The sequence below is a fragment of the Thamnophis sirtalis genome, unplaced genomic scaffold, assembly GCF_051295495.1.
Source record: "Thamnophis sirtalis isolate CommonGarterSnake01/CBP01778 unplaced genomic scaffold, rThaSir2_p1.2 scaffold_1, whole genome shotgun sequence".
In the NCBI taxonomy this organism is placed as follows: Eukaryota; Metazoa; Chordata; class Lepidosauria; order Squamata; family Natricidae; genus Thamnophis; species Thamnophis sirtalis.
The window spans coordinates 84,329,080-84,473,258 of NW_028261381.1; the positions used below are offsets into that span (position 1 = coordinate 84,329,080).

Consider the following 144,179-nt stretch of genomic DNA (forward strand, 5'->3'; position numbering starts at 1 on the left):
TATTCAACACCCCTCCCCCCCCAGTCAAAGAGTTCTTTTGGGAAGGGCAAACATAGTCTTGTAGGTAGGCGGGGCGGTGGCGTTCTCGCCCTGACCTTCGTGGCTCCCCGGCGGTCGTTGACAGGGGGGAAACCGCTGGCGGAGGTGTGTCCGTGGTAGGGCGGTGAACCTGTGGTTCGGGCCCGCGGGAGAGAGCCGGCCCCGGGTTCTCTGTCCAATGTCCCACTGTCTGGGGTGGCGTTTCCGTGGCCACCGGAGTGTCCGGTTGCGGTCCCGTGCAGTCTGGTTGGGGTGTAGGTTCAGAGTCTCGATAAGGGCTTCGAGGAAAAGAGTAGCCGGTTGAGGCGTGCCTGTCCGGAAAGTTCGTATCGGCTTGCCTCTCGTTCCCCGGGTGGAAACGGTCCGATGGGGAAAAAATCAACGATGTTGGCTCCTGGTGTGAGCGGGTGTGCGCAGGGCTCGGGCCGTCTGTTTCCGCGGGAAGGCGACGCCTTAATTGGTCCACGTGGCGCCTCCATTGTGCTCCGTCGGCCAGGCCGACCCTGAAGGAACAGGGGCCGGTCAGAGCTGTGATGGTTGCGGGAACCCACCGTGGATCCCCGGAAAAGGAGCGGGCCCATACCGGATCCCCTAACTTAAACGCGTGGGAAGGGAGGGCCCCCAGGTTGCTCGGCAGATCCCCTGCGTAGAGTGGATGGAGCCTGTCTAGGGAGGTTCGCAATCTCCTACCCATCAAGAGCTCTGCGGGACTTTTATTCGTCGTTGGGCAGGGTATGGAGTGCTGGCTCAAGAGGTAAGCCGCCACTCTTTCTTGCCAGTCGCCCTGGCCCATGCGGCCCAAGGCTTCTTTCGCTGAGCGAACTGCGCGCTCCGCCCGGCCATTACTAGCTGGGTGATAGGGGGCTGTGGCCGCGTGTCTGATTCCTTGCTCGGCCAGGAATTCTTGAAACGTGGTGGAGGTAAACTGGGGCCCATTATCGGAAACTATCACATCCGGTAACCCATGGGTAGCGAACATCTTACGGAGGGCCCTCACTGTACTCTCCGCTGTGGTGGAGGTCATGATTACCAGCTCCACCCACTTAGAGTAAGCATCTACCACTATCATAAAGTTTCGGCCGTGGAAGGGACCGGCGAAATCAATATGTAAACGGGACCATGGGCTTCTAGGGATTTCCCACTCGCGAGGGGCGGCTGTGGGGGGATTCGGCCTGGAATTTTGGCATATTCTACATCGGCCTACATGATCTGCGATCTCGGAATCTAACAAGGGCCACCACACATAGCTACGGGCTAACGCTTTCATTCGTGCTATGCCTGGGTGGTTTTTATGGAGTGCAGGCAGGATTCGTGCCCGCAGGGCTGTGGGGATCACTACCCTATCCCCCCAGACAAGACACCCCCCATGAAGGGCGAGTTCGGCTTGTCGCATTTTGAATGGACGGAATTCTTCCGCTATCTTTTCCGTGGGCCACCCCCTCAAAACCCATGAAGCAACCTGAGATAGGACGGGGTCAGCCTTTGTGCAGGCTGCGACGTCCGCGGCCGAGACAGGGAGGTCGGATTCGGCGATGGACAGAACAGAGAGCGCGGGCACGTGGGCTGTGTCCGTCTCTGGCAGAGGGCAACGGCTTAGAGCGTCTGCGTGCCCCAGCTGTTTGCCCGGACGGTATAACAGCGTATATGAATATGCTGTTAGAAACTCCGTCCATCTAGTCATGCGGGGGGACAGAATGGGGGGAGTTGGCTTGTCGCCCGCCAGTAGCCCCAAGAGGGGCTTGTGATCCGTGACCAGGGTGAATTTCCTACCGTAGAGGTAGTCATGGAACCGCTTAATGCCGGATACTGCAGCCAGGGCCTCTTTATCGATTTGGCTGTAGTTCCGCTCCGCGGAGGAGAGTGTCCGGGAATAGAAAGCTATGGGGGCTTCTGAGCCGTTCGGGAGAACGTGGCTCAGGACCGCCCCAACGCCATAGGGGGAGGCGTCGCAAGTCAGAATTAGAGGCATCCTATCGCTGTACTGGATTAGGACTGCCGATGAAGTTAAAATATCTTTTATAGCCGCGAATGCGTGCGCCTCACGGCTACCCCATTTCCAGGCCGCTGACCGGTCAAGTAGTCGGTGTAGCGGCTCAGCTAGTGACGCCTTGTGGGGGATAAAAGGGGCATAGAAATTAAGAAGCCCCAGGAACGCCTGTAATTCCGCCCTAGAGGTGGGTGCGGGTGCGTTTTTGATGGCGGCAACTTTGGACGGAGTGGGGTGGATGCCTTGGGCATCAATGAGGAACCCCAAAAACTCAACTTTGGGAACAGCAATTTCGCATTTGCTGCGCTTCAATTTCAGTCCTGCCTCCCTAAAACGTGTGAGGACCTCCCGCAGTGTTTTCAGGAGTTCCGAGTGGCTGGGGGCTGCGACCAGGACGTCGTCGAAGTAGGGAACGACGCCTGGGAGCCCATGGAGCAACCGCTCCATGAGGCTCTGGAAAATCCCAGGGGCAACCGAGACGCCGAATTGTAGGCGGCGGCAACGGAAGGCCCCACGGTGGGTGACGATGGTCTGGGCTGTAGCCGCATCGTCGTCTACGGGAAGCTGCTGGTAGGCCTGTGCCATGTCTAGCTTGGCGAAAATGCGGCCCTGTCCTAAGGAGTGGAGTAGATGCTGCACTACGGGAACCGGATACGGGTTTGCCTGCAGGGCCAAATTGATGGTCGACTTGTAGTCGGCACATATTCTCACCGATCCGTCGGGTTTGACCGGGAGGACTATGGGGGTTTCCCAACGGGCGTGATCTACGGGCTCGAGTACCCCTTGTTCAATAAGTTTGTCCAGTTCTGCGTCTACTTTAGCTCGCAATGCGAAGGGAACCCTGCGTGCCTTTAGTCTAACGGGAGCGACCTGGGGATCGAGGCAGAGGGAAATGGGGGTGCCCTTATAACAGCCCAATCTCCCATCAAATACGTCTGAGAACTCGTCTAGGACGCTATCTACGGCGAGGGGAACTACCCTGTGTACCCCTTCTATGGTGAGGCCCAAAGCGGAGAACCATTCCAACCCCAGGAGAGCGGGCAGGTTGTTTCTAACGACTAAAACTGGGAGTTTCCCTTTAAAATTCCCGTATTCCACCCGGATGTGGTATATCCCGGCTGTGGGGATCCCATTTCCCTGGTAGTCTAGGAGGGAGACCCGGGCGGGGCGCAGCTTTCTCTGGGGAACCCCGGGGCAAAGGCGGGAGAACAAAGCCCAAGATAGGAGAGAACGGGATGAACCGGAGTCCACCTCCATTTGGCAAAGCTGACCTTCGAGCCGGACGGCGGTGCTTATTTTCCGGTGGCCGGCAGGAACGTGGGATGCCTGGTAGACCACGCAGTCAGCGCTGGAGGGCTGGTAGGTTGAGTAGCAGTCCTCAGTGCGCTTCGCGGGACGTGGTTGCTGGCGGCGTTGCGGCGCCGGGCGCTGGTTGCTGGGTTGCATGAACGACGGGGCTGGCAGGGGAGCCCGGCATACTCTGGCGAGGTGCCCTTCTCCTCGGCAGCGGCGGCAAACGGCAGAGCGGTACGGGCAGGCTGCGCGGCTGTGGCGGCCGCCACAACCACGGCAAGGTGCGTTCGATGCCGGCTGAACGGGCGCCGGCGGTTGCTGGGGTGGCCTCTGCTTCGGCTGCATCCTCATCTGGCCAACGATTTCCTCCTCCTCCTCCTCATCTTCAGCTGGGGAGAGATCGTCGACGAGGTTCGTCTGGGTGGACGGCCCCGCGGCGGGTTGTGCGGGGGGGTTTAGCTGGAGGCGTTCCATGTCGGCCGTGGATTGTTCGGAGAGTTCGGCTGCTCGCGCTATCTCCACGGCCTGCATCAGGGTAATCTTGTGGTTCCGGAGTAATCGGCCGCGTAAATGTGCGTCGCGGACCCCGCACACAAACTGTTCCGCAAGATTCTCCTCCAGGTCTGCGAAATCACACTGGGCGGCCACGGTGCGCAAGGCCTCCAGGAAATGGCTGATGGACTCGTTGGCCCTTTGTACTCGGCGGCGGAAAGCGAAACGGCGTGCAAACAGAGAGGGTGAGGGAGCGTAGTGGTTCCTCAGCCTGGACATCAGCTCGGCCCACCCAAGTTTGTAGGCTGGCCTCGGGGCGGCCAGGGCTCTCGCAGAGGCGAACATGGACGGCTCGCAGCAGGAGAGGAAGAAACTGCACTTCTCCTCGTCGGTCTGAGCCTGGTTTTTCGAGGCGATCAGGTAGCACTCGAACCGCTCCATGAACCCGTCCCAGGACTCTCCGGTGGCTCCGCCGAATGGCGCGAAAGGAGGAAGCGATGACGCCATCGTGATGTGGAGCCGGAGAGAGGGAGAGAAGTGACGGAGAAAATTTCGCGTTCGCTGCCGGCGTTCTTGGTCCGAGGTAGCGTGCTAGCTGGTTCAGACGCGGTGGCAGCTGGCTGTTCTTCTCCGTGGTCGCGGGAATCGGGATCCCACCTTCGTCGCCAGTTTTGTATCTTGGAGCGAAGGGAAGGACGCGACAAAAGTTAAGAGGAAAGTGACTTTATTCAGCTCATAGTAAACTGCGATTCAACGTGGCGTGTTTCGCGCCCTACATTTATACCCCCGAGTTTGAATGAGGAGCCAATGGGGCGTCGAGTAGTTCGGCCAATCAGGGCGAGGATTGAACCGGCTCCGCCCGGGAACCAATCAGGAAGGAGTCCTTTGTTCGCGCGCTAGTTTTCCCGCGCTAGTATTCAACAGCCACAATGAATCAACCCAAGAGAATAGCACTAAGAAATGACCTTTCAAATTAGAAAGTGCACTCTCATTCACATTTTTTTTGTATTTTAAAAATAGATTCTCTTTCCAATGAATTATGCTCAGTGCTAGGCAAACATGCAACTCAAAAACAATATAATAAAGATAACACAAGCCTTGGAAAGATGAAAAATATATATTTGATTAAGTGTTCCCGGATGGATGGGTTTATCTTTTCGCTATTGTTTATGTTCTTCCTATTTCCTATTTTACTTAACCACTGAAACATGAAAAATTTACTATTTTTAAAAAAAAGTAAATATTCTAAAAATATGCTATGTAACTTTTAAATTGTTTTAAAAGGAATGTTTTTTCTTATAAATAGCTGCCCTTAATTCTAAAGTCAGAGAAACAAGAGTGGTTTAAACACTATTTTGGCTCAATCTGAAACATAAGTTGCTCTTTAAAATCTCTGGCGTCTAGTCCAGTTTACTTAAGTTCAGCCTGCCTGTTTCTTTCTAGTTTGTTATATAAACAGTTCATTTTCAATCAATTCGTTTAAATTGAATGGTTAATAGATGAATCAATACCAATCTGGAATTATTAGCCCAAATAGAAATTACCAACTCCAAATTAAAAGAGTCTCAGCAAATAGTCATTCAAACATTACCTTTCTGATTATTGCCAATAGTCTTGATTGCCAACTGGCAATAGTTTCCCCCTCTCCAAATGCCTATAGAGAATCTCAGTCATCCAGGTCATGGTTGTCCCAAAGGTGCTTTTTCGAGAGGCAACTGGACTTTCTGGTTTTTTCTTTGAAGACATTTCACTTCTCATCCAAGAAGCTTCTTCAGCTCTTACTGGATGGTGGGGAATGGAAGGATTTATATTCCTTGAAGAAGGTTGGTCATTTGTATTCTTTTAGCCACTTGGCTTGCCCTCTAGGATGATGAAAAACAAGTTTGAACTTGATTCTCTGCACCCTCTTTTTAAATATTTAAAGTGTTTGTCATTATATCCAAACATATTTACCTCTTTTCAATCAGGCATTTGAGATTTTAAAACTCTTTTTCTGTAGGTTCAGGCTGATTTTGTGACTTACAACCCAGTGGTGGGATTCAAGAATGTTTATTACCGGTTCTGTAGGCATGGTTTTGTGGGCGTGGCAGTGGAAGGATACTGCAAAATTCCCATTCTCTCCCCACCCCACTAACCTGCTTTCCGGCTCAGTTCTCCTGTTCAGGGCAACAAAAGATGATGAGCTGGGAGGCTCGGAAGCAGTGGGGCAGTGGTGGGTTGCAGGCAGTATGCCCTGGTACGGGCGTACCAGAGCCTGCCCGGAGCACTAGATACTGTTCCGGTACGGTGCTCCGGAGGACCCACCCACTCACCCGAGCTCCTTACCTGTCTTTTAAGACTTCCACGCTTCTGTGCAGGTGCATGTCTTGTACAGCGCATGCGCAATGTTCTGCAGAGCATCTGGAGCATTGCAGAGGCACTAAGATGCATGTGCGTGCTGCGCGCATGGATGTGAACACTGCTGGGCCCGTTACAACCGTACCGGTTGGAACGGGATCCAGAACCCACTACTGCAGTAGGGGTGGGGCCAGCCTATTTTCCAGTTCTCTGAACTACTCCAAATTTCTGCTACCGGTTCTCCAGAACCTGTCAGAATTAGCTGAATACCACCTCTGCTACAACCCTCCTTATCAGCCTGGACATTGTGTAGAATCAAAAATAAAAAGTACCCAGATCTCCCTGCCTGCGCAATTTAGTGAGCCACGCAATACAATCAAGCAATATAATTGAAATCATCAGCAGTTAAGATTAGGGATGCCAACTAGTGTCTCTGAACAACCAGATAAATTATCTTGTTGTCTTCTACTAGATACTTAAGGATAACAGGAGTGTGTACACACACACACACACACACACACACACACACACGAACGAACGAGATAATAACATAAGAGCCAGTTTTGTCTAGTGGTTAAGCCATCAAGATAGAAATGGGAAGAACATGAGTTTGAATCCTGCCTTAGCTATGAAAGCCAGCTGGGTAACCTAGGGCCAGTCATTCTCTCTCAGCCCAACCCACCTCACAGGGTTGTTATGGGGAAAATAGGAGGAGGAAGGTGTGTTGGATATGATATGTTCGCTACCTTGAGTTATTTGTAAAAATAATAAAGACAGGCTGCAAATAAATATTAAATATAATAAACAGAATAAATCTGTTTTCCATACTATGCATTTCGCTTCAGATTGATATAAATCATGACTTTGTAAATAAACATTAGACCATTGGAAATGAGTGGCTTATGCATTCAAATAAATGATAAAATAATTGTCATAATAAACTTCATTTCCTTTGCTTACCTTGCACTATAAATATAATTAAGCTGTGGTACGGATTATGAGTCTCCGCAACAGGATTTAAGACCATACTAACCCCAAAACACCCAATACAATAATTTTATTATGACTTGGCACGGTGTGCAAACATTGACAAATCAGGTTCTTCATGTCAAAGTTGCTGTTTCCAGTCACTTATATAAAATTGCTTATATTTAAAACACTACTTACATAAAACAAAGCATGCCAAGATAATTTTGTCGAATGCTGTGAACATTCCAAAAAGATTTCTAATCGCTGTAGGACTTTTTTTTCCAGATCTTGATGAATGGGCATTAGTTGGCCAGTATCTGTAATATAAGTGCAAGCAAGTGACCTGTAAAAAAACATGTTATGCAAAAAATATAGAATAACCTAGTTAGAAGGGATCTTGGAGGTCTTCTAGTCCAACCCCTGCTCAAGCAGGAGACCTGATACTATTTCAGACAAATGGTTGTCCAATCTCTTCTTAAAAACCTCCAGGTGTTGAAGCACCCATAACTTCTACAAACATGTCACTCCACTGATCAATTGTTTTGTAGGAAATTTCTCCTTAGTTCTAGATTGATTCTCTCCCTGATTAGTTTCCATCCACTGCTTCTTGTCTTGCCTTCAGTTTGGAGAAAAAAATACTATAATGTCTATTTAAAAAATCCTTTGGAGACAAAAAACACTGTGGTTTTTTAAAAAGTTTATTTGTACTGATTTATGTGGCCACACATCTCACAAATGTGACTCTGGGCAGTTGACAAAGATTAAAAAAATAAAAACCTTTACAATGTAAAAATACATTCCACAACCAACTGCAACACAATTGGTAATTGGGCTCAATTACTGTTCCAACCTCCATGCTTGGGAAAACAACAGCTCTTCAATCTCCTAAAAGGTGAGCAGAATTAGGCCAGTTTAATCTCAAGCACTATGGTTTCAGAGAGCAGGTGCAGTACAATGATTAACCATGTCTTTGAATGTAATCTTGGAGCCAAGACTTCTTTGTTGATTCTGTGCCCTCTGAAACATCATCCTTCCAGAGGCTTGTCTGGCCCCAATTCTGCTCTTTCAGAAAAGCTATAAAAAAACTGGCTTTTCAAACAGGCCAGAGCAGAAAATGATTTGTGATCTTGACTTGTGGGTGATGTATAATTGATATTTGTCCCTACTTTTCTTCCCAATTCATTGCAAGTAGTTTTATATTGCAAGTTTTAAGTTAAGTTTAATTTTATATCATAGTGGTTTTTAATTTGGTTGCCTATAAATGTATATTAATAAAGCTCTTTCCTTTTGTAGGAAGTGTAACAGGAGTCTAGTTTTAGTGTTAATTACATTAATTGGTTATTAGATTAAATTTCCCTGGTAAATTTAATCTATTTGGGGTTAAAGCTTAAATGGCCAGACACAAGATACTTTAAAAAGAAACTGTTTTTATTTTGACAGTAGAACTGCTGCCCCCTTCTGACACAATTTGCATGGTTGTTTTTTTTTGCAATTTTAAACTTTATTTCAATCATTTTGCCACATCTCATAACATGCACTTATACTTATTATTCCAGTCAAACCTCAAGTTAAAAATCTTAAATGAAACATGAAATATTTCAGTTTAAGTCTAGTTAGGCAGAGTTTAAAAAGGCCCGAGACAAGAAAGAATGAATGTTAAATGCTTAATATTCCTCACTTTATGTAATGCCAAGAAAGATACCGTACTTGGTATTCCTATTTAACTTCTAGTTTGGTCTAAAAGAATGCTTATTACTGTATTTCTTCCATAAGTACTTGAATATAAGTTCTCTCTCTCATATTTTATTATGTCTATTTTTTAAAAAGATATTCTTGAAAGTTTCCCATATAGTTTGAAATAATAAAGCTTCAAATGGTGAAAAGAGTAAGGTTCTACATTTAGGCAAGAAAAATGAAATGCACAGGTACAGTATAGGTGGTACCTTGCTCAACAGTAGTAACTGTGAAAGGGATCTTGGAGTCCTAGTGGACAACCATTTAAATATGAGTCAGCAGTGTGCAGCAGCTGCCAAAACAGCCAACACAGTTCTAGGCTGTATAAACAGAGGGATAGAATCAAGATCACGTGAAGTGTTAATACCACTTTATAATGCCTTGGTAAGGCCACACTTGGAATACTGCACTGAGTTTTGGTCACCACGATGTAGAAAAGATGTGGAGACTCTAGAAAGAGTGCAGAGAAGAGCAACAAAGATGATTAGGGGACTGGAGACTAAAACACATGAAGAATGGTTGCAGGAACTGGGTATGTCTAGTTTAACACAAAGGACTAAGGGAGACATAATAGCAGTGTTCCAATATCTCAGGGGTTGCCACAAACAGGAGGGAGTCAAACTATTTTCCAAGGCATCTGAGGGTAGAACAAGAAGCAATGGGTGGAAACTAATCAAGGAGAGAGGCAACTTAGAACTGAGGAGAAATTTCCTGACAGAACAATTAATCAGTGGAACAGCTTGCCTCCAGAAGTTGTGAATGCCCCAACACTGGAAGTCTTTAAGATGTTGGATAGCCATTTGTCTGGAACAGTATAGGGTTTCCTGCCTAGGCAGGGGGTTGGACTAGAAGACCTCCAAGGTCCCTTTCAACTCTGCTATTGTATTATTGTATTAAATACAAAAGCATGTTTCCCCAGGAACCTTTATATTCTAATTGAAGAGACAAATTAATTTTGATTACCAAAAGGAAATATTAACATAAAGTACTGTTGAAAGAAATGTCCTTCTGGGTTCGGCTCCAAGTGGGGGAAAAGACACTGGAGAAATGGAGGCTGCTTGGAAAGATGGTTTAATGGTGGACAGGATCACATGGCTTGAATCCTGAACAGAAAAGGTGATCACATGCTTCAATGTTGGGGAGAAGAAGAGACGGCAGGGCTGAGATGCTGAGTCCCTGGTTTTATGCCCTCTCTGGCCTTTGATCTTGATCTTGTATTCTGATTGGTTGTCAGACTTCCATGGAGCCATGCAGGGGCAACTCTCTAGGCTGCGTTTTGAATCCAAGTTTGGTTGAGTTCTCAGATGCCATGTGGCAAGTTGGATAAAGGGCCAATATTATCATACCTTAATCCCATCCCCCTGGAGTTGAAGGGGAGAACTCTTTTATTATATAAAAGGACTGGCTTGGTCACCTTAATGGCCCATTGACAAAGTGGGTGGGGGCAGGAAGCTACAGGGCCCTATTCTCTCTTTAAAACATGTTTCTTCCTTTTCACATCCAGGGAAATATAATATTCTGCCTTTTCAATATTTCCTAGGATATTTCATTTTTCTGGGAGAGGGCTGGGTGATAACTTTCCACAGTACAATATGTACAATTATGTATGCATATGCATATATAGTGTTCCCCATGATAAGCAGATGTAATTTCCCAGAAAAAATATATACAACAGTCCAAAATAATGTCCAATTCCAATTTCGATACAACATCCTATTAACAAGCATCTTTCATTAGTAGAGTGAATCTTCAAATTATGTATCTCACCAGATCGTTATTTTTTACTTTATCTACCAAATGTTGAAAAATTCAAAATAAGATTTTAAAAAGGATAAAAACAGGAGGAAATTTTCTGAGGATTATGGTTTATATAGAATACAAAATGAAAATGTATTAGTTCCTTGAATGGAGTGTTGAAAAATAAATCCGGTCTGGTTCCAATCTGGGAGAAAGACCCTGGAAATAAAATGGAGGCTGGCTGCAGGAAAGGAGGTCTCTTTTTGGGGGGATGCCAGAAATTTCAGTGACAGCAACATGTTTCTGGGGTGGCTGACAAAATGGGATTGGGAGTGGGTGGATTTTTATATATTCTTTGGGGCTTTGTGATTGAGATGCCTGTTCCTGTGTAAGAATGTGTCCTTTAATATTTTATTGGCTGTTGCCAGATTCCCATAGGTCATATACATAACTGGCTCTACATGGAAAAGGGGAAATGCGAATCCTGTTTGTCTGAGCTAATCTTGTCAGTTTTGGCTTGCCTAATTAAGCTGCTTATTTGGAATATCTTTGTTTATGAATAAATTGGCCCAGTCTTTCTGAATGGATACAAAATCTGCATTCCTAAAGATCAGCCTGTTCAAGTTTCTGCTTGAGGCAGAAGACTGGGGCTGCTTTCTGCCTTTGTTAAGATTCCCCCCACCCCTTCTCCTTTAGAGGAAATATTCTCTCCTGCTTCCTTTTAATATTAAGAATAAAGAATATTTTAAAGGATGGGATACAGGGGTATTTCTTATTTTTTTTATTGTTTGTCTTGTGGGAAGTTATCACCCAGCCCTCTCCCAGAAAAATGAAATATCCTAGGAAATATTGAAAAGGCAGAATATTTCTCTGGATGTGAAAAGGAACAAACATGTTTTAAGAGACAGAATAGTTGCCTGTAGCTTCCTGCCCATCCCCACTGTTAATGGGCCATTGAGAAGGCCAGGCTAGTCCCTTTTACATAATAAAGACTTATCCACTGCAGCTGCAGGGGGGAGGAATGTTGGAACTTTACTCAACTGACCTCAATTTTAAAATCTGGTCACTTTAACTTTACATAATAAATACTTCTCCACTTCAGATGCAGGGGGGGATGGGATTAAAGCATGATAATGGCCCTTTACCCAACTGACCACATGGCATCTGAGAACTGATCCATACCTGGATTCAAAACACAGCCTGGAGAGTAGCCCCTGCATGGCCCCATGGGAGTCTGACAACCAATCAGAATACATTTCTTACACAGGAACAGGAAACAGAAGTGGGACTGAACAGGTTATAAAAAGCCTAGCAAGCCCCTCCTCCAGCCCTTCTCTTCTTCTCCACCAACGTTGAAGCATGTGATTACCTTTTCTGTTCAGGGTTCAAGCCATGTGGCCCTGTCCAACAATAAACCATCTTTTTCCCCACTTGGAGCTGAACCCAGAAAGACATTTCTTTCATCAGTCTGATGTTAATCTATGCTTGCTGGTGGGGAAGTGTTTTGTTCTTTTATTCTTCTGAATCTTCACATCTGATTAATTCCCTTAATTATTTAATAATTGCTCATTCGTTCAACGTGGGAAAACCACTTTAATCACATTGTTATTATTCACTAGTTCTACTATCTACAACAGGGATGTCAAACTCCCGCCCCACGGGCTTGATGTGTCACATGCTGGCCATGCCCATGCCCAGTTTAGCAAAGGGTAAAAAAGTCCTGATACATCACGTGATGCCACCATGACGTGAGTTTGACATCCCTGATCTAGAATGAAAAAAATCCAAATAGTCACTAGATACCTACAAGGCATTAAGAGTTTTATATCTATTTGTGCAGCTCACAATTATTTATAAGTTTTTGCAGATTCTAATTAGACAACAATCCAATTTTCCAACATTTGAACTGAATGTAATACTTTATTTGGCCAAGTGTGATTAAATACATAAGGAATTTGTGTCCAATATAAAAGCACATAGTGTATATGAAAAGCAACAGAATAATAGTAATAGCAGTTGAAGGGGGAGTAAAGAAGATAATTACAAGGATAAATAATACTACAACTACACTACATGGGTTAATAGATAATTTCAAGATACAAATAGGAATATGATATACTACAAAATATTTCCTATTTTCAATCAGGGATTAGTTTTTGAGTAATTACCACTCTTTTCAAGTATTAGTGAGGGCAACTGCAATAACCAATCCTACACAGCTTTGGAAACAATATTTGAAGCATGTTGTTCAGAAGGATATTTATGGATCAACTGCTCCACCAACAAAGTTATGCAATTTTAACTCCAACAAATGCAGAATTTACCAAGAATAGAAATAGTTTAGTTTGATTCATTCCATGTTTTTTTTAATTGTTGTGTACATTTTTCTTACAAGCAACTGTGGAAAAGCGCACCATCTATACACCTGAACATATTGCTACATACATTAAGATGGCTAATCCAAAGTTTACAAGTTACTAATAAAGAATATTTGTAGCTCAGGGTTGAAATGAGTGCTCTCTGAGCTTGCTTGTTTTTTTAGACGTTTCATTAACAAAGTAACATCATCAGTGCTAGTAAGTTATTCTAAAACATAGCTTTTGTTTTTAAATCATTTTATGGCCCCTTTCATTTATTCATTCAGCAGCAGGGAAATAATACCTATTGTTGGGAGGTAAGCAATGTCTAATTTGTAGTACATACATACATACATACATACGTACGTATTATATATATATATATATATATATATATATATATATATATATATATATATATGTATATGTATATGTATATGTATATGTATATGTATATGTATATGTATATGTATATGTATATGTATATGTATATGTATATGTATATGTACATGTACATGTATATGTATATGATGTATATGTATATGTATATGTATTATATATATATCTATATATATCTATATCTATATCTATATCTATATCTAGTCTCCGTTTATTTATCAGCACAAATACAACACACACACACACACACACACACACACACACACACACATATATATAAAATACACACACACACATTTAGTGATTCACAAAAATGCCTGAACGTATTAAAGTAGCGTTGTAGAGTCTGGGCTATATTGACTGTTCCTTTTTAAACAGCTAATATAGATATGTTCAGGCGAAACACTCCATTTCTCTCCCTTCTCTTTGACAAGGAGCGTGCGTGTGTAAATATTTACAGATCAGCCCCATCTATTTGAAATGAGCTCTTCATAATGCATAACATGCGAATCGTTTTCTTCTCAGGTGGCTACTGCTGAGAGGGAGAAGCGCTATTCCCTTCCCCGCTACTCGACCGCTGCCCAGCGTAGCAGAAGATCGAAGAAGGAAAAGGACCTGAGCGTCGCTTCTTCTCCCTCTTCCTCCGTCCCTCCCCCCGCGCGTCGCCCTCTTTCGCGTCGCCTTCCGCGCATGCTTCCGACGCTAAAGTTCGACAGCGCCTGCGCGGACGGCGACGGCGGTGGGGGCTGTTGGTCCGACGGCCGCTCGGGCGGGAGGCTGTGGCTGCCGTGTGAGGTGTTTTAGAGGGCTGTAGCGATTTCCCCCGTAGCTGAAGCGGCGGCGGCGGCGCTGTCACTCGCCATCATGTCTCGGGGCTCGATTGAGATCCCCCTCCGGGATACAGACGAGGTGAGTTGGTACGGGGCGCCCCTTGGCTCGCTTTCGGTGGGTCCGTGTTTGTCTGAAGTCGCTTTGGGGAAAGGCAGGGTAATTGCACATCCCACCCGCTTCCCTTGGAAGAACTTGGAGCTGTCCTCGTGGACCTGCTGGAGAGTTGGTGCTAAGTAAATCTGCTACCACTAATATTTTGTATGCGTTGCTTGCTTATCTATCTATTTTACCTACCTTCCTATCCTATCCTATCTAATCTTACTATCTATAGATGCACAGAGCCTGTCTGGTCTCGTGGTTAAAAGTCCTGAACTGGACAATTGGGAGACTTGAGTTCTTCTTGTTTTAGGCGTCACTTGGAGCCAGTCCCTCTCTCTCAACCCAGAGATAAAAGCAATGCTCAGCCACTATTCTAGACAATATTGTCTAGAAAATTGCATAGATTGGTCCAAATAGTTACCAGAAACTGACTTAAAGGCAAAACAAACATACAAAAGTACAGGCTCATGTGTACCTATTGCCAGCAGTACTTGGCAGTTTTGATATCCCTTAACTTGTTGCTTCCTTTAACAGTTGATAAGTTTGGGGGAGGGGGGGATTGGAGGTATAAAAATATTTTTATAAGGCACTAAGCCATATGGATCTTGAGTCTGCTTTTATTAGTGTTAACTTTTCATTGTTTGGATAAATACACAGAGGTCACTGCTGTTACTGTCATTTTGCCTAGCTACATGTGCGTATTTGGAGAGTGAATGCAAGATTATTTAGGAACTGTCCCAACCTCTATATTTTTTTAAAAAAAATCTATCTTTCATCTTCCTAACCAATATTGTTGAGAGCTCAGCAAATGTACACCTGTTCACTTCTTGAACAGGAGACTTGTAGACAAGACTGAGATATAAAAGCAAAAAGAACAAGGTTCCCAGAACTAGGTGTAAAAATCTATATGACCATTACATGGAACAAAAAGTAGGTTTTCAATGTCTCTTCATTGCCATTGTCTTACTGATCACTTGGAGTTTTGCAGGATATGTATTATAGCCTTGTTAACAGAATTGTTTAAACCAATTCCATATTGTATAAGTTCCACTGAATTTGGTCACACTTTTTTAGCTTAGATTTACTGTTACTGTGCAGGTTTACCTAAATGTGTATGTCTACTTGGTTTCCAGAGGAGGAAGAATTTCTTCTGCATTGGAAAGTAATCAGATTCTGTGAATGAGTCATTAATGTAGGATGAATGCATGGAAATCTTATTTTTCTGTGTGCTCCTGAGTAGAAAAGTTATCTTGAATGAGATGCTGCCAATCTGTAGAACTCCAGAAATCCCCTTTTAAATAATTTTAGTCCAGGAGGAGGCTTAACGTATTGTTAGGAAATATATGTATTGGGAATTACTTTTTAAAAAGGTTTTTGCTTTGTGATCTTATTGTATGTGCCCTAATAACTAATAAAACATTAAATTATGAATGTTGTCATTTGATTTTTAGGTCATTGAGCTTGACTTCGATCAATTACCGGAGGGGGATGAAGTTATAAGCATTTTGAAACAGGAACATACTCAGCTGCACATATGGATTGCCCTAGCGGTCAGTTGCATATCCATTTGCTCTATTTTATTTATACTGTAAGCTCATACATATTCCAAAGTAGTGATTATTTTTCATTGATAACTTTCTTTCACTTAAGATAATGTAGAAATGTATAAGCATATATTACTGTTCCCTCATCAAGATAATCATTTGTGGAAGATTTGAATGGAATATCTTTATTTATTTTAGTAGCAACATTATTGCAGTAAGGCCTGCACTTCTCTTTTTTTAAAAAGAAATGAGTTTGGTGACATGTCACCATAGTGGTGAGGTCAAAGATTTTGTTTTGGTTTGCAGTGGAAAGGGAAGTTCAAGAAATAAGCTAGATATATTAAGCAATAAACTCAGTATACTTACACTATCTTTTATTTTACCTCCATCTCAAATATCAACAATTATGCCACTAAAATTGGTACTTTTCCTGCAGAAATTGGTGGCATTATTTGAGGAGGCTCTTGCATTCAAAAATGGAACTGGGTTTGTGTGCAGCCCATGGATTGCCCACTCTTGTAAGAGTGAGAGATTATTCACATAATAAAACCATTACACACACACTATTTTCCATCAACAATGAAAAGGATGACATATTACAGATATGGCCCAGAACTCTGATTTCTTGTCATAATTTAATTAATATGTAATTGCTTAACTTTATGTGCTATGCATATCTTATGAATGCGGTTTTAATAGATTGTTAAATGTATTTTCATTTACTTTTTAGCTGGAATATTACAAACAAGGCAAAACGGAAGACTTTGTGAAACTATTAGAGGCCGCTCGCATAGATGGAAACCTGGATTATAGAGACCATGAAAAAGATCAGATGACTTGCTTAGATACCTTAGCAGCCTACTATGTACAGCAGGCTCGGAAAGAAAAGAACAAAGATAACAAGAAAGAGCTTATTACCCAAGCTACACTGTTGTACACTATGGCTGATAAAATTATCATGTATGATCAGGTAATATCAATTAATTATGAAGATACTGGTATGTTTGTTTGGCACACTGAAATAATCTCTCTTAAAAATGAGAGGTTTTCTACTATGTTTCAATTTTAAAAAAAAAAGATAATGCAGGATTTGATTGCATTCCAATAACAAGCTATGGTAAGTCACATTGTTTGGTTTATTGTGTCCAAAAGTGGAGCTTTCATGGATCAGACTATGATTCAAAAGCAGTACCTTAACCATAATCTATAACCATATTTTTATAGTTTACTTCAGTGTATCTAATTTACATCACTAGTCAAATTTTGACTAGTGGCTAGCTTATGGTTAAGTGACACTGCTTCTCCAAGATAGATAGATGGATGGATGGATGGATGGATGGATGGATGGATGGATGGATGGATGGATGGATGGGTGGGTGGGTGGATGGGTGGATGGGTGGATGGGTGGATGGGTGGATGGGTGGATGGATGGAGAGGGGGGCGGGAGAGAGAGAGAGCCTTTAGATGCGAAACAAAATCTATAAGTTAAAGTCTCTTGCCCAGAGGTTTGCAGTGTAATTCACAAAAAGGAAGATCCATTATAAAATATCTAGGTGAAATAAAGTGATGAAAGTAAAGGGTTGCAACTCAGTGTTAGAGCATTTATTTAGCATGCAGAGATATTAGAATCTTCGACATATCTAGCTAGTGTCCAAGTATCAATTGCTAGTAAATAGAATGAATGAAGATTTAGATAGAGATAGAAGGCCATTTCCATGCTGCGAATGAAATAAGGAGACTAGAAATAGCAACCTTCTATTTAATGACAAGCACTTCTTGCTGAAGTTAAGGCACCTAGTTTTGGCAATCTTTTCTGCCACTGTTATCTAAAAAGTTCAATGTCCCTTCATTGGACCATAGTGCATTAGACAGGGTCAATAGATAGAATTAGTGAGTCCCGACTTCAATTATACCATTAGCTGTGGAAGTCTGAGTGATTTTGAACCAATTACTTCCGATCTATTAATGTTATACGGTTGTGTAAACAAAATATTGAAGGAGAGAGCCAAAATATTAGCATGTGGAGGAAATCTAGGGTATAAATCAAAGAAATGAACAAAGATAACTCAGAAATATATGTCCATACACTATATTGGAGAAATAATAATAGAGCAGATGGATAACATTTATTCTCTGAGCTCTTCAAACATTTTTTCAGCAACAAAAATGGTTATGAGTAACGTAGAAATGCAAAGATTAGATAGAAATTGTAGATCAAGAATTTGTTGCAGATACAAACAAGCTTTTAAGAAATCTGCTAGCTGAAAAATTACATTTTCCTGGTGCAATTTGACATGCTGCTGAAAAAGGAGAAGAGGCTCCAGGAACTATATAAAGGATTTCTACCTGTTGGTCACTGGTTGTCTATCATTTGCTAGAGAAAATAAGTGGATATAAAAGGAGTAGGACAATGAAACCTTTGAAGCAATTAGGCAACACTTCAAAATAATGAATGTAGTAGCAAAGTGTGATTTTGAAAACTTATCACTTAGAATGGTTTGTAGTAATTTCTCCTAGAAATAAAAATTAAAAATAATTTCCTGCTTTTCTAGAATCACTTATTGGGAAGAGCCTGTTTCTGCCTTCTGGAGGGGGATAAGATGGATCAAGCAGATGCACAGTTTCATTTTGTACTCAATCAGTCTCCCAATAATATTCCAGCCCTTCTTGGTGAGTCAATCATATTTTGTCTTCACGGAAACAAGTGCAGTTTAACAGTGTTGAGCCCAGCAGTCTTAAGTGATTGTATTCTTTGGGATATACAAGAGAAATTTGGTACATAGCTTCTCATGCTGCAGGTTGCTGAAATCCAAAACAAGTCCTCTTCCTTTTTTTTTTTTTTTTTTTTTTTTGCTAGAAGTGATAATTTCTTGCTCATTTTGGACTTTGAATTTAAAGTAGGAAATAAAATGGAGCCCGGTGTCATGACTTGTAATGACTTACTTAGCTTAGCTTGTTAGTTGAAATGGATGGTTTTTCCTATAATAAAAAAAGAAGAAGCAACTGCCTCCCTCTTTAGTACTTAGTGCCTGGCAGCATCACATGTAGAAAGTGGTCATGACCTTCTGTGAAACCAGTTGAAAGAAACAGAGATTCAGAGTCTTGTTTAAGATGACAAAGGTAGAGGAGAGTTCAACAACCAGTTATGGTTAATAAAAATGGAGCATTTTGAAATGCACTTGCTACACAACCAATACAAGCAGGATGTTGACAATTGGATTAGAGGGAAATGGGGACATACTCATGACTTATGGTTTTTTATACCATCTTTTCAGGGAATAACTGTATTATTAATATATTTTCTGCTAGTAAATTGTGAACTCCTGATGTCTATCATAAACTTTAGAGGTATTTATAATATTTTACTGCTCCTTTGTAATAGGCAAAGCATGCATTTCGTTCAACAAGAAAGATTACCGAGGTGCCCTTGCCTATTATAAAAAGGCCCTGCGAACTAATCCTGGCTGCCCAGGTAAGAAGCAAAGCATGCACAGTAAAAAGGTAAAGGTTAAGGTTTCCCCTGCTCAGTTGTGCCTGACTCTAGGGGATGGTGCTGATCTCCATTTCCTAGCCAAGGGATCCAGTATTGTTCAAAGATGGTCATATGGCTCTCATGACTCTATACCAAGGTGCACAGAATGTTGTTACCTTCCCACTAAAGTGATGCCTATCTATCTGCTTGCATTTGCATGTTTCCAGCTGCTACTCTTAATGAAAAGTCAGTATTTTATGTAACAGTGGTTTGGGGTTGAGGCAGTGACCAGCCCAAGGTCATTCAGCTGATGTCCTTGACTAAGAAAGGAATAGAATCTGTGTTTCTTTGCTCCCTACCCAGCAACCACTATATATTGGCCACCTATGGAATTTTTATCTTTTTTAGAAAATATTTCTGAATCTGCAGCCTTCCTAAATAACAGGTTTAGGTGAATAACAGAGATTGTTACCAGAATCAGGAGCTGCTCTGTGATTCAAATTTTAGCCAACACTCATGAATATTACAGAGGTGAAGTTAAAGAACTTTGTGGGGTTTTGTTAGGGCTATGCAGTGTTTTAAATCTGATTTACCAAAGATGCCTTTGAATGTATGGGGTTATAAATGTCTGAAACACCTTAAGGCAGCTGTGCCCTTTCCTAAATTCATGCACTATCCAGAGGAAAAAAATGTGGGTGTTATAGACATGTGTTTGTGCCTATCATGTTTTTGAACCATATGTTGGAAACTAAACCAGAAGTGCTGCACCACCTCAACTTTATATCTTAGATGAGGATTTTGGATTAGCTCATCTAATTAACAATTTTGTATTCTCTGGAGCTCACCTGACAGAACCTCACATGCAAAAATGCTGTTTATGCAAATGAACATAGGAACTCTTAAGGAAATATGCCTACTATTATGTGCAAAGTGCTTCAGAGTCATTAATATACAAGTAATGAGAGAATCTTCAGGTTAAGAAGGAAACATAAATGACAATGCCAGCGTAATGTAGTGATAGTTGAATCACTGTAGTCAGCCCAACCAAGTTGTTGGGCTGACTTTGGGAAAACTCGGTTTCAAACCCTCCCCTCAACCCATGAAAGCCCATTGAGTGACTTTGGGCCTTTTGTTCTTTGATCCCAACCTACCTCACACAAATATAGAGAAAAAATGGACGTGCTGTGTAGGACACCATGGTTCCTGAAAGAAATATAATTCAACTAAATAAACATTGGAAGTGTTTACTGTTTTTGTCTCCTAGCTGAGGTTCGGCTAGGCATGGGCCATTGCTTTGTAAAGCTGAACAAGCTAGAGAAAGCTCGCCTGGCATTCAGCAGAGCACTGGAGCTCAACTCCAAATGTGTGGGGGCTTTAGTTGGATTGGCTGTTCTGGAACTAAATAACAAAGAGGTGAGTGAGTTTAACTAAAATGGTAGTATCCCAAGACCCTGTGATGCTGTAATCAGTTTTTTGAGTGACAGGAGGGCAACCATGGATATTTCACAATTTGAAATAAAAACCTGATTATTTCTTTTTTTTAATAAATGTATAGTTCCTTTGATGTCGAAGGAGCAGTTGCTGACTAAGTAATTTAAAAAAGAAGTAATGGAACCAGCAAAAGGTCTTTTGGTTTTATAAGGTTGCTTAGTATATGCTTCAGACTTGTGATATTGCGCCAGATTATCTTAGATTGGCTTTTCTCTTCTATCTGCATCACAGGAACACAGAGGAAGGAATGTACCGTGTTTCCCCAAAAATAAGACAGGATCTTATTTTCTTTTGACCCACGAAATATGGCCTTGGCCTTATTATGGAGGGGAGGCTTATTATTTTGGGGATACAGGAGGCGGAAAGCATGGGACTGCATGTCCTGTCGCCCCCATTGCCTCCCCTCTCTGTTCTTTGTGCCAGCCGAGCAACTGGAAGGCACTGCTCTGACGTGTCCCGTCACCACCCTGCCTCAGGTTGTCCTTTCTTTGCGAGGGGGACAATCTGGGGAGCAAGAGATTTAGGAAGCCTGGGCTGGTGTGGGGCAGTTTCTCCAGTGAAGCATCTGATTCATCCCCAGGGGTGAGCGTTTTGCCTCCTCTGCCCCGGCTTGGAAGCTGCAAAGGAAGCCTGCCATGCCCAGCGAGTGGGGGAGAAGAGACGGCAAGAGAAGCCATGCCTCACTCCACACCTCTCACTTCTTCTCCACACCTGCCACCCCTCTCGCTAAAGAGATGGTTGGGAAGGGAAGCAGCCTGGATTCTGTTAGCATTGGGGCGGGGTGGGAGGAGTTGGGCTGCGAGATATGCATCCTACCCAAGACTTGCAGCTCCGTCATGTTTCTCGCTGTTTCGTCCAGGGAAGCACCCTGTAAAAAAAAATCTCACGAGTTCAACTTCCCTGGACAATACAGCGAGAAACACGACGGAGCTACAAGTCTCGGGTAGGACGCATGTCTCGCAGCCCAACTCCTCCCACCCCGCCCCAATGCTAACAGAATCCAGCTGCTTCCCTTCCGCACCGTCTCTTTAGCGAGACGGGTGGCAAGTGGGGTGGGGGAGAAGTGGGAGGTGTGGAGCGAGACATGGCTCCTCTTGCTGTCACTTCTCTCCCCTCCCCCCCTCGCCGGGCATGGCAGGCTTCCTCTGCAGCTTCCAAGCCAGGACAGAGAGATGGCGAAGGGCAAAACGTTCACCTCTGGGGATGAATCAGATGATTCACTGGAGAAACGCCCCCACACCAGCCCAGGCTTCCTAAATCTCTTGCTCCCCAGATTGTCCGCCTTGCAAAGAAAGCCCAACTCAAATGCTGCCTCCAGCCACCTCTTCATCCTGGCGAAACTACGTTTTGAAAGTTTTGCAGGTGGGGGAGGGATTTCCTGCAGTTTGTCAGCGGCGTCTCCTCACAGGGCTTCTCCCGATGTCCCAGGTGCGAAGCAACATCCGGAAAGGAAGGCATGGAAATCCATACAACTGGGGATGTTGGAAGAAGCCTTGTGAGAAAACGCTGCTGCTGATGTGCATGAAATCTCCCCCCCCCTCCACCTTCAGATGGTCTTGTGGGCTGACTGGAGAGGTCTTCAGTGAACTTTGCTCTGTCTGTGTCCGCAGGCAGCAGCATTGGCAGCATCTCCTTGCAGGGCTCATTCTTCCTTCTCTCTGGTCTGATTCTCAAATATTTTCAAGCCAAACACTTCCAAGAGAGGGAAGTATCTCTTTTCCCTCCCTCGCCAAACTTTGCGTGTAGGTGTACTGTTTTACAAAGCTCCTTAATCCACGGCTGCTGGCTCCCTCGCTTTGTATTTTTTATACACATACTGACATACCCACCCTTCCTGGGAATGCCGTTTCCCACTCCCAAGTTTCCATTTCCAAGGAAAAAAGAGCACTGGGACGTACTGGACTTTCCCCCCTGCCCTGACTCCTGTCAGCCCCAACTTTGCTCCTGAAATCCTGCGGGCCACTTCTCTGCTTGAGCTCAGCCGAAGGGGGGGGGGGCTGAGGGCAAGGGCGAGATGAAGCTGATTGCTTCCTCTTTGCCTCCTCTCCCAAAGCAGTCTCAGGGGCAGCCACTTTTGCAGCAGGAGACTCGAGCCGGCCTTCCGAAGGGTACTGTAGCAGCAGCTATCCACAATTTTTTACCCTTATTTTGTCCCGATCCATGTGGCTCACTGGGCCACGTGGGTCAGGACGAAATAATGATAAAAAAATTGTGGATAGCTGCTGCTACAGTACCCTTCGGAAGGCCGGTGCAAGGCATGTGGGGTGCGTCACTTGGCCTCCTGCTGCTTTTGTGGCCGCAATTGATGGCAAAAGCAGTTGCACTTGCCGGAGGCCACAGCCTGAACAGCACCCGCAAATCAGCTGTTTTTTGAATGGCAGCCGGATCGGCTCAACTGATCCGATTAAGGAGCCGAGAAGTGCTGAAGTGACCGGGGAAAGGAAGGGCTTCCTCCTGAACTTGCCACGGCACCCTTTCACTAGGGCTTATTTTCGGGGGTGGGCGTATATTTACACCCACCTCAAAAACCAGGCCTGTCCTTATTAACAGGACGTGGTATTTTCCGGGAAACACGGTAGTTGCACAGATTTTGTTACATAGTCCTGAAATAAAGCACCAAATAAAATCTGTGCAAAGCTGAGTCCATTAACCTATACATTTTGATGGTTATAAAATAATCAGATCAGGCTTGCTAACATGTATTACTCTAAGAAGCACAGCTACAGAAAGAAATGGCATCCATGTTCATGTTAATTGGTTTATTTTTAAAACAATCCCAGCAAAAGCCATTACCTACTAACATGGTTTAACGTGATGAAGGTGATTTGCATTGCACTTAATCTTGAACGTATGCACTCCTCTGCCCACTATCACAGCCGTGAAAAGATCAAACATTTCCCATTTGAATCATGAAGGCGAATTTTTCACATGGTAGAATTTTCTTATTTTTTAGAAAAAGCTGTTATTCTTCCAATTGATATACCATTATCAGTCTAACCTCATTCATCTTCAGGGCACATTTGTGAAACAAACTATTTTTTCTGCTGGGACTGGCACCCATCCACGTGGCCAGTTAAGGTTGTGACCAGGATTCTGAAATCAATTTTTAAAACAGCCCTTGAATTTTTAAAGACAATAATTAAGAAGTTAAAATGCATTTTCATATGAATAAAAACTATCAATATTCCTTTCAGGCGGATTCTATCAAAAATGGTGTCCAGTTACTCTCTAGAGCTTACACAATTGATCCTAGTAACCCTATGGTATTAAATCACTTGGCAAATCACTTCTTCTTTAAAAAGGTAAGACAAGAAGAGTGTGTTTTGAGATGTGCTGCTAGCTGAAATTTTTTAAGCTGTTTCATAATGTTAGATTAATTCAGAATTGCCTGAAATCATTCTTATTTTTCATCATTCCAATTGTGAAATGGAGTTGCATTTTGCTTTTTATATCTTGTGGAAGTGAGGACATGTTAATGCAAATGATGAAGGTCATAAAAACAAGTTTCTTTAGTCTCTGTCTGTGGTATTCATCTGGAAAATATAAGCTATAAGTATATATTTCACAATGATGTGAAATTTGCAGACTGGCTGCAGGAGGTTCATTAATGTTTGTGTGTGCGTGAGAGGGAGGAGGAAAGGATAGATACACACACATGAATCGACTTTCAAACATTGGCTGAATTTGTACATTACACCAACCCAAACTTCAAGTTGGGACATTTGTAAACAATTTTTATGATGGTCACACTTTAAGGGTTAAGGATTGTATAGGCAGCAATATCTTCAGGAAAATATGAATTATTGCATTTGTAACAAATGGTCAATCTAAGATTTCTAAGAACTTGAATTTTAGTCTATACCTCAGACCATGGGTTTCCAATCTTTTGGCTTGCCTGTGTGCCACATTGAGTGAAGAGGAATTGCCTTAGATCTCATATAAAATATGTAATTAATGTATATGAATAACAAATTTCCTTTCTTTTTATATTTTATTATAACTTGTGGAGTGGCATTACTATACTGTGGGTTGGACACACCTGCCTTGGAATATACTATATTATACTGAACAATACTATAAAAATAATATGATAATCTTATTGTCTTTATACAGGATTATGGTAAGGTCCAACATTTGGCACTTCATGCTTTTCACAATACAGAAGTGGAAGCAATGCAGGCAGAGAGTTGCTACCAGCTGGCCAGGTCTTTTCATGTTCAGGTATATTATGCCTTACATTTCTCTCTCTCTGTTTTGCAATCTTATTTTCCTAAGAGTTTTCCAAGCTTTAATGCCTTTGTTCCTTATGTTGTTCCTTTCATTAGGAAGATTATGATCAAGCTTTCCAATATTATTACCAAGCCACACAGTTTGCCTCTTCATCTTTTGTACTGCCATTTTTTGGACTGGGTCAAATGTACATTTACCGAGGAGACAAAGAAAATGCCTCACAGTGCTTTGAAAAAGTTTTGAAAGCCTACCCTAACAATTATGAGACCATGAAAATTCTTGGATCTCTCTATGCTGCTTCAGAAGATCAAGACAAACGAGATATTGCAAAGGTACAGTAGGCCTCAAGAGATAAGAGCAAAATTATAATTCATCACTCTTTTAATTTAAGGTGAAATCTCAAACTCGGTGACAGTTATTTTTGAGAAATGCATGTACAATTGATATTTAATTAGTATTGCCTATAGACCTGGTATATATTAGGAGGGCTTTTCCTGTCATGCTTAAATTTAGAGATATTTGGAACTTGTTTTTACACTACTTGTAAAAGTGATTATTTATAGAATGCTGAATTTTAGACACTGCATACAGTCCTTAAGTTAGGTCTATTCATTCAACAACTGTTTACAGCTACAACAGCCTCAGAAAACTATTTACTCTGTGGCACTTTTCAGGGAAATTCTAAATCAATTATACAAAGTAATAAGTTGCTTTTTTTAATAGGGTCATTTAAAGAAGGTGACAGAACAGTATCCAGATGATGTAGAAGCTTGGATTGAGCTAGCACAAATCCTTGAGCAGACAGATATACAGGTATATAAAAGGTGGGTAAAGTAGACTTGTTTCATGCTGAACCATTACACATTACACTAAATCCTTCCACTGTCTCTAAATGTATAGGGTGCTCTTTCAGCCTATGGCACAGCAACACGAATACTTCAAGAAAAAGTACAAGCTGATGTTCCCCCAGAAATTTTAAATAATGTGGGTGCTCTCCACTTCAGACTTGGAAACTTAGGAGAAGCAAAGGTATGAATCTCAACTCCCCAACCACAGTTACTGTTTGTATATGCCATATATTTATAACTTAGATGTGCGGGTAAATATGTGCATATGTGTATGTATAATGTATGTGCACACATGTATAAATACACACTTTTTTTCCTCCTTATACTTGCATTTAGAAATATTTTTTGGCATCCCTGGATAGAGCTAAAGCAGAAGCGGAACATGATGAACATTACTACAATGCAATTTCCGTGACAACATCATACAACTTAGCCAGATTATATGAAGCAATGTGTGAATTTCACGAAGCCGAGAAACTGTACAAAAACATCCTAAGGGAACATCCAAATTATGTTGATTGTAAGAAACCTTGTTTCAATCCGTAAATTGAAAATAGCTGCAAGTTGTATTTTTCAAATTGTTGTAAATTAGGATATCTCACAGATCTGTTCATTAGGTTGCTATTAGAAATAATTTATGCAATAATTTCTCTTTGATTCATATATCATTGGGTAGGGGTAGGATCTCACTGCCTTGAAGGAAATGATGGTACAAAGCCACCGCTGGACCGTGTTGGATAATTCCTGTCCAGTGTCTCTTTTAAGAACAATTGTGGAGAATGTGGTTGGGCTATAGTACCAGAGGTTCCTGGAATAAGCATTTTCAGTCTGACTTAGCTTCTGGGCATAGTGGTGAGATGGCAATGAGTGCACTTACAGGGCGGGGCATAACCTTTTCCTAGGGGGTCACAGCAACACTTGTAATAACAACACAAATAATTCATACACCATTCGAAAGCCCATCAAAAACTGAGTTTATTGACACGATTTAATAGTCAGTATGACCACCATTAGCCCTTCGAACAGCATTCAAACGAGGTGGATAAGAACACAACAAATCTTCAAACAGTTCCGTTCGATTTTCCAGATTTTTCAACACAGTTTCCAAATTCATTCTCAAAGTTTCAACCGAAACAAATTTAACATTTAATAGCTCATTCAATTCAGTTTTTTATGGGCTTTAAAATGAGGTGTCGCGGAAGTTGTAAACTGCTGTCGATCTTGCTGTGACCCCCTAGGAAAAGGTTATGCCCCGCCCTCTGGAAAATCGAACGGAACTGTTTGAAGATTTGTTGTGTTCTTATCCACCTCGTTTGAATGCTGTTCGAAGGGCTAATGGTGGTCATACTGACTATTAAATCGTGTCAATAAACTCAGTTTTTGATGGGCTTTCGAATGGTGTATGAATTATTTGTGTTGTTATTACAAGTGTTGCTGTGACCCCCTAGGAAAAGGTTATGCCCCGCCCTGTATGAATGACCTCTGGTCAAGCTGGCATGGAGATGGTGCAGCTATGATGGCCTTGCATGATGTGTGTGTTTCAATACCATCAATAATGGTACTCTTCTATAATGGCTCCATGAGCTAGGGAATAAGGGTTGTGGTGATTCTTCTCCATGGTCAGTTCAAGTTGGTGTTGATAAGGGGTAAAGTATCAAGCACAATATCCCTGCTTGCAGGGTCTTTATGGTCTCACTATTCTTATTTATCAGCTACATGAAACCATTGAATACGCTTACCCAATGGCATAGTATCACATATCAACTATATGTTGATAATATCCAATTGTACACTTCAACTTGTAGCTGACCATGTGATGCTGAAAAGTTTTGTGGGGCTTGGAAGCTTATGGATGTGGATGGAGAGGAACAGGCTTAGACCTTAATCGTAGCAAGACTTAAAAATAAGATTAATAAAATTTAGAAAATCAGGAAAATGATCACATATGCTTCCATAACCAGTAAAACACTGCTATTATAAGCCAAATTTGTCCTCTTTAAATCCAAATATGCAAAGTATATTCAGGTGTTTTAAAAGATAAACCTAACAGGAAAATGCGAAGATAGCATTGCTGCTTGACAACTTTATAGACTCATATTAGAATACATTTTTGTGAACTTCTGAAGCATTTTTTGTTTGACTCAAGTAGAGTTAGGAAGATTTGCTGCTGTAAATAGGCATTCTATTGTTCCTTTTAACTTGACATTAAATGATTGGCATCATTGTGCGATCCTTTCGAAACTCTAGTACAGCTGATGGTTGGCACTACAATTAAATTGTTCTGCTTTTGTTCCAATCTGGTGCAGTAGTAAAATTGCAAAAGTCTCAAAGCACAAATAGGCATCATTCAAAGTGCTTATTAATGATGATACAGTGTTCTGGAAATGAGTCTTTGATCATTAAAATCTATTCCGTTTTCTTTAGGCTATCTGCGTTTAGGAGCTATGGCTAGAGATAAAGGAAACTTTTATGAAGCTTCTGACTGGTTTAAAGAAGCACTTCAAATCAATCAGGTCAGTAAGCATTTGCCATCATTTAGAAAGCAATTTCACAGCTGAGACCATAAATTCTAAAGATTTTCTGTGGTCAGTTAACAAACCATGGTTAACTTAAAAAAAAAAAAGATAATATAACCTAATAAATATACATTATTCCACTGCTGGCTTTGACATTTTCATAGTGTATTTTTGTATGAGTAGTTGGAATGTCTCACGGACAGCATCTATTGTGGAATTTTTTCCCCTTAAACTTTTCCAAAATTTGAATTTTAGCAAATTTCGCTAAAGTTTTTAAAGCTTTTATGGGATGCCTCTTGGAGCTGGGGAGAGGTGGCTCTTTTTGAGCCTTAAGTACTTCTTATTATAGTTAAGCTGAGTTTTAGTGTATTGGAATATTATTTCAGGACCATCCTGATGCTTGGTCCCTGATTGGCAATCTTCACCTGGCCAAGCAAGAATGGGGTCCAGGACAGAAGAAATTTGAGCGAATATTGAAACAGCCATCAACACAGAATGACACTTACTCTATGTTGGCTTTGGGCAATGTGTGGTTGCAGACTCTGCACCAACCCACCAGAGACAGAGAGAAGGTAAATACTCTGCATCTTTACACTGTCTTTTTTGCAGCTGCTGCAATGGATGAGCACTGCTTTTGTCTAGTCCTGATTTTCAAATCCAAAGACTGCTGGAAGAATGGATTTTCCATCCCCCAGTCTTCCTAAGAGGAAGTTTTGTGCAGAAATGGAAATTGTCTTATACAATATAAAATTCTAATCTCATTAATCAGCCCTTACTCTTTATGTACTATGAATTTATGATACACTTGAACAACAACAAAGAATAAGACTTTTACGAAATTGGCCTAAAATGGAAATCTTAAAAGAAATGAGAGGACAGACAGTTTTCTCTCTTTGCCAAGGATTTTACATTTGTTTTTATATTGATTGTGGGATGCATTTGATATATTTTAACATTTGTCTTAATATGTTTAATATATTTTATTAATATGTTTTAATATATTTAATATTTCTTGAGTATCCAGGAAAGTTATTAAAACATTTCAATAAATATTGTAAACACAACTACTCCACAACTTGGGATCACAATGGGAGCCAGAATTCCCATTGCTAAGCAAAGCAGTTACATGAGATGTGCACGATTTACAACCTTTTTTTGCCATAGCTGTTAAGCAAACCAGTGGAGTTGTTAAGTGAATTGTGAGGTCATTGAGCAAATCCTGCTTCCCCCATTGACTTTGCTTATCGGAAACCTGCTAGGAAGATCACAAATAGTGATCACCTAACCCAGGGATGCCAGTGTTGTAAATACATGGCAATTGCCAAGCGTCCAAATTTTGATCACAAGATTGAGAATGCCGTGATAGCCATAAGTGCAAGGACCAGTTGTAAATCATTCTTTTCAATGCTATCGTAACTTTGAAAGATCACTAAATGAATGGTTGTAAGTCGAGGATTACCTGTATTTATTTTTTTGAGAATTCCCATCTCTCTTGCAGGAAAAACGTCATCAAGATCGTGCCCTAGCCATCTACAAACAAGTCCTCCGGAATGATCCCAAGAATTTGTATGCTGCTAATGGCATAGGTACTAAAGATTTCTTGTCTCAAGTTTACTTTTTAAATTACAATTTTGCAATGACTTTGCATGGACCTGGAAATTGGATTTTCCTTTTTAGGAGCTGTGCTGGCACACAAAGGATATTTTCGTGAAGCTCGTGACGTTTTTGCCCAAGTGAGAGAGGCAACTGCAGATATCAGCGACGTGTGGCTTAATCTTGCACACATTTATGTAGAGCAAAAGCAGTACATCAGTGCTGTGCAGATGGTAATCCTTAACAAATATCTTAACTTAGGACATGTGTCTTGTAAACATGGAAGTAAGAATTTGAAGCTGAGTCTTTTCTGTAAGGAGGATTTTTACAGTTTTGTTAGCATGATCACATCATGTTGGGCTAAATTGGATCATTCCACAAATGTTTTCAGTATTTTTTGCTTTTCTTTTCTTTTCTTTTTTTTAAAAAAAACATTTAAATAGTGCTGATTAATGGCTATATTTACAAAACGAATCAGTGGCACTGATTTTTTCTTTATAGGCAATCCTAAGATGGGCTCTTTTCACCAAAGGTTATTGCATATACTAAATGTCCTAGGTTCCAATTATAATAAGTAATTGGAGATGAATTGCCATAACTGAAATACATATTTGGCATGGCTATATTAAATAGCCAGATGAATTTATTTTTAAGACTGCAGAATTGAAAGAGAATTGAAAAGGAAAAATCTTTCCCATGGATCTGAAAACTGATGAAAAATAAATCATGAAATTACAGATAACATATTAGCAAACTTTTGACATGCCATGTGTGATATAGTTTGTACTATGTATCATAGAAATTTATATACATGTGTTTGGCTAATAAGCTACTGCTTAGAAGAGATCTTTGCAAACTCATTTATAAGGCTGTGTTCAGCATTGTGGCTGCAGTGCAGTTTTGTCTGAAACACTATAAAAGTTGGCAATTTAAACTAATTCTTCAAACATTTATTCTTTTCCCCACCATAGTATGAGAATTGCCTCAGAAAATTCTATAAACATCAGAACACAGAAGTATTGCTATATTTGGCCCGAGCTCTTTTCAAATGTGGTAAATTACAAGAATGCAAACAAACATTGCTAAAGGTAGGAAGTTTCTAATATTTTCCAAAATGATTATCAATAATAGTTGTTATTAAAGGTTAGATTATATACTCTAGAATCATATACAGTCGCAGTTATTACGATAAAACAGCCATGTTGGAGAAAAATTAGCCTAAGTCAGTGTTTTTCAACCTTTTTTGTGCAAAGGCACACTTTTTTCATGAAAAAAAATCACGAGGCACACCACCATTAGAAAATGTTAAAAAAAATTAACTCTGTGCCTATATTGACTATATATAAAGTAATTTTCCCACGGCACACCTTACACTATGTCACGGCACACTAGTGTGCCGCGGCACAGTGGTTGAAAAACACTGGCCTAAGTAGAATAAAACTTCTATACAGGAAGAACAGGATACAATATAGAACAGGGGTTCCCAAACTCTGAGGAGTGCCTCCCTTAGGGAGGTGCAGAGACCAGGGACCTATGAAGAACCTTTTAGTTGCATTTTTAAAGTAAATCTACCTTTCTCATAGTTTCATTGTATTATTTTCAACAGTTCATTTATGTTCGTTTTGTATTTGGATATTTTTAAGGAAGGCATGTACATTAATATTGGGCTAAAGGGAGGTGTGATGGCAAAAGGTTTAGGAACCCCTGCTACATAGAGAGTCATTACAAACCAAAATCACAAATTATGGCTACTGTACAACATTAAAAAGGAGGTAAATAATCATATGCCATAGGCTGTCCAGGGAAGTTTCCTCTTCTCCATCTTGTGGGAGAGCCATTATAGAGAATGGCTTCATAGGTATATTGTAACAACAGTTTCTGCTTTTTGGCCGGTTCACACTGGTTTAATTTTAAATTAAATTTGAATTCTCAGGCAAGACACGTAGCACCCAGCGATACAGTCCTGATGTTCAATGTGGCTCTTGTGCTGCAAAGACTAGCTACCTCTGTCCTGAAAGATGAAAAAAGTAACTTGAAGGAAGTACTAAATGCTGTGAAAGAACTGGAGCTAGCACACAGGTAAGAAGATAAAATCTTTATTTAAGAACTCCCTCCCCCCGTATAATATGCATTGCATTAAGAGTATGATGGGGGGTGGTGATGCAGATAAAATCAAATTCTAGCCTAGCTTTAAAAACTATAGTTATTTTGTATAACTTTGTAATGCATCTAGAGTAGTGGCCCCCAACCTTTTGGGCACCAGGGACCAGTTCTATGGAGAGAGGTTTTTCCGTGGACTGGAGAGGGCATAGTTTTGCATGCTGCCTGCATCCCATGGGTGGGGCTTTGTGCCAGTCCACGGACCAGAGGTTGGGGACCTCTGATTTAAGAGACAAGATTAAAGCTGTTAAATTTATTACAGGATAATAAAATATTTCATAAGCTCTGTCTCATAGCTTTTAGACTTTCTTTCTGGACATAGATGTGTGAAGTCCTTAGCATTACCCTCCACCTAAAAGTTAATGAGCTAAATAAAACCCGCAGGGATGGAAAGGGAAGGCAGGTAGATTTTTTTTTTCTACAAGTAATCCTTGACTGATGAACATAACTGGAGCTGGAATTTCTGTTATAAGTCAGTGTGGTTATAAATGGAATCATCGCATGAATGGTCCCAATTTTAGGATCTTTTTTTACCATGGTCCTTAAGGCAGTCACCATTGTTATTAAGTGGTTTGTGTGGTTATTAAGTGAATCCAGATTCCCGAATTGACTTTGCTTTTCAAAAGCGAAATTAGTTTGCAAATTGCATTTGGTTTGTTATAAGATGCTGCTGCTGCTGCTGCTGAGGTAAATGCAAACCTGTTGCCAAGCATCCAAATTGTGATCATATGACTGGAGGGGTCAGTGCTATAGGCATAACTTTTAACAATAGATTGTAAGTCACTATTTCCAAAGCTGTTGTAACTTCAAACTGTTGTTAAATGAACAATTGTAAGTTGTGGACTGACTGTATTGCTGTGGTCCTCGAAAATTAGTGGGTGGATAGAAATGCAGGTTCAGGACATATGATAGGTAGTCCTTGACTTACAACCACAATTGAGCCCCAAAAATCTGTTGTTAAGTGAGACATTTGTTAAATGAATTTTGCCCCATTTTACGATCTTTCTTGCCTCAGTTGTTGAGTGAATCACTGCAGTTGATAATTTAGTAACCCGGTTGTTAAGTGAATCTGGCTTCCCCATTGACTTTGCTTGTCAGAAGGTTGTAGAAGGGAATCACATGACCTTGGGACACAGCAACGGTCATAAATATGAACCAGTTGCCAGGCATCTGAATTTTGATCTTGTGATCATGGGGATGCTATAAAGGCTGTAACTGTGAAACATGGCCCTAAGTCACTTTTTTTTCAGTGCCATCGTAACTTTGAATGGTCACTAAATGAACTAGTGTAAATCGAGGATTACCTGTGCATGTGAACATTTTCAGCAGAATCTAAAAATCCAGGGAGTCAGAAGATGAGAGCTTTAGAAATCTAGTGCTCTAGCCTGCCTGTTCTAATATACAAAATAGGGCCGGGAGTGGAGGGACGTCCATTCAAGCAGAAACAGAATGCGTCCCATTCCAAAGTGTGCTTTTGAATTGCACGCTTGTTCTTAAAATTAAATCTTTTTTAACTTAATGTATTGAGGCAGGCTATTCACAGTTTTATATAATACATTGCTTTATTTCTTTTGTATGAGATATCCCTAGAATAATCAGTTCATCAGGTTCTGAGACAGATTCTCCAAAACCTGTTTTGACCCATCTGCAAGATGATTGTTTCACTTTTAAAAGATGCACTTCAATCTCGTTGAAAAAGTTGTGTTGATTATTATCAGAGATTATTGGCAATTAAAATACTTCCAGAGTACTTTATTCTCTAGGAACAGAAAGAGTGATTTGATGGGGAGTTAAAGATGGAGAGTGGGATGTGAAATTAAAAAGCAATTTCTTAATTTTGACATCATCTAGTTTATGATTAATATGTACCACTTTTAACAAAACGCACATGGGAAAAAAGATTATTTTGGAAGAATTTCAAGATATCCCTAATTTTCTGTTTCTCATTCAGATACTTCAGTTACTTGAGTAAAGTGGGAGATAAGATGAGATTTGATTTGGCACTTGCTGCAACCGAAGCCAGGTAAAAAAAAATGTAACCAGTGCTTTCAAGAATCAGTTCCTTATGAAATAAGCCAGGTATTTGAATTGCAGGTTTCAGTTTACTTTAGAACAGACATTTAAGGTTAGCTATGTACATCTGTATCTTAAACCTACAAGGTAAGGAGAGTCAACTTATAATTAGGAGATAATGTTGATTAGCCATGTGTGTAAGCTATAATTCTCTAAAGATTCTAATGAAGAAAAACTGCCTTTGTCTTTTGGATTGGATTCTTAAAAGATTTATCTTTTTTACTGCCTAATTAAGTAGGTGTCAGTAGGTGTTTCAAACTAGTTTGAAACAAGTGTTGGCAACAGCTTGTCCACGAAAGCTAAAACTAATGCTTAGTTTTATTGGCATAAAAGCACTTCAGAAATTCTAAATCTAAAGGGTTCATATGATGAAGCAAAATGCACAAAAGCACTGAAAATCAGACATTTATTATGTACTGGAGCTCAAGACAATGTAACCCAATTTGTTGGATAAATAATTGATCTTTTCTAGGTAGAACAATTTGAGGTGCCAGGCTACTGCTTTAAAAAATGATTTGATTGTAGGAAATAAAAATCTTCTAGGAAATTTAGCAGTGAATTCCCAGCTGCATTGATCTGTTTTTCTTTAAAATAGACATATTTACTACAGTTTAGTCTCTAACTACTAGCATTCACAAGTCCGTTGTTCCTAAAAGTTTCGATTTGGCCAGTGGCATGAAATGTGTTTTTCATTGTTATTTCTGCTTTTGTCTGCAAATTTAACCCCAACTTGTAGGCAGTGTTCAGATCTGCTGAGCCAAGCTCAGTATCACGTAGCTCGGGCTCGCAAGCAGGATGAAGAAGAGCGGGAGCTGCGAGCAAAACAAGAGCAAGAAAAAGAACTGCTGCGTCAGAAGTTACTCAAAGAACAGGTCCTTTATTCCTTTGTGATGCTACAACAAAATGCAATGTAGATATATGATGAATAAATAGGGATGTCAACTCTGAAGATGTAAATGGGTAAAATAAATTTAGAAGCTGGTTTACTTTAAGGCTGCAAATGCGCGGAATGAAAGCTTAGATGCTTCATCCAGTCTGTAACCTAGAAACATCTTGCTTATTTTTACTTGTCTATTTACAGTAATGAATTATCTTCATATTTTTGTTTCAGAGTATACTGTTTTAAGGCAGATCCCATGTCATTGTGGTCACAAATAAGTCTTCTATACTTTTTTTTTTAAAAAAATAACCACAATATTAGAATTGTGCTTTGCATAGAACTATAATATAACGGGTTTCCTTGCTGATACTTTTCCAGGAAGAAAAACGTCTCAGGGAAATAGAAGAACAGAAGAAACTTTTGGAACAGAGAGCACAATATGTGGAGAAGACCAAGAATATTCTCATGTTCACAGGAGAAGTTGAAGGCTCAAAAGAGAAAAAGCGTGGTAGTGGAGCTGGCCGGGTAAATAAAAATAGAGTTTTTAAAAATGATTGTCATATGGCGATGTATTATTAAAACTCTCTTGTCAGTTTAGAACTTTCAATTGAGTGAAGTGGTTCATCACAGGGCAACTGTTTTTCAATTAAGTACCTCATCAGGGCAAACTTAAAGAATGCATTAAAATCTGGGACCCAACGCTCCTATGATCTGGAAACTTCAAAGGTCTGCACATCAGTTGTATTCACAAAGTTGTGGCTGCTGAAATACACAATTAACCACAGTCACATGATTGTGATTTTCAACTAATCTTCCCTGAAGCCTGTAGGTTGTGTATGCAAAGGAAGATGGGAGGGGCATATTCCCATGTCTTTCCTGTCTCCCTCTGGTCTCTATACCCAATTGGCTGGTGGCAAGGCCTGACTGCTGACTGGAAATTGGCTGGTTCGGAACCAAAGGCAAAAACTGAAATCTCTTTTAAGAGTGGTGGATGGTGAGGGAAGGACAAGGGAGTAATTCAGATCCCGTCCTGTCCTGTTCATGTTTAAGGCACAGTTTAAGTCATTTCTGGTTTGAAAGTATTAGCCAGTGACATCACCATTGCCTAGGGTGATGTATCCATGAAGGAACTGTAGCGAGTGTTAGAAACTCACCCCCGCCACACAGCAGCACTCAGATCTCAAACGTGGGCTTGCTAACTTCCAAACCCAACATCCTAATCATGTGAGCTGCCATGCTCCAAGAGTAATTTGAATGCCTGCTGCCAAGTGAGGGTGCTAATGGTCGATGGGTAAGCTCTTTTTCTCCCTGGAGGGAGGGAGTCTTTGGGGACACATCAGGAAATGGAGGACAGGTATAGTTTTCCTTGTCCATAGTTCCTTTTGTTTCTCTTGCTCCCAGCAGAGTGGCAGGCAGTTCCATAGATCAGCCAAGGAGAAGGGGGCTTCACCAGAGCTCTGCTGAGGCTTGTGAGGGAAGAGGAAACAGTGCCAGCCTATATTATATATGGAAAGAAGAATGATCCAATGGGTCATGAGTTTAGTAGTATAAAGCTATAAACAGCAAATGCTGAATTTAATCAGATCAAAAAAGTATTCATATAAGAGACATTTAGACCAGTTTCGTATTGATTTTGATACATAGATATTTCTTTTTAAGCCTTAATTTTTAAGTGCAAAAGAGGCATTTAAAAAAAAAAAGTAACAATCTTGTCTATTTTGGCTCTTTGGTTTTTCTATACCTCTGTTTAATGACCTACAAAGTTGTTTGTCATTGATTATCTCATTTTTATTTCCATTGAATCATTTGAAAGATCATCTTCAAGTATTCTTTCTGTCATTCAACAAACTTTTCATTGTCTGTTTTCATGGTTCTCTATTAACATGTATGGTTTTCTTGGTTCCTCATCATGGTATTAGCAAGTTCTGGTTCTACTTACTTAAGAACTAGATTTTCTCTTTTTCTGAAATGTATTGTTTGCCCATATACATAGTTCAACTTTTTCTTTTGTTTTACAAAATTGGCCTTTTCTCTGCTTTAGAATTTTTTCGTACAGTTATTTCTAGGATCCAGCTGAGTCCTCCTTTAGTCCTTCTTACTCATTTTAATGAAAATCTAATAGATTTTGTGAGAAATCTGTTCTCAGTTGCAAACCCACTCCCCTCATTTTCACCCTTAGGCCTTTCAACATTAGAAAATCCTGGCCGATTTCAGCTTTACGGTTTATGTGATGAGATTAGTTAAACCCTTTATATTTTATCTTGGTTTCAAGCAAAAAAGCTGTCTCCCATGAAATAAAATTTTCTAATATAGTCTATGATCGAATCCTCTCTTAACTTTGTCTTTCCATAATTATATTAGAAGATCTTTACCAAAGGGTGAGGCTCTAATCAAGATGACTGATCCAATTAGAACACCCAACAAACATAAAGATTTACAGAGAGCTATGAGAAGATGGACTTGTGATATAGCTGATTGATGGTTGAAATCTTCTGATTTTTCAAATCTTTTTATACTCAGAATTTTCAAACTGCCAGCATCTTCTGATTCATCCAACATCTCTGGGATCTTGGCTGATACTAAATCTTTAGCCTCTGTCTCATGCTGATTATCTCTCTCATGGGTCTTTCTGACAATAATCAGACATATTATTATCAAATCAAGACTTTTCTTAAGGCGTTTCTCATTGATTTATTAGTTTGGTAAACTACCTCTCCAAGCATCTACTGCATCCAAATAATACAATGTGTCTTTTCTGCTCTCTCAAAATGATACATCATGTTCTTTGCCTCCTTGATAAACATGTTAAGAAAGCCCTAATTCCTTAACTCCGTCTGTGTGAATATTTGCCAGTTCTTTTCCATTTGTATCAATTTATTTGCTTTAATTGCTATTAAAATGGTAATCAAAATGAACATTAAGATAAGATTACTGAGAGAATAGGAGAAGTAAGACGAAGTTTTGCAGCATTAATTTACATTTTATAATAATTGCTCAAAACATACTTCATTTTAATTTTGCATTAGTATAATCCAGTGTGTTGTGATTTTATCATTTGATTTCCTGTATTCAAGTCTCTACATGTTCAGATGCTCACATTATATTTTCCGATAGCTTTCTATATCAAATTATTGGTGTCTTCATCTAATTTTTCTGTGCTTTATTCTATTTGATTATCACATTTACCTGATTGATTGTATTCTATACCTGTTGATCTTTTTTGGAGAATCTCTTAAAATAAGTCTTTACAACATTTCTAAGAACAGCAGCAACACTTTCCTCTACCTTTTTTTAAGTCTAGATTCCATAGTTCTCTACATTTAATTTTAGCATTCTAGTATTTTTTGTTTTTCATTTTGTTTTTCCGTCACTTTTAATTTTGAGGTGCTGTTACAAAGACAGGGGTTAGCATTAGCAAAAGTAGCATTAGAAGATTAAAGACAATTCTACTCTACCATTCTTTTTTTTTCAGTTTGTGATTTGTGTTAATCTATGTTTGCATAATGTGAATCCTAAGAATAACAGTTTGAAAGGAAGGATTAAAAAACCCCGTAAATTAAGTGTGAAATTTTCTAACTCTGTATTCTTTTAAACTAGAAGATAACTCACTTCCAAAATGTTTAAGCAGAGGATTTTCATCTAAAAATAACAATGCATTGTGGCTTATGATTTTTGTGACAGCGTTCCAGAAAAACTGGAGAATTTGATGAATTTGTCAATGATGACAGTGATGAAGATCTTCCAGTATCCAGAAAGAAAAAGAGGAGGAAGGGCAGTGGCAGTGAACAAGATGGCGAAGAAGAGGACGGAGAGAAGAAAAAGAAGAAGCGACGAAGGTGAAATTCTTTGGAGGGAAATTAGGGTGTACACAGTGAATGTGATCATTCACATTGGGAAGTTTGATTCCTTTTTTTCCATTACTGCTCAAACCTGCCTTGCTGCCTGATTCTGCACTGCATAAAACTCAAAGAAGAGCAGTTTTTGATAGTGGGGAAATAAAGAAGCCTTGATGTGTACTTGATGTGTAGCCATGGTATCTGAACTAGAAATTTCTGGCATTATTATGAACTTACAAGTGTCTTTTTTTTTTTTTTTTGCTATTGTACATGTGTAAATACCAGCTTTTAATTGCTGTTTTATGTTTTAAAAATTATTTGAAATCATTACAAGAATTAGATCTGCAGTGAGCTTTAAAAAAAAAATGAGACTAATCAAGTGATACTCATTATGTTTGTCTGTATTGTTAAGTAATTTTAATGTAAAGTCCTGGAACTATTAATGGAAAATGTTTACGTAAGAAAAAGCAAAGAATCGCTAGGAGTTTTTTTTCTTTGTAGAGATCTGATCAGGACACGGTGTTTATAGAACTTTGTTGATTATTTGGGTGTGTATTTTTCTCAAGATCTCAAAAAGGAGATGGTGATACTGATGATGATGAAAACGAGACAGCACCCAGACAGAAGAAGCGCCGCCCAGCCAAAACTGAGAAGAGAAGAATGGTGAGATTTATAACTATTTCATTAAGTGGTATTTGAGACTAAAAATCTTTAGTTTAAGGTTGCATGGCGGAATGTCCTAGAAAGCATTGGAAGTACCCATCCCCGCTTGCACGTAGCATTGCTTTACTTATTTCTATTTGAACTAAATTGAAGATTCTAAAGCATCTTAGCATAGACATTAGCTAGAGATCCCCACCTTTTCCCGGCTAATAAACATAATTGTAGTGTTGTAAGGACATGTTTGAAAAGAGCTGATGGGAGGAAGAGGCTTGCCCATTCATGAAATGGCTCCAGTGGGAGATGTAATGCAATTCTAAAACACTGATTTACTAAAATGGGGTCTGCAACACCCTTGAGCCTCTTTGCTTATCTTTATCTGATAGGTTGACATGATTTCTTTCAGAGCATTTGCATCCTCAATCATTTGTACTTTCTAATCAAGCTTCAGGACTCTTTAGAAATTCTTCTTCTTCCATGTCTAGATCAAATTTAAACAGACAGAATGAAACCATCTTCTTGGCTTTGTCATTGGCCAAGATTAAATCATTAATAGTACATGCTTCTGGTAGTTGCTAACATACTAGCAGATGGGCCAGGCTCTGTGTCTCTCCATATTCACATAAGCATGTTGTTATCCACTAAGAGCCTCCACTTGAGATTATTGGTTTTACATTAAGGCACTCCAACCTTCAACCTATTCAGGGTCCTTCACATAGCATAAGGGAGGTCAGATTCTTTAGCCATATCTTTCTTTAATGTTATGTTTCTTGTTTGATGGCCTCCTCCTTCCATCTTTTTGTTAATTTAAATTAAATTAATGTAGTTAATTTAATTTAAATTAATTAATTTAGAAATGAAGATATGGAAAATTGGAGCTTATTTCTTCCAGGATAACAGCTTTTGGTTCTTGTTCTGTTTTTTAATTTGAAACATTTTTAATACAAAAAATCGAATGGAGGTAGTAGCGAGGTAGGTATAGGAGATATTCATGTGTATCCTGGCACCTCCAGGCTCACAGCATATATAATAACCTCCTTTGTTACGACAGAGTGTAGCAGTTTCTTGAAAGTTTGAATGGTTTTTCTCCATAGTTTTTTAGTTCAATCTTTAGCAATTGGAAATTACTTTTATATCCTAGACCTATGGGATTGGATGTAATTTAATAAGACATGGATGGAAAGAGAAATGCGTAGCCGCTGATAACTAAATCGTTTTATTTTTCTATCACAAGCTTCTGTAATAGGAATATGTAATAGTTTATTTTATTAAGGAGCTGAAAGTCAATTTTCTTTATACGTTCTATCCCTTTCCCCCCATATCTGCAGTCCAAACCAGAACGCTTGCCTCTTTCAATGAAGGGAAAAATCAAATCTAAAGCCATCATTTCATCAAGCGATGACTCATCTGATGAAGATAAACTCAAAATTGCTGATGATGGGTATGTATATTTATCCCCACTGGAAGTAATAGTGATTGATTTATTCTGATAAAAATGGAGTCACAGTTAACATGTATTTTCTTCTCCATTTCAAAATTGTGAAAAATGCATACACCCTAGTCTATTCTAAGTAACTTCTAATTGAAGGATAATAGAACTAAATTATGAACGATTAAGAAACCTTTTCAAAATCCAGGTAAACCAAGTGACTCTTCATTATGTTTCCTCTTGATATAGTGTTTTATATTTTTCATGAAAAACACAATATCTATTAGTATTTCCTTTGTCTTCATGGGAACAGGAACAGGTAGTCCTTGATTAACAACTGCTCTGTTTAGTGACCATTCAAACGTATGCTGAGAATTAGGTTTACAATCAGTCCTCGGCATCCTCCACAGGTATTCGTCAACTGGCAGTCATTTACGATGGTTGTAGTGTCCCACAGTCATGTGATAGCCATTTTATTTATTCATAACCTTTTTTTTTTTAAACAAATAACTCAAGATAGCAAACATATCCAATACACCTTCCTCCTCCTATTTTCCTTACAACAACACCCTATGAGGTGGTTGGACGGAGTGAGTGTGATTGGCCCAAAGTCACCCAGCTGGCTTTTATGGTTAAGGCGGGAATTGAACTCACAATCTCCTACTTTCTAGCCTGGTGCTTTTACCACTAGACCAAACTGCAACCTTCACAGCTGGCTTCCAACAAGCAAAGTCAATAGGGAAGCTGGCAGGAAGTCATAATAATGTGATGTTGCACTTAAAAGACTGCAGGAAATTTGCTTAATGACTGCAGCAGAGCTGATGTCATAAGTTAGGCACAATCACATGATGTTTCGCTTAACGTTCATGTCACTTAATGGTGTTGGCAATCCCAATTGTGGTCATTGAGAGAGGATTACCTGTAATAGGTTGGTAACATTGAATACTTCTTTGTTTGGAATCCCCAATTTAGACCCAAAGGGGTATTAGGCTAAGGAAGGAAATTTAAGGAGATACAGCTTCTGTTTGGCCTTCATGCTCAATGTAATTAATCCTGATTTGGTGCAAGGGGATAATTCTGAATCTATGTGGAAAACGCACCAAAAGCACTAAATGACGTGCAAAACATTTTGATTCAAGTCATCTGAAGTAAGAAATACTTTGTTTCAAATGGGAAGCAGCTGATTTGCACTCCAAAGATAACCATTTAGAACATTTGGGAAGTGTTTTGAGCTAAGACTCTGTCTCAAGATCAGAAGTGATCTTTCATATTTGAGGTGGCTTTATTCAAAATATTTCAGTAACATCTAAACTGCAATTATGCATCATTAAACTTCCTGAAAAGGTGATTAATGAGTACTTTCTTTCCTGGCTACAAAATTAGATGAAAAGGTGTAAAGTGACATCTCAAAAACTGTAGAGCAGTGATGGCGAACGTTTTCGGCACCGGTTGCCCAAACAGCAACATGCATGTGCACCTACTGGAGCCTCAGAAACCAGAATACCAGCTGGCCAGCATGCATGCGCACCGGCCAGCTGGTCTTTGGGTTTCTAGGGCTCTGGCACATGAAGATTAGCTGACCGGCACGTATGAGTGCACTGAAAACCAGAAGAGCAGCTGGCGATGGCGCACATGCCCATAGAGAGGGCTCTGCAAGCCATAGGTTCGCCGTCACGGCTATAGAGGTAACAGCTTAAGGACAGTCTCAACAAATGATCACAAATGATATTTTATTTAACTTTCTTGGCGTAAGATCAATTATGCTGGACAAAATTAACATAACTCCCAAGAACTTGAAGTATTTCTTATACAGCTTAAGGTTCTGCTTCAGATGTTTGCATTTTATTTTTCTCTTTGCTTGAACAGGAATGCCAGGAACAGCAACAGTGACTCAGATGATGGCGAGCAGCGTCCTAACAAAAATGTTGTGTCTGACAGCGATTTGGACAACAGTAACAAGTCTGGCAGCGAGGGAGGCAGTCCCAGGAGATCCAGTGCCCGCCCTTCAGATGAAGACTCAGACAGCGATGGTTCAGTGAGAAAGAGAAGACAGTCTGATTCGGAGCAGTCAGATAATGAGTCTGTGCAGTCAAGAAGAAGTCAATCTGCTGGTTCTGAGAACGAATCTCGCCCAGCTTCCCGCAGTGCTGATTCAGAGAGAGATTCAGAGAGAGTCTCTGACAATGAGGCCTCGGCTAATGAATCTGAGCCAGAGGCTTCCAACAACGAGGCTTCCGAACGAGGTTCATATCATGGATCTGATGATAGTGATTAAATGTCAGCTGCACCCTGGTTCTTATAAACTCCTTTGTAAATACATATCGCTCTGAGCCAAATGGGAAGGATAGACAACCATCATTTAATATCTCAAAATTGATTTTAAAGCATGCATAGCTATGCTTTAGGAACAAAGTCTTGAAACTTTTCCTACAACATTTTTCTACTGAACTACCCATTCACTAGAGCCTAGTGTTCCTTTAGCATATGTGAGCTGCTCAAGTACCACATTTGGCAATAAGTAAGCTGCATACTTATGTTCTGTAGGCCTCCTAGAGTTGCCCTATCGGGAAGATGGGCAGCATATGAATTTAATAAATAAAATAGGATGTTGAAAAGTTTATTTTGTTGAAATGTACATATGATCTGAAATGGTCAAAATGGTAATGTGGCATCCAGTTATGCTCACTTGAACCACCTGAAATAAATGCCTTGAAGCCCTCTGGTTTGGGTGGAAGACTGTAGCTCGTCCTGCCTTCCCTGGTCTTGCTTGATGTTCCGGTACTTTCTGAAGTGGTGTAAAGAATGGGTCTACAAGCTGTCATTCTGGCTAGCAAGCTCTTTTTGTTATGTACATACCTCTTGTAGTAAAATTCTAAATTTTGAATTTTTTTTTTAATTTGAAAATTGCTACAGGTACATAAATAAATTATAGCTTTGTAATGTGGCCAAATTGCAATATTGTACAAGAGCCCACCTGGAATAAAATGATCTGCTTGTGGCATGTAATAGTCATTATCATCTGTTCAGAGTGGTCCACTTTATTACGGCTTTTGACAATTCTGTTTTCTGAAATAAATCCTTTTGAGTTCAGTATTAGCATTTTTAGCATAGAGGATTATGTTATGGTCATCCTGGAAAGTTGGATTTGGGCATCTGCGGGATTTAATTTCAAATTATAAATTACTTTTTCAATATTCCTTGACTGCCCATTTCCAGTCCATACCTCTATGTCAGAAGTACAAAGAGTTCATATGGGCAGATAACATTCAACTACAACTCCCATCATTTCCTATTAGGAACGATTGGCTTGTATTTAACTTTATTTGGTCAAATGTGATTCGACACACAAGGGATTTGTGGTACAAAAGGACTCAGTGTACATGCAAAGCAATAGAATAGTAATCATAGTAATAGAGTGAAGAAGAGAATATGGATAAATAATAATGCCACAACTATACTACATGGGTAGTATAGTTACATAGGGATTAGACATCTGGGGAGATTCTCAGTCATCCAGGTCAATTTGCCTTTTGAAAAAGCACCTTTAGGATAGAGATTAGACAGCACTGTAAGAATTAGATGTTCAGCAGAGTGATAGAAATTTTTTTGGGGGGGAGGGAAACCTGTCCCTGTGTTTAATTGTTTTGGCATGCAATGGCCTATATGGCAGCATCTTGAGAGTAGGCGTTGAAATTGTTTATGTCCAGGATGTGAAGGGTCTGCAGATACCTTCTCAGCCCTTCTGACCCGTGCAATATACAGGTCTTCTCCTATTCTGCTAAGACTGCTAAAAGCTGTAGTTCAGTACAAGTAGTCCTCAAGTTATGACCATAATTATTGGTCATAATTATGATCAACTATTATGACCATGGTTATGACCCACTACAGTTGTCTTGACAGTCATAAATTGGATCGCCCATGTGACTGACCTGATTTTACAACCCTTTTTGCAGTGGTCATTTAGCAAACTGCTAAAAGGTTTGCTATGGGCTGGTTTTGCTCGTAGCTGTGAGGAGGAGGCATCTGTTGGAACTTCAAATCCAAGCCCTAAGTAACCCTCTACAACTGTTACTAAGCAACTGGTTGTAAGTCAAGGATTACCTGTATCCTGTAGAAGGTTGCAATTATTTCTGTTCAAACTCCAGGTGCCAAGAACAATATTTAATAGAAACAGCAAAGCCACGTAACATCTGTTGTCTTGATTATTTTAGTAGCCTGTATGATTTGGTTTGTAATTTGGAAACACGGTAGAAATGATAACAGACCAGTTTTTGATATTGCTTATCTTACATGAAGAAAGAAAAACCTGTCATGTAGCATTCTTGTACTTTCACTCTTCAATAATTTTAAGGAGCCCTAAAAGAAGTAATTTTCATTTGTTGTTAGCAATGGTAAACCAGAAATATGGGAATGATTTGCTCAAATGAACTAAGTGATAAAGAAATGGGTAAAAACGCAATCTAAAAATTGACATAAATAGTGTTACTTGGTTCACAATTTTTGATAATATGATGACTGATACGATATATTCTGGCTATTCTCTGAAGAGAGTTTGGCATCTGATATTTATAAGGATGTTGTAAGATTAAAAAATCATGATTGGCCATGCCAAAAATGGCTGTTAGGAATTGTGGTTCAGCAAAATCTGTTGAGTTGGAAGTTTTTCATTCTCATTCTGTAAAGTTAACCCACAAAGCAAGTTAGACCAAAGTCCACCAACAGAAAGGGAGAGGCTGTGACAAGTTGAGCATTATAAGGAATGCAAAACTTGTTGAAATTCTTGCCACTTCATTTTTTCCTTCAAAACGTTTAGCTTCTTCTCATCTAAAAAGCTTGGTTGAGAAGCTTGGATGAAGTGAAGAAGGTTGTTGGAGATGAAAAGCAAAAAAATTTTAAGGGAAAAAACCCCAAGAAAGTCCAGTTGCCTTTTGGAAAAGCATCTTTGGGCTCTTTCATATAACTTGTTCTAGTTCAAAGTCTTCATTCTTTGGGAGTGAGTTATTTTTGCTTAGGAAAAGCTGCCAAGGGTTACATTGATCAACTTTCCCCCACCTTCACCTCTTGCCAGCTTCAGCTTCCTGTGTTTCTCTGCTAACACAGTCAACACAACCATTGACTGTTAGCAGAGAATTAAGGAAATTGAAGTTAACATTACAATAGTTGGGGATTAATTCTTGAATGGAGCAGGAACTTCCATGAAGCAGCAATTTTTTAGGCTGCAAAGTAGACAAGGAAACATGATATAATTTAGCTATCAAAATGAATTTGATGCTATGTAAATTAACAGTGCTGTCCATATACATTTTCTGTCTAATGCAATGCATTTTCAAATAAAATGCATTTATTCTGGAATCGTTTCCATTAAAATTGGCAGATTAAGATGGGTTGCTCAAGGGGCGTTTGGAATACATGTTTCAGAGGTGCTGTGTGTGCGTGCGTGTGTGCTCCCTTTTTGGCACTCAGTGCTGAAAAGGTTTGCCATTACTGTTCTATGCTATTATTTACACACATCCTTCTGATGCTGCTGCATTAGCCCAGTTTCATGCTGTGAAATGAGGCGAACAGCCCATGTGAGAGAAAGGCCACACTGCTATTCCTTCATGCAATTATTAAGTTTAATTTATCATAAAATATTTTAGATTAAACCAGGCATCCTCAAACTACGGCCTGCTAATGCAAAGTATCTGGCCCGTGGAGTGTTGGGATGAAAAGCAGCTGCCAACTTGTAAAGTAGTGCTTTAAAAACACTTAAAAAACAGCCTTTCAGATGTTTTTCGCAGCCATGTGATCCAGGGCTGGTGGGTGAGCTTTTAAAGTAGTGCTTTAAAAGTGGGTGGGTGGGGGACATGTCTCCATGTCCTCTAGCTTTTTCAAAGTCATCTGAAGTTGACTAACACTAATTCAAATGCAACCGCAATATAATTCCTGAAGGAGAATTCACCCACTGCTTTGATTCTTCCCATATATAAAGTACATCCACCAAATTGGTTGCTGAACAATTTTGGTAGATACCCATGTGTATGTATATACACATGCACAAGTGTGGCAAAAAGAAAATCAGTTTGTGAATTCTCCTCCAGGCTTAAAAGATCTTTAGCCCTGCAATCTCAAATAAGCAGGCCCACACTTCCCATTGAATTAGTATATTTATGTTGGTTTAAATTGTTCATTTTAAATGTTGTATTATTTCATGTTTTTTTGCACTACAAATGAAGATATGTGCAGTGTTCATAGAAATTTGTTCATGTTTTTTTCAAACTGTAGTCCGGCCCCCAACAGTCTGAGGGACCATTATCCCTCCTTACTTCACCATTGGAGGGTCTCGGTCTCTCTCTCTCTCTCTCTCTGTCTCTGTCTCTCTCTGTCTCTGTCTCTCTCTGTGTGTGTTGATTCTCGCCTTCTTCTGCCTACTTCCAGTGTCTCTAAATGCCCATCTTGTGGGTTTTAGTTGTAGTCTTAATTGGTGCAGTTCTCAGTCTGGTTTATTGTGTGGTCATCTGAAACATATGATGAGGAGTTATTTTGAAGAAAATCCTGTTTGTTTTATTCTTTTTTTAATGGCCTATTTTAAAGAGCTTGAAGCTGTTGTTGTAATGAAGTTAGGCAAATGGCAAGAAAGAGTACACTTTTTTCCCTGGGTGATGGTGGTGGTGGTAAAGTAAATAGATTTCTTGGGTTGAGCAAGTACAGCAAGGACCACCTAGCCACACCCAACCAGTCACATGACCACCTAGCCATGCCCACCCAGTCACATGACCACCCAGCCGATCTGCCCCCCCAACAATGTGAGGGACTGAATCGGCCCCCTGAATTAAACATTTTTTTTTATTTTTTAACTTGTTTTTATATTCTTATTAAATATTTATGATTGCATTTGGGATGAATAAAAAAGAAAATATGCCATTTTAATACTATGATAATGATTATGAAATAAATGCACAAATACAGTATCATCCAATTTGATAGACATCCAGTTGACTCCAATTGGTTTACAAGTCAAAAACATAAATGAACCCTTCATAAATTCCCTTTTTTGGATCCTAACCATCACAATTCTCATGGAAAATATAATTTCTCCTGAAAACAGAAAGGTCAGAGTGCTCGCCTCAACACCTTCTAAAGAGCCCATCGTGAAGAGGCCAACTTAACCACAGAAGAGAGGCTGTTCCAAGATATCACGGTCATTCTTGAGAAGGATAGCCTCTGGACCCCTTTCATAGAAGGGAGTCTTACATTACAGGATGGGCTTCTATTCAGGAGAGAGTTCTCCATAGCCTTGTTGCTACTTCCTTGGCTCAAATGTTTATTTCCCTAGGATTTCATGGCTATCATGTGAAGCCAGGAAAGGGCACATCAGAATAATAAGAGTTGGAGGATTTCTAGTCCAACCCCCTGCTCTAGCAGGAGAACCTATACCATTTCAGACAAATGGTTGTCCAATCTCTTCTTTAAAATTTCCAGTGTTGAAGGCAAGTTGTTCCACTTCTGGAGGCAAGTCATTCCTCGTTTGCTGGGAACTGTCCTCCACAGCAATTTAGGAGATACTGTATAGTCATGTAGAAGAAACCCCCTGGGCTTCTGCAGAGGCATAAGCCAGTGTAATGCTTGACTGGTGCATTCCACAGTGCTTCTCAGTGCTTCTGTGAGCATTTTAAGCATCCTTTGAAAGAGCATGAATCCTGTGTTGAATAGAAGATTGGTTTAAGCTGGGACAAAGCTGTCGAGTAGTGTGCAGTTAGTTCTTTCACCAATATGTTCATTAGAAGTTTATTTGCTGTTTCTTCTGACAAAGTATTTCTTCTGACATATGTATGTACGACAAAATATTTCTTCTGACATATGTATGTACCGTATTTATTTATTAATCACATTTAGGTTCCATCTCATGGAAGGTGACTCTGGGTGGCATACAGCAAGCCAATGAAACATTATATCTAAAACATATAATAATCACTGGAAAAGTTTTAAAACTATAAAAGTAAAACAGGAAAAGAAAATAATAGATAGTGGTATATTAATAATAGTGGAGTCACTGCATGAGTGTATCTGTTCTCCTGGATTCTCAAGCCTGCTGGCATAAGCAGGTTTTAAGGCACTTTTGAGAGATTGGGAGTAATGAGACGGACCTCATTTCTGAGGTCAGAACCCACAATGTGGGTGCCACAACAGAAAAGGCCCACTGTTACGGCCCACAAAATGTAGCTACCTAGACAATGGAACTCATAATTAAGATTAAGATTAAGTTCACTTTTATTGTCATTTTTGACTGTGAGCACACTGGCACAAATTAAAAATGAAATTCTGTTGCCTGCTCGCAAAAGAAAGTATGTATCTACCCATACATGACACACATAATCACTGTCCATTTGGAATACATAGCGGAAAGAGGAAATTTGTGAGTTCATATGGAATAAAACTGACTGAATCTAGATCAGGTGTCAAACTCAAGACCCAGGGACTGGATCCAGCCTGCAGGGTGCTTAGATCTGGCCCGTGGGGCTGCCCTGGAAACAGCCAAGGACCAGCCCGCGGTGCTTCTGTCAGCGAAAACGGAGCTCGGGAGGCTTCATGTGCCCCTGCCCCCCAAGCTCCGTTTTCACTGGTGGTGGATTGCAGGAGCCTGTCGCAACCAGAAGCAGAGCTCGTGAGGGCTGTGTGTGGCCCCGAGCTCTGTTTTCTTTCGCAGAAGGTTGCAGGAGGCTGTTGCAGCTTAAAATGGAGCTTGGGAGCCCATTTTCATTGGCAGAGCACTCGAGCCATCACAGGCGCCCCTAACACAAGTGATGTTGAGCTGGCCATGCCCATCCCAGTCCTCCAACGTCAAACACAATCCTGATGCAGTCCTCAATGAAATCGAGTTTGACACCCCTGATCTACATGTTCTGCTTCGAATACCACAAAGCCTCCTCTCAGAAGGTAACAAGAAAAACAGGTCATGAAGAGGATGCGTAGTATCCCAGACAATCCTGTGGACTCTGCTCTAGCATAGTTTATATGCTACAGTATGTCCTGGATAGAAGGAAGTGAACTATCAATAATCTTTTCTGCCATCCTCACCACTCTCTGCACTGTCTTCCTGTCCCAAAGCAGTAATGCTTCCAACCAGACAGTAATGCAATATAACAGGATGCTCTTGATCGTTCCTCTATGACAAGTGGTAAGGACAAAGGAAGATGGATGTACTTTTCTCATGCGACACAGAAAATGCAGGCGCTGGTGTAATGTAGCCATTCTCCTACTTTTATTACTTCCATGAACTTGTGCATAACATTGTTATCACCTTGACTGGTCAGCCCTTCTAGAACGTGAATTATGCAACTACACTTCTTGTGCTACTTTGTGCAATACATGATTACTTATATCACTCTAGGTATGCATAAGCCACTTTGCATACCCCTTTTCTGCCTGCTTTGACAGCATTAGACGTCAATGAGAATGGTGTAATTCCAAAAGTCTGCTCTAAAGCCATGTTCTCCAGGGCTATGTCCTGGCTATTTCTGGCTTTTGCAGGCTACAAGGTTAGAACAGATTTTAGTTGTTCTCTGCCAGCATCTCTATCCCCTTGAAACAATGGAGTTAGCTTGCTATTGATCAACCCATTTCACCCCACACAATCTCTTTGGGCATTTTGTCAGCCAGGAAGGCTATTTTTGAACTTGTGTTCAATGCAATTTTAGAAGTGTTAGTGATTGTGTTCAGAAATTAAACAACGGACAGGTGGGGTAGGATGCTGAAACAGGATCAAGAACGCTTCATCCACCTTCATCTCAGGTTCCCCTTAGAGCCTACAAAACTTTTGATGGTTTGCTAATTTAATAATATTTGACACTGTAAATCATATAATATAGTAAAAATCTCACAATCCGGTGCCTCTTTACTGAGTTGGGTGTTTTCACAATATAATTTTATGTTGCACATTAGTGCTGGGAATTGCCTAAGACAGATAGAGCAAGACAGTATGCTTTAAACCCACCATTTTAAAGTGAGATGGATAGGAATTGTGATTCAAAAGGAGGGAAATTAGTGTCTGTCTTAACATTCTTCTGATTTCAAACAGGGAATATTGTTCTCAGTCTTGTTACTAGAAACTCCATTGCATAGTATATTTCTTCTAAATATATCTATACAATCCTATTATCTTATCTTTTACCAATTGGAAGTTACTGTGCTTATCTTTTTTTAAAGATTTTTTTCTTTCCATTTATATTTCTTCTTGTGATACTTGGTAATAGCATCCCATGGTTTTGCTCAACCAATCACATTTTGTGAATCTCAGATGTGCTTTGAAATATACTGTATTTAGCTAATTTCAATGGCCTAAAAAAGTGGCCAAGTCCAATCTATAATCAAGACAGGATTAGCAATTAGTAATGCCAGATCTGACCTGAGCCAAATAGTGGTCACCATTTTCAGTTGAAACATCTAAATTATAATTAAGGAAGTCACTGACATAATCAGGTTTAGAAAGGATTTACTTTCAAAAGTATTATTCCCACTTCTAAATTACCATTCAGGTTGCAAACTGGCCATACTAAACTTGTGTACAAATTTACATTCTGCACATCAAATGGTGCACTTTAGGGGAAGTATCAGGTGTCTTCTCCCTGGATCAAAACTTGCTGTGACTGGAAATGCACCTGGAATGTGTTCTGGCTAAAGGTACTCAGGGCGGGGACAGCAAGGAAAACAAAAATGAGTGTTGGGTGGTGGTGGTAGGTAAATGCAACATGCTGGTCAGATGGCAGGGAAGCATGTAGGTTGATTGGATAGTGACAGCAATCACTGTTGTTATAAAGTTGATGGAATCAGCGATGGACGGATGGCCCAATCATATATGCTGCTTTAATTCAGGAGTGGCATCAGGGAGATGTGGTAGTCTTGGCTGACACAGGCCAGATGGAAGGTGAAACGCATCAGCCTTGCCCTATTTCCACTGAAGATTCCTCTTTTTTTTCTTCAGGTGAAAGCCAGAACCAAATTGTTGGATCATAATCTTCACTAAATAATCCTGCCCAAAACTCTAGCATGCATGTTTTATGCATGGACTCAAAACCATTTTCCAGTTTGTACACACCCTACTCTAAATTATTCAATATCCACATGGGTGTACAATTCTTATTCTCAAACCTACAATTCAAAAAAACCTGTCAGGTCTCTGAGATCTGACTGAATTACTTGTATCACTGATGCAACTGTTTATTTCATAGCCAATAATTACAAGAACATGAACCACAAAAATGGCAAAAAACATGACAAAAACACACTATCTTTCATGTAAAAAAATTAGTATAACTAGTGCCTTATATTATCCAAGTAATATACAGGTTATTCTGCTTTTGTAAGATTTCTACATATATTAGACCATATTCTGTACAATGGAGCTGGTAGTCTTGGAAGAACTTCCAACTACAGACGAAAGTACAGTAGATTGTGTTAATCCATTATTTAGTTTGGATTTTCCGTATCAGGTAAATCCAAACCATTTTTAGGGCTGCTGCATGAGCCATGGCTAAGTGTATAAACAAAGCCATAACAATCAATTACAGAACATTTAAGATAGTAACTTAATAGTGCCTGCAAAAATAAGAGGAAAGCAGCATACACTACACCAATTCTTCGTTAGTAACAAAATTTAAAGATGAGTTTTAACTGCCACCCAACTTTAGGTTTTAGATGTAATTATTTTCTCCAGAGTATTTTGATGATAGCAACACTGAATCCAAGGTCAGTAAAGGCTAAAAATGCCATAAACTCTCCTTCCACCTTGATACCTATGAGCCTGGAATTTACATACTGCAAGTGCAAGACTATCCGTTGGAAATAAATGGGTAATTGAAAAATAATGCTTTAGTAATAAAGCCATTTGGAATATTGTGGATGTTTGGACTCTGGAAAATGCTGTCTTGTTTCTTTTTTCGAGAGGGGATAGATCTAATGAAGCATTCAATAGTTGGCAAAGTAGTTTATGATAGGCAGTGTAAGGAAGCAATTGTATTCAGAAAAATATACTGGGATTATACAATATTTGTTCATAGAAAGTCAAATGGAGACAGGAGCTAAGAACACATTTAGATCAATCAAGGCTAATACTTAAGACAATGTTAAGTACATAATAATCTATGTAGTCCTTCTTGCTCCATTTTGGCACTAACCTGTTGATTCCAGTGATGTTAAATACTGGAGCTATGAGGCACGTTTCCTAAATTTTAGGTATATAACTTTAATGTAACTTTACTTTGTATCACCCCCCCCCCAACTCCCTATTCCCAAAAGATTTTCAATACATACATCATTTTAGCTTCCCTTTCTTTTGTAATTTTTCTCAGCAAAGTAAACAACACTCTCTATTAATCTTTCAAATGTTGAAACACATGTAGAGAGAACACAATACATTTCTTTTAAGGTAATATAAATGTAAACAAAACAATATGGCATTGAATTTTAACTATTTGGATCTGAAAATAGAAAAGCTATTTAGGATTCCAAGCTAGTTCTTCAGATGCTGTGCTGATAAATTTTGGAAAGAATGCAATGTTAATATTTCTGTCTGAGGCTTACAATTCATAAAATCATGATTGCAGAATTGCAATGCCTAATTGTGCAGCCTTTTTTTCCAGATGTATTGAACTTGAACTCCGGGAATTTCTGGGAATATTTAAGGTAATAGGAAACAACTAATCCTTACCAATTTACCCTTTTCAACACTTGGCTCTTAAGTTGTCTTACCCTGGGGTTTAGAAGATGTCAAGATATCAAGCACTTCCACAGGAGTTAGTATTACAGGGATCTCAAACATGATTCTGACACATGAATCAATTACAGGTGTTTTCATGATTCACAATTGGGAAATAATGAAATAGGGCTGCCTTGCCCACTCCAGAAACTTTACGATACAAGTTATATCTAATTAAATGGGATTGAGGGAAAGTCACATCATTCCTGCTTCAGAATCTATTTTCAAAGTAAATATAAAGAGCAGCCATTTCAACAAACATTCAAGTATCACAATGTTTATTGATAGATACAAGTATATAAAATCAGGGCATGAACATGTCTTGATAAATTAAGTAGACTTAATTCCAATACTATCATAGGGACCAATTCAGTTTCTCACCATTTTATTTCATACCCACAAAGACCACTTCCATGGGCATCTATCCACCTCTTCAAACTGATCATTTTTGTGCAAGTAAACCATGTTTCTTTTTAAAAGACTTGTGCACTTGCCCAGGCTCAAGGATATTAAAATCTAGCACATAAAGCCCATTACTAGAGGTAGAAATACAGGCAATATACTATTACGGCAACCACCATCAATTACAGTTAAGGATTCTCTGTAACAACCAAATGGATAATCAAATATTGCAACAACTCAAGTATTACACTGAGCAAAGTGCATTTCTACAGTATTCAGTGTTGCTATTCAGATTTCTAACGAACAGCCTATGGTAACTGGCATCAAAGAAGATCCTTACACAGACTGCTTCTGAACTTATGATGTAATTATTGCATGCTGCTAATACACTGTTATCTAAACATTAAAGATATTCTAAAATATTTTTATGGTAGACTATGATTAAGACATACTACAAAAACCCTTATGCAGAAACAAGTCCTACTGACCCGCTACTGCTTTAAATATTGTGAAAACATTACAGCGGAATGAGTTTTCGCAGTGGTTAGGTCAAATGCAGTTACATCATAGCAACAGTATGTTTGCACAATTTAAGGCTTTGGCTGGTTTAATCAGCATCTTCTTCAGATTCTTCTTCCTCTGCTGTTTCCAGCCAGGTCAACCACTGGTTTACCTGCAATTAAACCCAAATAATATTAGAATGAGAAAAAGGAAGAAAGGAAATTCAAATGTATCTGGGGATTAACTACATATGAAATCCCTACATAATAATTTATTAAGAGTATGAACATTATTAAAAACATGAGGCATATTTTTTAATTACTCCAATTTTAAACTTTATAGAAATCAGATTTGTACAGTATATTCTATGTTTTCCCTAATGAATCTACAAGTACAATGAGGTAACTGTTTTGCTTAAACCTATAGTGAGATAATTCACCTGGAACAAAGCTTTGCCTTTCCCTGGAAACTCTTGAGTAATATCTTCTTTCCATGCCAGAAAAGCTTCTTCTTCAATGATTTCCATATCATAGAAATGCACAAAGAAGCGCAGCAACATGCCTGTAAGAAAGATTTTCCTTTTTTTATTCAGATCTTTTAAACCACCACAATTTTAAGGTAGCCATGTCTTTAGCATCACTGGCACTAAAATTTACTCTTCAGTCATTTCGCTTAGTTCCATAAAAAATGGTTAAGCAAACCTGACACTAACTTATACAAACACCTCTCTAACTATATGAATATAGGAACATCTGCTTGAAATCCCTCTTATCCTGATGTCATATCAAATGCACATGAAATGGGGGAGGCAAAAGGTTTTATTCTTACCTTTTGGAAAATTGTTGTTGTAGCAGTGCACTTGGAGTGCATACAGGGCACTCACTTGTAGATCAACATGGTCATGAAGGAATTTCTGCATAACTGGCTTAAAGGAAAGAAGCAGCTGTTTTTCTTGCTCCAACTGTTCTTTAGAAGGAGCAGATGAAGAATCTGGTTCATCATTAGGTGGATTTACTTCACTAGAAATATACTGCAAGAAACTAAAAGAATTGGAACGAAATTGTTTAACATACTCATCCATGTAAAGCAACAGAAAAGCAAAGTTTTTTCTTTGCTACGCATATATAAATAGATAATAGAATAAGGAAATAACCCCACCATTGCTATATAAACATAGTATTTTAGCTCATGCATGACATACAACAAACTGGTTTCAGTTGCATTTCTCACCTGGTCATCAAAATATTAACAAATCCCTTATCTACATGTAGTTTTGGTGAAATGTTGTCTTTAATCCATTTATAGATTACTTGAGGGGATGGGTCCAACTTAATTTGCTTCAGTAGCTCCTTTTCCAGTTTCAGAAGTGGAAACAAGAAGCTAAGTCCTTTCCCTTCCAATATCTCCAGCATACGATCCTTATTCTGGTCAATCTCTGTAATATATAGATACAAAACTGTCCCAAATATTCTTTGAGCATGTCAACTTAATATGCTACATATTGAGCTCACATTTTTAAAACTCCGTAACATTTAGTCATATTTTCTAACTAGATGTTTATTATATAGTTACCCATCTACTTCCTAATTCCCTCTGTACCAGTGTATTCATTCCTTACCTGGCAGCATCTTTTGCATGTTCACTTTGCTCTGTTGGAAAAGATCAGTTAGCCATTCTCGATCCTGCAGCTTGGCTATCTGCTGAAGGCAAAGTAGGAAGAGGGGAAAATGGGTGCCACTTTCCAATGGTTGTGCTAGTTCAGAGATGCTCACGAGTTCTGAAATTATGGCACGAGCTGCAAACTGTGCTAGATAGGATTTTACCAGAGGGATGTCCACCTCTAGTTTAGGGCACTGGTCCAATACATTTAGGAATGCCTGAAAAAAAGTTTACTAGCATTAATTACATTCTCTCATGTCTGGTTCTGACAACAAACAATACAAAGACATCAAAGTGTACTTATGAATATATGTATTACCTGCATGAAGTTGTCACTAGTAGCTATCCCTTCCTGTTTAAGTAAACTGATTAATGCACTTGCTTTTTCTTTATCTTCATCTGATCGATCTAGTGACTGAAGTATTATTTTGCTCAGCATCTCAGAAATAAAATGTTTTGGTGCCCTCATTTCTCTCACACTGTTAACAGCATCATTGGCGTTTCCATTGTTCAAATATTCAGTCACAACAGTTTCCTAAAAAAGGAGGAAAAGGGTTTTTTGGGTTTTCTTTAATTCTTTACAGTTATCACATACTGTAGTTTGAGGGCAGACTAAATGAACTTACTGTTAACTTGAGTAGCTCTTCCTTAGAAGGTGGTGGCTTTTTAGTTGTCTTTGCAGGCTTCTCCTGAATAAGTGGCGGATTTGTTTTGAGACCAAGTTGAGGTGGCTTAAAAACAAAACACCAGAAGTTTAATGGTGTATTTATTAACAGTAATGCATAAATCTTAAATATTTGCTAGTTTCAAACTGCAATTTTAAGAATCTTTTAACCAAGCCTTATCCATGGCACTGTGGCAAATTCACAATAACCGTATCCTGGAATAGCCCTGCAAAGGCTTTCACTTTCATGATCACCTGTAAGCATATATATTCTAAGATGCTATTACTTAGTTGTCCCAATCAAATCTTACTGTTTACCTGGATTTACTCCCAAACAAACAAATATTGTGGAATTCCAGGATATTGCTAAGCATTTGTTCTTCTGAACTCTTAAATAGAAAATGACTTACTGGAGACATGTGCTGCAATGCTCCAAAGTGCCTCTATAGGACACAATATTCCAATCAAATGCAATCACAATAGAAATTAGGCTACAGTCTTAATTGTTCCCTCCCCATTATTTTAATACCTTAAAATGCATATGCTTTCTAGAAAGCAACCTTTACAATGGATATAATCAATAAATCTTTGATTAAAACATTACAGAAACATTTACCTGTCCCAGAGGTGGTGTCTGAGTACGTTGTGGCTGTGCACTGGGAGGAATCATAGTTATCTGGGGCTGAAGCTTTGGCACTTGGTTTTTGTTTACTACAAAACACTGAGCAGGTCTCAGACTAATCTGTGAAAAGAAGCTGGATATTAGAAATCTGGAGTATGGTTCTATTATGGTAGCAGTGAAAACTACCCACAGCAGAGTTGCATGTTATTTAGAAGCACTGCTAAGTTATAGCAACAATATTTTTGAGAAAACAATTCGTTACAAGTTTATAATGGCTTTTTATATCTCTGTCCAGCAACTGTAGTTACTTCAACAGCTCTTGTTTATGATTAAGATATTGCCCTCATATCTCATAATCTTGCTCATAGGACACTGGAAACTCCAAGGAGGAAGGAAAGAGAGGTAGAGGAATGAAACTCCAAGAAAAGGGGGAGAGGGGGAAGCAAGAGGTAAAAAGATAGATAACTTGGAGGGGGGAAGTGAATAGCAGGAATGTAGAAGGGGAGTTCCAGTTTTGATCCTCGTAATAACGCGTCTTGTTATAATCATTGGGCATCTTTTAAAGACTGTGCCTATTCTTTTTCAAGGGCATACCTCATCTGCATTAAGCTGTCCCTTCTTAGAAAACCGTGGAGGCATATCCTTAGACTGTCCTTGTTGAGACAGAAGTCCCTGATTTTGATTATGGTATAGTTGGCTTTGCCCCTGTTTTCAAGACAATGAAAAGAAAAATAAAGACTGTAACAGTGTAAACTTTTCCTTATCATAAAAATATTTTCATATATTCTATGTGTATTGCATTTTACATCTTGTTAGAATTTCCTCTACCATGGTGAAAATATTACTATCTTACTTTTCCATCAGTTCTAATTTCCAATTTTTCCTTACAACAATCCTGTGAGGTAGGTTGGATTTCAAAAACCTGCCCCCAAGTTTTCCCTGATCTTTCTCGGCAAAGAGTGAACCTAGGTCTTGCTAATTGTAAGCTAGCATTTTAAACATCTCAACTGTTACAGATAAGCAAGCTGATTCGGGTTGATCTAATCAAAAGGCAAAGTATTAATTCTCAGTCTATGACTCAATCTCAACAATTACATTAGTGTTACCCAAACTTGAATCAATTATTCCAAATTGGGTAAAAATGATTTTTCTTTTCTCATGAACCCATTATCCATCATAACAGGGACATTTAAATTGACTTAGAGATTGCCACATGTACTAGAATGTATTTAAAATTCTCCCAATTTATCCTATTAAGACAAAAAAAATGATGAAATCACCAATAGTAATTTGTTGAAATGACAAAGATAATTTAATATTGCTTTTGTAATACAGGTAATCCTTAAGTTATGACTATTATTCTTACTGTTATGACAGTACTGAAGGAAGGGATTTAGGAGCTTAAGTTAGATTAAGACTTTCTGATAAGCGATTTTTAGGTCATGAAGGAAAGTTTGGGAACCAATAAATTATATGAAGGAAGGGTTCATAAAGGAGATACATCAAGTATAATATCTGGGAGCTATTAATTACGCTTTGGATTTCACATAAATAATGGAAAAATATATTCTCTTTATTCTAAATTTTAGAAACTGGAGAAAATATGCTAAACAGAACTGCAGCAAGTGAAGTTGCCTGAGGAAAGAGGCAGAAAAAGACCCCGATCAATTCCACTCCTTTATTCCTGGGTGCTCCTGACACTGGGGGGACATTTAAAAAACACACCAGAAGAATATGGAGAGAAAGAGAAGTACTTTTGTTACTTACAAGGGGAGCTTCATGTTTTCTATTGAACTTCCAGAAGATGGCAAGTATTATATAAGCAGCAGGTGCAGACATGCCTTTTTGGAGAAGCAGCTAGGGGTACTAGAAATAAACTAGTTCATCCATCAGCTGTTGTGAAAAATGTATTGGACAACAAAAAATGCTTGAGAAAGAACAATAGTGGCAAGCTCCAAGAAGAAAAAAGCAAGCCAGGCAGGAGACTGGAGAGATGACAGAATGACACGAAAGAACCAAACTTGTAAAAATGAGCTTTGTTTCCTTGGAGCTTTGGAATAGATTCCCTGCTGATGTTGTTTCTAGACTTCTGGATGAACTGCAGCTGCCACAGGGGGCAAAGATGGCTATGCAAGTTCTGCAAAGAGGACAATTCCAGTCTGTGCCTTGAGGCAACAGCAAAAGGAGATGCTTATTTGAGACTTCCTACTGAGGGACCAAAACATCAATCAGCAATGAGCTAGCAGTCTTATCAAGAGAAAGGTGCTGCCTTTCACAGGCTCACATTTGGGATGTATTAGAAAACCTCACTGAAGTCTTTTTTAGTGATTCTGATGGGAATAAATAGCAGACAGTGTTGAAAGCATTGCAAGACTATAAAGCGCTGGGCTGTTGGTAAGTTTAAAAACAAAAAAAACCCTCTTTGTTGAAGGCTGTGAATCCCGAAGCAAAATAAACTTAAGTTCACAAGGGAAGCTAAAAGTAACATAAAAGTTTGGGTTTTTTTTTCCAGTTTTGTCAGAGCAAGAAAGCCATAATGGACAACTAGAGTGTCCGGGAATAGACTAATTATATCCAAGAGCCTTAAAAGAGCATGGCTATATGACCTATAAGCTTGTTGCTGATATTGGGCAAACTCCAGAACAGAAATTAGTGTTAATCATTAAGAAAAAAATATATTGCTTGGCAGGAATAGCATGTCTTTATGAAAGAACAAAGCATGGCGAAGCAATTGGATCTTCTCTATTGTTTGCTTGACTACAGAGATAAACTCAATTCCCAAACAATTAATCAAGTTTTTTATAATATCCTTGTAAAAAAGATGACAAAATGTAAGCTGTTTGCATTACTGTTATAAGGACATAAGATTAATTGAACAAATACAAGAACATAAGGCTGTGTGTTGTTCAACACTGACTTATAAAATGGGTTAAAAACAACGAAAGATTAAGTTTTTGGCTAATAACGGGGACAATATCAGGATTCAAGAGGACATGACAAGCTAGAACAATGGACAGAAACTGACAAGAAGAATTTTAAGAAGAATGAGCTGTGTCTGCATCATATATGTGAATTATCTGGTGAATTGCAAAAAGATTGAGCTAAGAGCATAATGCAGCTCCAAGAAAAACAATTTTTTTATTTGCATTAATGATAGTACAGTTTAAAGATCTATTCAATATTAATTAGATCACAACTAAATTCTAGCATCTTTTTTGACACTGTCAATACCCTTCCAAAAATACAAACTTGAATAAAACAAAACAGGAACAACTGAGACATGTAAGAGCTGGAAGAAAAGGCTTATTTGGAATAGTTGTCGTGCTAAGTACTTTTAACCTGGAAAAGATTATGAAGAGACATGTCTTCAGGTTTTTGAAAGCTGGTCTATGTGAATAGAATACAAGAGACCTTTTTAGTGATGTTCCAAAACACAGGACAAGGAACAGTGGTTTTAAACTGATATTGTTTTTGATACAAGCCATTCAGAATTATGCAATGTATGATGGGAGGCCATGCACATTTCCTACATTTAGAAAACAGCATTTTTCTTCTTTCTATCAGTCACTTACTGGATTTTTCAAGAAGGATTTGCCTAGCTCTCCAAAGTGGGATTGAACAGGAGCCATGAGGTGTCCCCCATGGCCATTGAAAAGTTGATTTGACCGGTGTCGCCCCATGGTAGGTGAAAATCTGTCTTGAATAACTCCCGGACCAGTACCAATTCCACTACCTGAATTCATAAAACACACAAAAACAAGAGGATTATAACTTAGGATATTTTATTGTCAAAGTAATTAAAATAAAAAACACACATATCATTTCTTCACTGAAGTAATAGTAATTACCAGGCATTTGTCCAAACATATCAGCAAGCCCTCCAAGTGGATCCCTGTCAAGTTTCATCCTGGGTGGCATAAACGCTCCCTCCAGAAAGAAGTCACTTCTCATTCCTTGAGACAAAGGAGGAGGAATAAAAACTCCCAGATCCTTAAAAAGAAAGTCAGTTGGAAATCAAATTAAAAGCAGTATTTCTTAATACACCTTAATGCCTATTAATGAGCTGCACAGCTTAATCCGTATCTTGTGAAATACTTACTTTCACAGCATCTTGACGGATTTGATTGATAGTCTTTGGTCCATTGTCAAGAAAAGCTTTGCGAGGAATCCAATTGTGTTCTCTCAACTCCACAGTATCCTTCAAGGATTTAACAGAATGTTAGCTTCAAGGCATATGCTAGATTTGTCACAGTAAGCAATTTTATACTCTTACCTGCAGCAGGAAACGAATCCTTGCCGGCAATTCCTTACACATCATCAAGGAGCGCATACGGGCAAAGTACTGATCCATTAAGGACTGTTGAGAAAAAAATTCATTATATTTGGCAAGTTGACAAGTTATCAAACAGAACAAACTTATTAATATGTACAAGTTATTTTTATTTGCTAATTAAACATGTTAACTACAATATTTTAATCTACAACAGCCTATCCCAGGAAGATGAATACTAATAGCATAAATACAGAAATGTATATATGTATGCAATTCTACTAATGCTTACCTTGGCTTTTGCATGGTCTAGTCTAGGTCCTACTGTCCTCATTATCTGACAGAGGCACTCCAAATCCTCCCCCATATCCTTGAGTTGGACTCTCTTCTTCTTTTCCAAAAGCTGGGTAATTTGAATAAAAAAATTTTTACTATCATTTTACAACTTATTTTTACAAGCTGTTTATCAATAAAATCGGTATTCAATAACATTAAGCCATACATCCAAGTAACAAAACAAATGCTGTTTTCACTTAAGATGCTATGTCCAAACAAGCTACACAATTCCTTTTCAGCCTAGTGTTTTATGCAAATTCAACATTTGATTCCATCTATAAACTACTGGAAATTGTTAAGGATTCCTCAAAAAGAACATCAACACAATTGGTACTTTTGATTATCAACATTTTCACAAGAAATCTAACCACCTGAAAATACAAATAAGGTAAAACGACCCTTTAGTTCTGGTTAGTGCTTTACATTCGTGATAACATGACCTAGAATTTTCTATAACTTATCCAGATTACTCAAGCAGATCTAACAGGTTATCCTTAAGGAGTAAAAAAGGAAGAACAATTTTTATTTTAGTAAATTTATTGCTAGGAGTGTTTGCCCACCATGTAGTCATTAGCGGATACCATTTAATCTTTAAGTACATTACTAGCTATCTCACCAATGAGGTTTACATAGTAAAAATTAAAAAAAAAACACTTACTGTTTTGATGCACTTATGAAGGATAGATTCATGAATAAGATCAAGCTTGCCAAGTTCTCCAATGAATTTGATGTTTCCCAGCATCTTGATCTTAGCAATAGCTCTTTGTTCCTCCTCCTCTGGGAGGAGGGGGCCATCTTGCTTATCATAGACTAAAAATAGAGATAGGTTTTAGACATTGTTCTATTTTTATGACAAAAAAACCAAGCAAATCAAGAAATACAGTATTCTGAAAACTTACTATCAACATTTCTGGTTCGGTTTTCAAATTCATCTTGAAGTTTAGAAATTAAGAGGCGTCTGAATGTCTAGGATTTAGAATGCAAACATTTTAATGTCTTGTCTTCTTAAAATACCAATTCTCATAATAGCTTTAGTCCAAAAGAGAATTATACTCACTGTGCTTTGCTTCTGTCCTGAATGACTCTCTGTGGATGGGCCATCAAAGTTGGGTGCATCTTCTGCCAGTCGCAGACATAGTTGAGCATATAGCGAGCTATACTTTGGCTCTTCAAGGGCTTTGTCTACGATCTGAGAGCAGAGACTTCATAAATTATATGGAACTTTGTTTAATATTTAAAACCTGCATTTTAAAATGACCCTAGCTAATCCTATCCAGTTTTATTGATGTTTCAGAAATTCACAATGACAATTATGCAGTACAAAAAACTATAGTGTAATTAACATTCCCTACCTTGCTCTTCCTCTAAACAATTAAGTAATGGGACAATTAGTATTCAATAATTCATTAATCTACCAGGTATCAATGTCCAATAAACAAAATCTAATGTATTTTAACAGAGACAATAGTGTAAGGTAAGCTGCATTTCCATGCTTGATTTCTACTCTTGGAACCTGGTGTATGGTTATCTGGACAATCATGACACTGAAACACACCAGCTCAGTGTTTTCCCACAGGCTACATTAGAGCCATATTATTTGCTGAGTCAGTATTCCCTTGCACTTAGAAATTTCTACCTTTACTACTAAGATAGGAAAAAGCTCAACTGATTTATGTAATCTTATAAGCATATATAGGAAACAGTACCACTACATAGTGATCATTTGAGAATAATTCATTCTCTAAGTTGCTGTTTTATAACGTAACTTCTATAATATCCATGTTCACAGTACACTGAACAACCTGCAAGCTGTACATTTTGAGAATCTTGAAAAATTATACCTGCTGTACATAATATAAATTTTATTAAACAGTATTTTTCTAATAAATTTGTTATCTTACCAGCAGTATGATCCCCTTTAGGATGAGTTTAGACTCTACACCCACATTGAGGAGCTCAAGGCATAGCTTGTCAAACTTTTCAGGAGTAAGCTTATTTAGTATGCTAAAGAAAAGAAAACAAATCAAGGCTTTTCTTAGTCAAGATGTGACTTGTTTACTGCAGTTTAATTTATAAAACCTTTTTGCTAGAATTAAACAAACTGCAAGCAGTTTTCAATTGTAATCTGTTAAAATTAAGTGTTATACGAAATGGGTAATTGTGAAACTGGTTACTCAAAATCTCCAGATGCTTTGAAAGCCCAGATTGTAAGTGCTGGTTTGGCAATAAAGCAAGCAACACAATAGGTACAGGCTTATTTGAGTCCCCCAAAACCAGAAAAGCTAAGAAACAAGGATACTGAAATAAAAATGTTAAACTAAAAGAAAAAAAAAGATGCTGAGATGAGAAATGGAGAACTCATGGCGGAAGGAGACAATAAATAAATAAAGCAAGATATTAAGATAGGAAATGCTTAGTATGAGCAGCCTTCTAATAAAACCAAGACATTAAAAGCTGAATTACAGGTACTACAAAAATGGGAAAAATGGGTGGAGAATAATAGAAATAGGGTGACTAAACAATGTGAGATAAAAATAAAAATCAGGACTCTGAATAAACAATGGGTGTGAAATACAAAGTGAAAAGCAAGAGAATGAAGAACAGAGTAAAAATGCAAAGCTTTGACCCTAGATTCAAAGCACTCAGGAAACATACAAGGAAATGTTATTAAATATGGGCATTGGTGTCAAGAGTCCAATGGATCTATCAGAACAGTAATGAATTCTGAGAACTATAATTCAACATTTAGTGAAGCAGTAAATCAGCTTGACAGACCCTTTTCAAATTGGAAAAGGTACAAGACAGGGCTGTCCTTTGTCCCCACTATTGTTTATTATAACTTTGGAAGTATTGTTGAATAAAATACGGGGCTTGGATTGTCTAAAAGGGATCAAGATTAGGCAGCAGGAATACAGAGTCCGCGCTTTTGTGGATGATTTGGTCATAATATTGGAACAACCGCAGGAATCCAGTATGGTTTTAATGAATACGATTAATCAATATGGTCAAGTGTCTGGTTTTAAAATAAATTTAGGAAAAACAAAAATATTAGCTATAAATATGAATACTAAACAAAAGGAAGAACTAGGATGTGAGGTAGTCAAAAAAGTCAAATATCTTGGGGTTAATATTTTAACCTCAAACAGGAAATTATATAAGCATGTTGGAGGTGTGGTTCTCTCGATGCTACATATTTTCATATATGGTGGACCTGTTAAAAGGTTAAGGCATTTTGGATAAAAATATGGTGGATTAGTGAAGCCGTAAATCAGTGGTGGGTTCCGGATCCCGTTGCAACCGGTATGGCGCAACAGGGCCGGCCGTCCACCACATGAACGCGCGCAACGTGCACGCACATGCGTAATTACTGCCCGCAACACCCCCCTAATGCTCCAGCTGCTCAGCAAAGCATTGCGCAGACTCTGTGCAAGCCCCGAAAACTTCAAATACTGATAAGGAGCGCAGGCCAGCGGGCCCTCCAGAGCACCGTACTAGAATGGTACCTAGTGCTCCCGGCAAGCACAGGTACGCCTGTACTGGTCATATAACCCACCACTGCAGTAAATTGTTCCTCCTGCCCTAGACTGCTAACTCAACATAAAAACAATATACCAAATGAATAGAACACAGCAGAAGCTTAATTTGTTTTTTGTTTTTTTTGCTTCTGCCTGGAATCATCAGTTAAAGAACTGCCATCAAGCACTCTTAAGACCAAATAAGCAACTCAATATGGGCTGAACTAGTTATAGTCTAATGGACTGGATCTACGGATACCCCCTTCAAATTATTTATTAATCTTTTCATTTTAATCTCCATGTTTTTAGATAGATAGGGCGATTTGCCCAAAGTCGCCACTATGTTTCCATGGCTAAGAAATGATTTGAAAATGTGTCCTCCATATCCAACCCACCTTGTCTCTATACCATGTGGGCTCCTTAGATTCTATGGTCAAAGAGAATTCAAGAACACCTTTAGAAAACTATGGCTTTGCAAGTAGGAAAATCTCAATTGGAAATAAATGGCTGGGAAAACAAGTATGCATTCTGTGTCTTAGATGTGAATCACATGCTGGATTATAAAATTCAACTGACAATTAAATTGTTACCTCAAAACTTACCCTCTTACTTTCCTGAAGATTGCATCATGTCGTTCTTTGTCATTTGCGGAGTCGTCATCTCGTCTAGTGCTTCGTGAAGGAATCCATTTCTGAGCGTTTTGCCCTGGGGTTTTCCCCAGGAACTCGCTTTAGAAATAGAATATTAAGTCATTAAAACCTACAGTATATTCCCATATAATCTGGAAACAATAGGCTCAATTTTAAATTTGTTTTCGGGACACTTAAGAAAGCCTGAAATTTTAGCACTATAACCTGAATTTTTAATACTATTTTGAACTCATTTTTGGAGCTTTGAACTCATTTGAAGAATTTTCTTACAGGAGCAGTTATAGCTAAAAATTCTCAACAGATGTAAAAGAGCCATACCATGTCAAGCGTAATGAAATCAAAAATAATTAAGAAGGAATTAAAGCAACTAAAACATTGAAACTTGGAGCATTCCATTTATGGAATGACCACTTCATGTGTTATGGTGTTCTGTCATTTTGTTCTAAATTTGAAACAAAATGGAATAGTTAAAATTGTCCTTAAGTATTCAAATATTCCACAATTTGCATTTCTAATCCTCCAAATTATGAGGAATTTGGGTCTAGTGATTCCATTTCTGCTTTCATTGGTTGGATCAAGTCAAACAGGCTGGGGATAATAGTTAATTACGTGTTCAAAGATCTGTGGATTTCTACTTTGTAGAAAACAGAGGTAGACTTCAGAATTGATTAATCTACATTAAGAACTGAATTTCAGATACTCTTGCCTGTATAAGCAATATTCTACCTCTTTCACTAAGCAGTGTTCCATTTGCTTTCTTATGCCTAAAGATAAATGCCAGGATAAATTTGACTCAAAAGAAGGCAGAGCAAACTGAAAGCAGGCATCATCTCTACCTGCAGTCATTCTACTAATGCTATTGATATATGCTAGACAAGGAGGGTAACTGTCAGTCCTTCAAAGGTAAAGGTATTTTCTCATTATTGTGGGGGCTCAGAAGGAAGACTCTAGGCCCATGATGGCGAACCTATGGCACATGTGCCGGAAGTGGCATGCAGAGCCATCTCTCCAGGTACACCAGTTGGTGTTGGTGCGCATGGGACCATAGGAAGAGCAGCTCCACAGCGTGCATATGCATGCCGGGAAGCTGAGGTTCCAGTTTCCAGCACGCATGCTGGTCTTTGAGTGCGCATAAGCACTAGAAACCAGAAGACGTGCATGCATCCTGGAAACTGGAAGCTCAGCTTCCCGGCACATGCATGCGCACCAGGGAGCTGCTCTTTTGGTTTCTGGTGCTCCCCTGAGCGTGTGCTCCTGTTTTGGCACTTGGTGCCGAAAAGGTTAACCAACACTGCTCTAGGCACAGTCAAGTAGCATACTGGAATATTTAGCATGCACATTATTTCTAGCAGTACCAGCTAAGAGCTTAATTCTAGCACTAGGTTTTTCTTGGCACACTGTGAGGGGGAGAGGAAATTACAGGCCTGTAAAGCATAAGGAAGACACTTGCTGACTTATTTCAAGTACAAAATGCAACAGTCAATACTGCTTTAGTGGCAGATGTTTGGATGACCGGAGTGCAGGACTAGACAACATATGTCATATGTCCTCCAGTCAAAATTTCATGTGAAGCTCTTTAGCATAGGTAACATCCTATAATCTATGTCAAATGTTGATTTGCTAGAACAACTGATCTTCCTCAAGGCTAACTTGCTTCTGCTTAATTTTTTTTGATCTGCCTAAATTCTTTCCTAACTCTATTGTCAACCAGCAGTTGTCCCAACATTCAGTGTTATCTGATTGGCTGGAGAGGATGCTCTGATTCTCAGACTATGTATGTCTGCATCAGAAATTACATTAGACAATGACTGCTGCATTCTTGGAGTTTAAGATGGTAAATAGGATTCAGAATGGATTATCAGCCATTTAGGCTTGCAGTCCTAAAACAGAAATAAGGAAACTGTTTTGAATTCCAAATGTTCCCTTATTGTGGAATATTCAAAATGCTTTGGATTTCATGCTATCCCCCCATTAGAGGTAAAGAAGTACCAGACAAAAACATTAAAAGTATTAAGACATGGAAGTAGTTAACAGAACAAAACACTGATTGGGTTTCATACAGACTTTCAATTTACATTTACTTACAATGAATTTAACTTTGCAAATTAAACAATGCATCACAAATCCATATAATAGCCAATATAGCATTGCAGTTAGTATGCAATTTACCTGTTGCCGGCAGTCTTGGGATAGTGCTGAAGCGCACCCCTACCTCCTCCTCCGCCTGAAGAAGCACTATGAATAAAGAATAATTGCTAAAGAATTTTTGTTTTGCGTGCAGGAAACCAAAATTTTGAAGTTTAACCAGAACAATTTTATAAATAACTTGATTTGTGAACACAAACTTCCTTGGATAATTACTTTTTTTCCTTCTGCACAGATAGTATTTTCTGGTGACCTGATCTGAATCAACTAATATCTTTTATATGAAGCTAAAATCAGATGAAGTATTATCCTATTCTTAAAGTCTCTATAAAACCAACAAATACACAGAAGATACTTATTTGTTGCCTTTTAATATATGGTCTGCAAAACTTAGAAACCGTGTTAGTGGAATATAGTTGGTAACTCATGCATTTAATTTCATTAGTTGTGACTAAGAAACCTTAAAAGGCTAAGAAATGTTTCTTCAGACAAAAATGCTGTGTGTTCCCATCTGTTTCATTGTCATAAAGCTTTACTTACCTGAAACGAGAAGCACCCCCTTCTGCAATCGCACTCTCCACTTTGGCGGCTTGGCAATGAAGAATCTTCCAAAGAATAATAAATTGACAGGATAGGGAAAAACAAAACCTAGAAGGCAAGAGTTAACAATATAAGTTTTTGATTAAGGTTTCAATAATAGCACTCCCCCTAGATTGAAACAAAAATAGTTTCCCAAAGATGTTGGTATTCAGTCTAAATAATTATCATTTCCTAGCATCTTATAGTTTGCCAGTCAGGAATTTCTGAGAATTTTACTTGTCATCAGAGCCCAAGTTTTTCCCTCATCTCAAGTCAACCTTTTCTCCTGCTGATTCCTCATACATATATATCCATGAAAGTCTTAAACATTATATAATTTTAAATATTTCACAACGAGGTGTATAAGCAAAATCTAAGCAGTCTTAACAAACACCCACCATGTAATATTTTACTACCCAACATGACATGTGCTTATAAACCTGATACACATATAAATTGACAAATACAACCCAATACAGGTAACTTTCAATACCCTAATGTATATCTATATCTTTGTATGTATCTATATTTCAGGATTTCTGACATCGAAGAAAGCAGAAGCAACACACAAACACATTTTCCCAGGAAAGATCCCTATTTGTGTCTCAACTTAAATTGCTGGCCTTTTTTTACTTTAATTAGACTTCGAAGTAAACCAAAACACAAAGGCGTCCAATCCCACCGAGGGCCGCCTGATCTGTAACCTCCACGGTTATTATTCCCGCCACAGACCTAGCCTTAAAAATACGCCTGCAAGGCGGGAGAGAAATGGCTTGGCGAAGCCCAACTAAAGACCTAGAACACCCCTCCGTTTAATCTCGCCGATCCTCGGAACAAGCCGTAGCCAGCTTCAAGCATCCTGTCCAGGTTCAAGCATCCTGTCCTCGATCCCTCCCTAGCCGGCGCTGGGCACCGCCCGACTCCAGGCTCAGGCGCAACCCCGGCAATAGGCCCGGCCTTTGTTCTCGGTTCACAGCCCCATCCGCAGTTGCCGGCTATTCAGTCCCAACAACGGAGATGGGGCATAGTTTCCGGAGCGAGGGGACCGAAATTGATTGAACTATTCCACTGAGAGACTAAACACTGTTCTTTCTATCTTTCCTATGGAATAATAGGAACCACGGGCGAAAAATAGCATATGCTCTATTCGCGTAGAGGGCTAAAAGGCAGCCGGGTATCGCGACACTGGACTTGATTGTGCCCCCGTCACGACCTTCACTCAAAGTCAGCTGCCTCTTTTTCCCCTCAGACACCGGCTAAGTGAAGACCGGTGCCGGCCGCCATTTTGTTATCGGCAAACGTGCAAGACCGAGATTGCAAACGAACAAGATGGCGTCGGTTTTAGGTAGCCGCCATTTTGCATACCAGCAGCCGATTCTTCCTTAGCCGCCTTCGCTCGCCCCCCGCCTCAAATACTCCCAAGTCCAAGCAGTACCAGCCCCGTCGATTTCCCACCCCGATCATCATCTTTGCCAACGACGGTCATTTCCTCACCTTCCCTACAGCCTCGTCAGCGTCCCCAGGACCGGCGGCGAGGGCTGGGAAGAGGCGAGAGAAGGGAGGGGGAGAGGGAGCCGGGGATCGGGGCTGGGAGAGGGAAGGGGGAGAGAACGAACGGCAGGACGGATCTCTGAATCACCACAGCAGCTACCAACCACTTCTTTCCGTCACCTCCATAGAGATCGGACCAACTCTCCACCGCTTCTAATGCGTACTGAGACAGCCCACTAACTTTATTACACAGCGTGCAGCTAAACCCTCCTCAACAAGCCGGCTTCCAATCGCCGGCTGAGACTTTGTCGGGGTAGCCAATCACAACGAATAAAGGAGGTGGGTCCAGGGCAAAGGAGGGGGAGGAAGAGAGGTTGGTTGACGGGAAGCAGCGCCGCAGTGCAGCATCGGATTCACAAAGACTAGCATCTCCTTTCTTCTGCGTACAAAACCAACTCGAGGGGCAGATTGCGCAAATGGCGTACCGGGTTAATTGGGACAGGCTTTACGCCGCTTTTTTCCCCCCAGCGCCGTATCGCCTCCAGTGACAGAAGCTGGAAGGAAGCTCTCATTGAATTTCAGATGCGGCTGTTCTTTGGGTCGGTTTCAATAGCGTGCCCCTTTTGCAATGGCATACAGATGCCGCCCCCCCCCCAGTTCTCGGCGAAACCATTTGGTGGGCTTTGTCTTGATAAAAATGATATATGGTTAGAAGCAGCAGATTGCATATAGACGAAGCTCTAGTTTAGAAGAGGTACCCGAAAAATCAGGACGCCGATTCCAAGAAGGGATGAACAGGGCTGGGCATTGTTAAGGAAGTGCCGTGATGAAAACCGTTCCGATATGAAAACGGTTACTGAACACGTTTCCTCTCCTCCCCTCTGTTCCTCGTCTGCTCCAAATCCATTTTTATCAGGCTGAAGAACAATGTTCTAGAAAAACGGCTCAAGGGTTTTACCTCTTGGCTCTGACCGCAAGTGAACTGAATAATGCATGATCTTTTAGAATAATTTCAGCAAGACTCAGCACATCTATCTGGGCTCACAATCAAAGTGCTGAAAATCCTACAGGGCATAATGTTGCTTGCTACATATCCATCTTTTACATGATGTAACCATTTGCTCCGAAAACACATCTCACACTGAGGTTTTGAACACATTTTGAACGCTTAAACCAAAGTATCTGGTTTTCTGTATCAAATAAGTAAATACTTCATGATTTCCTGATTGAAAAAAAATCATTTTACTTAAACACTTCTTTTTAACTTCCAAGAATGATGGTATCCAGCTCATACCACTAACAGCAATTTCACAACCATTCATTCCAAAGCATACTTGTGCAATAGTTAATGACTTCCCACCTCACATGACTCCAGAAGACATTTAACACATAAATCTTATGAAACTATGTGCTTGTCACAATCTGATATAAATTTTGAAAAACAAAACAATGTATTGTTACATTGTATTACTATGACCAGGCAAGATATGTAACCTTTCATGGTTAGTGCCTCTTGGCTAATAATCATATCTTACTGTGTAGGATCTGTAGAAGAAAAAAGGAAACTAGCAAAGGAGATACAACTGGAAAGACTGCAGTTAGCTAGCAATAAAAACATGGAAGGACTCTCACTACACATACTGTAGTTTGCTTCTAGAGAATCTAAGCCTCCTCCATTGGATATTTCCCTATTTCCCTGCACTCAGTTGATACTGCAAAACTATCATGGCCTTCCAGTTCTATTTCTTTACAATAAAATATAGGCTACATCTAAAATGTCCTGTCACTTGAGGAATGGACATATTGAATACAATATTTCAAATTCTCTTATCTAACTACCTTCATATTTCTTTAGAGAAAAGACCTCCCTCCCTCCCATTTTTTAAGATGATACTGTACACACATATAGAGAGGGTACAGTTTATCATGTCATGATCTGAACCATCCTCTAATTATTTATTTTGAATTTCAGGGTACCTACTAAATCGAGATACCATTTTGTTAAATTCTGGATCACTAGAAATAGTTTTACATATGACTCAGCACTGGTGAGTGAACACCCACACATTTTCTTTTATACAATCTAACTTTATTTGCTTGCTTTACCATATTCAACCTCAATTCATATAAATATACAGTACATTAAAAACTATGCATGTGAAATACTTATCTTAAAATCATTAAAAACTAGGACCTAGCCACATCATTTTGATTCTAGACAAGGCTTTAAATGTGACACAAATACTGACTTGTGGCCTTGATTCTATGGCTTAATTAAAAAAAAGGGAGGATCTGAAGTGCTGGCTCTGAGTAGATTGATAAAGCTATACTGAGACAATCAGAACTGTCAATGTTCATTAGCAGGATTCTACAGAGTGGACAATACTGACTCCCAAAGATCAAAGGAACTATCCAAAAGGTCAGTGTTGTTGTTATTACTATTCATAGTACTATTCGTTAAAGTAAAATTTATTAAATTATTTTCATATAATAAATTTTGGGAATCAATGGACAATCTAAAACTTCAAGAAGAGATTGACAAGGTGAAGAGTTTGGGGACCCCTTTTCTATTGTATGTATTTGACTGGCCTTCCAGTTATGAAATGTAAAATGAGTTTTATTATGGCATACTTGCCAAAATGCTGCTACCTGGACTAAGTTGTTTATGAGACACTGAGGGAACTGCTTTTCACTTCTCTGTTATCAAAGGGAACAGTTCCTCTTCCCTATTCAGTAAAAAACAAGAAGGCAAAGTTTAAAATAAGTATCTTTAAGTGAAATGGTGGTTCAGGTAATGACAATAAATGTCTAGCATTATTTGTTTTACATAATCTTTGTCCAAAAAAATGTGTGTTCGCTTCAACATATTTGCAAATCTACATTTTCAAGGACAAGTTCCATGTTAATTTTACGCAAGTATTATCTTGAAACTAATTCTGTACAATTGTAACTCTAAAATTAAGGGACACATTTTAAAATTCCTAATGGTGGTCATCATGTTATAGAAAGAACATTACAGCTCCAACACAGCAAACAATAATGGTTTATCATTGCATACACTATATAGAAATGTAAAATTTCACTGTAATTGTTACAAAACCTAAATATACAATAGTTCTGTGAGACATTAAAAATATTCCAAACATTATCAAAAAAAAAAAAAAAAAAAAAAAAAGGAGAAAAGGAACAGAAGTATAATAGGGCTGGCATATCCTCTCAGTTAGTAAACAGTATCAATATCGGGGGACAAATGGTTTTGTATGGAACTCATCTTTGAATCACCCAAAAACCCAACATGACTTCATAGTACAATTAATGCTATAATTCCACATACTTATTTGGGAGTAGGTACCATTGCACTCAGGGGGGCTTCTTATTTAATAAATAATAAGCTCAGGCTTTCACTGAGCACTACATATGGGGGGTTAAGATAATAAAGATATGATTTTAAAAACCTATTTATGAAAATGATAGTGTTCAATGGTACTATGCAAGATAAAACCTCATGAGCCAAATCTGTTCATCTGTCCTTTAAACCAACCACTGTTGATCTTTGAACTAGAAATAGCTATGTTAGGTAAAGATGAGCTGAGAGAAAACAGCAGCACAAGCAATATACAGCAGAAAGGAGTCATTTTTTTGGTGTGGCAGCTGTAATATTATGGCTGTATTGCTAAGAGTTTGCTAATGGAACTCTGAATAAAAGGATCACAGCACGGAAGCAGACCTGTAACATGGTGTTTTTGGCAGGCCTACAGCTATATATTATTTTATGAATAACTGCGAAATTGGCTTCAAAAGATTAGGTAAAGGTAGTCCTCATTTAGTGACTATTCACAGTTATGACAGTGATGAAAGAGTAACTTAGTAAACTATCCTTGCATTTATGATGTCAGCAGGTTTGTAAAGCAAAGGAAAGCCAAAGTAAATAAGGTGATCTCCCTCCCTCCTCACTCTCCCCTCCCCCTCCCTCCCACATTAAAGACAGATCCACACTTTCTGCTTTGTCCATTTCCAGTGAGGTCTTCTCATTACTTCCTGACTATAGGATTAAATTGCACTGTCCTCCCACTCCTATGCCACTTCTGATTCACCCCATGATGCACGCTCATGCTCACCAGCCTTGACCCAAAATTGCTATTTTGGCATTCAATCCATCATATGCCCTTCAGAATTGAAGTTCTCCGCAGCTTATCTTCCATTTCAGTAGCAGTCTCAGCTCCAATTGACCGCAGTGCCTGGCATGCTCCCTCCTTTCCAGCAGCTAATTGCTGCTCTGGATAGCAACATAGTCCTGGCCTGTTAGGTGGATATGTCACATTCTCTGCTAGTTGGCAATTGCTGGATTTTTAAAGACAGCCTTGCAGTGGTTCCATGATGGCCCATTAAGTCAACAAATCATCTTCAATGTAGATGTTCATGCTTCATTTAACTCTCACATCTCCCAATGTACAGTTTGACTGAGCAAGTTTTCCCCCCCTACCTCTTCCCCATGGTACTTCAGTTTCCCTCCCTTTATTTCATTAAATTGGGAAGTAGAAACATTGCAACTTTGTTTCTATGAAGCTAAATGATCAGTTTATCTTTGTTACAAAGTTTCCCTGGTTCAATAGAGCAAAATAAAAACAAAGGAACAGTTCTGCTCCTCAGTGCTGAATATAAGGAGAAATATAATCCAACTGCAGAGGTATTGAAGGAAATAATATGGGAAGGGATGGGGTGAAGAGATACATCTGTGCAAATCTGGGAAAGCAAAAGTAAGGCACTGGGATTAGTGTGTGTGTGTGTGTTTGTGGGCTGGGGTGTGGGGTTGGAAGTACGATCCCTAAATTGAAAGGGCAGGCACTGCTAGACTGCTCCAGACAGGAGCCAGTCAGTGAGGTTCATCTTACCTGCATGGTGGGAGGGCAAGAAAAAAGAGGTCTTGCAGTGCCCTTAGTCCAGACTGAGAGCACCCCCGAACTGGTGATAAAAATATTTGCAATCCACCACTGGTTGGATGGTTTAGAAACAGGAAATATAAACAAACAAATATATTCATAAAAACAAACTTTAGTTAAAAGCTACACTTTTACAATCTAATTAGTATATTTATTGATCAATTTGCAAAAGTAACCAGTTTGCTTGGACTTTAGCCCAAGTATGCTGAAGAACAAACCACTTGAAAGAATGGGAAATACGTATCGAGACAGTGCCAGTGTAACCTTTATCTATTTTACATACAAGACAGAAAGCAACATGAGTAATAATGTATGTGCAAGATCCAACACGTCAGGCCCAAATACTTCATTAATCTAATGGAATGACTCAGCAGGTTATATAAAACCATTCATATATTTGTCTTTGTAAATGTACTGTTTACACACATTTTTAAAGATTCTAGAAGCAGACCAATAGCTCTTATCTTAATAGAATTTATATACTACTCTTCTGTAACCTCCTCCCCCCGGACAATTAAGAAAATAGCTAAGCAAAGAGGTCTAGCGAGAGGAAAACCTATGTTATATAATGGTATGTGGGAATGACCTTGGGAAACAGAAGGAAGAGCAGCAGTCAGATAAGAGGTAGCTGAGCCTGCAGAAGGAATGGGGACATGGCAAATATGTCAGAAGAGACCCTTCCCAATTTTTTGACTGTAAAGGTGACACTGGAGAAACTTACTTTCAGACTTGCAAGAGTCTGCTAATACAGGTAATTCTTGACTTACAACAGTTCATTTAGTGACTGCTCAAAGTTATAATGGAACTGAAAAATGTGACTTATGACCATTTTTCAGAGTTACTTTTCCAGCATCTCCCTGGTCACATGATCAAAATTCAGATGCTTGGAAACTGGTTCATATTTATCACCATTGCTTTGTCCCAAGGTCACATGATTCACTTTTGTGATTTCTGACAAACAAAGTCAATGGGGAAGTCAGATTCACTTAACAGCTAAGTTACTAACTTATCAACTGCAGTGATTCACTTAACAACAGTGGCAAGAAAGATCATAAAGTGGGGTAAAATTCACACAACAAATGTCTCACTTAACAACAGAAATATTGGGTTCAATTGTGGTCATAAGTCGAGGACCACCTGTATAACCTTATATAAATCTAGTGCTCCTGAGTATTCTTCTTGACAGGACAACCTCACAAAGCTGACATATTCCCAGATTGCACTTAGTTGTTTTTTATTTATTAAACAGAAATTACCTTGGCTTTCTAGAAACCTATATAGGAGACAAAAGAGAAGTCAAGATTCTGTATGTTCATTTTAAAAAAGAGACCTATTCCTGCTTTTCAGGATTTTTAGCCAGTGATTAAATACTTAGAGGGAGAATTAACATATTTACCAGTAAGATAATCCTTTTTTCATTTTTTCCCCTATAAATTAGGTCTGGTTTTTTTTCATTTTCCCTATTGAGAAATGAATTCTGTCCTATAACAGCAATAAGTTTTTAGTGTTTTGGTTAAAAATAAAGTTTGGGAGGGTTATGAATGGCATATATATATATATATATATATATATATATATAATCTAAAAATCTATCTATTCAAAGCATGCAGATAGTGTTTTCATTATGAAACTCTTATGAAAACTCTCACAAAGTAGTCTACAGTAGTGTTGTTATGCAAATTTTGTTGGGGAGGGGAAAGGAGAAAGAAAGTAAAATGATTTATAGAAACCCTGCAAAGAAATCCAGTGGTTCTCCTATCTTTAGAGAAATGTAATGGAAGACAGGTAAAACTGAGTACATTGAGTGGAATTTATTCTGGCCATCTGTGATTCCCAGTCCCTTTTCAAACAATGAAAAATGATGTTCCATTTTCTTTGTTATTACTGACATTATTATAAAAATACACATGACAAGTAAGCAGCATGCCTCCTGTGATCCTTGGAAATTAAATTAAAAATTAAAAACACAGCCCTATCCAATCTTTTGGACTTTTGGACCTCTTGTATTTTCAATCTTCAGATACACTGCTATTCTCTACATGGTGCATACCAATGATTCTCTTGGATTCCTCAGGAAGGGATGAAAAACCTTCTATCTGCAGTTCTGGTAGTGACTGACAGTTATCAAGATATTAATCCATAGTCAACTGATCATAGTTTAATAAATTTATACAGTTTTGGCAATTCAGTGAACTCTGAACCAGTTACACTGGTTTGATTCAAGCAAAAAAAAATACCAAAAACAAAATCAAAGGTTAAAATGTAGTAATCTGCTTTATAGCTAAGTGCGTTGTAAGAATAAGATCACTGTAGGCTATTCTGAATGACATGGACAATAAGTAAAACTACTTATACAGCTTCTTATGTTCTCATTCAGGATCATAGATCATTTTCTCCCTTGCCCCATCAATCACATGCAGTTGACAATGTAATGAAAAGGTTATTGTGATGAAGCCAAATTATTTCACTGTTTCTGAAATGGAACGTGACAGTAAGCAATGAAACAAAATGCACAAAGAATGAACAATTATAGTAGCACGTGCATGCTATGCAAAATAATCTAACATCATTATACCCCCCCTCCAAATCTGGATAAATTTCTGGAGCTACCTTTCCAACTAAGCCAGAAGTATGATTTATATGATGTCATGGAAGGATCCATGCTCCCCCTCCCCTAAACTATGGTATATGTAGCAACCAGCAATCCAGCAGATTATGTTACAGTTAATTAATAAACAACCAATTTCGTTGTATTCATTTTGTACAATGACAATAAAGGCTATATTATAATCATTATTTGTATGTCAAAAAGACATTTTCCTGCTAAATTTCTTCCTGTCTTGTAATGGTGACAGATGCAAGAACAACTTTGGAGAGGTTGGCATTTGCAGTGTTAATCATTTCTTTTTGCTCTTAACAGTCAAAACTTTCTTTGGAATACTATTGCCACTTGCCTTAATCTTCTGTTGTGCTCTCTGCTACACTTTTGTGGTTTAAATTAACTCTACTAAATGACCTTTTAAAAACTGCCATTTCCAAAAATTTAAAAGCTAGAGTAAATCATTTACATTTAAATAGCCAATCCCAAGGCACTGAATGTATTGTCCCAGAAGCAAAGCTATAGGTTTCCTTTAATTTAATTTGAACTCTTTCCAAACTTGTCTGTTCAGTGTAAGAATATAGAAATCATTATGGTTGTTTCATAAACAATAATGCATCATCAACACAGAGAGCAATTATAGTATCTTGATAACCAAGTTTAACCCTCTTCATATTATGTTTTATCATATAGCAGATCCCAGTGATCCAGACACTGAATTAAATTAGAATTATGGGACAATATATATTTCTATTTTACTATTTTCTTCCATTTTTCTGTCCAACCAATTGAATTGGTCTGGGCTGGCAAAGTATGCATTCTTTCTATTAAACAGCAGCATCTATTGGGATCCTGTTGCCCTCTGCAATAAGGTTCCTATAAGACCCTTCTGAGATCAAGGTAAGTCGCATCCTCTGATGTTTCAGAAGGTCTTAGAGATCAGGTTCTTCACCCAGGCCTTTGGTGAGCATGTTTAAAAGTCTTCTAAGTAGTGTGGATTTCCTTCTTGTTGTTGCCTAATTTTTGTCATCTTTTGTTTCTGGTTTTTATTATTGCATTGTTTAATTGTGCTTGGTTTTTATTTGTAGTCACAGTTGCTGGGAATCAGACAATGTAAAATATTGATAAATATTTGATAAGATAATATCCAGTGTCACCACAGCAACTCATATCAGTGAATCTTTTCTTTTTAAAATAATTTTATTAAATGGTTTAATTAAATAGTAAGAGATAATGCAAACTAAAAAAAGAAAAGAAAAAGATGCCAAAAAAGGAAGAGGAAAAAGAAAGAGAAAGAAACCCTTAAAAACTTTCTACCCTCAATGCAAGTATGAATAGTTTCACCTCCTCTTAGTTAATAAATATAAAACTCTTCATCACATAACTCTTTTCTTAATTATAAGCAAATCCAATGAGTAATGCCTTCTCCAATCCAGCTATCAGCAAAAAGTCCAAAGAGCCCTAAAATAATATAATCAATTAACAAATATAAAACTCAACATTCCACATGTCAACTCTTAGCTGTAAGCAAATCCACATTTAGAAGGCATGAAGTGGTCCATGTATCTTATTGTAATCAAAAGACTAAAATTTAATATGATAGAAACAGTTTATCCTTTAAAGAGAACAAGCTCCCAAGTAAGCTTTACTTCAAATGAAAAGACAATCAGATACAAAATCAATTTAATACTATCAGATATAGTACCAGTGTATAAAAAAACCTATAAAGGAGAGGGATTAAACACATGTTAAAAATAAAGAGATTTTATTCAACATTTTTCCATTCCAGATATCAACAAGTTCAAAGCGAATCATCCCAAATAACAATATGTCCCATTCAAATAACCACTCTATATCACAACTCTTAGCTCTAAGCAAAGCTACATTTTGAAGGCATCAAGTAATCCCAGTATCATAGTATGTAAAAAAGTCTGACATTTTAAATGACAAAGAGGGATAATTTCTCCATTAAAAACAACAAGTTCACAAACATTCTTTAAGTAAAAGGACAATTTAAATGTCCTTTAATATATGAGGCAATTTCAAATGGTGTCAGATTAGAATACATAAAGTTACTGTTAGAAAAAGGCTTACATTATTTGTAAGCAAATCCAATACACAACATTTTTCAAGTCTAGATATCAGCAAACCCAAAATACCAACAATTTCTACCCAAAATAACAACATCCCATTTTTACACTGATCAAATAAACCAACTTTGGATTTCTTCTATGTAAAACAATCTGGCTTTTTAATCCATTCAATAATTATTGATCCTTGTTTTGAATTTGTTCAAAACTTTAAGAATCCTTTTTATGACTTTAGCAATTACTTTTTAAATTTCCTTCTTAATTTTTAAAAGTATCATCCATTTACATTCTTTAAAATGTCCAACAAATTATTTTTCAAATTCTTGTTGATGATGTACTCAAATTTTGTTCTGTATCTTTTTCTGTAGTGTCCTCTGGGAACAGATTGTTCTCAAGAAGAAATGACCTTATTCATTCAAAATTTCAAAGAAATTCCCCCCAAATGTCTTTGAATGCCGTTACCAATTGCTTCCCTTATTGTGTTTCCCATGTCAAAAACAGTTTTTCTTTCATATGAAAATACATTTATTCTTTCAAATTAATTTCAAAGACTTAATGTTAAAAATTAAATATTACAATGTTTTCTGAGCACTTCATCCATTCAAACTTTTTATTTTTTTGTCAACTGAAAAACCAAAATCCCGCCTTCCTTTGTGATGTTTTGAAGTGAATCTCTGAAACCTTCAAAGGACTCTTTAAATATTTATAATTACTGTCATTGTAGGCTAAGATTTGAAGTCAGAGGAGGGGACTGACCAGAGGCAGTCAGTTCCAGCCAGTTCCAGCCAGTTCCAGAGGCAGTCCAGAAGGACTGACAGATGATGAGCAGCCAGATCCAATACTACTAGACACACTGTCATCTGACTGGCAGAGGAAGTGGGGCAAAGCAGCAACCAACAGGCACAGCTACAATTGCTCTCTGAAGATGAGGGTGTGGAATTACTGCCTCGTCCAATGGAAGAGCTCAGTACACTGCAAACAGAGTATAGCAAAGGAGCTCTGCGAAACTGCTTGCATGGAAGGAGTCCCATTTCAGTAAATGAGCTACAACAGGTTGCCTTCTATTAAAATGCAGTAGTAACCTGACTTTGAACCTGAACTAGCTAACAAATCTGCTATAAGTTCTGACCCTCAGACTCGACTTGACTACTCTGCTTCATGCTTCATGCTTCTTGGATTTGGCACTCTTGAAACCAAACTTGCTGAACTTTGTGGAAAACCTCTCTCTAGGTTACAAGTGTTTATGTGTTTGCAAGCTTCATTTAATAGAGAGCAAAATACTCTTCATGTATTTGTGTGTGATTGTCCCGGGATAGGACAAGTATAGTAAAATGCTACATTAACCGAAGCCTATGGTGGTGGTGGTGATGGTGGGAGACATAGTTCCTGCCAGTGGAAAAGCTCACCCACCCACAAAAGTTACAAAGCCTTAATGTGACAAATTAAAAGATATTTGTTGGTTCTGCAGTTAAACATGAATTGGTTCAGCTGTTAAACACAGATTGCAGTGTGAGAACGCAGATGGAATAGAGTCTGTAGTAGTACAAAGACTTCTGGAAGAAGTACTGAAAGTAATATATTTTATGCCACTTCTTTCAGAAATTTTATTAAGACATTATGCCAGGTTAACAGTTTATCCTATGTTATGTGTGTTGTTGTCTTTATTTTTGATGTTATACTTGTAGAGATAGTTTTAATACTGTTAAAACATGAATATAGAATCTTGTGAGGATATATATACACATATAGAGGTTGTGGAATATTTGGGTTGTTTATAAGGAAACACTTAAGCTGAAAAAGAATCTATAATTCTCTTTTCTCTTTAATTTTCACTGTTGAATGTCTGACACCCCGAAGATGTCTATTTGATGGACGTGAAAATGTACAATTGATTATGTATATCTTATGCATATTTGATGATGTACATTTGAAGATATTTGAATTGAATTGAAGGTGTATTGGATGTGATGGAATGTAGTAAGGAGGTGAATTCCAGATACTTAGCCCAGATATTAACTGTGTGAGAAGGGGAGTGAAAATAACCCCTCCATAATAGTTCATAGTGTGTATTATAGATGCCGATAGTAGAATGCTCAGTCTTGCAAGATTTTGTCTATAAGTATGAAAAAAGGAAGGAACTCATGTTGGAAAATCACTGCATGTCTTCTTGGTTTGGAGCCTGACATTAAAGAGGTATATTTGACGATGTATATTTGAAGATATATGTCTGAAGGTGCATATTTCATTGACATGTATACCAACAAATCAGAGAATAGCCATGGGATCATTATACCTAAGATGTATAGCAGAGATTGTAATGCAGAATCTAGAAACCAATGCATTCCCGTGCATACAATTAAAAGTATAGATCATGTATGTAGTTGACATTTTGTCATAATAAAAAAGATCAACTAGAAAAGACACATGAAACAATGAACAAAATCTTCAAGGGAATAAAATTCACAAGGGAGGAAGAAAACAACAATACACTGCTCTTCCTGGATCTCATAATCAGCAGAGGAAGTGGCAGCAAATTAGTCTATCAAAAAAGCATCACATTAACCAAAAGTAAAAGTTAACATCCATTTCATACAAGAGGAACTGTGTAAGAATGTTATTCAGGTTAGCCAAACACACTGAAGCAACCCAAAAGATAAAAAAAATGCAAATAGACAGCCTATACAACACCTTCCAACAAATTGGATACACACACAAATGTATCAAAAAGTGCTGACCACTCAATCCTCTGTACAAGCTAGAACACTAGGATATTGAACAGCAGAACCAAGACAAAGTATGCAAAAAATAACACTGCCATACATTATAAATATTTCAGAAACAACCAGCAGACTATTACAACCACACAGCATCATCATAGGATAACCAATTAAAGTCCTCCATAATATCTTAAGGAAAACAAAAGACCCAGTGGCCTAAGGATAAAAAAAGAGGACTCAACTACAGCCATTATTTGGAATAGATGGGAAGAGTGCCTACATGAAACATCGACTAGCAGTCAGAATGCACAATGAAAACTCCTTAGTTTCACAATACATGGACAGGCTTAACTATAGTTTTAACTTAGAAATTGAGCAACCTAGTCCAAGCTAAATCACTTGAGAATTCCTGAAGCTTGACACTCGGACAAATCAGCCACCAACAGAGACATAATAATAAACAACATTTACTACATCATTCAAAAGAGGCAATAAAAAAGCTACAAAGGAAATAAAAAAGAGCAAATATCTTCTTGTCAGCAATCAAGACGCAAATAAACAGGGATTAACACCAGGATTAACACCAGACAAACAATTAAACAATAGACAGCAGTCTAATTGAAGAATTATTGTATCAGACAAACAGTCAAGCAGTAGCCTAATCAAGGAATTACCAAAGAGGAAATAACACTCTACCAACATTGACAGAATAAGCTATTATAATATATAAATAGAAAGCAAACTCTGCTCCCTTCTAAGTACTGAACATGTTACCTAGTTGGGTAATGAAATGTCTGCAAGCAAACAACTTAAGCTCAGAGAAGATCATGGACTCCACATTGAAAAAAGCAGGAAAACTTTACTGTCATTAAAAAAAAATGTGAATATTATTTATAATTACTATATGTCATTTAAAAAATAATTAGTGATAAGTTTTGTAAAACTTTCACACAGACAGAGGGAAGGCAATAAAATATTGATTTGTTTGCTTTTCTTAACATAGCCATATAATCTCTGCAATGTGACAATAGGTTTGTCTCATTGCAACTAATATTATTTGGGTTTGTGGATTGTTGAGAATGAATACAATACCAAAAAGGAAGATGTAGTAATAGGAAATGGAAATAAAACTTGATGGCTAGTACTGTCACCATCAACAATAGATGTTCTAAAACTGAAGCACCCAAAAACTATAATATAAACTATAATATATAAACTATGTATTATAAAACTATAATATAAACTATATATGCACCACTGTATGGATAGGTCAGAATCTGGAGAAATCGTAACTGTTAGTCACAAGTTTACAATTTCAAAAGTTACAATTTCAAAGTCATCAAAAGGCTTAAAAATTTGTTCAATTATATATATATATATATATATATATATATATATATATGTATGTATGTATGTATGTATGTATGTATGTATGTATGTATGTATGTATGTATGTATGTTATATTTATGCTGATAAATAAATAAAGGGAGACTAGTATAGATCTATTTCAAGCTATTTAGCTCTCATCAGCTGGATGGTCTCTTGTGACGAGCCGAAGGACAGAGAATGGAAGTGTGACCTTTCCTCCCATATTTGGGCATACCAGGGGTTGTGACTATATATATATTCTGGGTGTGATCTGGTACTAATCTGGATCTTACATAACATAGACAAATATTCAAATGTATGTGTTAGAGAAACAGAAACATTTACATATGTATATATTTAAACTGAATGCTAGTTAAAAAGATATGTCTATAAATAATCAACATACTATGGCATTGTAGAGACTATACAGCAGATCTGAATGGTTACTTGATACAAAATACATATATATTATGGTTTGAGGACTAGACTTTGATTATTTTCTATTCCCAATATGACAATAAAAGTAGGGCCACAATCAAAGAAGATACAAAATGAAAACTAAACAATTCAGTGATTATTCTTTTTGACGAACTGTGCTTAAATCCTACACAAAACAACCAATTTTCTAAGCAAAAGAATTATATTTTTATTTCTTAGTAGCAGTGGCTTCCCAGACTGAATATAATTCCATTTTTGACATGTTTGAAACTACCCTGCAAGTTACTGTGATCTTTTCTCCTCAAAAAATTTAGCTTGCTTGTCTTACTACTTCCCACTGTCTGTTCACTTTGAAATAACAGGTTTAACAAGGCTGTTTGTACATACTTTGAGCTTTACTTTACAAGCATTAATTAATTCCCTGCAGTTTCTTTTTTGCAGGCTTATCAACTCCCAGACTGGCTTCTTGTATCTTTCCACTTCCACATCTTTCTCTATTAGCAGCAATTGAGAGTTAAAAATACGCACTGGAAATTAAATATTTCTGAAAGAAATCAGCTGGAGGAACAAAAGCAAGTGATTTTGTTCATAACAAGAGTGGATTTTCCCTGATAATTTGAATCTTCTTATTGAGTTTCTGACTGAAAATAATTTTCTTATACTTGTTTAAAATTGAACTCTATTAAACTCCTTAGGGAAGGATGAATACTTCTATAAAAGAAGCCTCATTCAGACTGCTGCTGGAGACATAACACTTTTAAATATTTGTCCTAATCACATTTTTATAAAATTTGTGAGAATGGAATGACCCTATTCTGTTAGAACCATCTGAATAGAATCAGGCAAGCTGTGCCAGAATTAAGGCAAAGCTCTTTAAGTGGGGAGTGGCTGAGAGTCTGCAATGCTACTATGGTACTATGGAACAAACTATAACACATATAGTTCAAGAATGTCTCCTCAGGAAATTTCAAGGTAGCTGGGATTATCAGTCACACCTGAAACTGTTAGATGGTTAGCTTCCTTAGATACTGGATTATAACATCCATCCCACAGCAGTTCTATGGCTCCATATTATGATGGTTTTACTATAGTTTCATCTTAATTTAATATTTTATCTCCTATATTGTATTGTCCACATATGCTTTAATATGTGGACAATACAATATAGGAGATAAAATATTAAATTAAGATGAAACCATAATAAAATCATCATAATATGGAGCCATATATACTTTATTTAAATTAAAGTTGTATATCAATGATTGCATGATCTCTGTAGATGCCATACGCTAAAAAAAAAATTAAAAGCCTATTCTATTATTACGATGCCATTGGCTTTTGGAATAAGATACTTCCTCTGAGCAATGCCCCAGATTAAGTAGTTATGTGCCGAATCTTTATGAATAACAACAGTGAAGCAGCAAGGCAAATGTTGTCAAGATCCACACTGAGGAATGTATGGAGGTGAATTGGTTACTGGTACATATGAGAAATCCATAGCACAAATACCGTATTTTCAACTGCTATCACACCTGGGCTGTAAACATTCAATCACTAGTCGGCAGCAAAGAATGATGCCATCTAGTGATTGTCTTAATCTATTGTCAGGAACATACCCATGCTAACTTCATTTAGGAGTGATACAGCTGACGTAGGAGGTCAATGCATTGTTAGTTCCTACTCTATGACTTCCAGCACATAACCCTAGTAGAATGTAGTAGGAAAAATACAAAATAGAATGGCTCCTACATTACGATATAAGGACACTTGGCATTTATATTTCATATACATGAACTGAAGTGACAAAACATGGGGGAGTAAGTCATATAGCACATTTCTGTGCTACTATAGAATTCTCATGAGTGCTGCATCTCCCCTGTGTTTGAATAATGTATCTTATTCCAAACTATTTTGGGGGTGGGGGAATAGGAATTAACTACAAATCTTCATGCAACCTTAAATACAGAAATGGCCCTTTACACCAATAAATCCAACTCTCTACTTATTGCAAGAATAAAAATTAAAGCATCTCTAGGAAGTATATTACATGTCTTCTCATTGATGTCAAGACTTATCATTCCTTTTTTTCAGTTAATTTTCAAGATTTTTGCAAGGATTTAAAAAAACTACAGAACCATAGAAGAAATCTATCATCCATCCATCCATCCATCCATCCATCCATCCATCCATCCATCCATCCATCCATCCATCCATCCATCCACCTACCCACCCACCCACTCACCCACCTACCTACCTACCTACCTACCTACCTACCTACCTGTGGTGGGTTTCAATTTTTTTTAGAACCTCTTCTGTAGGTGTGGCCTGCTTTGTGGGAGTGGCTTGCCAACCATGTGACTGGGTGGGAGTGGCTTGCCAGCCATGTGACTGGGTAAGGCAGGCTAAATTGTAAAATGTGGTGAAACTCACTTAACAACGCTCTTGCTTAGCAACCAAAATGTTGGCTCAGAAACACTGGCATTTGAAGCACGCAAGTCTTAAAGCTGTCAAGTTACAAGACCCTTGCAGCCCTAACCCTCTAGAACCCCCCCCCCAGGGTGTTCATACTTAACAGCTTTAAGACTTGTGGACTTCAACTCCCAGAATTCCTCCTCTCGCTCTTTATCTTGATGATGTACAGCCCGGCAGGGGGAGGGAGCTAGAACCGGTTCTAGACGGCACTGTAGATTTGTGGAACCTCTTCTATAGAAGAGGTTAGAACTCGCAGGAATCCATCCCTGATATATACAAAAGGGTAAAAGAATCCTTTTAATAAATCCTGAAATCAGTGGTTGATTTTTATCCATTTTTGGCAAAAAGTGTACAAAGGCTTTTGTAAAAGTGGCTATAGTACCCTTCTTAATCGAGTATAGTTCCTTTTTTCTGAGCATGTTGTGTTACTGTTTGTAATGTTTTGCATCAATGTTAGAATTTCATTTTGGATTTTCCAGAAGAATTAAAGCTTTCAAGACTAAAGTATGTATTTTTTTTTAGTGCTTTCCAGTCAGTCTTTATTCCTGGTGACTGTACCTGGACAGGTCCCTGCAGTTTTCTTAGGAAGGTTTTTCAGAATTGGCTTGCTTCTTTTTCCTAAGGCTGAGAGTGAATGACTATCCCAAGGTCATCCAGCTGGTTTTGTGCTTAAAACAGGATGCTCACTTCAATTATAGTCAGTTTTGTGGGCTCACTCTTTATTTCCAGAGATCCCAACTGGCATAAGACAATCAAGAAAGAGCCCCAGGAAGCTATCTAACACACTATGGTAGTATCAGTTTTTAATTGATTTGCTCTAATTCACTATTTTGTTCCTATTGAACCAATGTAATGGTTTCTGTTGTTTGCCCTCATGGCATGAAGTATAGGTATGAGTAAATATAATGTAATATAAATAATTGAAATAAACAGTTTTTCCACTGTGCTTACTGGACACATCACCTATTAATAAATACCGTATATGTTTCTGGCAGCTTTCAAACTTGGAAATGAAGATACCTGTTTAATATACCTGGATCTTAAAATTTGCTAAGATTTTAAGGTGTTACACACATTCTCTAGATAAATCCAAGAGAGGAAAATTCATAGAAGTCGTCATTCTGAATGAATATTGGTGTTAGAATAAAAACCAAATAATATAGTTGAAGATTTGCTAGGTTAAAACTGTTATCACTTCCAGTTGTATGTATCTTGATTTACATAAGTCTGATTGAGGTTGAGTTTTACTGCTATGTTTATATTTATACAGTATACAGAGCAGGGACGTGCAGTCAGGGGAGGCAGGAGAGGCAGAGCCTCACCAATCATGAAAAGAAAAAAAATGTAAAAGGAAAAAGGCAAGAGCTGAGGTCAGGCTGAGCTAGTTGCTGCCAGAGTCACCATGGATGACTCTGCTTAGTGCTTAACTGTTTAAAAAAGCCTCTAAAAAGCGCTCTCTACAGGAGAGGGCAGGAGAACGATGTGCCTCATCTAGTCTGACTGTAGGCGTTTTATGATCACTCGAGCAGAGTTAAGCAACGGTTAAAAGCTGAAAAATTCCTGACATAGATGAGGCACGTCGTTCTCCCACCTCCTCCTGTAGAGGGCACTTTTTAAGAGGCTTTTTTAAACAGTTAAGCACTAAGCAGAGTCATCCATAATGACTCTGGCAGCAACTAGCTCAGCCTGACCTCAGCTCTCTCCTTTTTCCTTTTACATTTTTTTTCTTTTCATGATGGCAGGCAAGAGCAGAGTTGAAATCCTCTCTGAAACAGCTGGAAAAGGTATGTGTGTGGGTCGGAGGGAGGGGGAGGAATTCAAACTTCATCCTCAAGTGTAGATCCCTCCCCAAGTGTAGTTTGATTGCATGCAGAGCCACATCATCTTTTCAAACACACACACACACACACACACACACACACACACACACACGGCCCTGGATAAAACTATATAAGCCCAGCTTCACTGATTACAAGTTTGAAAAAGCAACTTGGCTCCACCTGCAGTCAAAGCCTCAGATCGGAAGGCAGCAGGGGAATGGGGGGGGGGTTATGGCAGAGGAGCTGCTTTCAAGCCATTTGAAAATATATCCAATCCAACTTCTGTGTTTGGGTTTGTTTGAGAGAGCGTGAGTGAGAGAGGGATCCAACTTCTCTGTGTGCGTGTGTCTGTTTGAGAGAGGGGGGAGGGAGGGAGAGAGAGAGGAAGGAGGGAGAGGGAGAAGAAAAAGAATGAAGGAAAATTTTCACAAAGGAGAAAAAAAAATGCTGTCGCTTTAAATCGGAAATGAGCATGCCTGGCTGTGGAATTCTGGGAGTTGAAGTCCACAAGTCTAAAAAAAATTGAAACCCCTGTGTCAGTGCCTCACCAGCCATAAACCTCACCGCAAGTCACTGATACAGAGGTGAGTTTCATAGAAGTTTACCACCGGTTCGCCGTGCTTGCTTCATGAGTACGCATGCTTTCCATGCATGGGCTTTGCTCACGTGCGCAGCTTGCATGTCTTAAAAAATGTGGCTAAATAGTGTAGGAAGTTAAAACCCACCCCTCCAAGAAAAATGAAATATCCTGGGAAATATTGAAAAGGCAGAATATTATATTTCCCGGGATAAGAAATGGAGAAACATGTTTTTAGGCAGGAAACAGACTCACTCTTAATAGCTCCCACCTTTGTCAATGGGACATTATAAGGCCTGAGCCAGTCTATGCTACATAACAAAGATCCCCCTTCAACTCCAGGGTGATGGGATTAACGCATGATAGTATTAGCCCTTTACCCATCTCACCACAGGGCACCTGGGAAGAAGCAATGCTCAACCAAACCTGGACTCAAAACACAGCCTAGAGAGTTGCCCCTGCATGGCCCCATGAGAGTCTGACAACCAATCAGAATACAAGTTCAGGTTCAAAGCCCAAAGGGGGCATAAAACCAGGAGCTTTCATCATCTCTGCCTCTTTTCTTCTTCACCCAATATCTTGAAGCATGTGATCCCCCTTTTCTGTTCAGGAGCTCAAGCCATGTGATCCTGTCTACCATTAAACCATCTTTCCAAGCAGTCTCCATGTTTCCAATGTCTTTTTCCCCACTTGGAACTGAACCCAGAAGGACATTTCTTCCAACAATAGTACAGCATAGAGCCAGGGTGGGTGGGCAATGGTGGGTCACCCGCAGGTTGCCACTACTGGTTTGCCCAAACTGGTCCAAAAGGGCTGAATACCACCTCTGAGTATATATTTCCTTTCTTTCCATCAGAACAGAATGAATAGAAAATTACTCTCTAGTTCATCTCTTCTGCTATTCTGACAGATAGAGGAAGTCAAAAAAGTCATATCTATGCTTTTCCTCTAAATCAAGAGACCTTCTAGACTGGCAGATTGTGTCATGGAGACTTTAAGGCAAATGGGGGGAATTATCACCAGTTTTTAGAACATTAGGAAAATTTGGCAAGTTATTGGTGAGGAGAGTAAAAGCATGCTAGGGATTTATCTACAATTTACTCTTTCTTTCCAATACTCTGGATTAGAGGCTAATTAGACCTACAGGTTTTTTTTAAAAAAATACTGTAGTTGTAAGAATAAAATTTTCCTTAACTGTGCCTAGGACCTGGACTTATATATCACTTCATAGTACTTTATAGCACTCTCTAAACAGTTAACAGAGTTAGCATATTGTCCCAACAATCTGTGTCCTCATTTTACCGTTCTCAGAAGGATGGAAGGCTGAATCTATCTTGAGCTTATCAGGATCAAACTCCTGGCTGTGGGCAGAGTCAACCTACAATACTGAATTCTAACCACTGCTGCACCAGGGCTTTTTCTTTATCATTTAATGGATGTTTTCTGTCTTCCCAGTCTAATCTAAAACTTGATAATCATAATTTGTATAATCTTGTTTTTTAGAACTATAGTAAGATAAACACTACATATCTGGTCATGTCTATCCAAAAACAAGTCTCACAGAGTTGAACATAATGTGCAACAAATATAAGACTTTCAGTCTTAGAACTGCAGTACCCGAACACTAGTAGGAACAATGTTTCACAAGGCTTAAAGGCAATCAATAGGGACATTCCTTTACACTGTATTGTGCAACTATTCTGTTTTGTCTTTTATTTTAAGAACAAAATAAAGAGGAGATAAGGACAGAACTTGATGACATCATATTGACCCTTCTAGTATCCAATGAAGAAAGTAGAGTGATGTACAATAGAAAAAAATATCTGGAAACACTCTAATCTCAAAGTAAAACAATACTTCAGAACCCTAAGGGTTAATTTAAGAGTATTTGCATGATTTATAATTTATAAAGAAGTTTGATAGCTCTAAAACCAGTGTTTTAAAGACACAGTGTTTTTTAAAAGGTACTGTAGATGGAAATTTGTAGGCTTTTAAGTTTTCTTCTTTATTATCATACACAATTCTGCCACTTGATGTCCCTCTAACCTAAGCTAACATTTAAAGTGCTTTGACAAATCTGAGGAGCTGAAGTTTTATTTTCCTGTGTGATTTTTTTTTTACATCTCGTTTGTCTGCAAAAGAGTTTTGTGTCATTTCATGTAATTTCTTAGTGTCATGTGACGTAAGCCATAATAAAGCTGCTTATTAATTAAGACTGGTTTGCATTTCAGCAATTTCAACAATGCTGTCTGTCTGAATTCAAATAAAAAATGTGCAGACTTTTCTTGCCTATTGATAGTTCACTTACAGAATATAAAAACTAACACTCATAGTTAAGTATTCATACTTTTATTTGGTGTGTTCCCCCTTCCACTGCTTAAACTACTTCTTTATTAGCTATAGAAATTAGAAATATAAAAATTCCTATTTGAACTGAACATTCAGTTAAAAGTTAAGAGAAAACGAGAAAAACCTTAATTTTCTGGTTACAATAAAAAGCTAAATAAATGGAAAAGGAACCCCATTACAAATGAAAGTCTGAATGCCTCTAGGTAACCAAATCCTACCACTGCCAATCAAATGACATACAATATCTTCATCATCATCATCATCATCATCATCATCATCATCATCACATGGAAGTCAAGGTGGAAATGTGGGATAAATGGGGAATATAATGGCATGATAAAAAACTTCTTAGATGTGTATACCCTAGTTTTCAGATGACAGATGTCTTTTACAGAAATCTCCTTAGATAATTATATAAATGCTGTGGCTAAATTACATTCCATTCAGGAAGAAAACAACTGTACTTTAGTGCACCTGCAAATTTTGTTTTGACGTGAAAATTAAGTCAGTTTGAAAAAAATAAATATGGATAAAAGAGATAAAATTATCCTGAAATTCTTGGGTGACAGAATTCCACCCTCCTCAAAAAGAGTAAATAAAAATAGAAAACATTGCTATATGCCAAGTGGTATAAATATCACATGCATTTCTTAATAGCTAGTTATTTCTTTGTTTTATAGATTAAGGAATGGATTTGCATTGAGCACAGATATAAATAGTTATTTGTTGTAGTAAATACTTTTTTTTCCTATGTAGAGAAATCAGTAACTGATTTCCAATCCATCCAGGCTCTGAGGAATGCTAGTTAATTATAGCAGCAGAAGGCAACAAAAACCAAGTACTAGGTAGCCAGATATATTTAGCAAATTCTACATCATAATTTCATTGAAGAGTTGCTTATAAACATTTGTAAAAATTAAACTTTTTCTGTGTACTAGTCTTTTTAAGCATTACAAGTTGTTGATGCCTCATTTTTATCAGTATTGCATATGTACAGATCAGAGGTGGTATTCAGTAGATTCTGACCAGTTCTGGAGAACCGGTAGCGAAAATTTTGAGTAGTTTGGAGAACTGGTAATACCACCTCTTACTGGCCCCACTCCCATCTATTCTCTGCCTCCCAAGTCCCAGGTGATTGGGAAGGAATGGGGATTTTGCAGTAACCTTCCACTGAAGTGGGCAGGGAATGGAGATTTTACAGTAATCTTCCCCTGCTAAGCCCATCAAGCCAAGCCCACAGAACTGGTAGTAAAAAAAATTGAATCCCATCACTGGTGCAAATATACATCTGTTTTCATGAAAGCAATCTCAACAGATGATAGGATGCAGCTGATCTTGTTTGTGTTAAGCAAAGCAGAGCTGTTTTTTTAGTATGTGATAAGCTAGACTGGGAAGGTGAAAGGAGTTACTCTAAAGGGGAGGATAGGTGTCACAATGAAACACAAAATAAGTCTGTGAGGTGAGGTGGCCGGATAGAGAGTGTCTAATCTGAAGTCATCTTCTTCCTCCTATTTTCCCCACAACAATAATAACTCTGTGAAATGGGTTGGGATGAGAGAGAGGATCTTGCCCAAAATAATCCAGCTGGCTATAGAAGTGTTTATATTTTACATCATATATCACCACTCTTCCAAAATAGCGAAAAGTTGTAATTTTTTTAAAAAAAGGTGACAATGTTTAATATAAAATAGAAAGACTAACAGCAGCACTTATAGCTTCCCATTTTTGATGCTAATCTTATGTGGTGCCTATAGCATTTACTATCCAGTAGAGTAGTAGCAAATATTGCTTGGCTAGTGAATATACCTGACAGAAAATTTAAATTCTAAACCAATACTAATTGCATTTTGTCTATTTTCTGACAAAAAACAATAAAAAGCAAACCTGATATGTGCTATATAAGAATGAATTGTATAGTAATACAAACACATACAAACATACATGCAGGTTTTCTATTCCCAGACTGGAGATACAAATGTAGTGTGTTCCATAGCTGTGAAAATATTTAATTCCTTTTTGTGGGGCTGGAAAGAATGAAAAGGGAGCTGCATTTCTGTGATGGAGCCAAAATAGAAAGTAAATTGAGAGAGATGAGCTACCATGTTAGTTTTTAGATACAAGGTGGCCCTAATCATTTTTAAAAATTCTTCTAGGATGGAGTGATTTCAGCATCTTAATCCCAGTTGTGTTAGAAGCCTTTCTAAAATAACTTGAAACCTGAACACGTATCCCTGGGCCATTGTAGAAGGTCCAGCTATCAATTTAGTTTTCATTGAGGCATATAGATTGAATCTGACAGCAAAAGCTATACGGTATGTAAATGTCATCTTTCAGACTACAATTCTGCCTCAAGGTATGCTCAGTCAAATTATGCCATGCCCTGTTGATAAGAATGGTGCCAGAAACCTTCTGTAATGGATATGTTTTACTCAATATTATTGAAAGAAGAAAGAGAAAGGAATGCGCTTTTGTATTTAGCTTACTTGATAGAGGGCTTGCTATAATTCACAAGTAGTAGCAAGAACACCAGAGTTTTACTTTTCAATCAATCTGTCAGAGAAAGCAATCAACAAAACTAATCTAAAAATGCTGCATATGATGTGGTTATTACAATGTACCATTACTGGCTTTAATCTGACTGGACTGGTCTAGCATAGGAAGGATTTGGCTCAAATTGAGTAGAATATACTAGCTAAGGGGTTTTGCATTTACCTTATGTAAACATTCTGATGGGTTTTATATCCCAGAAACTGTGTGACATTAATTTGGTTGTGAATATCTAGCCTACATTCACAATATTTTTAAACTAGTCATTTATCTAGTCTAAATGATAAATAGTATATGTGTTTCAATAATTATCCTGTCTTCCAGAATGATTTTAGCTCATACACTTCAGAGATTCACTCTATCCACAGGTGGAATTCAGCCTGTTCGGACCGGTTCGGGCGAACCAGTAGTGGAAATTTTGAGTAGTTCGGAGACCTGGCAAATATCACATCTGGTTGGCCCCGCCCTCCTGCCCCTGTTGTTCCCTATCCTATATTCCCTTGTATTTGATGATTGGATTGCCGCGCCTCAGCTGAGCTAAAAAACAGCTTAGCTCACCAGCGCTGATGCCGAGGGTGGTCTTTGAGTGCTGCGTGTGTGCGGGAAGCATGCATGCACAAAGCACTCTCTCATAGAACTGGTAGGAAAATATTTGGAATCCCACCACTGATTCTATCCACCCCTCCTTGTTTATCTTTTTTTTTTTTTAAGAAAAAAGAGGTGGAATTATAGGGAACAGAATCTGAGATAACAGAGCAAGAAGATATTGCATCTAAGCTGAGAAAATAAATAGAGAGTATCACTTTCCCATTAGTGATGTATGGTTAGGGTTGTTCCAAGAAATTGGGAAAGTCCAAAGAAAAGAAACAGAGAACATTGTGCTGGAATTCAGGTTGTCTCTGAGATTTTTTTTTTTGCCTTTGAGCCAATGTTGATTCCTGGACTTTCTAGACTAGATCTTGTGGTTTTCTTTGCAAAATTTTTTGGAAGTGGTTTTGCCATTGCTTCCTTATTAGGACTGAGAGAGAGTGACTGGCCCAGAATCACCCATCTGACTTTGTGTCTAAGGCAAGATGAACTCAGTCTCCTCACCCTCAGTCTCCAGACTGCCTCTCAATTTCTAAAGAATAGCTAACTGTATTAGTCAGAAGTGGCATTAAATTGTACCTTTTTTGTCTATGTGGGATTGTTAGGTCTTTTAGTTTCTTGCTATTTTTTTCTCTGCACATTCAGTGTAATTTCAGTTCGTTTTCGAGGAGATTTATTTTTTCTCTTTAATAGCTTCTTGTAAGCTGAAATCTAATCTGGAAACAGAAATCTCATTCATTAATCATAGACATTCTGCGGGCTGCTGAGAACATTGCATTAATTTTTTTGTAAATTGGGTTTCATATCCAGGAAGTCCTCGACTTACAACTAACGTTTTGGCAACCCTTCAAGTTACTACACTTCCCCCACCCCTGCAGGTACGACTCAAATTTGAAGTTCTGATGTCAGCCTCCCCATGACCATGTGACTGCATTTTGGATGCTCAGCAACCAGCCCACTTTTATAGCCATTTACAGGAGGGATGGGTTCTGGAAGTCACTACTGCTGGTTCACTCGTGGCTGCGCCACACATGTGCATTGCAATAAAAACTGCTCTGCACATGCGCAGAAGCAAAAATCAAGGCACTACCTATGGTGCCACCCAGAGAACCTGTTTGGGGGCGTGGTAGGCCTGGGTCGCTGCCGGTTCCAGTGACCCAGGCCTTCAAACCATTACTGGTTTGGCCAAACTGGTCTGAACCAGTAGGAATCCACCACTGATTTATAACACCCCACAGTCATATGACCATGATTCTGGATAGCTTTGCTGGAAACCAGTCTTTATTTTTGATTTCTGGCAAAAAATGGCCCATAGGGAACAATGGATTTGCTTAACAGCCATGACATTTGCTTAATAACTGCTGTGTTTGCTTAATGATCACTCCATGAGAAATGTTGTAAAACATTGTGCCCCATTTTGTGACTGTTGAGACGTACAAGTTGTAAAGCTCAATTACATTTATAACTTGAGGACTACCTGTACACTATCTCTGAGATTTAGGCAGAGGTGAGGAGGTGCTTCTTTGAAGATAATTGCTAGCAGTAGCCACACCCAAGGCAGCAAAGTGAGCCCAGGGTATGTAGGCAAAACAAAGTTTGATACTTCCAGATTTTTACTCTGTGGGTCAAGTGATTACAGGTCATTTACTGGGCTCAGAGGCTAATGAACCCCTTATGAGCCAGTGAAACAACTTTCTAAATTGTGTTACTAATAAACTGTGAGAATTGAATAGCAGCCAAGAGAGTGAGTTAGCTAATCATGAGTAGACTATCGCAGACACACCAGCAGAATAGATGGCAGAAAAAGAAACAGAAAGAATAAATGATGTGGGAAAAGGACCTGAAGTCATTGTCATTATGAGTGGATCAGTAGCAAACAGTGTGTTTAGAAACCAAGTTCCATCAAAGTCCCTTCTATAGCAGATGGCAGGTATAGAAGTTAAATAAGATGATTTTGATGGAAGTATGCAGGAATTGCTATCTGAAAAAAGGAAGCTGAAAGACTTTTAAAGTCCAGAAACACAAAATAATCAGTATCACTAATATTGTGTAGAGAACAATTGTTCTGTGAATAAGATGAAATGGGAAAAGGGAGTACAACTTTATTTGAGAAAAGAAATTTGATAGAAAAGATGATGGTAGGATTGCCTTATCTTTTCCTTTCCTATTTATGAGAATGAGATTAGCATTCCCACATCTGTCCATCACATCTTATTTTTCTTTTGGTTTTTTTTTAGAACAAGTATTAGATAATTCCTGTTAATTACTATCCTCAATCACCTATCAAAATTCTTTATCACAGTTATAAATTGATACAAATAATTTCATTTCTAGTATAGTTTTCAGTTCTGGATTTTGAAAATTAATTCTCCTGGGTTTTCTTTGGAGCAAAAAAAGAGTTTTTTTTACAGTGCACATACAGTATATATGACCATCCCATTTTTAATAATACATTAAATGAAATATGTCTTAAATTAAATATATATTAAAATTCACAAGTAAAAGATAAATATGAAAATATGTTAAAAAGTTAGGAAAAGGAAAAAAATAAGTGCAAAGAATAGAGGAAAAGATAATTGAAGATATTGCTTCTGATCTTTACAGCATTCAAAAAATTAGTCTCTTTTTAAAATTACATTGCATAGTTCCTTTCTATCCCATATTCCAGTGGGCCACATTCCGTTTGGCACCAGGGACTGGTTTCATGGAAGACAATTTTTCCACAGGCCTGCGATGAGTGGGAGATGGTTTCACATGCTGCCTAGATACCGGCCATGCACAAATGAAGCTTTGTTTACTTGCACGCTCTGGCTTCTAACAGGCCATGGTACAGGTCCATGGCCTGGGGTTTGGGCAACTCTGCCGTGTTCCTTTTTTAATCAGCAAGTTCAGAAATCACATTTAATATTTTCTGTTTTGAGGAAAAAAATTATAAAGGGCTTCTACTCTTTTATACAATACTTATTGTTGTATCCCTGATCAAACAGCTCAATGTTGCAATTTCTGCAAATTTGCCACCTTTGAAATCCAATCCTCCCTTGCACATATTTTAATATTTCTCCATTATTATGCATAACATAATCTTGCTTACAAAATAGCCGTTCCTAATTGCAACTGGCTAAAAGGGGGAAAAATTAGCCCAGAGTTGTTACTTGAGGCATCAATAATAAAGCTAAAATTATTCTACTTTGTACACGTTATGTTAAGGCTTAGCTCTTTGGAAAAGGTTTTAGGACTGGAAAAGATAGAACATGACAATCAGCTTCAAGTTGGTGGGCCAGAATAAAGAATGCTTGTTTGTTTATATTTTATGCTCACCTGGGTTTATATATTGCAGAAAACATCAAAATATCTCTAAATGCTATTTTGATACTTTCTAATAATTTGTCAAATGTTTGAAAATATAACACAAATATGCACTCCTCTGGTTATGCCAAGGTGTTATATTGATCTTAATTTACACCAATATTCTTTGACAAGTGACGGATTAAATGCTACTCTTCTGTGTCTTTTAAAACACAATATAGATTTCAAAAATTAAATAGCTCCCAAGTTCTATCCTCATGGCTAGATCAGGTGGAAGTCAGTCCATTGTAGCATCCTTGATGGAAAAAAATTATCTGACAGAAGAGATTCTATGGTCTAATTTTCATTATCAACTTACAGTTAGTAGATCATTAGAAAACCCCGTATAACACACACTTGAATATCATGATGAAAGCTAACAAACTTTCATTCAGATTAAAGGGCATCAGGCCCTCTTACCGTAGGTTATTATTATTTTTTTACTGTTGTTGGTCTTCTCAGCCAGCCACGCTGAATTATTCCCAGGAACTGTGCTATCTTTCTCCTTTAGCCTAACCTAATCCTGCTTAACTTAGTAATGAGGTATTTTCCTCATCACAGCCAATTCCGTGATGTCATGAATTATGAAGTCACTATCTCCAGATTGTTCAGTAAATGTTTAAAGAGAAGTTAGTTCAAATTATTATAAACTTCATTAGTCTGAAGAACAAAAAAATGATATGTATTTGGAAAAATAAAATGTCCATGGATTTGGGAATAAAGAACTCAAACAGAAGGTCTGGGGTTTAATAAGGATATGACTTTTTCAATCAGTTGAGCGATTAGACGTGTGATGATTCTTTGTTAATTGTTAAATTTTCAGGAATAACATTTGGTATGTGAATATGGATATCCAGACTCCTTAATAATTACATATTGGTGATTCACGTCTAGCCCTGATCCTTGGTGGAATTAAGAACTGATTCTATACAGATAAAATCATACCTAAAAGAGGTCTGTTGAATAGGACCCAGAAAGATCCAGCCGTTTTCATGTTCACAAAAAATAGCCCTCTGAATATAATATCTAGTGTGAAAAAAATATCCCAGATATAATTTCTTCATACCAAAAAAACGGCAAGGAGGCTATGGCAACAGAAAGCAGCTATTTTATTACATCTGCAGGTGGATTCCCAAGCAAATGAGAATCCCTACAAGGTACATAGGTGCACCTTAAATACACAAAATGACGTATCATATGTGTCATAACTTGGATACAGAAAATACAATTGCAGGCAAAAAATACAAGTGCAAAGTACATGGAAATTCACCAAATGGTCTGAAAGCATATGTGTCCAGAAGCCCCAAAGGACCTTGCTTTCCCAGAACTAAACAATAAGGTCATTACCGGCTTCCTGCAAAACATGTTCTGTTACTCCCTGTTACAAAGGGAGGGATCAGCTTATTTTCTGATCAGGTCACCATAACTTTCTGATTATGCTCCAACCTGTGATTTTCCAAAAAAGCTTACTTGCTGGTCAGATATCCAAGATGGATTCTATCAGGTTCTTCAAATAACCTCATCTAATTTACCCAAATAATCCAGATTTTTTTAACCTTATTCTCTCAATTCACCCTCTTTCCAATAAGGACAGTTATTTGGGTAACTCTAGGTGAATTCAAGAGCCGAGGTGGCGCAGTGGTTAGGGTGCAGTATTGCCACTTCAGCTGACTGTTATCTGCGTTCAGCGGTTCTAATCTCACCGGCTCAAGGTTGACTCAGCCTTCCATCCTTCCGAGGTGGGTGAAATGAGGACCCAGATTGTTGTTGGGGGCGATATGCTGATGCTGTAAACTGCTTAGAGAGGGCTGAAAGCCCTATGAAGCGGTATATAAGTCTAACTGCTATTGCTATTGCTATTGAATTAGTTCTCAATCTCTTGCATCATACTTCTGGCCTCCCTTCTACTTAATTTCTTCTTCTTAGAGCACTTAGATCCTCTAAAGCAAAGCATGCAGAACTGGCTACATTTAATACAGTCTAAGCATAAATGAGCACATCTGACACCTTGAGGCATAACTCTCACAAATGCTTCCAGGAAGTCAAAAGATTCCAAACACTCCTAAAAGCAGAGCTTTCAGTGACATGTGTTCCATCTAGTGATAAAAAATAACTCTAAAATGTTTTTAGGGGTGAAACAACAACTAAAAGTGATGTTCCATGCTCTGACTTTTCTATTTGTTTTTCACATCTAGAATATCAGCATACTAAATTCTTTCCCCAAGAGTCATAAGTTGATGGGTTAAATTGATGAGTGTTTCTATTTTGTCAAATAAAGAGCAAGTTTCCAAAACGATGTCTGTTTTTTATTAACTTTGAATAACTTTTTAATGTATTAGGCTGAAATGTATTTGAAATCAGTTATATGATGATCCTTTGTAAGCCAATCTTAATGAAGTGATCTATCTCCATCTTCCCATTTGTTATTACAATTTACAATTAAGAAATTGGAACTATATCCCTATAGATTGCACATTGCCAGAATAGAGTCATTTTTTTAAAATATGGGATATGGTTTGTGGATTCATCAAAAAATTTAAAAGCATTAATCAAAGTTGGGTTTTAATATTGTAAACTGCAATTTTTGAGATTATTTCAAATGTGTTTAGGCCAAAATGCGAGATTATTGAGGCAATCCACTACATGAGGAGTCAAATACTATTATATGCCTTTCCCGCACTGAACAGATAGAGCAGGATTAATTCATAATGTCATCTATGGGTTATTTTATTATTATTTGATTTCAGCTGACAAAGTCTTAAGCAATTGGTTTCTCCTACTCTATTTTTTAATCTTTTAATAGAGAGTGCCAAATTTAACCATTATCCAGTATTGATCATGAAAGCAATTTTGTGTGAATCAGAACTTCATAATTTAAACTAAACTGGTTGTTGCTAACATTGCCCCATGTTCATTTCAGATAAATGGAATACAAATGGTACTTTAGGATCAGCAGATTTCACTTTCAAAGGAATAAGGTTCTAAATAATGATGCAAAAAATGCTTTCCCTTACTAATCTGTATGTGGTAGATACTTTCTCCTTTTGGGACTCCTCAATTTTTTATTTTATACCTCATGTATAAAAAAATCTGGTGAAATAAAGCCCAGAGTGACTTCTTAGGAAACTGCAATCCTGCCAACATCCTCTGAGCCTGGATGAATTTTTGATGGAAATTTTATTTTCCCATCCTCTGAGAAGCTAGGACAGGTACAAATACCCTTCTTAGCTCTAACTTTTGAGATGACTTGAACTCCCTTTAGAGATAGTACCCTCCTATGATGAAAGTGGATGGAAAGAATTTTAGCACTCATGCAGTCTTATTCTTTTGTGCATCTATTTACTTCTGCAGCATGTATAATGGGACATAAATAAATTTATTTGCTGCTAATATGCACTGTCTTGCATCCCATACAGAGAAGGAGCTGCTTGAAAATAATAGATGATGAACATTCCATGTGGTTTCCGGTAGTCTACAAAATACATATAATGATGTAAATAGCAGAGAAGCTTGTTCAGAAATACCAGACATCTATTCACCCACCTGCCCTATTTGCATAAAAAGCCAGGATTATGGGCTCTCAATAAGAAAAAAAGCCATATAAGCTTTAAGCCTTGTCTTCTTTCAGTCAATTGCTTCAAACTGCTTTTCTGCATTCCGAAATCCAGGATCAATTGTTAAGCTAGTTACGGTAAACATTGCTTCCACCACAAACTTGAGTAAAGAATCTAAGCATAGGTGGTTTTTTTTGGGCTAACTGTTAAAAAAAAAGACCCCAGATGTTTGACCATCAGACAGAAAATATATTTAGCGAACTCGCGCGCTTCTTCCTAGATGAAAATTGTCTGACTTTATGGAAAGCAACAGTGTCATCCTTAAGATGATTTATAAAAGCGGTATTGGTAAAATATTGTTTTTCTTTGACTTCTACTGTCAATAGGTTTTTCAACATTTCCCCTCCAGGTGTCCCCCCTCCCTCATTCATCTGAAGGGATGGTAGTAGGGAAAATGAAACCTGCAGTTGCTAAGCAACCAGACCTGCTCCTTTTCAACATACTAGGAGGAAGGTGCCAGAAGGAGCATGATGTACAGAGAGTTTGAGGTGCAGGCCCAATTTCCATTTTTGTGTGCTGTAAATGTTTATGGATGGATCTGCAAGCAATATTTCTCCCAGCAAATCTGAAAAGAAACAGAACAACGTTCAGCAGTGAATTAGTTATTTAATTTAACTTTTACATTCTTAAACTACATTTAATATGAGTTGTTTTTTTTTTAATCCAAAGGCTACAGTAGTAGAATCAGTTTTGAAGATGGGTTAATGAAGATTTTTGGTAATGAAATACTTATTCAGTAATTCATAATGAACCAAAACTGACTTCTGATTTCTTTCTATTAATTCCATTGTAGTTTTTCATTTGTTTCAGATATTTTCTTTTTTCTTTTTGGCAGTTGTGTTCTTCCTCAGAGCCATTATCATCAGAGAACCATCAGAAGAATAGCATTTGAAAAGATGATTTTAGGGGATTAAGCTCTCCCCCTCACCACAGTAGTGGAAAAAGCCTATTATGTGATAGATTTAAAGTGGAAAAGAGATAATAGATGTAACCCAATTGTGAGGTACAGCTTCACACTGAGAACTTGACAAATTGGATTTTTTTAATAAAAAAATCAATCCATCTCCTCCAGTTAAAATAAAGTAAAATCCTGCAAATTTGTAGGACACAGTTTACTTTTATTAATTGGATGTTTCAAAGAAATATCAAATATTGAATTGGAGTTAAAAAAAACAACTTCTCAAGCTTTGCTTAACTATAACATCTCTTTGCTGCTAATATGCACCAGACTATTTTGAACCAGGATAGCTGATTCTTTATGGTTTTGAACCAGGTTCGCTGGTTCTTAATGGCTTATATATGTATTCTGTTTTTAAAATATATACTCCCCCCCTCCCGCTCTGCTGATTAGTTGAATTTCTTTGCTTCTTTGAAGCAATTTTGTTACTTAAGAACAAGTTATTACTTTTTCATGACTATGAATTTAACACGGTTTTTACCACATAATCCTCTCTTCCCTGTTTAATTATAATATTAAGTCCTTGACTGAAAGTGATGAGCACTTTATATTCTCTTTCTGGCAGCTCGGAAATGTGTCATAACTTCTTCCAGGTGATTTTCTTTTATCTTGACATGTATGCTCAAAATCTTTACATTCGAAATGAGCCTCTTTGCTCTTTGGAGAGAAGCAGGGCGCAGAGGGTAAGAACCCAATGCATTGTCTTTCCTGCTTAAAATGCAACTTCCATTTGGTTTAATAGCTATGCTTGTGCAGCATGATGAACTGGGACTTGAGCAGGATTAACAAGTCAACTAAACATCTAAATCCAATTACTGTAGCTACGGAGTTAGAGAGGACCGATTTAACAGAAACAAGTCTTCCAGTTAGATCTGTTATGCAAATGCCCACAGCTCAGTCAAGACTGGCACATTTGCCCAGTTCCATCAACAGTTGGTGATAGCCAGTTCCTAGATTGATCAGAAGTAGCTATTTCCAAAACAAACAATAGGTGCAGTCAGTCTACCCCAGTCACTCCCTAATAAAAAAGAAAAGAAAAAAAAGGAAATGTGCCCTTCCTTTTACACAGCATAGGAGAAAAGAAGCAGAACTTTTCTGCTGTAATTTGCATATATATAGGCTTCTCCTGTGCACGTAGTGGACTCATTGGAATTCTTTTGTTACTTTCTTCTTAATAAATTGTACCAGTCTGGACTTTGAGAGACTTCTTCTTGGGATTAACTGTTTTCAGTCCAGGCTGGGTTTTGTTCAGTGCTGCTGGCATTCAGTGACATTGGCAGCCACTGACCATATCTCTAAGGCAGACAAACACAACCTCACTGACAGATTGTTTACAGATATTTTTCCTGCAGTGATGTCAAAGAGGAAATACCATATTTTTCAGAGTATAAGGCGCACTGGAGTATAAGACACACCAAGGTTTTGAAGAGGAAAATTTTTTTAAAAAGTTTTGCACTCTGCAAACCTTCCCAAAACGCCCCCCCTTTTTTTTTTTTTTGCAAAAATGGACATTCCCCCCCCAAAAAGGGGCATGAATAGCCCTTAGGAGGCTTATAGAGTGCTCTGTAATATTGCCAGGAACTTTACACATTGTCTTCATGACTGGTTTTCTTTGTTAGCTTCTGGGAGGAGGTATCCAAAGGAGAACAACTAGATTCTGTAATAGCTTTGTATCATATAGCAGGGGTCTCCAACCTTGGCAACTTTAAGACTTTGCCAAGATTGGAGACCCCTGCCGTATAGTATCATCAGCCTTGTAAATTCTCAAGACTCTTTTTTTCACTATGTATTCTAAATGGACTGTGATGTGCATGTGTGTTTGTGTGTGTGTGCATGTGTGTGTGTTGGTATCATTTTTGTATAATTTGGCATTTTGGGGATGCTGCTGCTGTTATCATAATTATTATTATATCCTTAGGATGGTGATATTGTTTGGCGGATGGTTGTCCCCCCCCATTTTGAGAGTGGTGTATCAAAATTTCATTTTACTGTGTGCCATTGTGTATACATGAAAATTACATGAAAATTCATTTTAATTCAGTTCAGTTCAATTCTGTTCCATTCCATTCCATTCCATTCTCCAGCAGCATTACAGGTACAAACAAGTGTTTGGGAACACTAAGTAAGTGCTGTGCTTCCCCCAAAATAGGATAGGGTCTTATTTTCTTTTGACCCCCCAAATAAGCATTTGGCCTTATTTTTGGGGAGGTCTTATTATTTTGAACTGTAGGAGGCAATGAGTGTGGTCACCTCATGGCTGCTGCTGTATTGCAATATTTTTGGGAAGGCTTATTTTCGGGGGAAGGCTTATTTTAGTGCATGCGCTCAAAAGCCTGATTGGGTTTGTTACCGTGGAGGTCTTATTTTCAGGGAAACAGGGTACATAGTATGGAGAATTGGAGGAGTATTTTGATATCTATTGTCCCTTTTATGATTTCAAGTCAGGTTTCTGTGTCTTAAATAGCATGGATAAGGCTTACATTATTATTCTATGTTTATAATAAAATGCCAATAGTTATTTATTTTTTGAATTTATATAACTGCTCATCTCACCAACATAAGTTTGGGTGGCATACAATAAAACAATAATAATTGGACACACTGATTACAAACAACAGGACAAGAAAATAGCAGCAATGGGATTGTTGATATTTGGATATCTATAAAAAATAACATTTGCCTGCAAGCTAGTACTGGTGGGACCACAAAACAGACAAAGTAATGGAAAATGAAGAAACTAAGTCTTCTAAAACTTCAAAAACTTACCATATTATGCCCTAGGCTTAACAGTTGTGGATAAAAAAAAACATAAAAGACAAAAAAACCAATGATCTTCGAGGCAATAGAAGAGAAGAGAAAGAACTGGAGAAAATCCCAAAATGCAAAGCTTTGCAAATAAAGGTAGAACAATTGTGGCAAAGAGAACGCCAATATGATATGCCCCTTGGGTGAAATCCCAAAATGTCTCAATCATTGCTTGAATACCATCAGCATTGCCAAATAAAACCATCAGTCAATTGCAAAGGGCAACATTACTTGGGACAGCTTAGGTAGATAAAATGCCAAATCCAGTCTAAACATCTGCCTGACTGTGTGACCAATAATAATAATACAGCGTTAATAAAATTCACGTTTAGTTAGTTTTCTGTAGGTCCAAGGATGGCTAGAGAATACTATAATTAAGGCATGATATTGAAACTCAGAAAATGGCAGACTCATTGGAGGATTATAAAGCAGAATTTGAGCAGCCATCTCTTATGGCCTCTGCATTGGCCCTTAATTTTAATATCACACACTGAGCTATTGTGCAAGATCTCTTCAAATAGTATCATGCTATGATTTCCCCCCCACTATCTAATAATTTACTTTCTGCAGAGTTATAATTTAAGTATTTTCATACTGTTGATGTTTAATTCCAGGTTCATGTTATCCTACTTTTATATTTTGCTATATAACATTAGCTTATAAATATACTGTCTGGGAATTCTGCCCAACTCTTCTTTTTAAAAAATAAAATAAAAAAAATCTTCATTTATCCACTGGTTTACAAGCATACCAAGGCATTTCTTCCTCTTTTCAGAAACATACCGGTATATCTTGGCATGCATATTATAGATGGAGCTAATACCTATGCCTCAAGATGGTGTCATTTGTTACAATTATGAGCACATTTGTAAATCCTTTCAATAAATAGACATCTGAGCATGTTCTATTCCCCAAAGCTACAGATTCATAAATTTTGTCTTGACTCATGAGGCAGATTTAAATTTTAGTCATTGCTACCCATTCATTCCTACTCATCTATCATTTGTGAAGAATGTCAGGGAAAGAAGAACTTAATCAAGCCGGGCAGAGGTTTGCAAAAAGTGAAATCTAAAAAAATAAAACAGTCCTTTGCTATTTCTGATTTCTCAGAAAGTCCACATATAAAATTAAAGACTTTACCCCTTCTATTGATTGATTTATTTGATTTCTTCGGCTGCCTACTTGCTGGCAAAATAAACCCCTCCTCACATATTCATAAAAACACAATGTTGGGTATAAATAAGCTCCAAATATATATTATTGGGCAGGTTCACATAGCATCAGACTAAGTAGAAGAGTAAAAAATCAGCTCTTCAATGTCTTTCTAAAAGCTGGTAGGATTGAGGCCATCCAGATATGGGAGCAGGGATATTTGTGTGCTGTATCAAAAGCAATTCTAGTAACAGAGAAGGCATGTTTCTTGGATCCTCTGAAATGATATTACTTTATTGATTGGACACAGAACATATCAATCTTGCCAGCTCAAGTAAGAGGGGACACTTGTGGAAAGGTGGTCCAAATAATACCCAGGTCCAGTACCATGGGTTAATTGCTGGGATGGTATCTTACACTGACTGCTAAGAATAAAACAAAAACCTATAGAAAATAATGAAATGAGGAAATGCAAGTTATTGCAATTGCTACTTCTCTGCACAAAAAATGACACTGGGTGGGATGCAATAATTATTTAACATACATACAGGGGTGAAATGCTACTGGTTTGGGCGAACTGGTATTTCCGATGATCAGCTGCGACACACGATTTATATTAGCTAGAAAGTAGGATTTCCTGTTTTCTAGCTAATCTAAATCGTGGGGCACAATGGATTCCCCCCCCGCTGTTCTACTTACCTTTCAGGTGTGTTCGGTAGCAGGCTCTGCCCACTTGCCTGGATGTCATCACGTCCATTTTCGATGCTCAGCGCATGCGCGGAAGGTGGCGTGTGTGCTCACATTTGCGAACCAGTAGCGAAGGTAAGTAGATTTCACCCTTGCATAAATATAATAAAAACAATAATTAAAATACAAAAAGAATCCTATAAGGCACAATAGACAGTTAATATGAATCACAATAGAGGAGCCATCTTAGAATTTCACCAGAATCCCCAGGCCTGGTGACATGGCCAGGGTTAAGGGACCTTGAGTCTTACCAGCTCAAGGTTGACTCAGCCTTCCATCCTTTGGAGGTGGTAAAATGAGGACCCAGATTGTTGGGGGCAATATGCTAACTCTGTAAAGCACTGGGAAGCAGTATATAAATCTAACTGTAACTGCTACAGTTATGTATGGATGCAATAAGGGTGGAGAAGTACTGGGGTTTCACTACCCTTACCACCCCAAAATAGATTTTAGTAGAGGCTCTAACTCATGTTCAGTTGAGTTCATCCTTTGTTAAGTGCCAGCAGCACTCTTTATTTCTTTTCTCTCATGTCATCTCCCTCAATTCTTCCATGATCTATGGAGAATGATGGGATCCACAAGAGGGTAGAGGTTGCATAGATGTGATCCAATCCAATCCAAATTCCACCAGGGTTCCAGATGGAATTGTGCAGATGCCATTTCTTTCCCAAAATCTTTGAATTTTCTTTTGGTTCTAATCAGTTGAGGCAGATTATATTTTCATCTTTTTTTCTTGCACAAAATCATTTTGTTCATTTTGAGTTCTAGCAGTATTCTTTTATGCATTTAACAATTATTTTTTTTATAGTTAGAAATGATTTTACCAAACATTGATGTCTTGGTGTGGTAACTAGTATTTGGAATTCAGTGTTTAATGTCTAACTTAATTGAACTGATATATGACTAATAATATGCTGGAAGGCAGGTCTAATTTGGTGTAGCTAGCGCATATTTGAAAAGTAGTTATACAGTATCTGTGAAAGGTTAATAAATATGTAAAATGTTAATGAATCTGCTATTTTATTATAAAAGAGATACAAAATGCATAAAGTGCATGCAGAACAAGATGAAATGAACCCCCATAGTAATGGATTTGTAGGAGGAGACATGTGTTAGTCGATGGCATCCAAAAATCAGGATTCTGGTATCACCTTTTCAGATACAATGAAGTAGCATTCTATGCAAGTGATGTAGATTTACATAGAATGTAAGAGCCCCACATGTCTACTTTGTCACCCATTGATACTAACAGCACTACCATGTTTTCCTGAAAATAAGACCTGCCTGGATAATAAGCCCAATTGGGCTTTTGAGCGCATGTGCTAAAATAAGCCCTCCCCTGAAAATAAGCCTTCCCTGAAGATATTGCAACAAAGCAGCAGCCATGAGGTGACCATACTTGCTGCTCTTCTGCACCTCAAAAACAATAAGACCTCCCTGAAAATAAGGTGAAGTGCTTATTTCAGGGGTCAAAAGAAAATAAGACCCTGTCTTATTTTCGGGGAAACCTGGTGTCACAGGCCCCAGCAACTTCACATACATGCTGTTTGTCTAATGTGAATATGTCATCTGCCAAGGGTGCCCTTTTGGACTCTGTAAAAGGCAAACAGGCCAAACTATTCATAAAAGAATGAATGAAAACAAGCTTCACATCAGCAGTCCAAACAAGGACAAGGTAATATTAGAACCTCCTGGGATACTAATTTCAAAGTAGCCATTTTAGGAAAAGAATTTTTGTCAGCACAATTGAAGGACAGATTGCTACACACATCAAAAGGTTTCAAGCTACTTCTGAAGGTCTCAGTAAACACAATGGGGGTTTAACACATTATAATTGTTCATAAATAAGGTCGTTCTAATCTGTCTCACACCTAACCTGCATTTGCATAACCATTTTGTCTTCTTCTCCTTTCACTGACCCCTACTTGATCCCAATTTAAGTCTTAACATCAGCTTAGTTATTTCATGGCAGCTGATGAAGTGAGCTGCAGCTCACAAAGGTTTATCCCTTTTAATAAAATGTGTTAATCTGAGAAGGTGCTACCGGACTCTTTCTAAAAAATGGATGTGAAATGGCCAATTGTGAAAGAAAGCTTAAATTCTAATTGGAGCTTCAGCTACTTGCTTTTAGTGTTTTCTTTCATTCTGGCTTATTTATATTACATATAAAAATACCTATGCTATTTTTTTTTGTCCTTTCCTGGGGTAAAGTCTAAGTGAAGAAACATCAGAGTGACTATACAAGAGGAATACCACTGGATGTCACCCTTTGCATACAACTGATTTATCCCGAGTTTCCAGCATTGCAGAGAGAGAGGCACACACAGAGACATGTAAAGTTTTTTACATCTTACATATTGTGTGCATGTACGTACATGTAACATCTGACTACAAGACTTAGGCCTGAGATCCCCAACCCCTGAGCCACAGACTGGTACCAGTCTGTGTCCTGTTAGGAACCAGGTAAGTGAGCAAAACTTCATATGGTAGTCAGTGCTAGCATCACCACCTCAACTCCACCTCAGATCATCAGGTATTAGATTCTCATAAGACCATGAACCCTACTGTAAACTGATTATGCCAAGGATTGTAGTTTGTGTGCTACTCCCTGTCCTGAGTCTGTGGAAAAACTGTCTATCATGAAATTGGTCCCTGGTGGCAAAAAAGGTTGGGGACTGCTGTCTTAGGCAACTTGAACTTATGTGGTTTCTTAGAGAAAAGCAGGAGTTTATAAATGCCATATGACTTATGGTATTTCTATAGGTCAATTGTCTGATTATGTTGAAGACAACTAGCATGCTAAGCAGAGGTGGGTTGCTGTTGGCATGACTGCCGGTTCGGTGCATGCAAAAATTTTGCTCTGCGTGTGTGCGCATTTGCACATAAATAGGTCTGTGCATGGGCAAAACATTAACAATTTAAAAAAAATTAAATGTGTGCAATGAAAATTGTTCTGTGCATGCACAGAACTGAAAATCAAGATGACGCCACTGTAGGACAACCGGTTTGGAGGTGTGGCAGGCCTGAGTCACTGCCAGTTCCAGCGACCCAGGCTGCCAAATCACTACCGGTTCAGCTGAACTGGTAGGAACCCACCACTGATGTTAAGTATGTGAAAGTCAGATCTACAAGCATCATCCCTCCCCAACTCTCATTTTATGAGTTGCACCAAATTGTATCCATCTCTGATGGAAAAATGTCTACCATTTTGGATGTGAATTCTGTCTCCCCCTGCACGCTGGTATATCCCCTTCCTTCTCCATCCATTAGGAAGATAGGGATTATTTGAGCATGCATGGGATTCACAGAACAGAAGAGCAAGGAAACCTCTCTTAAAACCTGTTGATATATACAGTATGCAGTCATATTTACACATAGTGTATCTGAATCTATCTATTATCTATTACAAAGTGTACTATATAGTATTTAATAATTATTTCATTAACAACCTTGAATGCTGACTTATCAGATGGAGGAAATTCTACTTTTTAGCAGAATGCAGAAATATATATGAACAATACACACACACACACACACACAAACACAGGGGGTACAATAGTCTTTTTCTCAAACATGGCTAATTATGATTACAACTCATTGGGGAAACAGGATTTCTTTTGACGATGAAAGAATTTGAAGATTTATGTCCAAATGATCTTGATTTAGGATTATTCCTGGCTCTAGACATGCTATATAGAGCCATCTGATCATTCAGGTTACTCATTATTTCATTTGTTCAGAGTAGCTTGCCTCTTCAGGAGAAAGTACAAAACATGATTCTTCTTTGTCCATTTATCTTAACTGTAAGAACTAATTTGTTTGGAAAGCTTATATTTTTTAAGAACACCCTTTGGTTACTCTTATGAATTCTAAGCCATATTAGGATAAATTCCTGTTTACCAGAAATAAAAAAGAAGTGATCCTGAATCTCTTTGAAAGCTTTTGAGTGGATAAGTTGAGATTTTTAGACTTTTTTAAAGACTTTTTTTTAGGACTGGGAAAGTTTAAAGAGGGATATATGTACCCTACGTTTTGCAGAGACTTAAAACATTTCAGTAAGATATTTCAAACTTTAAAGTTATCCACCTAGCTTCCCAACATAATGACTGGTGATTTCATTGGAAGATTGGTGAAGAAGAATTGGATGTGGTGTATACTTCTTTCCCCTAGATCATGGGTGTCAAACTCACCACGTCACATTGCCATCACATGACATCTCATGACGTTTTTCTCTTTTTTGGAGCTGGGGTTGTGCTCTACATGGGGCTGCCCCTGAAGAGTGTTCGAAGACTGCAGTTGGTCCAGAATGCAGCTGCGCGAGCGATAATGGGTGTACCTAGATACACCCATGTTCATCTATTCTATCCTCTGCGAGCTGCACTGGCTTCCCATTGGTCTCCGGACGCGCTTCAAGGTGCTAGTCATTACTTTTAAAACCCTACATGGTATTGGACCTGAGAGACTACCTGAGAGACCGCCTCCTGCCACTCACCTCCCAACGACCAATAAGATCACACAGGTTGGGCCTCCTCCAGGTTGGGCCTCCTCCGGGTGCCGTCGGCCGGACAATGCCAGCTGGCGGCCCCCTGAGGGAGGGCCTTCTCTGTAGCTGCGCCGGCCCTGTGAAATGATCTACCCGTAGAGATCCGGACCACTCTCCCGGCCTTTTGTAAAGCCACCAAGACCTGGTTGTTCCGGCAGGCCTGGGGCTGTTGATTAATATCCAGCCCCACTTAGACTGAATGGATGGTGTATTAATTTTATTAATTGTATCTCTTATCTTAATTTTTTTAATGCTTTTTATCTTCCTTGTGAGCCGCCCAGAGTCCCAATGGGAGTGGGCAGCATACAAATTTTTTTTTTTTTAAAAAAGTGGCCTGTGTGTGATGCAGGCCACAAGTTTGACACTGCTGCCCTAGATGCATGATGTACAAAACTTCACATTCCCATGTATGTTCCCATGTTAGTGTATAATACAGAATTAGGCAAGCATTTATTTTAGCCACTAACGGATTATACTTGGGTCACACTGGCCTGCCCTTAGTAGGGCTCCTATGTAGAGGTGGATGACCTTTTTCATCTTCAGTCTAATGTTTCAGAGCCAATATAAAGTAAGACAGTTGAACCCTCCATGGGATGCAACTTGGTTGCAGACCTAACTGGAAAGACTCTGCATTTTTGCTGGCTGGGAAGGGATCTGTCTGCTGTCAGCTTTTTGGAGTTTCTTGACCAGCAGGAGGGCATAAAGTCTTTCTTTTTTATCATCTGTCTCATTATTTTCTTCAGTATTCTTTAATTGCTGTGCTGTGTTATTTTCTTACACCATCTTGGAATAAAGCGTTAACTATTCACATCAATATGGTCATTGCTTCCAAATCCAAAAAAGTTGTAACTCAACTCTGCTGGACTGGGTTGACACAGCAGGGCAAACAAATCCATCTGCCTATAATATGAAACAATACAAAACAAACCCCCTCAGCCCTATCTACTGGGGTGATTTTCTTCTTCAACTGTCCACAAAGAAACAAACAATTAATACTGCCTTTAGCAGGTTTCCCCCCTTAGCTTATGGGTTGAGGGAGCTATTATTGTACAAGAAGAAAGAATCTCACTATCTGAACAAGAAAAGATTGCAGCTCATCCAAGTGTGTATGTACCTGAGACAGATAGATCTTGCTATTACCTTGACTTCCAGAAAAATAAAATTCTAAAATAATATGTATTATATAATAAAATAAAGTACAATGATATAAAATGAAAGCCAAGATTAAAGATAGTCACATCCTGTTTAGAATGTGACCCTGTGCTATATTAACCTTGTACAGGTCTTGAGTTTTCAGAAGTCCTGTATCATCATCTGTAAAAGAGCAGAAATAAAAGGAATTGAGCAGGGAAAAGCTGAAATCTTGAGCATCCCACCCTCTGAATATACGGGCTGAAACAGTCTTTTAAAAATGTTTTGTTTTTTGTGCTTACTTGTAAAGAAAGGAAAAACATGTATTTAAGTAGGATGAGAATGATAGATTTTTTAATTTGCTTACTTGAAATGATCAAAGAACTTTTGGGGAGACCTCTGAAACTCAGGGATAAGATAAAACAAATGCAAGTTCAATGAGGACTTAGTTCTAGTAACAAGGCAGAAGACCTTGGAAGATCACAAAGAAGTTGGAGGCTACGATTTCTTAATAGAATGACACTGGCCAGAAGTATCAAATAAAAGGGAAAGGATAAAAACATTTAGAAAATGTCTAGCTTTCTTTAAGACAATTAGGATGCATTCTGGCACTGGATACCATGTCAGTTTGAAAATACTTCTGGACCTCAGTGATCCCATGATATTAACAGTGCTTGGGAGTTGAGCCATATATTTGAAACTTACTGACACTAGCGTTTTATTTTACAACACTTTAAAATAACAAACTAGCTGAACTCAAGGCAAATATTAAGCCTTTCCTTCTGCAGAGTTTCAGAGAAATTGTACTTCAAGGCTCTGGTGTGTATGTTTTTGTGTGTGTATTTGGAGAGGTGGGGGGATGACAAGCAAACAGCCTCCCCCCCCAACTAAATGAATGGGAAAATGGATAAAAAGCTTGTTAAGTTCCCTCCTTTATCTGGACTGCACTTGGGTGAATTAATGTAAAAACCACTTGGCTACAAAAATGTAAACCCTTTTGAAATTGTAGCTCTCAGTAGCTTTTAAATAAAAATACAAGGAATAGTGCATTTGTAGCTGATAACTTCACTTACATTAATTGTCTAGATTTTATTTTTTGGCAAATGGCTAGACAAATGTGGAGATATATCAAGAGGGAAGAGCACTAGCAATTTATTTTCTTTAGACGGAGAGCCTGAGAAGATGTAGGTTATTTCAGTATAGCAAACAGGACGCTGTACTGATCATACTTTCTTTTTACATTCAAATGTGATTCAGCACTGATTTAACCCCAGTTTCTGAGATATGCAAAACTTAAGATGACCAGGAGTCATTGTTGAACTGGTTTTGAGGAACTGCAGAATGAAAACTAGATAGACACGCCTATCTGGTGGGCATAGACTGAAGTAATAGCAATAGCAATAGCTCTTAGAATTATATACCGCTTAATAGTGCTTTTACAACCCTCTCTAAGCAGTTTACAGAGTCAGCTTATTGCCCCCAACAATCTGGCTCCTCATTTTACTCACCTCAGAAAGATGGACGTCTGAGTCAACCTTGAGCGGGTGAGATTTGAACTGCCGAACTGCAGCTAGCAATCAGCTGAAGTAACCTGCAGTGCTGCACTCTAACCACTGCGCCAGCTCTGACCTGGGGGGAACATTTCTTATCATTCTGAAATAAATCAGAATTTACTTAGATGCAATCCTGACATAATTAAAAGTAAGAGTATATATGTTAGGTAAGCTCCCTGTTGGGAGAGCAAGTACGTTCAGCGAAGCGTTGTGAGAGTTGTGTTGGAGAACACACAAACCAGCATACAGAGACACTGCAGTTTAAATAGACTTTTACTTTCGTGGAAATAGAGGTATCAGAGTCCATCAAACAGTCCAAGTCATACACGGATAAGACAGTCAGTCATCAATGTCTTTCAGTTAAACGATAATCCAAATAACATAGTCCATAAACATACAAACAGTCCGGTACTCAAAGTTTGCTAGCAGTTGCAAAACTTACAACAGCTCATGGCACTCAGATCAGATCAGCCCAGCATCTAACGAAACAGAGAGAGAGCTAACAGTCCTTCTGGCTTCCTCTTATGGCCGATTGAGGAAAACAGCAACCAATCACATTTTACAGTATGCTTTAAAGAAACAGGTACAACATTGTTACATGATTTATATATTGCCAATCCAACCGTTAGAATTATATTCCTAACAATATACATCAAAAATGGGGGGGAGTGCAGGGGGGTTGTGTACGGACATTCCCACACCCATAATTCTATGTGCGCAACCCCCCATACACATTTGCGCCCCCTTCCCACTTTTGGCATGCAATGGACTCATTTTTCACCCTCCCCAGGCTCCAGAAATTTTCTAGGAACCTGGGGAGGGTGAAAACGCCCCCACTGCCCCTCCAGCTGTATGCGAGATTTCAAAAAGTTACTTTTTTATTCAATGACAAGTGTCTGACCTGGAAATGACATATTCCACAAATTCTAATCAATGACTGGTCTTAGAACTTTCTTATCTGAGAAATGGCAATAATTTGCCTGTGTGTATGTGAGAGCGAGAGCGAGAGAGAGCTTTTATTTCTTTGAAAGTAGGACAACTCTGTACATTTCTAATGATGAAACAATAGTTTTTGAGAGGTAATCTAGGCAGATTTAAGAACAAATATTTCTTTTACACAAAGATCTAGGAATTAGAAAAAGAAAGCTGGGTAGTTATTAAACCTCTCAAATCATATTATAAAGCTTTTAGAAACAAATAACATTTGTGAAATATTTATTCACTTTGTAAAATCCTCTAAGCAGAATGTAAAAGGAAAAGAATATACTGAATTTCTTTTGCTCTCTTTATGCAGTCACTAAAAAAGAATGCCAGGACAAGAACAGAAATGAAGACTAGTCATTTATGCCGTAATGCTGCATAGTTATGACAGGGGTGGGTTGATCCTGGCATTACTGCCTGTTCAGTACGCACAAAAATTTTGCACTCCCTGTGTGTGCGCATTTGCACAAAAATAGGTCTACACAGGCGCAAAACATGAAAAAATAAATAAGTTGTGCAATTATAATTGTTCTGTGCATGCACAGAATTGAAAATCAAGATGGCCGCCCCATAGGAGAACAGGTTCGGGGGCATGGCAGGCCTGTTGCTGCTGGTTCCAGTGACCCAGGCTGCCAAACCACTACCAGTCCGGCTGAACCAGTCCAAACTGGTAGGAACCCACATCTGAGTTATGGCTGTTCTCAAAAAGACATAAAGAATTGGAAAAGATGGCTTTGATAAGCTACCAGCTATGGTATTATTACTGGTATTACCTGATCAGCTGGCAGTGAGACTCATAGTGAGTCCTTATTGGATCTGCAACCTATAAGGATAAATTTAATGGTCACTTTCATTATGATAACATCTGGAAGATTTTTCTAATCTTATCAGACTATGCAGTACACTGCAGGCCTATATGAAGCATTTACAAGTAAACTTTAATATATTATAATAATATTGCATCTCTTAAAGACCCTCTGCTGCATTGAAAGGGTAGTATTTTTCTTAGATAATTAGATTTTCAGGAAAAATAAACTTTTAAAAGTGCACAAATGTTGTTATTTGATGCACTATTTAACCAGTGAGAGCTAGCTTGGTAACTATGTTTCAAAGAGTCTGGATTCTTGTCCCGCTTAAGGCACAAAGCCAACAGGATGACCTTGAGCCAGTCATTCACTCTCCATCTTAGGAAAAAGGTAATGGCAAGCTATTTCCAAAAAGAAAACTGCATGGATGAAATTGCCAGGAGTTAAGATTCACTTGAAGGCACAAAAATAACAACAATAATACTAAATTCCATCAAAGAACCCATCCAAACTATAGAAAGTTAGCCCCCCCATCTCCTAGAAGAATGAAATATTTTGACAAGTATTTTAAAAAAGGCAGTATATTTCCCCTAAAAGAAAAAGAAAAATCTTAAGGGAGACAGAAACTGCCCCAAGCAGATACTAAGCGGAGACCAGTTTTTAGAAATGCAGATTTGGTAAACCATTACTTCTTGCAGCAAAGTCTGAACAAAGATAGGCTTAGCCCTCAGCCATAGTAGGAATTGCCCAACAAGTCCCTTCATTGCATCAGCCAAACTCCAACCAAGCTTAGCTCAGACAAATTCCTAGGATTTGTACATGGCAGCATGGGAGTCTGACAACAGCCAATAGAATACATGTTCTTGCACAGGAATAGGAAGCTCAGGTTCAAAGCCCAAAAGAAGTTATAAAAACCCCTCACTCTCAACTCCATGTGATCAGCTACCCAAACTCACACATGCTTGGTAGTTCTGCTTCATCATTAAACCATCTTTCCAATCAGTTTCCATGTTTTCAGTGTCTTTCTCCTGGCTTGGAATTGAACCAGATGGATATTTCTCCCAACAAAAAAAAATCCAAGATAACATTTAGATAAGCTGTTTTTATTTATATTTCCCAACTGAATAGGTTTATGCTTTTTGCATTCTTCCAGGAATAATCTATTCTATTTAAACATACCTTGAAGAATGTAAAAAGCATCTTCATGATGGTATGGCCTTTCTCCTTTTGTGAAATTTACATTAAAACTTTGCCTCAAGCATTAGATGCATTAATCTCCCACTTAGGCTAATTGAAAAGTTGCGGAGATGGCAATCATTTTAATTCATGGTTAATGATAATTAAAGTATTATAGAATAATCCTTGAAGATGGGAATCTAATCTTTACAGGCGTATTTGGTTTTAGTTTGCTGGGTGGCATAGAAACATTAGAAGATCTAAGCCAGATAGGAACATAAACATTTACAAGGCTGATCCAGTTTGCTGCGTAATGAAATGTTCAAATGGAAAACAATCATCCCATCTCAAGAAAAATGCAGAGTATCCTAACCATCTAGGTCATTTTTGTATCATTCATAAAACTGCCCAAATGCATCTTCTCCTTTCTGGTGTTAAATACACACAAAAAAGTGAAATAATCTGACCATTGGCTGCCATTAATGACATTCAGCCTTATACATGCTTCACTTGACTTCAAGGCTGGTAATTTGCCTCCTGGTACCTCTCTACTGAGTATCCCTCTCTCCTGGTATCCCTCTACTGAGGGACACAGTGACCCAGGGGCTAAGACGCTGAGCTTGTTGATCAGAAAGGTCAGCACTCCAGTGGTTCGAATCCCTAGTGCCGCATAATGGAGTGAGCTCCCGTTACTTGTCCTAGCTTCTGCCAACCTAGCAGTTTGAAAGCATGTAAAAATGCAAGTAGAAAAATTAGGAACCACCTTTGGTGGGAAGGTAACAACGTTCCATGCACCTTTGGCATTTAGTCATGCTGGCCACATAGCCATGGAGATGTCTTCGGACAGTGCTGGCTCTTTGGCTTTGTAACGGAGATGAGCACTGCCCTTTAGAGTCGAAACGAGTAGCACATATGTGCGAGGGGAACCTTTACCTTTACCTCTCTACACTAGAGTTATTCCCTTTCCTAAAGTTGATGTGGAAACAAACCCTAGTGTAGGTTCCTAATCTATGGTGTGAATTTGGGGTTCTGGAATTACTGAGCAACACTTAACTGTTGCTACAATGCAGCTGCTGTTACACTGCTAAAATAATACAGAATAGATTTGTGGTCATTCAGAGTCTGAAAACATCAGCTAGTAATGCAGAAACCAACAGTTCCCAGGCTAGAGAGAACAGTTATGTAAATGCAGTCCAATTGTCTCCCAGAACTACAAAGAAAACAACAACAACATGAGGTTTAAACTGTGAAGCACCGGACATTATGTTAGCCAACAGCTGGGGAGACCAGGCAAAAGGGGACAGAGTGAAAGCTGCATTGCAGTGTTGTGGCACAAGGCCTGCTCCTTTTTCTAAATGCATTGCAATGCCTCAGGCATGTCCCAAAGAGGGAGAGTTTGCAGTGTAATGCCACAATGCTGTTTTTTTTAAAATTCAGATGAAAGAAGGAGACCCTGTGGGTGCTACTGATAAAAGCTTTTATTATTTTTACATTATTGAGGACAGATCATTCTAATTTGGCTGAGCTGTGGTTGAAAATCTTCTATCAAATCAAGCCTAGTGCTTAATAATGAGTTAAGTGTCTGAAGATCTAAGATTTACTGCCAAGCTCCAACATTTCACATGCAGTTTGACTTATATAGTACAGTAGTGTGGCTTTTCCCCAGTGTTTTTAAGGTAGTTTTCTTTCCCAGTATCTAACTTTATTGTTAAACTGAGTAAGGTTACTGTTTGTAACCAATGAAGTTTTCTTCTGCAGGTACTCCCAAATTTAGTGATGGGTAATTTCTCTTAGAATATACCCCTATTTTAATGCAATTTTAATTCTATCAAACAAACCAGAAACCATACACTTATTTGTTTATATAGAGAGAGCTTTTTTTTGTGTGAAAGTTAGGTCACTTGAATTTGTTGATGAAAAACAATTAAATCCACCCACCCACCCATCCTCTATATAGAGACTCATTTGAAAGAAAAAAATCCCCAATTGTTTGATTTTAATTCATTTTATGAGTCTAACCAGAAATCTGTTCTGCCATATGTGACACACTAGATTATTGGAGATTTAGCAGCTATTTACTGTTTTTATGACTATGTCATGGGGGATGGCATTTTATTTTAATGAAACCTCCTTGGCTGGTGTTCGTTTCATTCAAATATATGCCTTTGCTATATTTACGGTATAGGTTCATACTACCCACCCATGTTAATATTCTCTGGTGTTGAATCTGAGTTATCTGCCAGCATTGGCAGATAATGCCTGCTTGGATAAACATCATTTGAGGTGTTTAGGTTTACTTTTATTTCTTAAGTGACTTACTTACTTACTTACTTACTTACTTACTTACTTACTTACTTACTTACTTACTTACTTACTTACTTACTTACTTTATTTATTTATTTATTTATTTATTTATTTATTTATTTATTTATTTATTTATTTATTTATTTATTTCATGCACTTATATAATTATGGACTCTTAAGAATGTAGGAATAGTTTTGATTGCATAATTAGAGAGACCAACTTTTACCTCTTGTTTGGTCCAGATTTTAAAGATAGCCCTTTATGATTAATACTGAAACTAGCTTAACTTATAAAATGTATGTTCATTACAAAACCAATAAAGATTTGGATCCAGAAATAACAGGAACTGAATTCCATCATGGGATGACTCTGCAGGAGGAAACAAGGTTCTCTTGATTCCTGCTTTCCCAATTATCTTTGTACAACAGAAGTTACTTTGGAAACTTGGAGAAGCTCAAAGATTTAACAGTGTAGTGCTGAGGAAAAAGGGAATTGCTGAGAAGTTATTTTTTTATGCAGGGAAGAAGTTGCTACTGGCTCTGAATGTCTTGTAGGAATGAAGGGAGTCCTTAAATTTGTAAAAAAGCAGATCTGAATCAAACTATGGGAATCAGGTATCTCCTTAAGGACCAACAGATATGTGGTGGAAGATACTTTAATAACTAAGACAAACACGTTGTCAGTCACGGATCAGAACAAATAAGAAAAAACACTAGAAAATTCAAGTCAGATATATATTTCTTAGGATTGATTCACACCTTAAAGGAGTTAGACCTTCCAATAACACTTTTTAAAAGTTTGAAGTCACGTTTTAAGCTAGCTAAACTATTGGATAGGATAATTTAGTTATGTATACTGAAGAATGTTAGTACCCATTCCCCTCCTGGAAGAATGAAGTATTTTAGGAAATATTAAAAAGACAGAATATTATATTTCTCTGAATGAGAAAAGGAGAAACATGTTTTAAAGACAAAGCAGCTCCCTGCAGCTCCCTGCCCCACACTTCAGATCCAGGGAGATGGAATTAAGACATGGCCCTCAGGACATGATAGGATTAGCCCTCTAGCCCTCTAGCAACAGAACTCATCACATAGCACCTGGGGACATTGCATCACTCAGTAAGATTCAACCAAGCCTGGGACTCAAGACAACCTACAAAGTTACCCCTGCATGGCGTCATGAGAATCTGACAACCAATCAGAATACATTTCTTACACAGGAACAGGAAGCTCCAAGGCGGGGCCCAAGTGATGGTATAAATCTCTCTCTCTCCCCCTCCCTCCCTTCCTCCCTCCCCCCTCTCTCATTTTGATTTTTTCTTTATTTTGTTTGAGTGGTTCATGACAACCAGAAGTATTATATTTGTAATTCAATTATCATTGTTTGTTTTGTTCCCAACTTTGCTTAGAGATATTGAATTCAAGAGAAGTACTTTATATGTGCTAAACACTTGTATTGAACAATTTGCAGAACCAGTAGATGGCCTCAAAGACACAACTTCTACCCAAGCATTGGGTCAGACCATGGAACAAATCCATAGGATATAAGGCCCTTAAATAAATATGATTTGGTTGGTTTCAGGTGCTTCTGTTTTTATTGTATTTTCTTTTATTCTGGTTTTAAAAAATATTCTGAAGATATTTTGTTTTATTTTATTTTTCATTCCTTGTTCTTTTGTCTGTTCAAATAATAGGTCACTCAAATTTGCTGTTATGGAACTACTAGGTGGCCACGTAAATCAACTAAACCAACCAGCCAACCAACCAGCCTTCCTCTTTGCTGACTAACCAGAAGAAAGAAAAAACATACAAACACACCATTAAGCATTTGTCAGCCTCACTGCTAGAATCTGACTCCACAGTCATTACAGTAACTGCAGGTTGATGCCTTGGTTCATTGATGCTGTCAGGACCTCCCTCCTCTAATGCTCAAAACTCATTAATCTATCAGAAAGCTGGTATCACTGGTGACTTATGTCTTGATGCACCTGTTACTACAGGTGGAAATGAATGAACGAATGTGTGTTATTGTATATGTCTATATATGAAATGGTCATGTTGGAGTCTGAAAATGATTTCCTATATTTGTACAACATCCTGGAGAGTTGAAATAAAACTGCCATAGCAAACTATTGAACATTGAAGTACTGTGCAAACATCCAATTTAATCAGCTCCACTGGGATTTCATGGTCATTGCTACATCAGTCTCTATTGGTGAACCTGCTGAGCATTTTATGGGGAAATCAGCATGACCCTCTCTCTCTTTTTAAATGTAGCTTTCATTCCTGCTCCTAATGGCAGCCATTCTTGTTCTTTAGACTGATGCAGTGTATTTGTCTTCAAAGTACAATTTTGAGCAGAACAAAGTTAGCCCAACAGCTGTTCCAAATAACTTTAGTCTCCTTGCTTGCAGCCATAAGAGATAGACTCCCATCTGAACATTGCACATGTTGGAAATTATTTATTTTTTACATATAGAGACCATCTCACTCTCAGAGTGATTCTGGGTGATGTACCTTTAAAAACATAAAAACTATATAAAAATTTCTATAAAAGGCAGGTAAAACAAGAATAGAATAAATTAGAAATGAAAAGGTGGGTTGAGAAGGTCTTTAAAGTGCTAATCAACCCCCAGGTTGCATGTTCCTCTGTGCAAGTCAGCAAACAGATTTATTTACATTGTTATTCCATTTTTATTATTTGTATAAATAACTCAAGTCAGCATACTCCTTCCTCCTCCTATTCCCCCACCCTCCACAACTCTGTGAGGAGGATTAGGCTGAGAGAGAGTGACTGGCTCAAAGTCTCTCAGTCAGCTTTCATGCTTAAGGCAGGACTAGAACTCACAGTCTTCCTGGTTTCTAGTCTAGTGCTTAACCACTGAACTAAACAGGCTTACATAGCTGGTTTGATTACCTCGCACGCACACACACACTACAGCTAAAAGGAATTTTCAAGAGACCGTATTATGCTTATTTGATGTTTTTTGTTATTGTGTTTGGGAACAGTTTGGCAGTTTGTACAATTGGGAATGCTTACTGCTGCTTCTGTGACCAGATATTCTAGATCAGGGGTATTAAACTCGTAGCCCGAGGGCCAGATGCGTCATACACTGGCCACGCCCACCCCCATTTTAGTGAAGGGGGAAAAAGTTGTGAAATGTCACTTGATGACAATGTGTCGTCGTGAGTTTGACACCCATATTCTAGATGTTGTAAAGGTAAAGGTTCCCCTCGCACATATGTACTATTCGTTCTAGGGGGCAGTGCTCATCTCTGTTTCAAAGCTGAAGAGCCAGTGCTGTCCGAAGATGTCTCCGTGGTCATGTGGCTGGCATGGCTAAATGCTGAAGGCGCACAGAACACTGTTACCTTCCCATCAGAGGTAGTTCCTTTTTTTCTATTTGCATTTTTACATGCTTTTGAACTTCTAGGTTGGCAGAAGCTGGGACAAGTAACGGGAGCTCACTCCATTACGCGGTGCTAGGGATTCAAACTGCCGAACTGCCGACCTTTCTGATCGACAAGCTCAGCGTCTTAGCCACTGAGCCACCATGTCCCCTGTTGTATTTGTTGTAGAGTGACCCTATTTTATATAAATGTTGTCGTGACCCTATTTTATATAAATTGGGACATTATTTTTTTAAAAAAGTTTTTATAATTCTACTTATTATAAGGGATGTTAGTTATGATTATACCTTGCAAATGTAGTTGTGCCACTATTGCAATGTTTTATAATGTGGCTGTCTGTGAAATGGTCTAGGAAATTAATTTCAGCCACAATAAGGTTGCCAGATTTTTTAACCAGACACAAATCGTTCATAATCTACATTAACTTGTCAGGGTCAGTTTAAAGAGGTTGTCCCAGTGCCTTGCAGAATAGCAGGCTGAAACAGATTATGAGTAAGTAAGGTCCAAAAGAAAACCACCAGTGATGGTTCTGTGTCTCCATCATTCTTCTGAAAAAGTGTCTCATATTCACCACTGGCCATGAATGACTTTAAAGTCATCCATAGGCTAACATAGTTTTGCTAGGCAATGGGTAGATCAATCTGAGAGACTCATGTTCATAAGTAGAATATTGTTGTGAATTATTTTAGAATCTAATAGGCTTCTTCTAGAAGCCTATTTTTTTTCTTTTTTACCTTTTTCTGTGAATCTTCGGTTTTGAATACATATTTTTAACATAACCTTTGCAGGAATCTATTAGCTACATTAATCCGATGAGGTGAAAAGTGGAGTACTCTAAACCTGGTTTAGAATTGGTTCTCCAATTTTCTAAAAACAAAATTGCTTCCTGTTCATTTTCAAATCTAATTCAAGCTGTTTTTAAGATTTACAAGTCTTCATGAGTTCAAATCAGGTTACTTAAATTATCTGCTCTTGCATTGTTTCTGAGATGAGCCACGTTTGGGGCCTGTTATTCTCACCAAATGAGATCCAGTGTGTATCTTTTCAATAGTGGCACCCATATTGTTAATGGCCTTTTGAGAGGCTTGGGTAAGCTTGAGGTTATTTTTGCATGTAGGTAAAGACAGGTTTTTTTTTGAAGCTTTAAAAATAATTTAAAATCTATTAAAAATTAAAGATATCAATTTAATCATGTCTTGTATTGCACATGTCCTGTTGTTTTGATTTGATTCCTTTTGCTGCCTGTATGCTGAATTTTATGTTTTGGAGTTATGGTTTTGATTTATATTTTAATATTTTATCATTGCACACTGCCTACAATTTTTTGTTACTGGGAAGAATAGAGATACTGGAAATAAATAAATACCATTTAGGGACACAGATGTTATATATCTTTCAGGCAAACTTTCATTTGTCAGTTTCAAGGATGGGCTATAGCTCAATTTTGAAGTGCACACTGTGCATTTAAAATATTTCTGACTTATTCTGTGTGAAAGAACATAAAAACAATTGAGAGTTACTCGCCTTAAAATTTGAAAATTATTATGTTATCATAAACAGTATTTGACCAGTCCAATGAGCCTCCCTCCCTCCCTTCCTCCCCCTTCCTTCTTTCCTCCCTCCTCTTCCCCCTCCCTCCCTCCCTCCCTTCCCTTTCCCATGCCTTTTGTATATAAATATCTTATCAAATAAAATTAATATAAAGCATAAATCAGTAATAAAATCAGAACACTCTAAATCAAATTTTCCAACTTGCTGGGAGAATTTCGTTGTATTTATTTGTACAATGACAATAAAGACTATACTATACTAGAATGGGAAAGAAACACGCATTCAGTAGCCTACAGTAGGAGCCATGCAGGAAAAGGCTTTCTCCTTCCTGATTCTAATAGCCAAGTTTCTGGCAGTAGGAATATCTTTAAAACAGCTTCTCTAGCTGATGTCAGAAATGGGAGAGATGCACAGGGGAAAAGTAGAAAGAGTTGAATTATGTGATCAAGAATGAAATGGATAACCTGTGACTTTCATATGAGAAAGGCTGATGAACTGATTAAGGATAATTGGCAGATCACTCAAACGGAAATTGCTTTCAAGCTTGGCATTTCACAGGAACGTGTGGGTCACATTATTGATGTTCTTCAATATTGGAAGCTTTGGTCAAGATAGATTTTTCACAGCAAAGATGATAGCTTCAAGCAGAGTTCAAATGTACATGAAGGAAATGTTGAAGAAACACATCATTGTTAAGCCTCACATCTCACACACTACCCAAGAGACAAGTGTGAAATTGGATTTCATGGCTTTATCCCATACTCCATATACTCCAAACCAGAAATGGGTTGCCAATTTTTTGGTTCCGCACATGTGCAGAAGCATCCGGGTGGGTAGGTGGAGCCTCCCATTGCTGCTACTACTGGTTCAGCTGATCCAGGCCAACTTTGCAACTTTAATAAGATTTGTACGCCGCCCACTCCTTAGGGACTCTGGGCGGCTCACAACAAAAGCAAAAACATAAAATATTAAAAGTACAATTATTTTAAATAAAATCATCCATTCAATCACGTGGGGCTGGATTTTAATCAACAGCCCTAGGCCTGCCGGAACAGCCAGGTCTTGGTCGCTTTACGGAAGGCCGGGAGAGTGGTAAGGGTCCAGATCTCTGCGGGTAGCTCGTTCCATAAGGCCAGTGCAGCTACAGAGAAGGCCCTCCCTCGGAGGGCCACCAGCCGGCATTGTCCGGTCGACGGCACCCGGAGGAGGCCCAACCTGTGTGATCTTATTGGTCATTGGGAGGTAAATGGCAGGAGGCGGTCTCTCAGATAGCCAGGTCCAATACCATGTAGGGCTTTAAAAGTAACGACTAGCACCTTGAAGCGTGTCCGGAGACCAATGTGGAGCCAGTGCAGCTCACGGAGGATAGGTGTAACATGGGTGTATCTGGGTAAACCCATTATCGCTCGCGTGGCTGCATTCTGGACCAACTGCAGTCTTCAAACACTCTTCAGGGGCAGCCCCATGTAGAGTGTGTTACAGTAATCCAGTCTTGAGGTTACGAGGGCATGAGTGACTATTCGAAGTGCCTCCCGGTCCAAACCGGCAGCAACCCACCTCTGCTCCAGACTTGGCATTATGTGTTTTCTACTTTTTCCCAAACCTGAAGAACTACCTTCATGAGCATCTGTGTGATTAAGAAGCAGAAGTAGGAAGGATAGTTAGGATTTTGTTGAAGAGACAAAGTATGGAATTCTTTCATTATGGTTTTAAGAAGCATGTCCATCGCTGGTATAAGTGTATACCAAATGGTGGTGGATATATGCAGAAGTATCTGTAGGCCACAGGAGCTTATTTCAAGAATTGTTTTCTTGCTCCGTGTATTAAAATATTTCTGTTTAAACTACTACTGTATTTTTTGGAGTATGAAATGCACCGGAATATAAGATACACCAAGGTTGTGAAGAGGCATTTTAAAAAAAATTAGATAGGTAGATAGAGGGAGAGAGAGGGAGAGAGAAATACAGTAGGTAAGTAGGGAGAGAGAGAGAGTAGGTAGGTAGGTAGATAGAGGGACACAGAGAGAGAGAGAAATAAGTAGGTAGGTAGGGAAAGAGAGAGTAGGTAGGTAGGTAGGTAGATAGAGGGATAGAGAGAGAGAGAGAAATATAGTAGGTAGGTAGATAGGTAGATAGAGGGACAGAGAGAGAGAGAGAGAGAGAGAGAAATACAGTAGGTAGGTAGGTAGGGAGAGAGAGAGTAGGTAGGTAGGTAGGTAGGTAGATAGAGGGATAGAGAAAGAGAGAGAAATACAGTAGGTAGGTAGGTAGGTAGATAGAGGGATAGATAGATAGAGAGAAATACAGTAGGTAGGTAGGGAGAGAGAGTAGGTAGGTACTGTAGGTAGATAGATGTTTCCAGGTGTTTTATCCATGTGCTGGAGAAGGAAACTGCTGACAACCTGTAGCACCTAAGACTTGTTTCTGCTGGCACAGCACTTGATCAATGCAATTCTCATCAATCACCCTAACTAAAGAGCTTTCTGAAAGGAAAAAAAAGTTTTTGTACTCTGCAAACCTTTCCAAAATGGCCCAATTTTTTGCGATAATGGGCCCGTTTTTCCCCAAATAAAAGGCATGAATAGCCTTGGGGGGCTTGCAGAGTGGTCCTGGGGGGGGGGGCAAAAATGAGGAAAAAAATTTTGTCAAAAAAAACTGCATGCATAGCCTTATGGAGGCTTATAGAGTGCTACTGGGAGCTGGAGGGGCAAAAAACGGCCCATTTTTTGCTAATTTCTGCCCCCCCCCCAGCCGCCAGGAACTCTCTGAAAGCCTCCATAAGGGTATGCACAGCCATTTTTGTGAGGGAGGTGGGGCTTTGGGAGGCAAAACATGCTGAAATATTTTCAACTCTTTTTTGAGGAAAAAAGGTGCATTTTATACCCCGAAAAATACAGTAAATCTATAGTTATGGAAACATTCCTTTTCATTTAACTCTTCATTCTTCATGCATACATTTTGCATCTTACACTTTTCAGTTTTTAGTATCTGAGTAAAAAAGAGCTTATCTAGAACAGTGTTCTTGCATTGCTGCCCGCAGGACCTCTAGTTCCTCATTAGAGAACAATTTGAGGTTTAAAAGATCAAAATCTAGAGCAGATTTCTTGTACCAGCATCATGTTATTAAAGTACCAAGGAGGAAACTGGTTTGGTGCACCAATTATGATTTCCAGACACTTTTCAGGGAAGCCTTGTATAGAACATGTTGCAGAAGTGAAGACATATTGAACTTTCACAAAGTTCAAGAAATGTTGCAGCTGATAAACTAGCTGCTGTTGTGCAAACATTTTTCTCCTCAAATCCAATGACAGCTGGGAACAAGGAGCACCTTAAGCTCTGAATCTGCCCCAAACCCAAAGGCTTCACTTCAATTGCTGAGCAGTTTGCTTGTTATCAACTGCACCTGCCTTGTCTACACTTAATTTTAACAACCATTCCATTATTTAAATAAGTCAGCATTTAGTTAGATGGGAAGGAGCAGTGGAACTGAATGTCACCAACATCCTGGGGTTATCTTATGCCAAAGCTTCCAAATGAGTTCTGCCAGCCTTTTTATGGAGATAAACAGCATAAGAAACAGAACAGAATGCTGGGGAAAGCAAAGGCCACTGACCTGTGTATCAAAGATTGTCTCCAACAACGAACTTCTGGACATGTCCTGACAAGCAGGACTTGAATCACTGCAAGGCAGTGCCCCCAAGGCCCCAAACTGCAGATGCTCCCCAACCAAACAGAACAAAACAGATAACAGAACAGAATAACAGCATTGGAAGACACCTTGGATGTCTTCTAGTCCTCCAAGGTCTCAAGCAGAAAATCCTATGCCATTTCAGACACAGCCTGTCTTTTTTATATATATATATATTTAAATTTTTATTACATAGACAACACATATACACAACAATGAAAAAAAACATTAAAAAAACCCATCATCACATCCAGCATGTCGTTTGGTTACAGGTGTTTTAACATTTATCATTCTTATACATTTATTATTTAATTTAATAGGTTATAATATATAGTTTGGGTTGCTTTGTTTACCATCCCTTCCTCCTGTTGTAACATCACCTTATTTTCCCTTTCTTTTCTCCCTCCCTCCATTCTCTACTTTCTTCCTTCCTCCTCTTCTTTCCCTTCCTTCTTCCTGTACCTTTCTCCTACTCCTGCTCTTCCTCTTCCCCTTCCTACCCTCTCTCCTCCTCTTTCTCTCCTTTCCATCCTCCTCTCCTTACCTCTTTCTTTCCACCCTCTCTCCCTTCTCTACTTTCTTCCTTCCTCCTCTCCTTCCCCTTCCTTCTTCCCTTACCTCTCCTTTGCTCCTGCTCTTCCTCTTTCCCTTCCTACCCTCTCTCCTTCCTTTTCTCTCCCTTCCATCCTCCTTTCCCTTTCCTTTCTCCCTCCCTTCTCTACTTTCCTCCTTCCTCCTCTCCTTCCCCTTCCTTCTTCCCGTACCTTTCTCCTACTCCTGCTCTTCCTCTTCCCCTTTCTACCCTCTCTCCTCCTCTTTCTCTCCTTTCCATCCTCCTCTCCTTACCTCTTTCTTCTTTCCCCCATCTTCCTTTCATTTTCTCCTCTTCTCTCCCTTTCTTTTTCTATTATTGTTGGTGTGTCTATTTTAAATCTCAGTTTATGTTTCCTTGGGATGGTATTTCCTCCAACCCAGACATAATTTAGTATCATTTCTTATTCCCTTACCTATGCTAATCTATCCTAACTATATTTCCCCCCTCACACACTTTGTATCTCTCTGTTGTATATAAACTTATATATTTAATACACACAACAATAAAAAAAACCCAAAAAACCCAAAAAAACCCCATCATCACATACAGCATGACGTTTGGTTACAGGTGTTTTAACATCCATATTCTCGAATAATATTTACCATCTCAGATTTTTCATCTAGTATAACTAAATACCTCACTTTCATTCTACACAGCCTGTCTTATGGTGACAAAATGGCCAAAAGGTTCAGGAGGTCCCACAAATTGCAGTCCCCCATCATTTTTCAAAGAAAATCATTCTTCAAGCATCAATTAGAATGTGATCTCAGTACCATATCCTAATTGAAGTTGGTAATGGGTCTATATAACCAGTTTTATCCAAATATATCTGGATCTGTTAAATGAGGTTGGCAGGCATTTGGCAAGCTAAGCATAATTTTCAAGAACAACCTCCCCCTATGCCTGAAGAGAAGGTTTGTTTTATTTGTATGTGTTACCTGTTCTAACATGTGTAAGTAAAACATGGACACTAACTTCACAATCGATACAAAAGCTATGAGTGGCGCAAAGAGCTATGAAAAGATACAGGCTCAACATTACAAGACAAGATAGAAAGAGCTGTACATGGAATAGAGAAAAAAGAAAAATATGTGTTATCATCAAAAGAATTGAAATGGAAATGGGCTGGTTACACAGCAAGAAGAACTGATGTCAAGTGGATCAAGGAAGTCATAAAATGGATCCCACTTGATAAAAAGCATCCACAAATGAGACCTAAAGCAAGATGGATCAATGATAATAGCAAGTGTTGCTGGCCCAATTGGCAAAAGTAAGCTCTGGAGTGTATTGGTTTGAAACATGCGGAAGAGGCCTTCATCCTGCAGTGTATAGACAGTTGCTAAAATGATGATGATGATGGGTTAGACAGCATCACCACCAGATGGATTTGTAACTGGCTGACCAACCACACTCAGCGTGTAGTCCTCAATGGAACTGCATCTGCATGGAGGGAAGTATGCAGTGGAGTACCCCAAGGCTCTGTTTTAGGCCCAATACTCTTCAACATCTTCATCAATGATTTGGATGAGGGAATAAATGGGGAACTCATCAAATTTGCAGATGACATCAAGCTGGCAGGAATAGCCAACACTCCCGAAGACAGGCTTAAGATACAGAAGGATTTTGACAAACTTGAACATTGGGCACTATCTATTAAAATGAAATTCAATGGTGAAAAGAGTAAGGCTCTACATTTAGGCAACAAAAACAAAATGCACAGGTACAGTATAGGTGGTACCTTGCTCAACAGTAGTAACTGTGAAAGGGATCTTGGAGTCCTAGTGGATAAGCATTTAAATATGAGCCAGCAGTGTGCAGCAGCTGCCAAAAAAGCCAACACAGTTCTAGGCTACATAAACAGAGGGATAGAATCAAGATCACGTGAAGTGTTAATACTACTTTATAATGCCTTGGTAAGCTCACACTTGGAATACTGCATTCAGTTTTGGTTGCCACAATGTAGAAAAGATGTGGAGACTCTAGAAAGAGTGCAGAGAAGAGCAACAAAGATGATTAGGGGACTGGAGACTAAAACATATGAAGAACGGTTGCAGGAACTGGGTATGTCTAGTTTAATGAAAAGAAGGACTAGTGGAGACATGATAGCAGTGTTCCACTATCTCAGAGGTTGCCACAAAGAAGAGGGAGTCAAACTGTTCTCCAAGGCACCTGAATGTAGAACAAGAAGCAATGGGTGGAAACTAATCAAGGAAAGAAGCAACTTAGAACTGAGGAGAAATTTCCTAACAGTTAGAACAATTAATCAGTGGAACAGCTTGCTTCCAGAAGTTGTGAATGCCCCAACACTGGAAGTCTTTAAGAAGATGTTGGATAACCATTTGTCTGGAATGGTATAGGGTTTCCTGCCTAGGCAGTGGGTTGGACTAGAAGACCTCCAAGGTCCCTTCCAACTCTGCTATTGTATATTGATATGATGATATCTAGATCTATAAGCCCACCAATTTTTCAAAGACTTTAACCAAGAATGCACTATTTGAGACTAGCCTGTAATGAAAAAATTGTCTGGGTGAATGGTTCCCCCCCGCCCAATAAAGGCCTATACATATATATATTTTTATTTGTGCTGATAAATAAATAAAGGGAGACTAGTATAGATCTATTTCAAGCTATTTAGCTCTCATCAGCTAGCCATACCCTTACTGGGATTCGAACCTGTGCTGTATTGCATCTTAGGCAAACGTCTTAGCCATTATGCCACAGGTCTCCTCCTTATCAGCTGAAGCCAGGGAAGAAGGTATATATTTAGTGTCACAACCCCCGGTAAGCACCAATTATGGGAGGAAGCTAACTGCTTCCATCATCTGTCAATCGGCTCGTCACAAGAGTCCATCATGACAGAAACCCAATATTTTTACTGTTGCCTTTGTTATATTTGTGTTTTTATTTGTGCTGATAAATAAAGGGAGACTAGTATAGATCTATTTCAAGCTATTTAGCTCTCATCAGCTAGCCATACCCTTACTGGGATTCGAACCTGTGCTGTATTGCATCTTAGGCAAACGTCTTAGCCATTATGCCACAGGTCTCCTCCTTATCAGCTGAAGCCAGGGAAGAAGGTATATATTTAGTGTCACAACCCCCGGTAAGCCCTAATTATTTATTTATCAGCACAAATAAAAACACAAATATAACAAAGGCAACAGTAAAAATATTGGGTTTCTGTCATGATGGACTCTTGTGACGAGCCGATTGACAGATGTTGGAAGCAGTTAGCTTCCTCCCATAATTGGGGCTTACCAGGGGTTGTAAAAATCTAATATATATATATATATGTTGGAAGAAATTCATATCAGCAGGACAAGCCATGCTCAATTTTGAATTTAACCCCGATCTTCCCCAATATTGCAGTCCCCATGAAGACAATTTGACTTTGTCCACAAAACATATCTTTCAAAGCATGCCTCCAACTGTTCTATTTCTATTTTGCAAAATCATGGTAGATGCAGAGGAGAAAAGCAAGGCAACCCCACCTGTGTTTCTCATTAAATTTCAGATCTTGGGCAAACATTCAGTGGAATTTGACAATAGAACCACTTGATGACTGAAGGATACATTACCTCCCTTTAATATCTTCAAGAATCCCTGGAAAAAACTGCCATCAAATCATAATTCTTAAAATGGCAGGAACATTATTAAAGGCATACAGAGAAGGATAGTGGCTATATTTAAATCGACTTAATCTGAATGTCCTTATTAAATGCATAGTAATAACTATATTTAAATCAGCTCAATCTTAGTGACATATAATTAAATACAATCATTGACATCAAATTGGGCTGTTTTCCTAACTCCACCTCCTTTTAAAAATGTAACTTATGGTCTGATAAAAAAAACAAACTGTGGCTTTTATTTCCCTAAAGTTGTGCCCTTCTGATGAGTATGTGAACAGAATAACAAGAATGTTTGTGTTAACTGAATGAAATCTGATTCTGTTTTTTTCTGATGCTGGAGAGAAGCTTCATGGTTTTCTCATGGCATAGAATCACAGAAGTAAGAGTTGGAAAGACTCTAGTCCAATCACCTTCTAATGCAGGAATCCATTATTAAGGTATTCCCAACAGATGCCATCCAGCCTCTGTTAAAACAAGTCCAGTGGAGAGTCCAGCCAATTCCCCAAGGCAATCTGATAACTTTTGAACAGCTTATACCATTAGGGGGAATTTTTTTTTTCTGAACTGAAATCTGCTTCTTGTAATTTAAACCCACTGTTTTTTGGGCCCACTTCAAGAATATTTGTGAAGAGTTTTGCCTTATATTAAAATCCTTGAAAAACTTGAAGATTATTATTACGTCCCTCCAGAATCTTCTCTTTACCAGCCTAAACCTATTCTATAACTCCAACCATTCCTTTTCTTTTCAAATTGTTTATTATCCTGGAAATCCTCTTCTGGACTTGCTTTCCTTTGCCAGTATTCTTTAAGGAACACATGGCATGGCACAGTATAGTATATATTAAAAAGGAGGAACTTTTGTATTAGCAAAACCATTTTTCTAGTATCTGATATTTCTTTTCCCATTATGTTCATCCATTTGAATTCCCTTCCTTCCAATCTTCTATTTCAGTTCCTGATACCAAAATTCACATCTAATAGTATCTCAAAATCTGCAGGTACACTAATGAAGAACAACGGATAGTAAAGTACGTATTTAATAATAAGAGAATGAAAGCAAAAAGGCACATACAGATCTATGCTCCTTGATTGTATTTTACTACTGTGGTTGTGGCCAAGATATCCAGTGGCTTCACAATTGCTTGATTCATTGTGAGTACAAAGAATCCAATTTTTCTCCATTCTCAAGGTAGAGTTTCAATCAACTACCAGCTGGGTCTCATAACAGTTCAGCCAGGTGGAAAAAAGACCAAATTACTCCATGGGGTCAATCCCCCTTATTCAGTGTCAATCATAGGGTCAACTTTAATCTAATGCTAAGAGAAGCAAGTTGTTGTTTGTTTCCCTCCCCCTGAATTGTAACAGTGGTATAGAATTAAATTGTAAACAAATATAAAACAAACAAAAATAATACACCCCTCCCACATCTTAAACATTAGGGAGGTTCACACTGCATCCTAAATAATTATGCTTTAAAAATCACTACACTTTTCAAAATGTTTATGTTGGATTGGGGCTACTATATGACTAATTATATAAAGATAATAAGGAATGGGAATGGGGCACAGAATACTTAGCTTTCCCAAACTCTGTTTTATGTGAATTTTTAAAAATACCATTTGCTTTAATTATGATAGTTGGGCAATCTTTCAGTCTGTTAATGTGTGTCTATGCATACTGTAAATCTTGAGTGTGCTAAAGGGAAGTGAGCAAAATGTTCAAAGACAAACAATGACCATTGTTGGAAAGAAATAGATGTGTATGTCTATCTTCCTTCCAGAATATAGCTTGCATTTTTGTTCATTACCTCTTTAAAGGTGATTACGATCTAAGTCTGTATTTAAAAAGCTAATGAATACATTGTATTAAAAATGAGAAATCATACAGTTTAAACCTGTTAGGCATGATGAAAGGGAAAGGGGAGTTATAGTTACAAATACATTCAGTATCTACCACATCCAAACCCTAAAAACTATTGATTGATGTTTGGCTTTTAAGGATACTATGCATGTGTATATGCATTGATGTACATAATACAGAATAACAGAGTTGGATGGGACCTTGGAGGTCTTTTAGTCCAACTCCCTGTTCAGGCAGGGAACCCTATACCATTTCAGACAAATGGTTTTCTAATCTCCTCTTAAAAACTTCTAGTTTTGGAGCATTCACAACTACTGGAGGCAAGTTATTCCACTGATTAATTATTCTGCCAGGAAATTTCTCCTTAGTTCTAGGTTGATGCTTGCCTTGATTAGTTTCCATCCATTGTTTCTTGCCCTGCCTTCAGGTGCTTTGGAGAATATGTTTACCTCCCCGCCCCCAAATCTTCTTTATGATAGAACCTTAGATATTGGACACTGAGTGGTCTGAAAAGCCGGGGGAATGGTCTTCGCACAGATTTCATAAACCATGTGCTAATTATATATTCTGGCAGAATGCCTTAAATGCACAAAACCTGTGCATTTACTACTTGTGCAATTTGTCCACCTTTCCACACTTGGTTGGGCATTTACAGTCTGATATGACAAGGCATTTAAATCCCCCCCATAGTGTTTATACTCCCTTTTTGTTCCATTCAATCTAGCAAATGCAAAAGTGACAAACATGGTGGTCCATCAGGTGTGTGTGTGTGTGTGTGTGTGTGTGTGTGTGTGTATTTGTCTGTGTATGTGTATGTGTGTGCGTGTATGTGCTGGGGGGCATCACGTGTTGTCATATCTCATTTAATTATCTAAGAGGTGGAACTTTCATTGCAATGTCATGAGACACAATTTGCCATTTTGATGAAACCTCTGGATTCAAAAGACACCTCCAGTTGTGGGGTTTGTGTTAGATTTAAAATGCCCACATTCAGCTTGAAATCCATACAGTTTTATTAGCTATTCATATCATACGGTGAAACATTTCCTCCTAAGCCCAACCAGTTTTCCATTTGTTACAGTCAATAAAGCCTGGATATATTTTGAAATTACTCTACTGCCCAAATTCTGTGTGACTGTAATATCTAGTGTGGCTAATAAAGGCTAATTCTAAACTTGTTTAGTTATAAATCTGAAACCTTTTTTTTTTTACGACAAGAAGTACTTCCACAAATTCCTTCTAGAAAAATGAGATGAATCAATTTTGTTAACTAATATCCAATATTGGACCAAGAAAAAAGCTGAAAAATCCAAATTAATTGTTTGTTGCCTTTACAAATGTATTCCTTCTCCATTCCAATACAGAGGGCCACATTTTTTTTCCTCTTTCATTGTTAGCACAACAAACATATATGTTATTGGTGAACTAGCTACTCTAGCTTTTTATTTGGGTCTCTTAGCGTGTCTCTAGAAGCATAATATTTATATATTCATTATTGTAGTATTTAGTACAGTTTCCTCTTTATCCAGTATTCTAAACAAAAGAATCTTTGTGCAATTTAAGGATCTGCTAGTGCTAATAAAGATTCATTTATAGCAATTCTCTAGCAGTAACCCATGAGAGGTCATGGAAAGGTCACAAGCAGAATATGATGATAGTGGTTACTGACTTGTATCTGTTCATAGTACTGGGAATTCAATGAACACTGCTTCCGAAGGTGTCATGGTTAGTCAGTGGTTTCCTTTCTGTACAATCCAGGTGGATTTTGAAAATTAAATGTAAAAAGAATATCTGAGGAATTGGAGTGAACAACTTGATTTGGGTTAAGGGCTGCAGCATGTTGGGGTAAAATCAGTGCTTTAAATTCCCACAAGGCTTAACCTTTTTCAGTGCCAAACTTCCAAACAGGTTCTGAAAAAAATGCCATGACACAGTTTAGGTAGGAAAGGGAGGCAGGGAGGGGAATTGCGTGTGGCTGTCAGGCTGTCGTTTGGAGGGTATAAACCATAAATCTTCCATGGCCATCCTTTCAGGATAAGCAATTACTAAGTAAGTTCAGTGTTAAATAAAAGTAATAAAGTGTTTCAGATTTTTTCCTACTAATAGAAGTCCTCCATTTTTAACCTGAACATTTACAGCTAGATTTTTATCTGATGAAGCCATTTCTAATGCATAACTGTCATATATTTTAGTGCAACTGTTCCAAACGGTATCAAAACTTGATGAGTTACTATCATTTTAATGATTTGAAAGGAGAGGGAATAAATAAAAAAATGCAGCAGAGACATGATCAGATTGTTAGGCTATCCAACTGCACACAGAATAGAAAAAAGCAAAAACTACGTACTAAGCACAGGCTACTTCTGCTGCCTGCCGGGTGCCAGCAGTTCGGCATTTCAAGTCTCACCAGGCTCAAAGTTGACTCAGCCTTCCATCCTTCCAAGGTTGGTAAAATGAGGACCCAAATTGTTGGGAGCAATATGCTGACTCTGTATACTTAGAGAGGGCTGTAAAGCACTGTGAAGCAGTATATAGGTTTAAGTGCTATTTCTATTTCAATAGAAAGATGTATGCATTCTTCTTTATCACTTCCTCCTCAATTGTGTAGTTACAAATACATTTTAATCTACTTCAAGTTTTCACCTTCAAGTTTTCACCTTTGAATCCCCAAGCATGTTGTTTAAACAATGTAATTCCTCTTATATATCAAGGCCTTTTCAGTTGAATTTTTTACCTAGTAAAGCCTAAATTATATTTTTATTTCTACTTATCCTCTGTAATTCATATAGACATGTGCTATTTCTCCCATAATTATCAGAACAGTAGTGCAAATTCATAATAACCGAGAAGCAGAAGGTCCTTAACATTGATTTGTTCTAGAGCATACCTTTAATGCAAAAATAAATGCTCACAGCATCATAATGAATAATGCTTTATCTGGTAAACTGCAGGTCAAAACATCTAACAGAGATGTCAACAGTGTGATCAGAGGATTTGCACTCTATGTAATTTATAAAATGAGTCTCATTGCTATGTACCATCCCTTCAGGATATTCTACAGATACTGGATGATATAAACTCCAAGACTGATCGTGTTGAATCAGATGCTCTATCTGACATTTTGCTTCAGATGAATGTTGAGCATAAATTGCATTATATCCCTATTGAATCTTTGGGTTTAAATGTATTTGTGTTGCACACCCTTTGAATAACCGAACTAAAGCTCGGTTTAGGAATTCAAAAAGGATTGTCACCTTCCACTTAATTCTCTGCATGCACCTGCATAAAAAAGAAAATGGTGAGGCATAAACATCAAGTACATTACAGAGAAACTCCAGCTCAACTCCCCTATATATCATTTTTCTCGTTGCAGAGAGTTTATCACTCTTTATCTGAAGGTTAAAGTGATATAGCCAAAACAGATTTCATAACTCTAGTATTTCCTTATCCATGAGTCATTGTGCTGTATGTTTGGAGATGAACTGTGTCTTCCATTTCTTCTTCCCTTTTCTCTCTCTCCTTCTTTCTTCTCTAGAAAAAAACCCCTACTCTATCAGTCCAATCCAATGAAAACTGCTAATAAGTACATTTTGATGAATTCAGGAGGTTTGTTCTTAAACAAGTTGAAGTCTGTAATGTAAATCATTTCAGAAAACCTATCAAATGAAATCATAAGAAAGAATGCTTCCCTCTCCATTCAAAATGTAATATAATGGAAAGACCCATAATTGGGGAAACAAAACAACTATTTCATAAACGCATGGTGCAACATAGGAGTACAAACCCATCAGGGATAGATTCAGCAGTCCATCTGCATTTAAAAAACAAAGGCCACTCTTTTGAAGATAGCAAAGTCCACATTTTGGACAGAGGGGACTGCTGGTTTGAAAGAGGGGTCAAAGAGCCCATCTATGTCAAAACTGAACAGCCCTCTTCTAACAGAGGGAGTGGGATATTTATCTTCAGTCTACAACGCAGTCCTTTCAACGGTTCCAAGAAGGCTACACACCCATTTGCACCCCTCAGGTGACTCTGAGGACACAGACAAACCTCCAGGTGACCTCAATGACTCTCTAAAAGAATGCAAATGACCAGCTGTCTGCAAGGAATGTAAATCCTTCCATTCCCCACCATCCAGTCAGAGCTGAAGAAGCTTCTTGGATGAGAAGTGAAACATCTTCAAAGAAAAAACAGAAAGTCCAATTGCATCTTAAAAAAGCACCTTTGGGACAACCATGACCTGGATGACAGAATCTCTATAGACCTATAATGGAATTTGCAGAGAAACCTGGAATATATTCTGAGAAATCCTTTGGGGATCTATATGCTTCTTATCTGATTTGGAATAATGAGGTTGTACTCATGTGTTAATTTTTGGGCTCAACTTTATTGCTTTGCAATGGCTATTTCTCAAAGGGGACAAGAGAGCTGAGCAACATAGTATTAATTTGGTCATCTGGGAATCTGGCATGTCAGATACTTTGGGCAAAGTTTCATTATTGTACATATTCACTGTAAAATGCAGAATTTAGAAATTGAATGTATTGGGACGAAAGTATTGTAATCAGAGGAAGAACATGAAAAAAGATGACGAGGAACCCCGAACAAGAATATATTTGGCACTTTACAACTTTTCATCTTTTCTGGAGTTATTTTGAAATTGGGCACGATGAACTTGTCCTTCAAATAGGAGGGCAATATAACCTGGTTCATATTGTGCACTCTATGAGAGGCTGCAAGCTTCATATAAAAATCTGATATGAAACTGGCATTCAGGTTGTACAGAGAGCATTTCAGCAGGGAGTCATAGAAACCAAATGAAATCAGTCGAACCACCGGAGAATAGGCATGTGTGATGAACATTGATTTATTATAAAAGCATGCCACGAAACAAAAAAATCTGGTAAATATTTCTAGCAATAATATGCTTTTAGATTTTGGGGGGGGGTAAATTCAATATAAAACACACAATATATTTAGGTTTTGTCTGAAAGTCAATATGACATAAATTGAAATCTTAATTTTAATTAAAAAAAACAGGCTTAGCTTTAATTTAGTGAATCTCACTCCCATTCTTCTACCTTTTCATTTTCTAATAGTTATGCCAAGTCAGCTATGCACAAAGATTGAGGGGAATAACAGATAAAGTAGGGAATAAGGGAACAGGACCAACAGGTAAATACTTTGTTTTGCTCAAGGTCTCAAACAAGCCATCAATAAGTGACATGCAGGTAGTCCTTGACTTACAACAATTCATTTAGTGACTATTCGACGTTACAATGGCACTAATAGTGATAGATCACTGTTTTTCACACTTAACATCAATTGCTGCATCCCTGCAATGGTCGCGTGATCAAAATTCGGATGCTTGACAGTTGGTTCATATTTATGACGGTTGCAGTATCATGAGGTCACGTGACCACCTTCTGACAAGCAAAGTCAATGGAAAAGCCAGATTCACTTAACAACTGGGTTACTAACTTAACCAATGTAACGATTCACTTAACAAATGTGGAAGAAAAGCCATAAAATGGGGCAAAACTTACTTAACAAATGTCTCATTTTGCAACAGAAATGTTGGGCTCAGTTGTGGTTGTAAGTTGAGGCCTACCTGTATTTGGGGGAATAGTTGGCTATGTAGTTTCTGTACTTCATGCCACTCCACTGTGTATTGTTTTCAAAGGCCCAATCTATTGCAATTTCTCTCAAGTACAATGCAGTTTATGCACCAATGTGATGAGGACTTTTCCCCATTATATAATTAAAAGATTCACACTTGTAGATCTTGTCCATTTTATTACTTCAAATTGGTGGGGAGTAGATACAGTAATTTCTATGTCATCCTTAAATAACTTCTCTTAATTGCTACATCGTCAGTTGCTTAGAATGAGGCTTAAGTATGCAACATCTCTCATTATTTTTCTTTCTATATCTTGGAGCAAAAAGGATAATCTTCACTTCACTTCCAATAAGTCATCCAGAAAATAGAGGACATTGTTTGACCTTCCCTCTGAATACTCCTGAAAAGCAGCCCTATGTGAGGGTCAGGTAAAAAAAAAACCGCCCAAAACTTGAGCTCGATAGATGCTGCTTCCCCTCATTTATAATGCTTTAATGCCCTGAGCCAGTTATACAAAGAAGATCTATTTAGCATTTTCGTAAGCTCTTTAGCGCAAACTTTGAAAATCTCTCCTTGAGTAGTTTTAAAATTAACTGTTCTCTTATGAATCACAGATGCACAAACAAAAGAGCGGGCTTGTGTGCGAAAGCACAATGCAACTGGCATTTTTGAACTGTTATCATTCAAGGAACAGTTATTAACTCCTCCTTCTCTTGCCTGCTTAACGCAAATGTGATTCGACGCCTGTGGTATATGGATCTATCTATTAATCCGTTTATCTCTGTCTCTAGGCATGATCAGTTATTCAGACCCTGGAATTTTAATTAGTTTAAGGACAAAGAAACCCCAACCCTTTATTGGCAGAGCAGCCTTATTGAAATGCAACACTGCTATTCAAGTCAGATTTCAGAAAGCTTCATAATATAATATACATAAAACATGAGATAAAAAGAAAGGGTTATATTAGTTTGAATGTGTGATGAGGAAGGTTGTGATACAATGAAATAATTAGTTTTCTGGAATATCACTGTTCCTGTTTTCCATTTTTTTAAAAAAAATATGCTATGATAGTCTGATATTATAACCTGTTTCATCGGATATGAGTTTGCCTCATGGCAGAAATATCTAGGGTATTTTTTTCTTGCCATGATTAGATAAATGACCTAGGCAATGACTATTTCTTTGCCCTGCAATCCAGAAAATCTGTCAGCTTAGCTTTAGATTTGTGTTTAATATCTGATATTAGAAGAAAAATGATTGTATAGTCAGGGCTTAAATTTCTTTAATATGTTTAATACAAGAACTGCCTGGCATGGAAGTTTTTAAAAAAATCTTAAGACAGATTTAGGATATAATTTAGACTTAGATACCTCCTTTGAAAGCCTCGGGTTTAAATTGTCATACTTTTGTAATAAATATTTGACTGCATTTGGGGAGCTTCAGTCTTTATTGTCCACATGCACAGACTAAAGTCAAATAAAAGAAGTTAAATAATCCTCCTGGGACATGAAAGGAAGACAACTGGAAGCTGTTTAGCAAGCTTTGCGAGGTGGGAATTTATTTTCGTTAATGTGTCTAAATAAAAGCAGTTACTTAAAAAATTTGATGGCCATTTCAAGGTAAAGCCTTCTCCAAATGGCTTGCATAAATTGGGTAAAACATGACTTCAAGAAAAGAACAACCTGAAGCCTATCAGTACTGCTGATAGGGGTTATAACGTTAAAGGTAAAGGTTCCTCTTGCACATATGTGCTAGTCATTCCCGAGTCTAAGGGGAGGTGCTCATTACCATTTCAAAGCTGAAGAGCCAGTGCTGTCTAAAGACTTCTCCGTAGTCATGTGGCCGGCATGATTAAATGCCAAAGGCACACAGAACACTGCTACCTTCCCACCAAAGGTGGTTCCTATTTTTCTACTTGCATTTTTGCATGCTTTCAAACTGCTAGGTTGGCAGAAGCTGGGACAAGTAACGGGAGCTCACTCCCTTATGTGGCGCTAGGGATTCGAACCGCCAATCTTTCATTTTTTCCCCCCATTTATTGAGCATTTATAGGCCGCCCTTTTCCCTGAGGGGACTCAGGGCGGCTTACAATCACAAAGGAAGGGAGTGTAGGACAGTGCAAAAAAAAAATGTGAACAAAAATAAATTAAACAATAAAACTCAACATTCACTCAACATTCGGGAGGGGCGAAAATAGGCTTAGCCCCAGACCTGACGGGCTAGCCAGTTCTTGAGGGCTGTGCGGAAGGCCTGGACGGTGGTGAGGGTACGAATCTCCACGGGGAGATTGTTCCATAGTGTCGGAGCCACAACAGAGAAGGCTCTCCTCCGGGTAGTCGCCAGTCGGCACTGACTGGCGGATGGAATACGGAGGAGGCCAACTCTGTGCGATCTGATGGGACGCAGGGAGGTAATTGGCAGAAGGCGGTCTCTCAAATAGCCAGATCCACTACCATGGAGCGCTTTATAGGTGGTGAGTAGGACCTTGAAGTGCACCCGGAGATCGACAGGTAGCCAGTGCAGCTCACGGAGGATCGGTGTTATGTGGGCGAACCGTGGTGCGCCCACGATCACTCGCGCGGCCGCATTCTGGACTAGCTGAAGTCTCCGGATGCTCTTCAAGGGCAGCCCCATGTAGAGCACATTACCGTATTCCAGCCTGGAGATCACAAGGGCTCGAGTGACTGTTGTGAGGGCCTCCCGATTCAGGTAGGGCCGCAACTGGCGCACCAGGCGAACCTGGGCAAATGCCCCCCTGGTCACAGCTGAGAGATGATGGTCAAAAGTCAGCTGTGGGTCCAGGAGGACTCCCAAGTTGCGGGCCCTTTCTGAGGGGTGTAAGTTTTGTCCCCCCAGCCTGAGCGATGGTATATCGGTCAAATTTTTGGGAGGAAAACACAACAGCCACTCGGTCTTGTCTGGGTTGAGTATCAGCTTGTTTGCTCTCATCCAGTCTTTAACGGCCTCTAGACCCTGGGTCATCACGTCCACCGCTTCATTGAGTTGGCACGGGGCGGACAGATACAACTGTGTATCGTCCGCATATTGGTGGTATTTTATCCCGTGCCTCCGGATGATCTCGCCCAGCGGTTTCATGTAAATGTTAAATAGTAGGGGGGATAGGACCGACCCCTGCGGCACCCCATAAGTTAGGGGCCTCAGGGACGATCTCTGCCCCCCCACCAACACCGACTGCGACCTGTCCGAGAGGTAGGAGGAGAACCACTGCAGAACAGTGCCGCCCACCCCTATCTCCCGCAGTCGTCGCAGAAGGATACCATGGTCGATGGTATCGAAAGCCGCTGAGAGGTCCAGGAGAACTAGGATGGAAGCATGGCCTCCATCCCTAGCTCTCCAGAGATCATCGGTCAATGCGACCAAAGCGGTTTCTGTGCTGTAACCGGGTCTGAAGCCAGACTGGAAGGGGTCAAGATAGTTAGCTTCCTCCAAGGTACGCTGAAGCTGGAGAGCCACCACCTTCTCAACAACCTTCCCTACAAAGGGAAGGTTGGAGACTGGACGATAGTTATTAAGAACAGCTGGATCCAAGGATGGTTTCTTCAGGAGGGGTCTTACCACCGCTGTCTTAAGCGCGGTGGGAAAGTACCCCTCCCGAAGAGAGGCGGTAA

The 144,179-nt window shown here is 38.6% G+C and overlaps 2 protein-coding genes and 1 non-coding gene across 4 annotated transcripts; 1 reads left to right on the forward strand and 2 right to left on the reverse strand.

The window, feature by feature from the left end:
- The first annotated feature begins 14,071 nt into the window (after positions 1-14,071).
- CTR9 (CTR9 component of Paf1/RNA polymerase II complex) lies at positions 14,072-44,007 on the forward strand. 2 transcript variants are annotated; one of them, XM_087718011.1, is made up of 25 exons: positions 14,073-14,253; positions 15,726-15,824; positions 16,549-16,788; positions 18,371-18,488; positions 19,201-19,290; positions 20,555-20,703; positions 23,976-24,083; positions 24,895-25,002; positions 25,107-25,343; positions 25,735-25,824; positions 25,912-26,040; positions 26,196-26,379; positions 28,284-28,372; positions 28,762-28,947; positions 29,874-29,961; positions 30,053-30,201; positions 30,940-31,056; positions 31,902-32,047; positions 34,080-34,151; positions 34,938-35,073; positions 35,460-35,606; positions 38,763-38,917; positions 39,484-39,580; positions 40,906-41,018; positions 42,873-44,007. In XM_087718011.1, the coding sequence occupies exons 1-25, from the start codon at positions 14,209-14,211 to the stop codon at positions 43,279-43,281; spliced, it is 3,501 nt and encodes a 1,166-aa protein (XP_087574137.1). In that variant the 5' UTR covers positions 14,073-14,208; the 3' UTR covers positions 43,282-44,007. The 2 variants fall into 2 exon arrangements, with proteins under 2 accessions (XP_087574145.1, XP_087574137.1); XM_087718019.1 differs by lacking the exon at positions 34,080-34,151 and having other exon boundaries at positions 14,072-14,253.
- Positions 44,008-54,000: 9,993 nt separating this feature from the next.
- On the reverse strand, positions 54,001-69,147 carry EIF4G2 (eukaryotic translation initiation factor 4 gamma 2). Its single transcript, XM_014051684.2, has 21 exons — positions 69,044-69,147; positions 68,528-68,593; positions 66,311-66,379; positions 64,095-64,197; positions 63,251-63,382; positions 63,093-63,159; positions 62,852-63,003; positions 62,150-62,260; positions 61,861-61,944; positions 61,687-61,785; positions 61,436-61,577; positions 61,160-61,320; positions 58,182-58,292; positions 57,582-57,707; positions 56,928-57,032; positions 56,621-56,836; positions 56,261-56,519; positions 55,873-56,077; positions 55,471-55,682; positions 55,082-55,203; positions 54,001-54,814 (listed from the first exon to the last, which is right to left on the reverse strand). The coding sequence occupies exons 7-21, from the start codon at positions 62,933-62,935 to the stop codon at positions 54,749-54,751; spliced, it is 2,103 nt and encodes a 700-aa protein (XP_013907159.1). The 5' UTR covers positions 62,936-63,003; positions 63,093-63,159; positions 63,251-63,382; positions 64,095-64,197; positions 66,311-66,379; positions 68,528-68,593; positions 69,044-69,147; the 3' UTR covers positions 54,001-54,748.
- Positions 57,925-58,143, reverse strand: LOC148049610 (small nucleolar RNA SNORD97). Its single transcript, XR_015695291.1, has one exon. It is a non-coding gene; the product is annotated as a small nucleolar RNA SNORD97 (small nucleolar RNA).
- Positions 69,148-144,179: the final 75,032 nt, after the last annotated feature.

What these genes read in the sequence shown, in the direction of transcription:
- CTR9 (XM_087718011.1), top strand. Translation starts at nt 14,209, where the DNA reads ATGTCTCGGGGCTCGATTGAGATCCCCCTCCGGGATACAGACGAG. An exon ending in GAAACTTAGGAGAAGCAAAG is followed by an intron (nt 26,041 to 26,195) that starts GTATGAATCTCA and finishes ACTTGCATTTAG; the next exon opens with AAATATTTTTTGGCATCCCT. An exon ending in ACATCAGTGCTGTGCAGATG is followed by an intron (nt 30,202 to 30,939) that starts GTAATCCTTAAC and finishes TCCCCACCATAG; the next exon opens with TATGAGAATTGCCTCAGAAA.
- EIF4G2 (XM_014051684.2), bottom strand. Translation starts at nt 62,935, where the DNA reads ATGCTGGGAAACATCAAATTCATTGGAGAACTTGGCAAGCTTGATCTT. An exon ending in TATGTTTGGACAAATGCCTG is followed by an intron (nt 61,321 to 61,435) that starts GTAATTACTATT and finishes TTATGAATTCAG; the next exon opens with GTAGTGGAATTGGTACTGGT. An exon ending in AATCCTTCTTGAAAAATCCA is followed by an intron (nt 58,293 to 61,159) that starts GTAAGTGACTGA and finishes TCTTGAAAACAG; the next exon opens with GGGCAAAGCCAACTATACCA.